General features: G+C 41.0%; 11 protein-coding genes across 21 annotated transcripts; 6 read left to right on the forward strand and 5 right to left on the reverse strand.

Annotated features, from left to right (window-relative positions):
• Positions 1 to 621: 621 nt before the first annotated feature.
• Positions 622 to 2,031, forward strand: Tcs4 (Threonyl-carbamoyl synthesis 4). Its single transcript, XM_017233524.3, has 2 exons — positions 622 to 858; positions 914 to 2,031. The coding sequence occupies exons 1-2, from the start codon at positions 653 to 655 to the stop codon at positions 1,956 to 1,958; spliced, it is 1,251 nt and encodes a 416-aa protein (XP_017089013.2). The 5' UTR covers positions 622 to 652; the 3' UTR covers positions 1,959 to 2,031.
• A 548-nt stretch (positions 2,032 to 2,579) lies between these two features.
• Positions 2,580 to 19,137, forward strand: LOC108120037 (uncharacterized). Of its 5 annotated transcripts, none has more exons than XM_070282463.1 (7): positions 2,580 to 2,864; positions 3,223 to 3,323; positions 3,388 to 4,221; positions 4,285 to 6,014; positions 6,076 to 6,204; positions 18,251 to 18,605; positions 18,667 to 19,137. In XM_070282463.1, the coding sequence occupies exons 1-7, from the start codon at positions 2,851 to 2,853 to the stop codon at positions 19,014 to 19,016; spliced, it is 3,513 nt and encodes a 1,170-aa protein (XP_070138564.1). In that variant the 5' UTR covers positions 2,580 to 2,850; the 3' UTR covers positions 19,017 to 19,137. The 5 variants fall into 5 exon arrangements, with proteins under 5 accessions (XP_070138564.1, XP_043067069.1, XP_070138566.1 ...); XM_017233523.3 differs by lacking the exons at positions 18,251 to 18,605; positions 18,667 to 19,137 and adding an exon at positions 8,550 to 11,251 and having other exon boundaries at positions 2,584 to 2,864; positions 4,285 to 4,482; positions 4,663 to 6,014; XM_043211134.2 differs by lacking the exons at positions 18,251 to 18,605; positions 18,667 to 19,137 and adding an exon at positions 8,550 to 11,251 and having other exon boundaries at positions 2,581 to 2,864.
• Positions 19,081 to 28,341, reverse strand: LOC108120035 (acid phosphatase type 7). Of its 3 annotated transcripts, none has more exons than XM_017233519.3 (4): positions 27,930 to 28,338; positions 20,045 to 20,555; positions 19,428 to 19,989; positions 19,081 to 19,361 (listed from the first exon to the last, which is right to left on the reverse strand). In XM_017233519.3, exons 1-4 carry the CDS (start codon positions 28,072 to 28,074, stop codon positions 19,221 to 19,223), a joined length of 1,359 nt encoding a protein of 452 aa, XP_017089008.1. In that variant the 5' UTR covers positions 28,075 to 28,338; the 3' UTR covers positions 19,081 to 19,220. The 3 variants fall into 3 exon arrangements, with proteins under 3 accessions (XP_017089008.1, XP_017089009.1, XP_017089007.2); XM_017233520.3 differs by lacking the exons at positions 19,081 to 19,361; positions 19,428 to 19,989; positions 20,045 to 20,555 and adding exons at positions 20,648 to 21,576; positions 21,631 to 21,974; positions 22,129 to 22,292 and having other exon boundaries at positions 27,930 to 28,326; XM_017233518.3 differs by lacking the exons at positions 19,081 to 19,361; positions 19,428 to 19,989; positions 20,045 to 20,555 and adding exons at positions 22,933 to 24,795; positions 24,862 to 25,208; positions 26,662 to 26,858 and having other exon boundaries at positions 27,930 to 28,341.
• A 3,916-nt stretch (positions 28,342 to 32,257) lies between these two features.
• On the reverse strand, positions 32,258 to 48,258 carry Ork1 (open rectifier K[+] channel 1). 5 transcript variants are annotated; one of them, XM_017233527.3, is made up of 7 exons: positions 48,122 to 48,258; positions 43,016 to 43,179; positions 39,662 to 39,963; positions 39,343 to 39,594; positions 38,729 to 38,832; positions 38,444 to 38,591; positions 32,258 to 34,578 (listed from the first exon to the last, which is right to left on the reverse strand). In XM_017233527.3, the coding sequence occupies exons 2-7, from the start codon at positions 43,155 to 43,157 to the stop codon at positions 32,485 to 32,487; spliced, it is 3,042 nt and encodes a 1,013-aa protein (XP_017089016.2). In that variant the 5' UTR covers positions 43,158 to 43,179; positions 48,122 to 48,258; the 3' UTR covers positions 32,258 to 32,484. The 5 variants fall into 5 exon arrangements, with proteins under 5 accessions (XP_017089016.2, XP_070138631.1, XP_070138638.1 ...); XM_070282530.1 differs by lacking the exon at positions 48,122 to 48,258 and adding an exon at positions 47,313 to 47,464; XM_070282537.1 differs by lacking the exon at positions 48,122 to 48,258 and adding an exon at positions 35,111 to 35,183 and having other exon boundaries at positions 32,258 to 34,559.
• A 4,130-nt stretch (positions 48,259 to 52,388) lies between these two features.
• On the reverse strand, positions 52,389 to 57,322 carry LOC108120040 (putative ATP-dependent RNA helicase DHX57). The gene is made up of 6 exons (XM_017233530.3): positions 57,111 to 57,322; positions 56,258 to 57,042; positions 54,830 to 56,116; positions 53,820 to 54,781; positions 53,556 to 53,757; positions 52,389 to 53,496 (listed from the first exon to the last, which is right to left on the reverse strand). Exons 1-6 carry the CDS (start codon positions 57,176 to 57,178, stop codon positions 52,931 to 52,933), a joined length of 3,870 nt encoding a protein of 1,289 aa, XP_017089019.2. The 5' UTR covers positions 57,179 to 57,322; the 3' UTR covers positions 52,389 to 52,930.
• Positions 57,323 to 57,568: 246 nt separating this feature from the next.
• Positions 57,569 to 58,891, reverse strand: LOC108120033 (uncharacterized). The gene is made up of 4 exons (XM_017233517.3): positions 58,612 to 58,891; positions 58,246 to 58,548; positions 57,899 to 58,074; positions 57,569 to 57,837 (listed from the first exon to the last, which is right to left on the reverse strand). The coding sequence occupies exons 1-4, from the start codon at positions 58,729 to 58,731 to the stop codon at positions 57,768 to 57,770; spliced, it is 669 nt and encodes a 222-aa protein (XP_017089006.2). The 5' UTR covers positions 58,732 to 58,891; the 3' UTR covers positions 57,569 to 57,767.
• A 529-nt stretch (positions 58,892 to 59,420) lies between these two features.
• On the forward strand, positions 59,421 to 61,329 carry LOC108120032 (uncharacterized). Its single transcript, XM_017233516.3, has 2 exons — positions 59,421 to 59,580; positions 59,717 to 61,329. Exon 2 carries the CDS (start codon positions 59,734 to 59,736, stop codon positions 60,976 to 60,978), a length of 1,245 nt encoding a protein of 414 aa, XP_017089005.2. The 5' UTR covers positions 59,421 to 59,580; positions 59,717 to 59,733; the 3' UTR covers positions 60,979 to 61,329.
• A 12,312-nt stretch (positions 61,330 to 73,641) lies between these two features.
• LOC108120213 (uncharacterized) lies at positions 73,642 to 93,509 on the forward strand. The gene is made up of 8 exons (XM_043211170.2): positions 73,642 to 77,678; positions 81,844 to 82,237; positions 84,237 to 84,413; positions 85,257 to 85,597; positions 85,977 to 86,380; positions 86,506 to 86,875; positions 86,932 to 88,332; positions 90,366 to 93,509. Exons 1-8 carry the CDS (start codon positions 74,763 to 74,765, stop codon positions 90,822 to 90,824), a joined length of 6,462 nt encoding a protein of 2,153 aa, XP_043067105.1. The 5' UTR covers positions 73,642 to 74,762; the 3' UTR covers positions 90,825 to 93,509.
• A 24,395-nt stretch (positions 93,510 to 117,904) lies between these two features.
• On the forward strand, positions 117,905 to 119,677 carry v (Tryptophan 2,3-dioxygenase vermilion). The gene is made up of 6 exons (XM_017254686.3): positions 117,905 to 118,061; positions 118,151 to 118,311; positions 118,367 to 118,500; positions 118,557 to 119,166; positions 119,274 to 119,367; positions 119,437 to 119,677. The coding sequence occupies exons 1-6, from the start codon at positions 118,036 to 118,038 to the stop codon at positions 119,552 to 119,554; spliced, it is 1,143 nt and encodes a 380-aa protein (XP_017110175.2). The 5' UTR covers positions 117,905 to 118,035; the 3' UTR covers positions 119,555 to 119,677.
• A 2,295-nt stretch (positions 119,678 to 121,972) lies between these two features.
• Positions 121,973 to 124,306, forward strand: LOC108134399 (endoribonuclease Arlr). Its single transcript, XM_017254687.3, has 4 exons — positions 121,973 to 122,217; positions 122,284 to 123,403; positions 123,468 to 123,897; positions 123,958 to 124,306. The coding sequence occupies exons 1-4, from the start codon at positions 122,160 to 122,162 to the stop codon at positions 124,189 to 124,191; spliced, it is 1,842 nt and encodes a 613-aa protein (XP_017110176.1). The 5' UTR covers positions 121,973 to 122,159; the 3' UTR covers positions 124,192 to 124,306.
• An 8,220-nt stretch (positions 124,307 to 132,526) lies between these two features.
• LOC108129928 (nose resistant to fluoxetine protein 6-like) lies at positions 132,527 to 136,236 on the reverse strand. Its single transcript, XM_017248245.2, has 9 exons — positions 135,899 to 136,236; positions 135,234 to 135,576; positions 134,359 to 134,426; positions 134,090 to 134,292; positions 133,918 to 134,030; positions 133,636 to 133,852; positions 133,410 to 133,582; positions 132,886 to 133,351; positions 132,527 to 132,825 (listed from the first exon to the last, which is right to left on the reverse strand). The coding sequence occupies exons 1-9, from the start codon at positions 136,224 to 136,226 to the stop codon at positions 132,610 to 132,612; spliced, it is 2,127 nt and encodes a 708-aa protein (XP_017103734.2). The 5' UTR covers positions 136,227 to 136,236; the 3' UTR covers positions 132,527 to 132,609.
• Between the last annotated feature and the right edge of the window lie 4,981 nt (positions 136,237 to 141,217).

The raw sequence follows: 141,217 nt of genomic DNA on the forward strand, positions 1-141,217 counted from the left end.
TAACTGATTGATCGGAAATGGTATAACTTTGGTGTTTTTAGAGTTAGAGAGTTCAAATTTGACATGAGTGCTATTTTTGGCAAAACTTTACGACATGCCAAATTTCATAAGGATCGGCCGACTATATCTTATAGCTGCCATATAACTGAACGATCGGAAATGACCCAACTTTCGTTTTTTGAAGATAGAATGCTGAAATTTAATACAGATTCTATTTTTGGTCAGTTGATCCAACGTACCAAATTTCATAAGGATCGGCCGACTATATCCTATAGCTGCCATATAACTGAACGATCGGAAATGACCCAACTTTCGTGTTTTTGAAGATAGAAAGCTGGAACTTGGTACAGATTAAATTTTGATCCATCCTACCAAATTTCATAAGGATCGGCCAACTATATCCGATGTTTGCGATATATATCCGGTTTTAGCTGCAAGGGTATATAAACTTCGGCTCCGCCCGAAGTTAGCTTTCCTTTCTTGTTAATTTTATTTTAGGAATACAAGATAAAAAATTATATACAATTCATCTAAATAATTGGTATATTACAGTCGAGTCAATGCAGAATACAGTTTCTTTTGGTATTTACACGAGATCTCTCAATGATGACAAGGTCATACTGCCTACCGGTGCTTTTAAACACTGGTCATTATGTTCAGGTGTTCCATAGGAAGGTCTTCTGACTTTGTAAAAGCAATTGGAAATGGGACCCGACTGGGACTGCAATGCAGTGCACGTAGTGTTAGCTATGTCTTGGGCATTGAGACCTCCTGCGACGACACGGGAATAGCCATTGTGGACACCTCCGGCAACGTGAAAGCAAATGTTCTGGAGTCCCAACAAGAATTTCACACACGGTAAGGTTTCTTTTCCGCCTTATAGAGAAAACCCCATTAAATCCTTTCATTTCAGCTATGGCGGAATTATCCCACCTCGAGCGCAGGATTTGCACCGCGCTCGCATCCAATCTGCTTACCAACGCTGCTTGGAGGAAGCCAATTTACACCCGGAGGAACTGGCTGCCATAGCGGTGACTACGCGTCCAGGACTGCCGCTCAGTTTGCTCGTGGGCCTTCGTTTCGCCCGGCAGTTGGCCCGCCGGCTGCAAAAGCCCTTGCTGCCCGTCCACCACATGGAGGCGCATGCTTTGCAGGCGCGTATGGAGCACCCCGATGCCATACCGTTCCCCTTTCTGTGTCTTCTCGTAAGCGGTGGCCACTGCCAGCTGGCGATGGTGCACGGTCCCGGCCGATTGACGCTGCTTGGCCAGACGTTAGACGATGCACCCGGTGAGGCCTTTGACAAGATAGCCCGTCGTTTGCGTCTGTACATCCTGCCCGAGTACCGGCTGTGGAACGGTGGCAGGGCTATCGAACATGCCGCCCGCCTGTCCAGAAATCCCTTGGCCTACGAGTTCCCCCTGCCGCTGTCCCAGCAACGCAATTGTAATTTCAGTTTCGCCGGGATAAAGAATAACTCATTTCGGGCTATCCGGAAGCAGGAGCGCACGGAGCGAATGCCTCCCGATGGAATCATTAGTAACTACGGCGATTTTTGTGCCGGACTGCTGCGGGCAGTCAGTCGTCATCTGATGCACAGAACGCAACGTGCCCTGGAGTATTGCCTGCAGCCACAAGTTGGTTTTTTTGGTGATAGCCAACCAACTTTGGTCGTATCCGGAGGTGTGGCGAACAATGATACCATCTTTGCGAATATTCAGCATCTGGCGGGGCAGTACGGATGTCGCAGTTTCCGCCCCTCGAAGCGTTATTGCTCCGACAACGGCGTAATGATTGCTTGGCACGGAGTAGAGCAGTTGCTTCAGGATGGGGACTCCAGCCTACGCTTCGACTACGACAAGGTTGATATCCAAGGCAGTGCTGGATTTGCCGCATCGTGTGAGGACAAAGTCGCAGAGGCTGCCATCAAGTGCAAGTGGATACAGCCATTGGCATAAATGTACAAAAGCAACTCACAAAAAACCTAAAAACAGTTTTCTGAGAAATCTGAGTAAATTAAGATTATAGATACAGCTTTAAGATTGCATTTATTCAGTTTCATTGATGCACAGTGTATCATAAAATATTTTCAAATTGTAGCTTTTTGTCCGTTAAAAAAGGTCTAAAGGTCTATTTCAAATATTGAGCAAGGACTCAAACCATATCAAGGTTTTGCCACACTCTTATCGATAATTTTCTGTATCATTACTGTGTATAAAATTACTGTTTTCAATATTTAATTTTAAAAATAGGTTTACATTTAATGGTTCTAATTATTATTAGGCGTATGATTATCTTCAATCGTTTTTATTACTCTTAAAAATATGTAAATGTTCTAATTAATGCTATGGGAAGTAGCTTGGCGCAAAGATTAATTATTTCTACAAATTAAAATACAAGTTAAGTTCTTGTTAAAGGTCTTGTTTTATCTAGTCTAGTAACTGAAGTTGGGCCCTGAAGTTGTCGGCCCATCTGGACACACGAGTTATATTAGTGTTGCAAAGCATTAAAAAGAGATGTGTGAAGACCGTGTGTGACATTAGTGAGACCAAACAGAAAATATCAAAAAATGTCTCGCAAAGAACCTCGATATACGATATTTTAGCGAAAAAAATATATTTTCGACATCCCTAAACGAATCGGTGTGAAAAAAAGCCAAAGTATACACCTCGGGGGACTATTTTCGATTGGAAAAACGCGCGCGACTGACCTACGAATAGTGGTTTGTGATCCCGAACCAAAATCATCCCGGTCCCCTATCCAAGATGCAATAAAAACGATCGTTCCACTTCTCCTAATAACACACACACATAGGCGCGTCGCCGAGTGTCAACAGCTGCCCTGGTCAAAATGTCGGACATTAAGTAAGTTTCCCGGGAAAAATCCCTCACGGAGTAGCCGGAGGATCACCTGCCGGTGGATCCTTGGTGCGGTGTGTGCGGGGGAGTGTTATTGAATATAAATATATGTATACCATCCGTTCCTCCGTTCGTCCGTCTGCTGCCTGCCTGTGTTTCTGTGTTGGTGAATGCGTGTGGGTGAGTGAATGCCCCCGGGTGGGAGTCTGAGTGTGTGAGTGCCATCCTGCGTAAGTGTGCGTGTGTGTATATGTGTATTTTATTTTTTTTCAATGGAAACCCTGAAGGAAAAAAGCAGAAAGTGTGAATGCAGATTCACCTTGGCTATCCAACCCTTTAACACTATTTTCGATTCGATTCCCAGCGATGACCTGCTCAATTATGAACTGGGCGATGACAGCGATGACATCGACGACCAGGCTCTGCTCGGAGCCGACGAGGATGAGTTGCTACTCTCGGACGAAGGTGAGTTCTTCCCACTCCACTTGGGCTCTGCTCAAGCATTGATTCAAACCCGTGTCTCTTGCAGAGCTGGAAAAAGATGTCACCAGCGAGGTGAAGCTGCAGATGCGTGCCGAAGCCGAGGAGTGGGCCCAGGAACAAATTCGCCAGCATGAGCGCAAGCACAAGGAACAATTACAGGCGGGAGTTGCCGCAGTGGTGAAAACTACGACTGGCAATGGAGGAGGCGCAGGTGCCGTAGCAGGAGTTGAAGTCGGAACAGGAGCAACGGCGGTAGTGGAGCCAGAACCAGTAACAGTAGTACCCACTGTTGTGGATGTTACACCTCCGGCTCCTCCAAAAGAACCCTCTATAATAGCAAACGAGCGCCTACCTATTGAGGTATCGACTCCCCCGGTGACGGAAAGCTCACATCCCTGCTCCAATACAGTTGTTGCCGCTGCCGAGACCACGTCGATGCCCAGCTCGGCAGTCGAGCAAGTGACCGAACTGGTGGCTGCCACCTCCACCACCAACCCTACCACCACAGATCCGCCAGCGAAACCACTCAGCCGTGAAGAAGAAGAGGAAGGAAAATCGGAAAATAAATGCGGAGGTGAGGAAGCGCCTCGAAATGGCGAGAGTGCGGTGGAAAGCGTTGTGGAACCCGTCGAAGCGGCTTGTAATCAGAGCGAAAGCGAACAGAGCCAGGAGCCACTGGGTCATTCCTCCCTGCTGGCTTCATCGCAGGAGAGCCTGCCCAGCGCCAGCTCCGCCTCGGTGGTCGAAGACGAGGAGGAACGGGAGGAGCGCACAAACTACAAGACGGCCAGCGAGAGGTCGGAGGCTAACATGCGGCAGCAGCAAGAGCACGCCAACATGTCCCCCTATCATCAGCAGCGGCGGCACCACAACCACGCAGGTGGGCTAATAAGCTATAACTCCATTTTCCGAGCCAATTTTGTACAAATTTCTGGTTTTTCAGACAAATCACGCGTTGGCGGAGGGGGACGCTTCATGCCACAGCAGAATCCTATGGGCAAGCCATTGCGGGGTATGGGAACGCGCCACCATCTGCTAAGGAACCCGACGCCCCTGTTCGGCGGACTGTCGCCGCAGCAACAGCAGCAACGCATGGGCCTGGCCGGGATGCAGCCGCTGATTCAGCGCTACGGAATGCCGGGTAATGCTCCAACCCCGCAGCACCTGGCCTTAATGAGTACGCCAGTGGGTGCTGCTCCTACGGCAGCTTGTCTGCTACCCTTGTCCCTGCCGATTCATCCATCCCACTCCCAGCAACAGCAGCCACAACAGAAACAGCAACAACAAACACTGAACAAACCAACATTCATTCCAATTCCAGGCCAGTACCCGCCAACCCAGCCACCCAATCAGTCATCACAACAACAACAAGCACCGACTAACACGCCACAGCCCGCCTCTCCCCTCCACAATCCCTCGCATTCGCACATGATGCACCACGGCCATGGTCACAGTCACAGTCACGGTCACGGGCACGGTCATGGTCACAATCCGCCTCACCTACTGCCGCATCCGCACGAGCAGGTGCGAGTGGGCCTGCTGCAGCCGCCGCCGCTGGCGTTCGCCAATCCCAACCCCGGCGGTCCCTATCGAAACGGAGCGCTCTTGGGCCCGGGACCTGGCCCTGGGCCAGGACAAGGACCTAATCCACACCAGCCCCCTCACCAGCCGGCGGGGATGCGGCCGCCACTGTATCGCAATGCTCCGCCGTCGTACGGCTATGATCCGGCGGTGGGCCATCCGCCCCAGCACTCGCCGCAGTTTATGCGACCGCACAACGGGTGGCGGCCACAGGGGGATGCCGCACGAATGCCTCGACCTCCGCTACAGACCCTGCCGCCGCACCTGATGCCGGGCGCACCCCCCAACTACGCTACCAATGGCATGGGAATCCGGGGACCCCCTCCGCAGCAGCAGCAGCAGCAACAACAGCAGACGCAGCAACAACAACCCCAACCAGTTCCGCCTCAGGCCGGAAATCCGAACAATCCCTGCCAGCCGCCGCAGCCGAATGGACCGCCACAACCGGCTGGCCCCGCCTCTGTTCCGCGGGTGAGCAAGGTGCTCATCAATCCGAATTTCAAGGGGGGCGTCGAGGCGGCTACCAACAAGTTCATTAAGGAGACGCACTTCATGCCGGCCATCAACAGCGAAGCAGAACTTCTGCGTCAACAGGAGGAGTTCATCAACAAGAACCGGCAGTACTTTGAGAAGCGCCGCAAGGAACGCTCTCCGCCGCCGGCGGGCTCTGGATCGAGTGGCGGCGCCTCTTCCTCCTTGCAGGCAGGCGAGCGGAGACGCACCCGCAGTCGCAGTCGCTCCCGGGGCAGAAGCTACTCTCCGGTCAAGCGCTCGGAGCGGGAAAGGGAGCGAGACCGAGATCGCGAGAGGGAACGGGAAAGAGAGAGAGATCGAGAGCGGGATAGAGATCGGTATGGTGTGAACCGGGCGCCCGGAAATAGGTGTTTTCGACGAGCAGCTAGTAGGGACCGCGACGAGAACAGGGGAGGAGCAGGCACGGGCAATGGACCAGCAGGTGGTGGTGGAACATCTAGTGGAGGAGGGGCAGCGCCGCCCAAGCGAAGGCGGAGCGGATCACCTGGCTCCGCAACACGAAATCCCTTCTCCGGCGAGCCGCGGGGAAGAACGTCGGACACTGGCAGCCGCGTTGTGGTAGGTGCCTTCTATTTCCTGGTTTTTAATCCCCTAATCTCACTCTCTCCTGACGCTGCAGCAAAGCGATGAGGACGAGGAGACTCGTAACTACCGCCTGGAGATTGAGAAGCAGAAGCAGCTGCGGGAAAAGGTCATGCGGGACAAGGAGCTGAAGCGGAGGCGCGCAGCCGAGGAGAAGCTGCATGAGGTAAGTCCCGAATTCCTATTATTTTTGCCTGCTTAAGGCTCGTGGCGGACCCCAAGATCCTTGTTATTTGTGGGCCATTGCACAGATTCGAAAACGTGAAACGTGATGTTTCAAAAAGAAACTCGACTATTCGGCGGCGAAGTCAAACGATTAAAAGCTACTCTTTTAGTTTCACGTTTTTCTTAAATTCAAACAAAAACTCAAAATTCTTGGCTACAGTGTTGGAACTTGTGAAGATGGCAGTGAGATGGTTCAGTTTTTTACTTTTTGTTGTGTTTTTGTCACTTGAAGTGTGGTATGTAAGTACTTTTTTTTATTATTTCTTATTATTTCGTAGTGTTGATTTTTGTTGTAGTATTTTTTGTAGTTTTAATTGTTTTGTTAAAAGTCCTTGACCAACTACCATTTTCAACTGGCCAACCTGTGCAAACTGTTCTCCCAAAAATGCCAGAAAAAGCAAACACACGTTCCCCCCTTCGGGCATCAATAACTGAGGTCAGCGGCTTGAAGTTTGTGACCTTTTAGGGCTAACGCCTCTTTCTTAATCTGAACATAAAGAATAGTATTTTGTCTACAATGCAATGTTAGGCTCACGATAGATGATTTGTTTGATAAACTTTTTCGAAAATCCCAACTGCAACTTTGTTATCCAAATTTGTAATAAAAATTTAGACAGGCTCCGGGGCTTACTTTTACGAAGGTAATTTTGAAGACCCAATTACTGCGAATTCAACCGAGTTTCACACCTTTTTTGTTTTCGGCAAAACTTCCAAGTAGAATTGACACACTCATACCCAGATAATGCCAATAACTGTTGGCCAATTTTTTCAAAGCTCTCAGTATAGGAACAAAACCTTTTATTAGGACTCTTTTATTAACATGCCCCCTCAGAACTTTGATACAAGTGTTCGACAAAAGGATTACTTTGTGTCATTACTTTGTAATAATGTTAATAAAAAAATTATTTATTAGGCTCAGAGGTCACCTTAAATGAGGTTAAGGACGAGTAGCGCCGGTCGAGAAAAAAGTTTATTTTTTTATTTTTCATAATAACTATTAATACCTGTAATACTTGAATATGCAGTTTCATCGTCTTACTCCATGCCTTTCTATTTCTCTTTTCGCCATTAATTTGAAAAAAGTTACATTAATTTGTTAATCTGGCAATATAACACGTGCTTTAAACTGTCCTGCTAAAAAACGAAATTTGATTTCAAAGTTAATACAGGAAGGTAGGACGTAAGCCCAAGTGCACAATATTATTCCAAGTGCACAATCTCCTACAGTATGTAATTACAAATGAAAAGAAAATATGAGCCAGCATAAAAACGCGAGCTCCACTTAAGATATGTCGAAAAGGACAGTGAACCGTCTAGTGGGGCAGGCGAAATGTCATTCAATTATGTCTCCTATCCCTTTAGAACCAGCTGTAAAATTGATTCAAGTTTAGGAACAGTAGGAAGACAACTAAAAAATAATAATTTCATAGATAAAAGTACTGGAAAAGTGCGTCTCTAACAAAAAAAAACTCGAAGTCATGCGCGTCACGTGCGGCATTCGAAATAGCCCTTGAAAATATGGAGGAACATATTATTCAATATTCTTCAAATATCAAGCATGTTTTTCCCGCAACTATTTTTTTGCTTCTCGCTTTCAAGACCCAAAACCTTGAAATTTTTAGGACATGTTCAGGACATAAAAAAATGGACTTTCAGGACCACTTAGAAAAAATTACATGTCAACTTTATTACATATATTGGGCAAAGAAACAAATTCTCAAAAATCATTTAAAAAAACGACTTCAACGCGGCTTGAACCCCTTAATTATTCCAAGCATACCGTTGAATTGACCCACCAACTTTGGCAACAAAGTAACCCATAGGTCTGTCAAAGCCCCAACTTTTCCCAGAATCAAAATTAAGGTGTTTTGAGAGAAAATTATTTATTAATATTTTTTTATATATTTTAATTAGATGTCGATTAAGAGGGAAAAAGCTTTTAATTGCATTTGAACGAGAGCTGTCGTTTTGAAAAGTAAAAGGGAAAGATGAATGAGCAAGTTACTTTTACTTCTTGTCAGAAAAAAGCAATTTTCTTCAACAAGTACACACCGGAGCCTGTTTATATTCAAGTCTTTAATCATCAACGAATTCTTGTCTGTATACAGTAAAATTATTATTTGATTTGTAAACCAAATAAAATGGTAGGCCTCTAAACTCTATTAGGCTAGCCCTCAGGCCGAATGACCAGTTTTGATTTCCCCTGTTGCTTCGCCCACGAGTGAGCTAGAGCCCAAAAAAGTGCGTTAAAAAGTTAAAAGCCAAACACAACCTGAAACTTTCTAGGAGAAACGCGCCGAGCAGCAGCACAACTCGCCGGCCCGCGAGGAACAGGATCAAGCGGCAGTAGCGCCCGGAACAGGATCTGTCTCTGGAAGCGGCGGCAGTGCAGCGACAAAGCAGCGCCCCGGCCAGACCAACGAACGCAAGGTGATCTCGCTAAAGCGACGCGACGACCAGGAGACGGGCAATGGGCGCAGTCGGCAGTCCCAGTCTCAATCCCAGTCGCAGCAGCAGACAACCCAAGCCCAGCCAGGACAGCAGCAGCCAGCTAGGAAGCAGCTCACCGCGGCCAAGATTGCGCCCGAGGCCAAGAGAAGCATAACTGAGCACCTGGCGCCCTCTTCGAAGCAACACCAGCCGGTGACTGCGCTGAAAACCCTGGGACCAGCAGCTGGAGCCGGGGGACATGGCCCGGGGGGAGGAACGCCTCCCAAGTCGCGGGACATGCTGCGCTTGGGCACGCCCAGCGACGATGAAGTGGAGCTGGACTACGACGTCGACGACCTGCTGCTAGACGAGGAGGATCGCTTGCTGGCCACGCCATCGCCCCCGCCGCAGAAGGCGAGCAGCAAGCGCTCGGCCACGCCGGAGCTGTTGGTGGTGAAGCGAAACCACAAGGCGGCGCCCAGCTTTGGCTCCAGCCAGCGGAGGGTGGTGCTGAAGCCGAACAGCAGCAGCAATGGTAGCGGCGGGGGCGGTGGGGGAGACTCGCAGCAGCAGTCCTCGCATGGGGGCAGCAGGATGCGGGACAGGCGGTCCAGGGAGGAGCATCTCTTGGCCCGGAAGAGCGGAGCCGAGGGAGGCGGCAGCAGTAGTGGCGGTGGCGGTGGAGGTGGAGGTGGACGCGGAGGAATCTTTGATCGGCTGGAGAAGCGGCAGGCGTCGTCGGTGGGAGGCAGCGGCCACAAACAACGCAGCAAGGCGCCCCCTCGAATTGTACTCAAGCACGATTAGGAAGGACTCGCCAGGGGACAGCAGGATAACTTGGAACACGCAGCAGGAGCAGCGTCAGCAGCTCTAGCTCTAGATTAAGCAAAACCTTAAATTGTGAATGATAAATCTAATCATTAGTCATTTTTGTTCAATAACCGTGTATCTCTTTAGAGGATAACATGCAATAGCTGGAGCGTAATTATGAATCCAAAGTAAGAGGAACCGTAGCTTTAAGTGAAAACAGAGAAGCATAGGCACACGTCAGTTTGTTGATCCGTGCGTAGGTTCTGGGCAGACCATAGACCATATAGATAGACACAGGCCTAGTATGTGGTGAGTATGCCAGAGCGGTGACCATATAGCACTAGTTTGTAGCTGTAAGTGTACAAATCTTATCAATGACTAAAACGTGCTTCGTTTTCTTAACCACAGATTGTATTTAAACTTAGAGTAAGCGGGACGCTTAAAGCTTGACCTGGACAATTAGAAACCACACAAATCGCAACCTAGCCTATTGTAACCAATTAAACGCAAAACAAACAAATATATAAAGCCCTATATACTATATATATATTTATATACAATCTATGTTTAAAAACACCTACCTAGTTTTAAGCCAAACCCTAGATACAAAGCCTAGAGAGCTAAGCGTCTTGCTTTCCGACTTGATCCTTAAGTACGATTATGTTGATTTCGAATAAGAGGTTAGAATCCAAAAGCAGCGGGAAACAAGCGCGCTGGCTCCCGAAGCTCCAAGTAACTCTAACATTTTTTCACCTTGTATTCAAATTTTTTGAGACTCCAACTCTGACCTGGATATTGCCTATTACGACCTCATATATGCTGTATACCATAAACTATATACTATATACAAGCCTGTTATACTTTTAAATTGTGGCCCGTTTTATTTACACCAAATTGTTTTTGTCTCCTGTCCCATTGTGTTCTTTGTAACTAATATTAATCGATATATACAAAATTATTGTGCAACAAATATACTTGCAAATTTTAGCAGCATTACCACAATGGCCTAACTATGAGCGAAGAGAGAGCGCAGTGGCAATGCACCAGATCGTAGCACACTAAACATAGCAATATAGAACCGGTTAAATAAACCCTAGTCCCTAAGCAATTGTATATACATAAAGCGACTTCATCATCATTTCATTTTACTCGATATAACTTGATAAAGATCAGACTACCTATGGCCATAATCCATTTAAATTATTGTATTGTGAAGAAGTGCGAAATGCCTAGGCTAACCCCAACCCGATTGTTATACTTTTTATCCAAATTTACACAAAAGCTGAGGCGTAACGCAGCTTGACTCGGAATTGCGTTTCATCGAGTCAGAATCAGAAAAAAAAACATAAACAGACAAAATATTATACATAAATTGTAATTGAATCTTAGGAGGCCACACCAGGCAGAGTTATATATGACATTTATTGTGTACTAAACCGCTCTAATCTAATTTAAATTAATGTAACTGAGTCTAAATCTAAACTGAACTTAGCAAGTCCTTTCAGAGCTTGTCCTTACCTAGTTGTAGATTAGCATTAATCATGTGACGACACATACCATGCTGTACCATGCTATGTGGCAGAGGTCCTGGAAAGCCTGTAAGCTGTAATTGTTGTAGGTTGCAACGCTAGATACTATATAAGATAATGACATAAACACCCCAACACACACAGATAGAACTAGTAACCGTAATGCTACACACTATAATATATACATTATATATGGATTAATAAAAAACAAATGGTATATCTAACATGCTTGCCACAACAAGCGTGCAGATGCGTATAAACTGTAACATCTAAAGTTATTCAAAGTGATTTTAGCTTTTTAAGAACAAACTGAACACTCGTAGTGGAGTACACTGATTACACTCAGAAAAACAAAAGTAATAGTGAACAAGAAACAAACAAGAAACAAGAAACGATTCCAATCAGCAAATCCGAGTCTGTGATTAATTTTATATTATTCTTATTATTATGCATAACTATATAATTACTATACGACAACTATCCCATACTCCACAACACGAATTTGTTTGCTTTTTATTTGTATACCCAGTTCCTTGAGACACGAACATCGAAGCATAGACATAAGTTAGCCCCGATTGAATCGCCCAAGGATCAACGTATATTTGATCCGTGCGTCCGATCCACTAGACACTAATCCTCGCATTATCCCCAGCTTTATTTTCATTTCGATTTGCCATTACATTTTGAATTGTGTATAGTTAAGAACAACGAATATCTAAAAAGAAAGGAGCCCCTTAAATAGTTGTGTAACCTAGAAAGATACTCTCTATGTGTGCACGAATCCTGTTCATATGTATTTATTATAATTTAAGCATCCTTTCACACAGACACACAAATGCCTCAAGTTACGAATATTTTTTTGAAATTTGTTAGTCCTAGAGCAATAATGTTTTGTTAAAGTTTGTAATTACTTGATTATTTCTTACTTGCCCTCGATTCTTGTAAACCCACTCAGCCACCTCTGTCCTAACCTAACCTCTTTCCCACAACTAATCCACAAATGTGTCAAAGCGGCAACTGTACCTCGAAATTTGACATTTCATCATATTCACCTCCCACTCACACTCACAGTGACAGTCACCCGCTATAGTCCTATCCCTTTCTTTTCGGCACCCCAAACTCTCGTTCCGTCTCTGTCTAGTCTGGCACTTTCACTGGCTAGAAAGTAGAGCGGAGCCGAAGGACTGCAAGGGAGCGCAGTTGTAGTTATAATTAAGTATAGTCCAAGATATATATACACCTATAACACCTATTTAGTATACATGTGGAAGCCTAAATCTAATTTTCTTTCAGCCCCATTCTTTGTACAAATCGAAAGAAAAAATAACAAACAAAAAACGTACAAAATGATCAAAAGAAACGAAAAGAATGACAACTCTAAACAAATAATTAACTAAAGACAAAAAACAAACCAAAATCAAATCAGAGAAAGTAGTTAGAGATAGGCGAGGTGCCACTTGACGAGGGAAGCTCCGCGGGCAGCTCGCCAGAACTTTCAAGAAGACTAAATAAACTGATATATACACGAATACAAATATATATATAGCGACCCAGTCCAATATATATATATGTGTATATGTATATTTTTTACAGCATTAATAACAAAAACTGCATTTTATTTTTGAATGGGATTTGGTTTGGGTTCGACTTTTAGCATTTTTAAAAACATTTTTCAGAAAATCACAAGCTCCACACTTTGTTCAGTTCATGACTGAAGATTGTCGGATGTGTCACTCATCTCACCGGGCAACTGCTTTAATTAATCTGCATCGATTTTGTCTAATGAATTTTTAAGTAGCACCCTTCATTAAAAATTAAACATTGCGAGGCTGTACTATGATTCATTTTAGATTTCTTCCTACTAATGAGGCGATTTTTTGGCTTTTATTTTGTAATCATTTAACAATAAAGGCTATAGGGGAAAATGGTTTCTTACTATAATAAAAACTACTTTTTTAAGACTTGTATAAACTTTCAGTTTTTCGAATATTACTTAGTAGTTCCTACTAGCTTAAAAAAATAAGCTTAAAAAAGAAAGGTCGGCTATAGTCGTGTTTCCCGACTATATTATACCCGGTACTCATCACTTCCACCCACAATTTAAATAACCTTTAAAGTTTAAGCTTTAACGGTACGCATTCTCCGCAACAAATAACAACAAACCTAAGCCCATACTACTGATAGGAAAACAGACTAAAAAGTCTATAATTTCTTAATTTGATTTGATTTTTTGATCACTTTTGGCATCAAAAGTGTTTAAAAAAACCTTCCAGTAGAGAGAGAATTTCACAATTTTTGGGGACGGGAGGGGGCTTGGCAAATTTTTGAAGCAGACTTAAACTGCGTGGGCATTGTAGGAGTCTCCAAGCCAAAAGGTCTTTTTAGAAGCACGCAGTACATAAGTCGGATCGGGCGACTATATCCTATAGCTGCCGAATGAACGAACTTAATGTTTTTGAAGATTAAAGGTTGAAACTTTATACAGATTATATTTTTGGCCAATTGATATGACTTACCAAATTTTGAATTCGAAAAAAATTAGTTTTATAATGAAATTCTCGTGAAGATCGGCCAAACATACCCGATAGTTGGGATATATACCCGATCTTAACTGCAATGCTATATTAAAGTTAGCTTTTAGCATCGCATGAACTTTTTGATTAATTCGTTTGGTTTTGTATTCGATAAAGGTAGAAATAGATGGAGTACTTTTAGACTACTACTACTACTTGTATAATACCCGGTACTAATAACCTATTAGTTCCTATTATTATAACCGTTATTATAACCTATTATTATGTATAACCAATTATATTTAGCGTTTTTATTTTGTTTTAAAATCTATTAGTGAGCAGTATATTTCTCAAAAGTATGCTTTGAAGTTTAATAGAAAGCCATTATGTCTTAAACGCTGCCAGTTTAGATGAAAATGCAAAAGTCAGGGCCTCGATTTTGAGTAGTTTCGGGTGTACGCCATATAGAATGCTATAAGGCATTACGGATCTTGGCTTTCGGGCGTGCGGTTCGCACAATGCACTCGGATAATCGTGCGAAGTATTCTTGGCTTTGGCAGCGTTGGTAATATGCAATTATGCAAAGTGCAAGTTCAACGGAAAAGGCCATGGTTTTGTTTTTGTTGTTCTCTGCTGTCACCGTTCAATTGTCTACCTGAGATTTGTGTGTACTTTACCTTCCACCCACTTAGTCGCCCCCAGCTCCCAGCCCGTCCATTCCCACCATCACAATCATAATTTGCTGCTTCATTTGTCTGGTGAGCACTGCCTTGCGGTTTTTGGTTCAATCTTTCCAGTTTCCAAGCTGCTTCAGCCGAGTTTTCTGAGCCGAACCCGTCCGCCGTTCAATTATAATTAAATCTGTTTGTAAATATAATTGGTGGGCGGAGTGGGCCGGGTCGGGTCGCGTCGGGTTTGTGGAGAGCGTGATTTGCTTTTGCAAATTAGAACAGCGAGTGCCTATTATAAGGCAACGCCCCGAAGGTGTCTTCCCATTGCATTACGTATACGCTGCGTCAGCCCCTGGGAGCCGTGCTTGTAATGGGCTTTTAGGCCTCGGCATTAAAGAATCATTGTTTGGGAGTCTCCCAGGCCACCGCCAAAGTAGCATCCATGGCCGAGTCGGGCCAAGTCATCGGAGTTGGCTAAAAAGCCTAGCCCCTAGCCCCTAACCCCCAGTCCCACCCCTGGCCCCTCAAAACTCCCAGTTAGTTAACACTTTTCACATGCCGATCGGGCCGAACAATGTGACCCACTCATATGTGCTTCGGGGGAGGCATCATCCACTCCACCCCTCGAACAGATCCAACAACTGCAAAAAGCAATACCATCGAACACTATCTAAACATCCACCCATTGGTGGTGGCACACTTACCTCCCAACCGAGATGGTGGATTTTTCTCATTTTTCGGTTAGTGGATTACATTGTACCCTTTAGTTGGCCAACTGTTGGTTAACAGCTTACAAGGCTTACCGAGAGACAAGAGGTTGGATGTATTTGGCAGAAATTAAGTAGTAGTGCTTTGGAGCGATATATTGCTTTCTATATATATTATACTTTTATACGATATATATACTATACTTTATTTTTGGGAAGCTTTCAAAACTTGTATATTTTTTAGATTTTTATGGGGCTGAGTTTTTTATTTATTATACCATTTATAGCTCTATATATTTAATATAATACATTTTATAGCATTAATCTCTAAAGTATGTATATCTAAAATGCTTGATTTTTTTTTATTCAGTTTTCGTGCTTAGCTCTCTTAGATTTTTTAATAGATTTTATAAAATTTATTTATACAATATTCAACAAACTTTTTCAAAATTTAATAAAATTTATTTATTATCTCAAACCCATATTTTAAAAATGTAGCTTATAATATTTACAGTATTTACACATTTTAAAAAATTCTTATAATTCTTATTTTCTCAAGTTCTTAAATCCAGTTCAAAATACAATATTTTTAAAAACCTTTTCCCACAAGGCCCTCATCTTTTCTAGTTAAGAACCTTTTTAAAAACTTCTTGCAAATCAAAAAGCCCATTAATTTTTATAGACTCTGGACCGTTAGTTTTAAAATGTCAAAAAAAGAAATGTGTCACTGGAGGAAGGAGATGCCAATAGCCCCCCTCTTCCTCTATCTCACTCTTCCCGCTCAGTACAATCGTGGCCCTTGTTGAAAAAATCAAGTCCCGGACTTGGATCCGTTTGGTGGGTTTCACTCTAGCCCGGGCTTGTCAACATGTTCCAGAGGTAATGGCCGAAACTGTAAGCCAAGTTGGAAAGTGAAAAGCCGTGAAATGATTATTCAACTCGGACCTGCCAAAAGTGACTCACGTACTAGCCCGGTATCTGTCATCTGTCATCGAAACTAAATCGTTCCACTGGACTCGAAGATGTATGATCGGGCTCTGGGCTTTGGCCTGAAATCGTTGCAGTGTGTTTTATGTTGGCCAATTAGCCTGGCCCAGGGTCAAGTTAATGATTCAATTAGCATTTGTCATCATTGTTATTGTTTTGAGCTGTGCTGCTTTTTGTTTTGGGGGCGTGGTGTTGGGGTGGTGCGCTGCAGGGGTTGTGGGGCTATAATTGATCCCCAGATCGTGGGAATATTGATAATGATGTGTGACCAATAAAGAGTTCTGTTCCCCCTCGCTCTGACCCTGGTGCTGTTTTCAAAAAATGGATCAATGTAGAGACTTAAATATCACATGATTAATAACTAAAATATACTTTTTATTTTATTGCATGGCGGTGATAGCCTTCTAGGATCATTAGAGCCTAGAAGGTACTATTGGTGAAGCTTACAAGTTTTATTATTTATTTATTTTATAAGTTTTATTAATGTTTTGCATAACTTAGATATAAAATTATTCTTTTAGTTTTAATTTTTTATGTATATCCTGTAGACTGTGTAGAACTTGCTCCCTTTAGTTAATCCTACATTATTTAGAATATTGTTTGTTTATAGTATTTTCTTTTCTATATTATTCTTTCCTATACTTCTTTTTCTATATTGCTTTGTTTTTATATACATTTGATTTATTTATATTTCCAATAATAAATATTTTCAATAATAACAAAATCGGGTAAGATTAGACACTTTATATAATTATTTTCAAACGTTTATTTATTTTGAGAACTTTAATCTTTTTCAGGCCAAAAAATTATAATATGACAACATAGGTAATGTATATATGTACATTTAAAAAATATGTCGTTCCAAAAGTTTGGTATTTGTGAATTTATTTCGAGATGTATCCCAGAGGAAAGTTCATTCCGCAGCCTGCTGACCTAAGCCTACCTCTACCTATAATCGTGGCTCGTGGCATGCGTCATAAAAAATAGTAAAAATCAAAAAAATAATATTAGATGCAATACCTTTGTGTGCTACTGGTGGCAGTGGTGGGTTGCTACCTGGTGGGTATAAAAGTGAGTGCTGGGCCGGCAGTGGATTCATTGGACAAGTGTCGAGCGGCGCGTGCGCAACAGATCTCCGAGGAAAAGTCATTCAAGACCACACACAGGCGACCACAACATGAAGTGCTCTGTAAGGAACCAAGTCACACACCACAGAGGATCCGAAAAGGACTAAGTGATCCTGATCCGTAAAAAGTGTTTTCGCAAAGTGTATTCATTTTTGTGTTTTCTTTTTTTTAACGTTTTTTTAAAAATTGAATACAAAATAATGTAGTAGTTTTTGTTTTTTCTCTTTAAAAATCAATAAGTACAATGCATATTTCTTAAACATTTTGCATTTAAAATTTAATCAAAAGAGTCGGGACTCCAAATTGAATACAAAACGTGATGTCGTGATGTCTAGAAAATACATTTCGTAGTTCAAAAGTTTGTAAATGTATCGCGTTTTTAAATATTCATAAAATATGTATATTTAAGTCATAACAGAATGTCCTGCTGAGTTGTTTGTTTTTAAATATTTTTTTGGGCTAACCTAAAAGTTGCATTTTTAAGCTAACAAGATTGAGAGTTTTTTAATTGAAAAACCCGTTCCCAAATTTCCGGTAAATATGTAGTATTTTGGTAAATAGATGTTTTGAAGGATGTCTTGAAAGAATGTATGTTATACCTTTTCCTTAAAAAACGAAAATATTGAAAGTGCATTTTTTCTTTATTCCTATAAGAATAAAGCTGATTTGAAATAGCTTTTTATGGCTAACACCAAACTAACATGAGGCCATACAATTTAAAAAATTTTTAACTTATGCTTGTATAAATATATTTAGTTTTGTATTTTAAAGGATATCTAAGAAACTAAAATTTATAGACTCGACAAAATTGAGTAGGTTTGAAAATTAAAATTTCCTTTAAAGATCCTCCTCTGCATTTTGGACAATAATATATTTAATATTATATCTTTTAAACGACTTACTAAAAAATGTATTCCTTTTCCCCAAAAAAATAACGTTTAAAAACTAAAAAACATTTAAGAGTTTTTGAAATATACAATTTTTTCAAGTTTCCCCTGCATAGTTTTGGAAACAAATACTTAGTTTTATGGTGCATGTACGTATGTAAGCCTCCTTAAATATAACACAATACAAAAAAAACACCCATTCATTTTAGTATTTAAACCAAACTGGTGCTGACTTTTGGAGTAATAAATGTTTGCTATTTTTTTACAGAAATATACTTAAAAATACATCACTACTCTTACTAATGACATATTGTATTCTATCCCAGTTCATAATAATCGCATTCAGCCTGGTGCTGACCGTCTGTGCCGAGGATGCGGCGGACGCTGACCTGGAGCAGGTGGCGTCCGCATCAGCCCCAGCAGCTGTGGCGGTGACAGCGACGGAGGACCAGGTGGGCGCCGCCAGCAGCTACGCCCCGCTGCAGGAAAAGAAGCAGGAGAAGCGCTATGTTGGTGGATACGGTGGCTATGGGGCAGGATACGGAGCAGGAGCCGGATACGGCGGCGGATACGGAGGCTATGGCTCGGCCCTCGGAGCAGGCTACGGAGGAGCCTATGGCAGTGGAGTGGGCGTTGATAGCTACTACAACCCCTATGGCTCGCGATCATTGGCTGGATTGGGTGTGTATTCCAAGAACTTTTTCCAATATTTGAAATCACATAAAAAAATTTTTCTCTCCAGACGGCTCTCTGGCCGGATATGGAGGATACGGCTCCGCCTTGGGTGGCTACGGATCGGCTCTGGGCGGCTATGGATCAGTCCTGAGCGGCTATGGCTCCGGCCTGGGCGGATATGGATCCTACAACTCGAACCCCTACGCGCTGTCGTACTACAACTCGCGCTTGGGCGGAGCCGGAACCGGCTATCCTTACTACAACACCCGCTTCGGAGCCGGAGGCTATCCTTCCAGCTACTACACAAGCAATTACGGCAACAGCGTGGTGGGCGGCGGTCTGGGAGCCCTGGGTGGAGTGCCTCCCATCGGCTCCGGCTACAACTACGGAGCCGGCATCTCAGGCACCGTCTACTAAACGGAAGACGGACACGGAGACGATGAAACCAAGCCAATCCCCAAACGTTCAATGCCTAAGCTAGTGCAATTTACTTTTATTTTATTGTAATTTTTTTTTGCCTTTAATATTTTTCTAACTTAATTTTTATTAAAAAGATGCTACAAAAAAATAAGTAGAAATAAAGTGTTCTTGGGCGGAAGGGTTGGCGGTAGAACCGCAATTTCATTGGGCCCCAGGGTAGGCGCCGTGCGAGGACTTGATCACCCAGAAGGAGTCCACGATCTGGCCGTCCTTGTCGTCGGACACTTGCTCGAAGTAGAGGTGGGTGCCGTTGTGGGCCTTCAAGCGGGTATACCCGTAGTCCTGAAATGGATTTCAATGGAACATAACGATTATCCATAAGGGTAACTATTTGAGAAGAAAACGTACATTGCTGTGATAGGCATTCCATGCGGGCAAATCTTTGGAGAAGGGCTCGCGCTCCTCTTTGCAGCCAGCCGATCCGGTTATGATCTGGATTGGCGCCTTGGGATTCGTGTAGGGAGCCTCTGCACTCCCGTTGTAGACCTTAAAATCGTAGATGGGCCACAGCCGGGTGTAGAAGTGCTCGTGGGCGAAGATCTCGACGTCCACTCCGTGTTTGTAGAAAAGGTCTTCCAGGCCGAACCACTTCAGCATGGGCAGACCCTGGCGGATGTACGTCTCTAGCTGCTTGTTGCAGTCGTACTCCTTTTCGTCGCTGCAGTACATCGGCCGGTGGCCGTAGGTGATGATCCAGGGGCGCTTGGCACGGTTCTCGGGCAGGTTGGCCTCGGCCAGGTCCCGCTCCAGCCACTCGAACTGCTTGGTCAGCAGCTTGAAGCCGTAGCTGAGGAAGTAGTAGACCTCGGTGGAGAAGGAGACAAAGTGCACGGGACCCAGGTTGAAGCTGTACCACAGGCTGTCCGTGTCCCCGGGCATGTTGAAGCGGGCCCGGTAGTTGGAGAAGTTACTAAAGGGTTGGGGGATTAGTTTAGCGTTCCATGTAGAGAGGACTGTGAACTCACTATTTCTCTTCATGATTGCCCGGACAGACCATGTACGGCACGTAGGCGGCCACGGATTCGATTTGGCGCATGTAAGCATCCCCCACGGCGGCGTTCGAGGTGTCCATGTCGTAGGCAAAGTCCCCCACATGGATGATGGCGTCGTACATGCCGCGTTCAGTGTCCTGCTGCAGGCGGCCCAGGGACTGGGCGTTCTCGTTGCCCATATCCCCGAAGATGGCCAGGGACGGGGACCAGGCCTCTCCAGCCGGCGGCGTCTTGAAGTTGAAGACCGGAGACCAGCCCACTTCGCTGCCGCAGGTGTACTCGTAACGGGTGTCCGGCTGGAGGTCCTTCAGCTCCACACTGTGGACGTACTGAGAGCGAGCCTTCTTGCCGCCATCCACGAATCGCTTCCAAGTTCCCTTAGCCAAGGTGAGAGGGCCCTTGGCGTAGTTGCGGGCATAGTTTACCAAAGAGGAGTTGCTGGGGCCGCGCGTAGACCAGGTAACCACGATATCCTGCAGATTGTCTGAAAGAGGGAGGTCTCTTTAGGGATAATCTTCGAAAAACGGACTATAGATAGGTGGTTCATGCGAAAGACCCCCAAGGAAACAGCACAACTTCAACGTTTAGTGCATAAGCCCAAAAATGTCTCGTTTATTTGGCGAAATATTCGATGTTTCGTTTACATGTGGTCTTGAATAAAAGTATAAGGAGATACGTATAGTTTTACATCGAGATATCAGGAATATATAGGTCAACATTAGGGTGCAAGGTGCAAAGTGTAAAGTATAGGAGCTCTTCGAGGGGAGCCGTACTTGTGCCCGTTATTTAAGACTGGAATGGGATTTCATTTGAGATCAGCGTAGGGTCCGTGCTTGTCCTTGACCACCCAGAAGCTATCGATGATCTTGCCTTTCTGGTCGTCCGACACCTGCTCGAAGTACAGGTGAGTGCGGTTGTGGGCCCTGAGGCGCAGGTAGCCAAAGTCCTGGCTGTGGAAGGCGCTCCACGGCGGCATCTTCTTAAAGAACGGCTCCCGTCCCTCCTGATTGCCGGCTGCTCCGGATATGATGTGAATGGGTGCTCCCGGATTCACATACGGCGCGGCGAGGGATCCGTTGTAGACCGTGTAGTTGTACATGGGCCACATGCGCTCATAGCAGTGCTCGTGCGCCCAGAGCTCCACGTCCACGCCGTACTGATAGAACAGGGGCTCCAGCCCAAAGAAATCTAGCATGGGCAGGCCCTTCCGCACTATGGTCTCATGGTTGGCGCAGTCGTCGTCGTTGTCGTTGCTGCAGTACATCGGTCGGTGGCCGTAGGTGATGATCCAGGGACGCTTCTGCCGGTTCTCCGGCTTATTGGCCTCGATCAGGTCCCGCTCCAGCCAGTCGTACTGCATCACGATCTGCTTGATCCCGAACTGGGTGAAGTAGTAAACCTCCGTGCTGAAGCCAATGAAATGGACGGGTCCCAGGTCGAAGCTGTAGAACATGTTCTCGGAGCCTCCCGGCATACTGAAGCGGTTGATGTAGTGTGAGAAGTTGCTGCGGGGGATTGGAAGGGATTATAAGTCTTCAGGGCTCAGCTCATGGACTCACTATCGCTCCTCGTGGTTGCCCACGCACACCATGTACGGGACGTAAGCGGCTATCGTCTCCACCTGGCGCATGAACTCGTCGCCCACCGCACCGTTATCGTCGCACATGTCGTAGGCAAAGTCGCCCACGTGGAGGATGGCGTCGTACAAGCCCCGCTGCGTCTCCCTCTGCAGGGCCGGCAGGGAGGCGGCGTTGACCACGCCCATGTCGCCGTAGATGGCCAGGGAGGGGGACCAGTCGGAGTGCTCGAACTTGGTGCGGAACCAGTAGGTGGCCGACCATCCCAGCTCGCTGCCACAGTGGTAGAAATACGTGGTGTTCGGCTTCAGGTTGGGTAGGGTCACCTGGGGGGAGAGTGGCAGAAGGTCTAGTGAGTGGATTCGCAGTCGGGCTTCGTTGAGTCCATGATCTATGATTCCCAAACTCAATTCAATCAAGTAAACAGTAGATTAAGTGGGTGAATCAGTGAAACCATGTCAGTGGTGCTCCAATACTCACCCGATGGATGAACTGGGTGGCCTTTGCGGCTCCGCCATCCACGAACTTCGTGGGCGACTGGGGCGATTGCACTCGACTCTGGAGCCCATCGACGCCGTACTCGCAAATGGAGGCGTTCGTGTTGTCCCGCGTATTCCAGGTGACCACAATGTCCAGGACGGACTCTGGAGGAGCACACGGATTAGCACCTCAATTGCCACGTAAGTATGTACAGACTTTGTTGTCGGACCTTAAGGTTAATTTCCCTCCCAGTAAAATCACTTTTTTGTCTGGCAGTGATATTATAATCTTCAAAATTCCCAAAACATTTGTAATAATCTATCGATACAGGCAGGATTTACTTAAATTTTCAATCTTTTATAAACGATTTTTGATCAAAAAAATCCTACTGCATAGCGCCGATAGATATGAATATATAAATTTTTGATTTTCGATGTCTAAAAATAAAGACGTTAGTTATCCAGCCACGACATATTAAGCCTTTTATAAGCACTTTTTTAACTTTAGTTTTCAGTTAGTTTTTTCATTATTATGTGACTATTTCCATAGGTTAGGAAAGGAAGAACCCTTTCTTGATAATTACCAATGGAAATAAATTCCCAAAATAATGAAATTCTTGCAAAGCGATTTTGTTATTACGACAAATCGTAAAATCGCTAAATATATGATTTTCGGTCGTCTTATAAGCAATCCATCAATTAAGAAGCCCTTACACTATCCTTTCTTTTCCTAGATATAAATTATAATAGAAAGAGTTGAGTTGTTAATTTATCAAAAAAGGTATTCCTCAATGAAACTCAAATGTTCTTAGAGCGGTAAAAATGCATTTATTTCTTGATTCTCGTTCAATTGTTTTTGAAATCCAATCCGGTGCGCTCACAAAGTGCGATTACCAAACCCTGTTGATAAAATGTATAGCCACAACAAAATTTATGCAATTTGCAAGCCTGGCATAAATTAAACCATTCGGAATTCTGGTGCTTCTAACTTAAAAATATACAGGGGTGCCTCACAAAGCACTTCCACTCAAATTACGCTCCAATTTCCCCTTAGGGTATCATATGCCTGATGTGAGTGATTTAAAACACACACAATCTTGCATGGTGTTTGCTCAAATCAGCAATGGATCTTCACTTTTATCTGAAAAGTTTGATCGCTCTATAAGGAGTGATGAGTTTGTGACTAAACTGCGTTGAAATAGGAATACATTTCGTGGCCTTCATTGGTAAAGTTTAGATTTTTGTAAAACACTAGTAACTCTATACAGGGGAGTCTTCATAGTTTTGAAGCTGATGTGATGCCACGTTGTTTTATCCGAATTCGGAGGGAAAGTTTTAAAATTAAATGTGTTGGGTGAAGTTCAAATTTGGTTCAAAATGGAAGTTTCTTCATTGGAATGGAAGTTACAAATTAATAGAAAATATAAAAAAGAATTTTGATAATGCAATATTAAAGCTTTTGAACTTACTCCCCTTGGGTTTTTGTAAAATAAAATAAAGGCTAAAAATTCAGTAGTAGTTAGTAGAACTAGTCCTAGTGGTTCTACTATTTTTATGTGGCACCCCATATAAAGTATAAGGAAATAGGTTAGGTTTAGAAACACAAATACAAGGATGTATTAACTCTTGAATACGTTAACAGATTAAAATATTTTAAAACTTTAAAAACCAAGTACCCCGCATATGGATTACGAATAAAAACAACACTAAAGAGTTCAAGATCTGCAAGTGGTCGTCCCTCCAGGTCCGTAAATGCACTCTTAAATGCTGGGACCTAAAATTTGGCTAAGTGTATTCTTTTGTTCCAGGGCTACTGGGAATTCGGTTAAGGAATGTGCCTAGCTTACTGCTATAGTTGTATATGTTTTGTGGTCGATTCAGGTCGAAGTAGAATGTGCGTTACTAATACTGCCAGTTCCTAGTGTGTTCCTGGAGACTCCTCAAGCTATGATTCGATATGGTTTCCCACTCCTAGTGCGAGTAACTGCCGTGCTTGGACTTCACCAGCCAGAAGTTATCGATGATGGCTCCGTTTTGGTCGTCCGACACCTGTTCGAAGTGCAAGTGCGTCCGGTTGTGCGCCCTCAGGCGGGTGTACCCGTAGTCTTGGCTATGGAAGGCGCTCCAGTCGGGTATCTTGCCCTTGAAGGGCTCCCGCCCCTCCTTGCAGCCCGCGGAGCCAGTCACCAAATGGACCGGAGCGCCCGGGTCTTCGTAGGGCGAGTCCTTCAGGGTTCCGTTGAGCACCTTGTAGTCGTAGATGGGCCAGAGCCGCTCGTACGAGTGCTCGTGTGCCCAAATGGCCACGTCAACGCCGAACTCGTAGAGCAACGGCTCCAGCCCGAACATGTGGACGAAGGGCCAGCCCACCCGGGTCAGGGTCTCTGAGTGGGTGCAATCGTTGTCGTTCTCGTTGCTGCAGTACATCGGGCGGTGGCCGTACAAGACGATCCAGGGTCGCTCGCGGCGGTTCTCTGGGAGGTTGGCTTTGGCCAGATCCTGGCGCAGCCACTCGTACTGAAACACCAGTGTCTTCACGCCGTAGTTGAGGAAGTAGTACGCCTCCGTGCTGATCCCAATGAAGTGCACTGGGCCCAGGTCGAAGCTGTAGAACATGTTCTCCGTGCCTCCCGGCATGCTGAAGCGGGCTCGGTAGTTGGAAAAGTTGCTGCAACACGCGGACAAGGTTAGGGTCTGATCTCTGCGGGATCTCCGCCGCCGCAGGCCTACTCACAACTTCTCCTCGTGATTACCGGGCACCACCATGTAGGGCAAGTAGGCTGCCACAGACTCGATTTGCCTCATGAACTCGTCCCCCACCCGGGCGTCCTCGGTGTTCATATCGTAGGCAAAGTCCCCCACATGAATAATGGCGTCGTACATGCCGCGCTGGGTCTCCTCCTGCAGGCGGGCCAGGGACTGGGCGTTTTCGTTGCCCATGTCCCCGTAGATGGCCAGCGAGGGCGACCAGTCCGCCGATGCCTCTGGCACCGTGCGGAACTGGAACACGGACGACCAGCCGTAGGAGCTGCCGCAGTGATAGACGTACGTGGAATTCGGGCTCAAGTTCCCTAAGGTCACCTAGTTAAAGCACAATTTTTTCACTTTTCAAATGGGTTTTAAACTAAACATTTGGTTGGTGGCTTTCTTGAGGAACATTTTGAAAACAAAACCGTAATAAAGGGTTCTTTTAAGAAACTTTAAGGGATCTTCGGAAGATTGATGAAGAAATAGTAGTTAACGGAACTAAAAAGGATCTATAGTCTCTAAAAGGTACACTTTATTTTACAAAATCATAAAAACCTGATAGAATAGAACTAGCTTAAGGGGTTATACGTTGACCGCAGTTGACCGCATTTTTAGAATTTCTTACGAAAAGAAATTAAAATTTTATAAAAAAAACGATTATTTTCTTTATTAGAAGATACTTTTAAGAAGATAATAGAATGATGATCATTTAAAAATTTTTACTTATTTCACTTCTGTAGAAGTTGTTAAAAGCGTAATCTTGTTTTTGTCCGTTGGGATTATCCATAATCAAAGAATTTGATTGATTCTTTTAAAAAATAGATAGATGCTGGTAATGAACGAGGGATTTTAAAAAGTTCCCATCTTTGACAGAATGGCTTAGCTTAAGAGAAAACCTCGTCTTTTGCTTTAATTTTTTCATAAATTGTAGAATAAAATAGTACTCATTTTTTGAAAATAAATAGCTTTATGAGAAACCGAGATCACCGGCTTGAGAAACATGGATTTACGAAAAACACGTTTTAAATTACAAATTAAAGTTTAAATTTTCAAATAAAAAGTACAGAAGAAATAAAATAAAAAGCAAAATATTTGACATTTTTCGAAAATCCCAGCTGCGTATAACCCCTTTAGGGGTCCGTTTCCTGAATTTTTTTTAAATTAAAATGAAAATAACCTTATGTGTGAGATAAGGCGGCAATATATTTTACCTTACAAGACACATTTCGCGAGTTGGAGCATCCGGAATGTACTGGAACTATCTCAAATGCGTAGTGGAACGTTCCTATAAAGTGGAAAAGCCTTTTTCTTGTAACCACTTTCAATTACATATATCCGAAGATCTTTGGATCGAATTTCCTTGAGTCAAAAACGGTTGCAGGTCTGTACTTTTTTGTATGACTTATACTTAATAATGGTAGAAAACGAAACATTCCACTTTTTGACTTTAGAAGTAGAGTTGTTTTAAATTAAATTTCGGTTTTGGGAATGTTATCTATTTGTTTAAGTTTTTGTTAACTTGGAGAAGCCCTAGTTCTGACAAAGTCGGCCAAAAATTTTCCATAAAAGGAAAATAAGTGAAGAGAAGGTCCCCTTAAGGATTTCTTTTACTTAAGTTCTTTCAAAACAAAAATCACTTCTATTTATTCAACATAAATGATATCTTCTTTATAGATTTTTCTTAGAAAACTATACTTTTTTTCATAAATAAACCCCTAGTCTGCAAGTTCCTTTTAAGAAAACCAACCAAAACCAAAAGAGAAAGAAACAGAAACTGCGATCATACCCGATGAATGAACTGCGTGGCTTTTTTTCGACCACCGTCCACAAACTTGGTGGCTGTGCCTCGGGCTGCTTGGTTGAGCTTGGACTGTCCAGAAGCCTCGAGGAGGCCGTACTCCACAACGCTGGCCGTGCCCACTTGCGTGTCCGGTGGGAGGCTGCGTGTCGACCAGGTGACGACCATTTCGCTGGCAGTGCGTTCTGCTCCAGAGCAGAACGAGACAGGGGGAAAGCGGAAAAGAAAAACAGACTTGAGCTGGTTTTTGTTTATGCCAAAGGTGTTTGAAAAATGTGATATTAAATTTTGTTTAAAAAAGAAGGAAATAAAAAAAGCTAGCATCTTGAATTTTAAATCTGGGACAGGAACACAGCCAAGAACTTATTCAAGACCAAGTGTCGCTGGTTGATTAATTTCTATTGTTTTGTTTATGATATTTTATATGTTTATTTCTTCTCGCCTTGCTGCTCTTGTATTATTGTTTTCTTATCGCTTCCCCAGCAAAAACTAGAACACAAGACGAACAGCTCACCGAGTGCTCGGATGAATTAGTGCCTGAGAACACTCGCGCCCTTATCGGGAACGAAAGGCCCCACGGGGAGCCAAAGTCTATCCGGTGGTTCCAGCTCTCGGCTGAAACCACTTCGAGTGCGTTTTCTTGCTTTCATATCACATACGCAATGCATTTTTGGGGGAGTTCCCTGATTAGAAATTTATTGAAGCCTAAGCAACTTAGCTCCCACAATTATCAAATTTTATTGTGTTGTTTTTAGACTGTTTTAGTTGTTAGTTGAAGTCTGGTTTTACAGTTTGTTTTTAGCTTCATGATTTTTGAGAAACTAAGAGATTATTATGCTTTTGAATTTCTATTTTTATACAAAACGATTTAGGAATATTTACTAAGAGTTAAGCAATTTTAAACAGTAAATAGAAGACTTAGTTAACCATTCAAAACTTAAAACTACAATTTTAATGTAATTTAAAACAAAAATGCGAAATATAATTTTTGTAACGACAGAGGCATTTCGCCTTTTAATATAATAGAGATTTAGACAAGTTGCCATTTTGACCTCTACGTGCTATGAAGAAAGAGGATCTATTTATGATAAGAAACACAAACCAAGCCCCGCCAGGCATTTACAAAGAAAGTCTCTTAAACGATAATATATCAATGTGCCGACAATACATACATATATGATATACACCCCCATATAAGCGGGTATTTAGAAGGCTACATTTACATAATGATTTTGGTATGATTGCGATGCACTCACCTCCAAATGCCAGATGCACTTGCTCCGGCTGGTAGTGGACAATGCCGAGTCCCTTGTTCAAGTCTTTGGCTCGTCCCTTCGGAGTCTCCAAGCCGGTGGCCACGACAGACACCACTGCCAGCAGTAACAACTGCAATGCCTTCATTGTTATCGGCCCGTTTGTTTGTTTTCGTTAAAATTATTCTCCGTTCAAAGGCAATAACAACATTGCCAAATCGCAAAACTGCGTCGTTGTCAAGATCTTGCACTTTCTTCGATAAAAATTGTATGCGGGTTGCAGCTGTTTCAGAGGTCTGGACTCCAGTTGGGGGCGAACGAACAACAAAAATGAGCTCAGAATTGGAAATATCCAGCAATTTATAGAATCCAATCAAAACAACAAAGCAAGCAAATGCAGTGTGACCTTGTTTCTGGGCAATAACTGGTGTCTTTTTCTAGTATTGCAAAGCTTGAAAAAAGTGACGCGCAGTGTTTAAAAAGACCAACAACGAGGCGCCAAGACTAGCACGTTTTTTAAATTTAAACTAATTTTATGCCGTAGAGAAAAAATATGCACTGGGATGCAAGGCTTAGTGACATGATTTTGGTGGTCCTTTTTTTAATTAACCTAATCCTGAGCCATTGTGGTTCAATGTACATATGTACATATGGCCAGCATATGACATAATTGGAGGGTGCTGCGATCAAACTAACTATTAAATTCATAAAATAATTAATAAAATATTGTAGACCTAATTGAAATGAGTTTTCTTAGAACCAACGAAACTATAGTCGGAATACTCTTACAAAACACACCATTAAGCCAATCACGCCAAAACTATGGAGCGACAAACAAAAATACATAATCAGAAATAATTGCGACTCGTATTAACCATGAACCCAATATTTATTTAAGGGCTTTATTAAAAGTGATTTCTATAGTTATAGCTAGTTAGTTATAGATAGTTATAGACAATACCCATCCGTATCGCCTGGCAGCGGCACGAATTTTTTCCAGGTTGTTGTCGACTCCTGAATTGCAGCGCATTCTTCTGATCGGTCTCGGCGATGCGTCTACGGATGAGCATCTACGAAGATACGCATCTTGCAATCGCCATTGGAAGAATACTGACAATTGATCGATAATGCTCGTTCCTTGGTAGCGCTCCTGAAGGTTGTAGGACCCCTTTGGCACTTCTTTGTTCTTTTTACGATGGGCTCTTCTTTTCTGAAGCCAATTGTTAAACTTATGCTTGCGACCCTGCTCTGCCTTCCATTCTAGCTGCGTTATCGGATTAGTGAACCTCGGCTTACGCCAAAGAATTTTCACTGGCCTCGGAGTGTGGGCATACAAGTTTCCGTACATGGAATTCAAACGCGCGTTGATGTCCCTCTGCTCGGTGCTCAGAATATCTGGCATTTTGTTCTTGTTAAAATTGTAGAAAATTGTATTTTAATGAATTCTGATCAAATTAGAACTTTATAACTTGGATTCTGTGTTGCGAATGAATAAATTACACAATGCAACAGTGATTTGGAACTTTTGAAGAGACCTAGTTGGAATTGTTTATTAGGTGGTTTATTTTTAAATTTAAAACTAAAAAAAAAAAAAAAAATTTGTCTTAAAAATTCTTTAACGCATAATTTTACGCCGATTTTAAAATTTTCGACGTTTTTCAATAGTTAAATGTAGTAGCAAGATTGCACTGACTTTTTTTGGGAAAAGCGTTATAACTTCAACAATTTTTAAAATTTCGTAATGAAATTGATCTTGTTCTATTCAAGATTAATGAGACAATGTTGATATGTGTCAAAAATAATACCATATCTTGTAATTTGTACCGAAAAAATGGCGTCAAAGTCCGAAAAACACGAAAAAAATTCAAAAATGCCAGTTTCTTGTGCAAAATTGTTATCCTTTTTGTTTAAATTAATTGAATATCCATTTTTTTTTAAAGCTACAACATTTGGGATTTTTTATAAATTTTGGTATTTCAAAAAGCTTGGAGAGATACCTTTGTACAAAGCAAAGTCCAGACTCAAGGGAGTTGACCTGTTATTTGAAGGAAAGAAAATGGGAAATAAAATGAAAATGAAAATGAAAAATGAAATTTTGACGCCACAACTTGAATGGAAACGTCAGCGATGGCTTCAAAAAGTGCGTTTTCTTTTGCATCCGTTGATTAGTTTCCCCACTGTCGATATTGTAGTCAAAGAGCCCGGTTCTTTTTATACCCTTTCGGAGTTTTTATTTTTAATTATGGTCAAAAGTGCGCCACGGAGTAAAGAGACATCACCAACCATGAAGTAAGTATTCTGTTATGACCACATCGGGTCCGACGGTCTGCCTATCGGCATGGGTCTGGCTCCGGCTAGCTCATCCAGGGCCGTGGCTTCCCTGACCCTTCCCATCTGACCGTTAACAATAAATTAATCCTAAAAACACAAAGGTCTATCGGACGTTACTCAACACTGAAACTCCCACAACATTCAAATTTAAGACTCCTAATACTAATACACGTAACATTTATGCTTACCCTACTGAATCACAGATCTTTTAATACTCCTGTTGACCTGGAGTTTCGTTGGCCTTCCCTCCCATCCTTAGCGGAACGCTGGCCTTTTCTCGCGTCCGCCCCTATTTCATACACTCGATCCCCCTTCTACTTCCCCATTATCCCTTCCTCATGCCCCCTTCCGTATCGCTCTACTCAATATTCATTTCTTTTCTCTATTATTTCTTTATTTTAAGCTAATATTAAACAATTGATATTCGTTCTTGAGCTTTTGCTTTGCTGCCCAGCGTTTTCCCTTTTCGAATTATATCCCACCACGCGGGGACTAAGGTTTTAAATTTTCCCTACCTAGGAGAGCTCTCTTTGGATTTGGGACAACCACACAATATAGGGAAATGATATCTGTCAGCTTCCACAGCCGCTACCGGAATTCACAAATTATATTGGCAATAAATAAAAATCAAATAAGACTTAAAACTAGGTATAAATTTTACAAGATATAAATAAAAAAAAAAATGTAACACAAAAAAAAAAATATTTAACACACACATGTACACAATAAAATAAATACTAATATATATAAAAAAACAAAAAAAAATTAATTATAATCGGGGAGTCGATGGCGGGATTTCCCTCTTTTTTTTTTTTTTTTTTTTGCAGTCGTCGACTTAAAGGGATGAAAGCGATGTCCTCGTTTGGCTCAGTTTAAATTTTTCAAATTTTTCTTCATTCGGGCGGGCCGCGCATGCGCAGTTAATGGCCCGCAGACATAAAAATGTGTGGAGGAACCCAAAAAAAAAATGCCGGCTTGCCTGGCATTGGGTTTACACTCCCCGAAATTGGCGGTGTGAAGAAAAACTTTAAACCACAAAAATCGCCAGGCCCAATTTTTCTTCTTTTAGGCCTGGCTTCCTAGTCAGGATAAAGGGGTCTGGTCGGTCTGGAAAGAAGCAATCCATTAGCTATGGCTCTTCTTCCAGGACCGACCTCTTACCTCTATTTTCTGCCGATCCTGCCTCCCGTCTCCGTCTCTTCCTCCTGGATTATTGGCCGGAACTTTTTAGTTTTATTTGGTTTAATTTTTCCTTATATTTTTTGAAAAAAATTAGTCTTTGCGTCTTTAGTTTCACATTTTTCACCTTTTTATATATCTAGGTGACTTTGTCGCCTGCACTGTTCGCCACTTGCATTTCATCTGTTTCCCAGTTCTCTTGGGCCCCGGAACGGTCATTCGGATAGGTCCGTTATTCCATACATGAACCGTCCCGGGTCAACAACCCCTTCAAAAAAATTACCCCAAATTTCCCTCTATCTTATTATCACTAGGTGGCATCACTAGGCAGATCTTGCCTGAATAGGTGGCATCACTAGGGCCTACCATGCCTGAATAGGTGGCATCCCTAGTCCGACTTGTTTATCGGCCACAACAATTCTTGATTGGGATATTCTTGTAATTTAAAAAAAAAAGGTATATTTTATTTATTTATTAATATTTAATTTTCACATTTATATTAAACCGGGTGCAACAAACAATTAAATGCAACTCTATAATATTTTTTATCAATAAGTGCATTGACTTCTTCGAGTCCAATATATATTTTTCAGTCGAATGACGTTGATTTTGACGTTGACGATGTTAGAGGGTCGGATGTCAACAATAGTTCATTAGTATCTTTTATTGCACTCGCATGCGAATTTTTCTCAGGTGAAGTGGAATATTAGGATGAATGTTTCGATAGTTTTGTTCATATAAGCCCCTTCTTAGCAATACAGGTGTGGTAGAATAGATATATATAGATATAACAGATATAAATACAAGATAACAATAGTAGATCAGAGGGAGACAGCATTAATAATACATAACACTACGATAACTGGATAGAATTATCACTTAAAACTAAAGGACTTTTGGCAGATATACATAAATATATTATACGAATATATATTTAAAATAATGTGTGGTAGATATAATGGAAATAAATGAAAAGGAGACGTAGAATAATTGTTTTAATATAGCTAGCAAAAAAAAAAATTATGTGGACTTTGTAGAAGCTACAGGACTATTTTTCGCCGGCCGGACTTGGTCCGGGTCCTGGTCCCGCTCCGGAACCTGAACCTCCTGCCGATCCTGATCCAGTTCCTCCTGCTGGGCCCACTCCCGAACCGGGCATGCTGCTCTTCCTTTGAGCCTGCGAGATCTGGACAATCCTGGAGAGCGGCGAATGGGTGCTACTGGTGCTGGGTCTGGTGCCGGCGGGCAAGGGTAGCAGACGCTGTGCTCCCGCCTCTTCACCGCCGCCATTTGTGGCCGCACTGCCTCCACCGGGCGGCGATGTGGGCGACAGTTCTCTGGCCAAAGGCGAAGGTCTTAGCGACAGACGCCTCTGCAGAGCGGTTTGTGACGAGGATGTCTCCGATAGGCTGACACCAGGTGGTGGCGCCTGTCCCGGTGGAATCTGCAGAGCCGTCGGTCGAACACTGAAACGACGCCGGAACTTGCTCTGTCCCACCGTGGTGGCCACTGGAGTTGATGTGACATTAGCTGGCTCAGCTCTCTCTGTGTAACTTGGAGGCGGTTCCAGCAGAGACCGCACAGCAGAGGCTCCGGTTGCCCCACCTGTTGCCCCTGCTCCTGATGTGCCTGCTCCTCCTCCTCCCGCCAAGGGTGACATGGTCCCGACTATGGTAGAACGGCGCGCATATAAGCGATTGGTGGCTGCAATCTGTAGGTTCCTGGTCTGATCTCCAGCAAAAAGCGACAGTATGGGCGGCAGCTGAGGTGGGTCCAGCCCGGCATTGCCCATCTTGCGCTGCTTGCGTCCTACCTTGGTGTTGGATCCTCCAGCTCCTCCGGCTGCCGCCGCTGCCTGCTGTTGTTCGTCCAAGACGGCGTGGGTGTGGACCACTTCCAGTGCTCGAATCAAATCCGCAATGGTGGTCTGCTCAAGGACATTCATGTCCTTGTCAGAGGTAACCGAAAAGATGCTGCTCCTGCGTGGCGTGGTGTTGGAAGTCATTGAAGTGGCGGAGGCGGCAGTGGCCGGGAAAAGGCTACCCCGGCGGGCGGCTACCGCAGCCATGGCCGCGGAACCGGAGCCACTGGTGGCCAGGCTGCCGCGACGCATCTGCATCTGCGCCAAGGCCTGGGCTGTGGGCGGATACATGCTGCCACGGCGGGCGGAAATGGCCGGGTTCTGGGTGTAGATGCTCTCGCGGCGGCGCTTGCCCGGGGCGGCGCGACGTTGATAAGCACCCGTGACCGGCGGCGTGGCCTGTCCTTCCTCCAGCTGGAAGCCCAGGTTGGTGACTCCGCCGCTGGCCAGGCTGCCATTGGAGGCGGCAAACGGTGGCGGCGGGCCACGGCCGTTTCTCAGATATGACTGACTGGAGGCAGCTGTTACAGTGTTGCTGTGATAATCCAATTGCGGTCTTGGCACACCCTCCGGCACCGAAACCACTGACAACTTGCGCTCCACGTCCTGCGAAGGACGCTTCTTCTGGAATGGAAACAGGCGACGCAGTCCGTCCGGCATGGAGAACTTTTTGGCGGGCTTCTTCAGCTGATCCTCAAACGTTTCCTCCTCCTGGAGGCGCGGCACCTGCGCATCCTTGTACCGCTGGTTGAAGGCCTCCTGGATCTGCTGGTTGTCCCCGCTCCAGGTCCACTCGTTGTGTCCCGATCGCAGGGGGCGTTCGCTCTGCCAGTGCGGCGGCTCCAGGTTGAAGTCGGAGCAGGCTCTCGCCCTTGGACGTCGTGACGTACTGAACTCGTTCACCGTGGAAAAGGACCACTCACTGGCCAGGATTTGCGAATCTGAGAAGCCGTGGTAGCCGCCATACAACGCTGCGTCCTCGGCATCCGCCGGCGGGGGCTTTACGGTGGCCAGGGCACTGACAACCTTGGCAAGCAGATCCGTGGTCTGGCGATAAGCCTCTGCCGTCTCGAACGTCTTCTCCCTGTCCAGCTTGCTAAGCTCCGTGTCGGAGCTGGCGTGAACCAGTCCGGCCTTCTGGGCCTCTACCAGGTCGGCACATACGGAGAAGGCTCGCTTTCGGCTGGGCATGGGCGCCGGCTCCAGGCGGTACATGCTCAGGTCCGGACACGAGTTGGAGCGCGGCAAGGTGTAGGCGATATCTACATCGGTGTACACGGGCTAAAGGTGGATTAATCATGGCCAGCAATTCAAGTTTTCGTCACCAAGGATACATTTTTGAAAAACGTAATTAAGTTTAAAAGTTTTGTAAAAAATTTATATTTTAAGTTAAATTTATATGAAAAAAAAAATTTTTGTTCCAAAGATAAAAAATTTAAGAGTGAATTATATTTGTTAAAAGTTAAAAAATTGTAATAAAATTTTGGAAAATAGTTTTGAAAATTTAAAATTTTTAAAATTTGTTTAAAATTAAAACAAATATTCAAGATTATTTTAAAAGCAGGAAGTAAATACAAATTTTAATTTTTAGTTTTTTTCAAAGAAAAGGTTGTTAAAAATGTAATATTCGTGTTTTAAATGTTGCGTAGATTTTGGTGTTTTGTTGATGTTGTTCATGTAAAAAAAAGTTCAAAATTAGTGTTTAGTTTTATTCGGAGAACCATGAATGAAGACTTCTAACCAAGGGAGCTAACACTTTCCAAACAAAAAAAATTATCCAAAATAAAGACGAATCTTTAGGAAAATTACTTACGCAGTTTAATCTTCTTCTTCTGCTCAACCTTAGCCTTATTTTTCGGTTTTTTTCTATTTCTCTTTCGACAAAACTAAAAACAGAGAATTTTTAGGTATTTTACAAAGATGTTCTAAAGGGTTTAATATTGAAGACCGCTTAGTAAAAGTATCGAACGCGTACAGTTGGGATTAGACATTCAATTTCATCGATTTTTAGTCTTAGCTTTACTTTAATGTATAAATATTGATGGTGTAACAAAAAATATATTTTAATCCCGTTTTGTGTGAATAGTTAGAATGAACACATTTTAAATAATATAAGGAACTAATTGTTTAACGAATATCAAGAAAATAATATAGTAACTATAAGGTAGTCTTGTTGACATATGTACACTGCGTTTCACTTGAATAGCACACTTTACATAGGGAATTTTAAATCTCGAAATCTTTCAAAAAAAAAGATAACTCGTTGATGTTTTTGTTTCTATTTATAGAGTAATCAATTTTAATTATAAGAAAAGTAACAAAACTTAAATTAAATTAACAATTAATAAAGATTAACAAAAAAACTTAAAAACTTCCAAAATTCCGCAACAATTTTGTTTCACTTGAATAGCACATTTTAGATTTAGTGTCATTTCAGCAGCCAAGAAGATTGATTCATAAAAGTTTTTTGATTAATTTGTGAATTTCAAACATAGTTTAATCATTTTGTGCAATTATGGGTCGTGGAACGTCACTAAGTCACAAGGAACAAATCCAAATACAAAGCTATGTTGATTGTGACCTTTCTGTGGCTAATATAGCGAAAAAAATTGGAAGAAGCAGAAAAGTCATGCACAATTTTATAAAGAACAAGCAAAACTATGGAAAAAATACGAAAGGTTGCCAAAGTAGTGTCCTTAGCGACACAGATAAGAGTGCAATTCTGCGGGAAGCCTCAAATTCTCACGACTCTGTGAGCAAGATAAGGGCAAAAGCAGGTGTTGACGCGAGCAAAACTACTGTTTGGCGAGTTATTTCCAAAGCTAAACATCTTAAACGCTTGAAACTTAAAAAAAAACCACCGCTTAACCCCAAACGAAAGGAAGCACGGTTGACCTTTTGCCGCGTCAATATGTCATGGTGTAACGAGTGGAGGCGCGTAGTTTTTTCTGATGAAAAAAAGTTCAATTTGGAGGGGCCAGATGGCTATAATTATTATTTTCATGATCTGAGGAAAGAGACGCATCAATTGGAGCGTTTACACAGTCGAGTAGGCGGAGTTATGGTTTGAGGAGCCATATCTTACTATGGGACTTGTAAACTCCAATTCTTATCCTCAAACATGAACGCAAAAACGTATCTAAACGTCCTCGAAAAAGCTTTTCCACCATTGGAGAATTTTTTCAATCATTTGCCTTGGACATTCCAGCACGACAATGCCCCAATACATACTGCACGTGTTGTAAAATCTTTTTTAAAATATAAAAATGTTGAAACTCTGAACTGGCCACCATACTCGCCGGATCTGAATATAATTGAAAATGTTTGGGGATGGCTGGTCAGAAAGGTTTATGAGTCTGGCAAACAGTTTTCAACAAAAGACGAACTAATTGACGCCATTCAGAGGGCCTGGGCTACAATATCCTTAGACTACATTAAAAGTCTATATGATTCGCTGCCCAACAGGATCTACGAGGTTATATTGAATAAGGGGGGCTCGACCCATTATCAAATTAAGATATATATTTACATTAATACTTACTATTGCATAAAAACACATTTCCTAATACTTAAGTTCATTAAATATACTTTAAAAAAAAAATGTGCTATTCATGTGAAACAAAATTGTTGTGGAATTTTTGAAGTTTTTAAGTTTTTTTGTTAATCTTTATTAATTGTTAATTTAATTTAAGTTTTGTTACTTTTCTTATAATTAAAATTGATTACTCTATAAATAGAAACAAAAACATTAACGATTTTTCTTTTTTTTTGAAAGATTTCGAGATTTAAAATTCCCTATGTAAAGTGTGCTATTCAAGTGAAACGCAGTGTACTTATGTATGTAGTCCGTTAGCAAAATGACAGATTGCGAGTGAAACAGTTTTGCCTAAAAATTGTGTAGTTAACCCTAAAATTGGGACTACGGTGTAATTCCCTATAATTAAAGCCTTAGGGTTCTCTATAATTGCTTCTCATGTGTCGAAGATTTCATTTAAATTTTTTTTGAATTCAAAAGTATTCGATGTTTTTATTTTGGTGAAGAAAATTTTTAATTATAAATTATTTTTGAAAAGTTTTGGTCGGTGGAATCTTTTTCCATCAAGTCTTTATTTTATACACCGTAAAGAATATAAATATTTAAAATTATTTGTGTTAAATTTCTCAAATCAAAAAATTATTGAAATATCAACGAAGTCAATGTCAAGACTACATTAGAGTTATGGTATCATGGCCAAGAGTATGATTAATTATTTATAATTAATACTGAAAATGAAAACCCATTAGATATTCTGTGCCTTTAAGATATAATACAGATTATTTAAATTATGGATTCATAAGTTATATTTTTAAGAATAGTTAACCCATTAAATGATTTTTTTAAACTTTACAAAACAGCTCAAGCCGTTTATTATACCCGGTACTCGTAGTACTTGTAGGGTATATTGTAGTCGTGTGGATATATGTATCATATAGAAGGATTTATTCCGGCCCCATAAAATATATACATATATATTCTTGATATGCGTCAACAGCCCAGTCGATATTGCCATGTCCGACTGTCCGTCCGTCCGTATAAACCGGTGGATCTCAGGGACTATAAGAGACAGGATAATTATTTGGAACTTTAACTCGCGGAGATCAAGTTTTGTCAAAATTTTGCCACGCCCACTCCCGCCCTCAAACCAGAAATACCATCTAGTGTTAGCGCCAGTTCGTTAATGTTTTTGAAAAATGTTTTGGTGCCAAACTGTTCCAATGAATAATCTACAAATCAAAATACTTCCAAATCGAATAGTTATAGACTCTTTAGACTGCTTCCCCACTGGATCGGAAGGTTTTTTGTTATTTTGCCCAAGCGCAAAAGTATGCAACAAAAATTTGTTGCTGAGAATCTATACCGTTAAATTTTAGACTATCAAGGTTAGTTAAATTTTAGGTGGAAGAGATAAGTATAAGGTATAATCAGGTATAATATAGTCGGGAAACTCGACTATAGCCGTCCTTTCTTGTTTTGAAATGCATCCCCTTTGAATTATTCAATCATTAGAGGTATGCTAGTTAATAAAGTCCAATTAGTATAATCAAGTTCTATGAGTATTCAGTGTTAGCCCATTGGTAGTCTCATCATGATGGATGACAGCTTTACCTTGACTTTTAAGATATACAGCTCGTTGAGCATTCGCCGCAGGTAGCCCACGTCCTTAGTGACACCTGTCCAGATGCGGTTCTGGGTGGCCTTCAGGTTGGAGGACAGCTGCTGCTCCAGATAGGCCAGTTTCTTGCTCTGCAGTCCCCTGTTTATGCCAATTGTTGGATGGGAGGTGTTCCAAAAAATTGGTTAGCTCATGCACACAATTTACAAAACAGTTCAACAAAAACAGGGCTGCCCAAGGTCATGCAATGGATTCCCGGTACTACTAACTCTACTTACCGAGTGATGAATGTCATAATCATGACCAAGTAGCCGAGGGAGAATATGAACCAGATGATCACAAAGATTTGGTAAACCACAAACCAGCCACCAAACTCACGGGGCTAAGGAGTTTTAAGAGTTTAGTAAATGGGATAATACTGATAGATTTTAATTTATGGGTAATATAGTAAAGTAAAATATATTCAACAGATACTGCCTTCCTGTTGTTGTTTCAAAAAATTGTTCAACTGGTAGTGGTATCTGATGTCGGCTTAAAAAAATATACTTGTATTGCGTCTTACATGGACACACTGTGTAAAGCGCCCGAGATGCCATTCGCAAATTAGTAAAAATTCCTGTTAAGTAGTTTAATAGCTTTTGTTAAACCCAATTAATGACGGCGCTTGGCTATCATATTGTCATGATTATCGAAAACTGATTATCGGATAAAGAGAACCTGCTTATATACCACATATTTCAAAAATCCTCGTTAATAATACCTATTTTATAAAATAATAATAAAATAAAATATAAAATGAGCTAAAACACCCGAAAAAAATTCTTTAGAAGAATATCAAGTATCATATATAGAAGAAAACTGATAGTTTGACTGGACTGAAAATACTCCTTACCTGATTGGGGCCAAAGGTGGGAACATAGTCTCCAAATCCTATCGTGGTTGTGGTCACATAGCTGTAGTAAAGCGATATGGAATAGGGCCAGTTCTCGAAGTATGTGAACACCCAGGAGGGAAGAAGGAGAAACAGAGCTATACCGGGAATCAGGGCTATGACCACGGTGGTGATCAGTCCCAATTGTGGCGGCACGTAATGCATATCCGTTGACATTTTGTACTTTTTATAACGTCGGTAGATTGCCTCAAACTAGATGCATCAAAAAATTCAAAAATTTTGGAAATGCAAAAGTATGTTTAAGGTATGAGATCCTTACCGTTCTTCCGAAATACTCGCCCAATCCAGCGAAGAGGATTCCGTTGACGGGAATGCCGATCACCGAGTAGGCAATCATGATCATCCGCCCGGCAAAGGTAGTTGGGGAAATGTTGCCGTAACCCACCGTGGAGCACACGGTGAAGGCGAAAAAGAAGGCGTGGTAGAAGGTCCATGTGTACGGAATCTCGTACTCGTCCTTCGTGTAGTCCGTCACCGGCTTGCCGCAGTAGTCCGAAATCCTCTCCAGAATCTCATTCTGAGTGCTTGTGTTTTTATCGGAGAGCTCTTCCAACAAATAGGCTGAAATGAAACACAAAAATAAACAAAAATCACATTAAAAAGAGATCACGACCGATGGAGCGTAAAATCAAATCAAACCTAATTGGCTTCTATCTATTGTGGTCTCACGTGTCTGGTCAACCCAAGCCGATCGATCGAATCCGGAAGCCGGCAGCTAACCTTCCGCCGTTTCTTTTTTATCTTTCCGCAAAAAGTCCACAATGGACACAAAAGAGTCCCCGGAATCTAAATTAATTCGGTTGCCAACGTGATATTTCCTCTCGTTGGGGAAAATCCGCTAGAGATCAGAGATCCGGAATGGAACTATTTAAAAAAGTTCCCCCTTTCCAAAGTGTAACATTTTACACTAAAACAATTGTCACGGGAGGGGTGGCAGTGATTTCTGTTTTCATTAAATACAGAGAGAAGAGTTTGTTTATTTTCAGGAACTTAGGACAAGACTAAATAGACTTTACTTTCTTATTTTTATGTAATTTCAAAGTTTTGTTAGATTGCATATATTTTTCAAAGGTTTTAATCATGGAACTGACGTTTTCGTGAGATGTACTATGTATCATGAACTTAAATCACGTTCTTGACCCGACACGAACATTGTGCGACTCCGGAGTCCGGACCATTGAAATGCGTTCAATCAAACGACCCTCGTCAGTCGGCAAGATGTTTATCAAACAAATTAATTGCGAAACTTGAGACGCTCTTGTTGTAGGTCAGTGCTTTAAAATGGTGTGGTATTTTATTGCAAATTGAATTACAAGAAAGAGTGTAGGAGAAAATTTCAAAGATTATATTAAATTACAAAATACTTTGTTTTAGTGTTTAGTTAATAGGAAAACTTTTAAGGGAATCACTTATAGAAATTGATTATGGAACTCTCTCCGAGTTATACAACAGATTAAAAAAAGCGGAAACCCAGGGCCTCGGTAGACACTCAATGAATGGCAGTTTCAAAATTCATTGATTGAGCAAACCATAAGGGAAACTAGTTCCCTTATCAGGACGAGTGCGAAACACCTGACAAGATCGTGCCCTAACCTTTATGGCCAAGTTCATCGGACTGGTAGCTGGGCGATGCTCTTCCGCCGGATCGCAATATTTGCGGCTGCAATCATTCACTTAAAAGCCTTGTGGAAACTATATTTTGAGGACGGGCGACAGACTCCCCGGTCTGACGGTAATCTTTTAACGAATTGCATAATTCAATAAATGCGTTGCTGTCCCACGGATGCCACTCTGTCAACAAAAGGGACAGCCACTGGATGACATCTGGTGTCATCTCAGACAGAGATCGGAGACGGCTTTTCCTGGATCTCAGCGGGCCCCAATTGGGGCAATTCAGGCATTAGCACAGAGCTCTTTATATATCTGCCATATAGTTGGGGACCCTCCACCTCCACAACTTAATCGCCTTTGTTTGGCCCCGTGTGGATCTTGATTGCCGGCAATTTGTTCATACAAGTCGATCATTATCTCGAATTCTTGCCTCGAAGTCCTCTCGACTTTTCGAGAGGTTAAAGACGCCTTCCCATGTTCCTAGCCCCGGAAAAGTTTGAGGCAAACAAATTGATAAATTAATTCCATTAGTGATCATAATAAGAAAATATTGCACAAATTTTCCACACTGCACTCGTTGGAATTCCAAGTGAACAAAGTTCGGCTCTGTTTTAATATCATATATCCGTGGGGGTTCAATCTCCCAAATCAGATAGTTCATTGATCAATTAATTAGGTAAATTTTTCCTTGATAGATTAGCTATCTCGAGTTAAGGTCTTGACTAAAAAAGTTGATTGATGATTGACTAATCATCAATCACATTACTCGAGGAATTTCTTGTTTTACCAGGAGAGGTATCCCTTCGGTTGGACTTGGCGGCCTTCTTATCATCGAGTGTCAAATAGCTCAAATGTGATGATCACATGCTTGTGAGCACTTGAAAGTCATCGGCTGTCCAACTGTCCGTGTGTCTGCCTGTCCGTGTGTCCGCTTGCCAGGCCAACCGGCGTTTAACCGATTGAAGTGTTTTGAGGAACAAAGTCGGGTGTGATTACGATGACTTTACCTGCTTATATATTCACAGAGATACCCGGCAACGATATTGACATGGGGGGCATTAGTTGGGGTTACAGTCGATCCTTCACAATTGCCACCGAGCGACCGCTTATCGGAAACCCTTGGCAGTTCGTTACACTCGCTCGAGTGACCTGTGGATTAATGGCCATAGTTGCGTATTCCAATTACGATTCGGACTCCGGGGATTCAATCTCCGCAAGCCACACACACGTCTTGGGTCGATGGTTACTAATTAGAGGGTTTAGGGGTATTTACTTGCGCAATTAACACATTTTATGTGCTATTAAATTTCGGATCGGATCGGATTTATTGCAATTGAGGAGGCATCAAAATAAATACATCCGAGACTGCGGCTTGATTTAGCGCCGATATAATCGCACTTACACAGAGCCGCTCCGTGTACGTACAAGGGTTTTTACGGGTGTATCGGAGTATAGAGGTCGATTGTCCGGATTGCTCCAGACTTGTGGAATCGTAAAGCTCACACATTTTCTTCTTCAACAACATTTACGCACGTTTTGCAACAAAAAGCGATTAATAAAAATATAAATAAAATGATATTCAAATTTTAGAGATCTTTTATGAGTTATTTTTGGCTACATCGGGGCCTAACAATTTTAGTTTCTTTGTTGTGACTTCTTTTTGAGAAATGTTTCGAAAGTAAGGGTTACTATTGAAGGGATCTTTTTACTCTAAAAGTAGTTACTCTTGTATAAATAATATTGGTATAAAAAAATATGTATACAAATAGAGTTGTATTCTTATATGTTTTTTTATTGTTCAAAAACTTGTATACTTTGTGTGGAAATCACTTGACTTATCCCCAGACTTTCTAACCAAGTCGTGGACGATCATTTAGTTAGTGGATCACATGCCCCAAAACTTCCACCCACGGATCACGCGGATCTCTTTTATGCTTATGACTAAATGTATCATATATATACACTTTAAGAGGTAAAATGGAAAATGACTTGGCTCACCCACCGTTGATCTCGATGCGCTCCTTGAGCTCCTCGGCCCTGGCCTCCTTTTCCTCGCCGTGTTCGATGTGATAGTAGATGGCAGCCCCGAACATCAAATAGGATATATAGAAAATCAAAAGCAGGATCCAGCGATTCGGCGACATTATCGTCGAGGATTCGCTCCAACTGCAAGTATATAGCGAATATATTGCCTCAGGTTATGGTTAGGAAATTTAAATCGGGTCGGGAATCGTTTCTTGGTTGGATGGGAGGTTTTCGGTGGGCGACGGCTTCTGTATATTGTCTGTCGTTATTTATGGTTGTATCGCCGCTAATCGAAGCTTGATTGCGATTGCTCAAGTACTGGCCAGTTGCTCTAGTTGTTGTCTATATGTTTTATATATGTTTGATAGGGTGATACCGGACTAAAAAGCCCGCAAGGGCTGCACTACCTCTGAAACGTGAGGTCTTATGGGTTTCAGCATGTTTTTGGTCAAGAAGTTCCGAAAACACAATTGATTTTGGCGACTTCTTTCGGGGTTTGGTGCACTCTACTAATGGGTGAAACTACTTCAATAGTGTCTGATAACCCCGCTATTGGGTACCTCAAAAACTAAAAGACCACGCGCACCTCTACACATTCGTCATTGGAGGATGTAGTTGATATTTCGGGAGGGGTACTTTTTCGGAGTAGTGGAGTGCCGCAAGACAACGTCATCGCTGCGACTTACACCTATTGACATTTCTAATCATATCGCTGGAGAGGACCGAGGGCATTACCGCTAATTTGGCACGATTTCTCGCAGTGCAAAGTAGTCCGATTAGCGCGACCGCCGCCGTCTCTTATCTTCCTGGCAAATAATATAGTGAGTGCGAATGTCTAGTGGATCTTAGGGGGTTACGGGTCTGATGCTCTAGGATGTCAAGGGGAGGGCCTCTTGGGGTCTCAGGTCTGTTGTCTGGGCTCCGGGATCTGGGGTCTGGGGTCTGAGGCTGCTGTGGGTGACAACCGTACTTGGTTGCCAATTAGCGATCGCAAAAAAACACACACCATTCGAAAATGTTGACAAAAAAATATATAAAAAAAACATTTAACATACTTGAGGTGTCAAACTTAGTCATGGTAATAAGATTAGGGTTCTTGGAGCGCCATAAAGATAAATGAATCAATAGGTGTATCGGGTGTATTTATATTTAAGCAAATGATGCAAGTTCTGGGCCGAAAAGCCCCCGACCAGCTAAAGTTCTTACAGTATCCATAAAAGTTATTATTTAGATCACCGATTGGTTGCTAATGGCGAAAGTTCTTACTATATCATAAACATATACACCCCGGAGACAGTGGGTTGATGGGGGGTGGGCGATTCTTTCAATACCATAAAGATAAAGATCCCAGCGGCAGCGTGTTCGCCTTAATGAGTTCATGTTGGGGTAGTTCGTGGTCTTACGGACTTTACGCCGCTGAGGCAGCGCGGAAGGTGGAATCCCCCACCGATTCACGTGAATCCAATCACATAATCTCTGCGGAAATTTCTGATACACTATTTTTATTTAATATTTTCTATGTGCCATTTCTATTTTTTTTATCAGCGAGCTCCTCTCATTACACGCTTGATTACATTGGGACAATTCGAATTGTTTATTTGCCTTGTTAAAGTCAAGTGATCGCTGATAACATTTCTGCTTTTCTCGTTTTAATTATTATTATCGCTTCTTCACTGTATAATTTCTATTCAATTATCTATAGCCGTGTGTTTGTAAATTTGTCTTTTAATCAGCCGGCCGAGCACCAGACACTTCAATAATTTGTTAACAATAAAATAATTTTAAAATCGCCCATTTGGGCGCGTTCCTCGAGCTCTGACTCTGACTCTGCCCACTGAAATACCGATGACGCCCGTTCAATGGAAGTCTTTTTATTTATTGTGTTTCCTTTTACCTATTATTTTTTATGTTTCTATTTATTCCCAACAAACACAGTTCGATGACGCTGTCGTCTGTTTGTTGGCCAAACGATCTTTTTAACGCTTTTTCGGGCTTGTCCCCCCAGCCAGTGGAAAATTCTGCCAAAAAACGGTTTACGGAAATCAGAAAAATACTGGTAATTGGTTCATAAAGCTGGTAACAACAGACACGATTATCTCTTAATTCGTGTTTTTAGATTTTCGATTTGAAAACTCAGACCTCTCAGGTCGGGAAACCTTCGGGAAAATTCACACTCTTCTCACCCACGCTCCATCGTAAATCCATAATCCATCGAAACCCAAATCAACTTTCGATGATCATGTAAATGAACCAAATCAATATCTGACGTCAAGTGTGGACCATAGAACATTTAATATGACAATAAAAGTGCTCACTAATTGATGATCGTAAATCATGAATATCAATCGAGAAATGAGATCAAAAGGACCACAGACCCCAGATCAGGTGAGGCTTTTGTTTTCATCATCTCTGGATGAGAAAAGCTTCAACCTCCTTTGAGTTTTAGAATAGATGGTCGAAACCTGCGTTGTAGATTGCGTATATTATGTGGAACAAAATTATTAAATATATAAATATTTACATATACCGACGCTAAATAGTCATATAATCAATAATAAATAGCAGCAACTGCAAAATGAACACGTTTAGTAAATAATCGCAAAAGTCGTCAAGCGTCAAAAGCCGTGCTTTATTTTCTTTTCTTTCTTTTTTTTTTAAATATTTATATACATATATATTATACATATGTATACATATTTATGTGTAAAGTTTGTTGTGAAAAAATCTCTGATAAAAACTAAGGAACAAGAAACGCTGGCATTGTGAAAAATCTGGATGGCGGCTCGGAAATACCAGGCGGCCTATTTACTGCCTGATGAGGCTATTGGTGCTAATGATGACATTGTTTTACAAGCCGGTCGGCGGGATGATTAATTGAATTGCGATCTATCAATGTCTCGTTACCTCCGTCAGTGTCTCATGCCCATCGAATTTAAACTCCCTAAGCATCGGGTACTCCTTTCAGTGATAAGACTACGTAAGAACTATAACACGACAATTAATAGCTACAGTGAAGCCTCTTTAGGAATTAAATGAGAGGTAATATGAGATAATATTATTATTCATCTATAATCAAATTATGGATGTTCTCTTTCAAATCACAACCTCCTTCAAAAGAACCCAATAAGTTACATATATTTGAATCTCATATGGCTTTACTGTTGGAATGCTCACTGTATATCATTTATTTGTATCCGTGATCGGAGTATATACCCATATGTGTATTAATATACGCATAGCTTCCAAAATACCTGACTGATTTTCCACTGACTGAGGAGGATCACCGGCGCGGGCGGTATTTGTTTATAAACAAAATACCCATGATGGATGAAGTGGTTCTGGGGGACTACTTCTAGTGACGTTTTGATCCTTTCTTGCCAATCGACTGATCGATAACATGCCACCATTATGCTTCTGGCTAACGGTTAATTCAGCCCTGTTGGAAGTGAGCTTTTTGCATATGGCAACAACCGTTATGCAAACACTTTTGCATAATGAACTCGATAATTAAATGCATTCAGTAGATCGTTCATTCATTACTGCAGATACTATCAGGAGAGGTGCGGTGTAATTTAGATTGATTGATCAGATTAAACACATAAATATGTACATACATACATCTGTATATAAGCACAAAGATGCAATCGATAAAAAAAAAGTCAAAAAAATTTTAAAGGAGTCGGAATCTTACATCCTGTTTTACAGAAAAAAAAGCATAGTTCCATAAAATCTATTTATATTGGAAAAATGTTTCTTTTTCTACTTCGAAAATAAAAAATGTATTATAAAATACCAAATGAGTTCTACGATTGTTCATCTACTAAAAGTAAAAAGACTAAAAGTAAAAAATCTTTTAAAAGAAAAAAGTTGGCGGCGCCGACTGGTAACCCCAACCTATCGCTTTCGCTTCCGCAATCATTCTGTGTCCCCCTTGTCTGACCTGAGTACTTTCTTCGATCCGTCGTTTTACCACTCAGATAACACTCAAAATGTAAGTCAAAACAAGGTGATCACCACCGATCAGAGAAAAAACAACCACAGGCCCACGATAATGGCGATTCGACAGAAACAACACAAATCGCAACGGATAATCCAAAAAGCGATGCGATAATGTCTGCACTGAACCACAGATGTTGTTGACTGCACTGATTTCCAATTTAAACATTTTTATTAAATAATAGAATTATTTTGCCATCTGCACCACTGAAATCTTTCCGTTCCGCTTCGATTCCACTGTTCCGCATCCTTTTTTGTTTCACTTTCAGGATACCCACAATTAAGAAAATAAATTGCCGTTGTTGCGATGTTACTCCTTAATTTTTTTTTTTTTTTTTTATTGGTTGAGAGAAAATTTGACAGCGATCGCGGAACAGGACCGTTACCGTTAAGCGGCGCGCGCTGAATTGAAGCGCTGCAGGCACTCGGTTGACACTTTTTGTTAACGGTGACGTCCGTCTTTCCGTCTCCGTCGTTCCGTCTCCGCCAACGTCTCTGTCACTCCCGTAACCGATCTACCGTTCTACCGTTCTGATTTAAATGGAACGCTCCAAGCTCACGTCTGTTCCCAGCCGATGTCTCTGCCGCTGTCGGCGCTGGCGTTGCCGTAAGCTTCGCTGCCGCAGCGTTAGCACTTGCTTTATATATTTTTAAGTTTTATTTTTGATTTTTTTTTTACCTTTTGGCAATTTTCAGGGTAACTCAAGTCCAGCTTCCAACGGAAAAGAAGTCGGCGAAAGGGAAAGAAAAAATTTTATAAGGGGACGATTTAGAAAAGCTCAAGCTGCAGTTCGATGGATTATTCCATCCCATACATTGTATGTAACTAAAAAAAATATCAACAAATATAGGGCAAAACTTGAAAAATAAAAAAAAATAAACAAATCAAAATCCGCAATATTCGGAAAAGCTCGGAAGTGTACGGCGATCAAAACGGAACGCAACGAGAGACCTCCAAAACGAGGAAAAAGAGAACGAGCGTGATATTAAATAACTGTCCCACCTCCTTCAGCTTAAGAGTGTGTGCGTGTGCGAGATCTCACATCCCCGATTCACCGCCGTTACTTACATATGTACGTTTACTCACTTTTATTTAGACTCAAGAAATCGCTGGCTGCCGGCGTGTGGGTGCAGGTGTGAAGGGGTGCCTACCCCGCTTTCCAATGGCTCCACCTCGCATCCCTTCCAATTGAACCAACTGAACTAAACTAAAAACTAAATCAATTCGAAGCACTGATCGACGAACTACTAAGCCTTCCTCCCTGCCCTCCCACCTGCTACCCACAGTTCTGCACTTTCGTTGATCGTCGTGAAGCAGAACAGTGGAGCAAATTGGAACAGGACGAGAAAAAAAACCTATCTATATTGTCGGTCCTGACAGAAAAACTTGGTTTTTTTTTGTTGCAATTAGTTTAATAAATATATAAAAATTTAACACATGTATTGTGTTAAGTTATAAGATATGTATAATTCTCTTGACTTTTATGAATATTATGCATATTTTTATAGGGAAATATGCCAATTTGTAAAATCTTGTTCATTTGTCTATTTTAATGTCGCAGTTATTTTTATGTCCCTTCGACAATTAGTGAAAATAATTTATTTGTAATGTTAAATTTTTTTTTAAGTTTTTGTCAAAATCTTAAAGAAAAAACACGTAATTTTTCTACAATTAGGTAAAATTGTTTTTATTTTGTGTTGTTGGTATTGGTGGCATTCTCATTTGCTTTTAATAACATGACTGAAAAATGAATTGGGAGAATTATTTGAAGTAATAGAAGTAAGATTAGAACAAGTAATATATTTGAAGTAAGTAATAGAATTTTTTAAGTAATAAACAATAATAAAATCGACCATTTCAAACATTCTTAAAAACATTAAAGGGGTTCTTAAAAACACGATTCACATAAATGATTGATTAATTTAAAAAAAATAACAGCTGGCTTTGATAAAATTTCATAAATATTTCCGTAGAATTGTAAAATTTCTATTATTTGGACAAACCCAATTTTCCGCAATTGGTAACACACATTTTGGCAAAGATCTTGATAAATTAGCTTAAAAAAAAAAAACAAATAAATATTTTGGCATTGTTTTTTTATGGGTATAATTTGTATTAGAGCTTATAGTCCAATTATCAATTAATTTTTTTAAGATCCTTATTCTTTTTTATTTAATAATAAAAAGGCGTATCTGTTGTATTATTTGAACATCATTTATGGTTAAATACAATTATAACGTTTCAGAAAACTCTACTTTGTCAAAAAGTCTATATTATATAGAGAGGTTTATGGGTGAATAAGTTGGCGAAATAAATCCGTTATCAGAGCTTTATTGGGCTGAATTTTCCACTGTGTTTATGGCTTACGGCTAAGACCTCTTCCGCGCCCATTCCGTCCCACTGTGTGGCGATGTTTTCGATGCGGAAAATAAAGAACCCGGGGCAAACCCCCACCCTAGGGTGGGCGCCACCGCCACTGGGGCGTGGCCGGGAACACACCTAAACGTGCGTTGTCAAAATACGAAAACAGTCACAAGAACAAGAGAAACAACCACAGTCGCAAATGATTTGTCTATGGATTTTAGTGCTTTACGACGGGCACTAGTCGAGCACAAACTTTAAACGTCAACGGCAGCCGGCAGCCGGCGGCGATCCACCCGAACCCACCCATTGAGCCACAGCCACAGCCCCATACCAGGCAGCCGCACATGCGGCTTACCTCCGGGCGCGAACTGATCCTGGGCCAGCGTGAAAGGTATTCACTGTCAATGCCAGTGTCAATAGTGACGTGACGAACGCACAGTGATGGGAAATGTAAATGTGGTTTCTAAGAACAAAAAGCCACTCTAATATTTAAGCAAACAGAAGTATAGATTACTGATTACTACACTACCCACCGTATATAAAGTAAAACCCCATTCGTTTGCATACTTCTTACAATATATTTAGATTAGATATTTTCCTGAACAACAGAAAAAAATGTATTTTTGAACTTAATGCTGCTCCTTATTTGCTCAACCTTGCAAATTCTACGAAAAATTACTCATAATAATAAAAATAATTCGTGGAAAAATGCTTAAACTTGAAACTAAAAAGCTTGTACATAATATTGAAATATTTTTTTTATTTTTTCTAGTGTAAGTGCAGTCTACTGACATTTGTCGATCAGATTTGAGTTATCACCTTGCTTTTTGCTCACTTTTCTCCCCTCTCTCCTGAACTGCACCATATTCTTCGCCCCTCCGTCTTGCGCCCACACTTTCCAGAAGAATTTCCAGAGAGCCCGCAGATAGCGGGGCATCGCATCGGGAGGCAGGTGGCAAGTGACAACGATAGTGCTGATAACGAGCGCCTCGAGTGCTCTGTCGCTGGATAAGACTAAGCGAAGCTTTGCCGCGGGCTGCGGCGTTGGCGCAGGCGCTGACTGCGACGACAGCTTAGCGCTCGCCAAAAAGCAAAACTCACGATTACCTCTGAACGCTGGAGAGCCGAAAAGTGGAGCGGCGCCACGACCATGACACCTAGGAATTTGGGGAATCGATGCCCAACGATAATACACTGTGAAAAAATTGTAATCATTCGTACCCTTTATTGGGGAAGTTCTTAGATCGATGGATTTGTCTAATTCCCACGTCATTGATGGTGGTGCGTATTTCCCCGGGCCCCCATCTTCTCCAGCCCCCCTCTTTCCAATGGAGTCGAGTCGCCGGACAGCTGAGTTTGCCTCCCAAATCAGAGCAGGCAAACACGACTCAACGAGGTGCTAAAAGATTCCATTGGGGCTCAATTGGCGGAGCCTTTAATTGGAAAGATAAGCGACGAAGCAAAAACAAAACAGATCGAGGCTGACTCCGGATTTCGAACTCCGGAGCACTGCGCACAGAGCCCTGAGAGACAGGAACTCAAGGTCTCCGAGGTGGATTTGAGCCGAAGAAGAGCAACTTACTCACGGCCGCCTTAGGCCCGGACGATAAGTATAATTAATTACCCGGCAGGGTGGGTTGGGTGGCTGGCGAGGTGGCTTTGATGTATCGCCCGCCCGTCACCGCAAGGTGCCCGCCCAAATCCGAGTGTATTTAAATAAATTTAAATTAATTGTAATTGATGGTTTGATTTCCCGAAGTCCCACTGCCACCTAGCTGGAATGTTCCGGCCCACAGGCTTGATTTGGCGGATTGATCGATTCCTGGACGACAGCCGGAGACGTTCTGGACAGGCGCCGTGCTTAATCAATCTTCCGGGGGACATGTGTCCGTCTCAATGATGGAACACCCTATTTGGCTTAAGTTTACGCAATTCGTAAGACCCACTGTAAAAAGTCACTAATTTCCCTCTTAAACGCAAATACTTTATTGCTTGATCATAATCGTAAATGATAATTAATTAATAATAGTTTTTATTGACGATAATGTTTGTTGCCATGTTGGTCACTCAATCAATCAATTCTGGGATCAATCGCTGATAAACATAGCCTGCAATCAAAATACAGTATTCTTTTAAGGCTCATCCAGTGATTCATTGTAATATAATTTGTATTTTGGTAAAACGTTTTATAAAAATTTTAAAATATTGCGTTTTAAATGATTGCAAAAGTTTTTATAATGAATGTGATAACTTAATTTTCTTTGAAACCTCACAAAAATTATAAGCAACGTTAAATTTTTTTAAGAGTTGGACCCTCAATTAATTAAATCAGGGATCGGTGAGAAAAAATATCCTATGTAACTTTACAATATATGTTTTAGGACTGAGGTATTAACAACAATGTATATTAGTAAAAGAATCAAGTTAATGTTTAAATCCGCTTCAAATTGTTTAGAGTGAAAACAGAGTTAGTATATCCCAGTTATTTTTACGTTTCTTAAAGTTTGTTTCATATGAAAGTTTCATATGAAACATTTCATATTACACAATTGCAAAGAGTTACGTGTTGAATTTTGAATTGAAAATAAATTTGAATGATAGCTCTATTTTAAATTATTTCATAAATTTACAAATTAAATCTTTCAGAGAAACGTTTTTAAAAATCTTACCAATGAAAAAGATGTATTTGAAATTATTAAATGAAATATTAAAATTCGGTATCGTTAACTATTGAAATGAAATAATTACAATAAGTCATAGTATATAGTAAATAATTATAGTTTAACTCGAATGTTATTATAAAATTTCTGAAATTTTTTGAAATATTTCAGAATCTAACAGGCGCTATCTATCTATCTATCTATATTACTAAAATATATCTGTAATGTCTCAGTAACATTACGTTATAAGGTAAAACATTACGTTATAAGGTAAGGTATTAATTTCTAAAATGTTTTTGTAATATTGATTAAAGTTTTCAGAAACAGTATTTTAAAGTCAGTTAATTTTATTTTTTTAAAGTCGGACATTTACATATTTGAGACTTATGTTTTGGGCTTATGTTTTTTGAAATAATCAGGACAAATAATATATACATCGGGCATTATAACCATGTTAAAAACTTTCACGATTTTGAAGAGCTATTCAATCAACCAATTCAGGGATCTATCGGTAACAATCATTATCCTTCGATTAGATTACAATATTAATTTCTATTTAATTGCTGTCCACAATAAAAACATCAACGCTTAATTCATTGCAATAATGTATTTTTGTAAATAAATCAAGTTAAAATTTTCAAATAATCAATTTTAAAATAATTATGAGTCAAAACAGAGTTAATATCTTCTCGTAGCTATTGCAGAAGTTTGTACAATAAATAAGACATAATAGTGGCGACATCGCAATGATTGCCCATTTCTCTCTATTCATATACACAGATATCGGGATAAATCATCCGACCTGATAACTATTACACAAAATGTACAATTGCTTCGGACAGCTGGGGACGAAGAGCGAGGTTCCCAGCTCTCAGCTATTCTTGCTGAGCAGGTGGACAATGTTGGCGATTATGCGGCAGCCATTCTTGTGATGCAGCAGATTGAGGCACGGGTCTCGGATCTTCTCCTCCAGCAGCTTGATGAGCTCCGCCCGCAGGCACTGCACCATTTCGGCGGTTTCAAGGTCATGAGCCTTCAAAATGATCCAGCCGCTCTCCAGCAGGAAAAGAAAGTCGCCGTCGTGCAGCTCCACCTTGAAGTCGCTGCCCGCGAACAGGACCATGGCGATCAAGGGCAGCATCGAGCAGTCCCTAATATAGATAGCGGAGGTGCGCACCTTCTCCTGGAAGACGAGGAAGGGTGCCTGGAAGACAGCCACATGGGAGTTGACAGACGAGGGGTGAATTTTAACGTAGCCGTCGCCACGCGTCTTGAAACGCAGGTCCTGCGCGCTCGGTTCGCGGGGAACAGCTCCGCCCGCAGTCTGGATGTAGACGCGTTCCGGGGTCATAATCTTAACAATGTTGGGATAGAGGGCAGCGCACAGCAAGGAGGTAAGCAAACGGTTGTTTTCTCCATTCTGGTTTTGCTCGACCCCTAAAGAATTGAAACATTAATTCGGAATTCAAAATATAAAATTATTTCCTGTAGCTTACCTGTCAGCTGGAGTATATTGTCGCAGGCATTTTTCCGTCTGCGTGGCACATTGACAGGCACGAATCCAATGGAAACCAGAAGCTCTAGGTACTGATACTTTAGGTCCGCAATCGTCTCAAGAGTATTCAAGGAAAGGAAGTGCTCGGAGGCGTAGTTTCTGCTGGCCGCGTAGTTTCCTCTCTTGGCAACATCCAGCCATTTCTTTGATTAAATTAAACTTTGTTTTTAGTTAATTATTATTATTAAAAAATGAGAAACCATACCTTGTAGGCATTGAGCACAGTGAGATGATCGCTGTTGCCCAAGGCAAACATTTTCTTGCACTTGTCGGCCTCCGCGCGCTTGTTGAAGGGACTCACAAACGGGGACTTGTTGCTCAGGCAGGCGGCAATAGTCAGAACACTGTCCAGGCAGTGGAAGATGGCTCCGTAAAGCATCAGCTTACCAATGCGCACGTCCACTGGCAGGGCGGCCAGATGGTGACCCAGCGGTGTTAGCTGATCCTCTGCATCTAGGGCGCCCACATCCCGCAATCGAGTGAGAGCACCCAGGACACTGTCCTCCGAGGGGGCTTCGAGCGTCTCCAGCAGCACGGACAGGGTATTGCGAGCAGCGAATGTCTGCAGGGTCTTGATTCGGAGCACTATAGCCTCAAGAGGCACGCGCTGGATCTCCGGCACCGGCTGGGCGAGAATGTGTTGGTTGTAGCGGAAGCTGGTGTACAAGTGGATGCACACGCCAGGCATCACACGACCGGCTCGACCCTTGCGCTGCTTGGCGTTGGCCCGGGACACCCAGACCAGGTCCAGGGATTCCATATTGCGATTCGAGTCGAAGCACTTCTCCTTCATCAAGCCGCAATCCACCACAAAGACACAGTCGTCGATGGTTACCGAGGTTTCGGCGATGTTGGTGCTCAGCACGATCTTGCGTTTGCCCGGAGGCGCCTTCTTGAACACCAGTGCCTGGTCCTCGCTGGACAGCGCCGAGTGCAGTGGCACCAGAAAGAACTTGCCAGCACGCGGCGAGAAGAGAGCATTGTCCAGTAGGGCGTCGTGTACACTTTGAATCTCCTGAAAGCCGGGCAGGAAAATCAAGATAGTGCCTTCGCGGGGCCAATCGTGGTCCCCCTCTACGATGAACTTGAGCACAGATTCTATCAGTTCCGGGTTGATCACCATGGGCTCCATGAGGTAGATGCTCTTGCAGGTTGGCTTGCTGAAATCTAAAGTATTTTTTAGACGTGTTTCACCGACAGAGTCCTTAAGTTTACCTGCATAGCGTCGATAGGTCTCCGCCAGAGTTAGTTTCTCGTCTTTGATTTTCTTGCCGGGAGGCTCTCCTGATGCCTGGACGTCGGCGTACTCCAGTTCCCGCTCCAGCACTTCCTGCTCCTGTTTTTTGAGCTTGCGACAATACTTGGTATCGTACTCCATGACGAAGTCGCTCATTTCGAGAATGTCCTCCAGGAAGAACTGTTGCACGGGGAACGTACGGCCCGGAATGTCTAGCACCGGAGCCCCACCAAAGTAATCGGAGAATAAGGCAGCGTTTAGTGTGGCTGACATGAGGATAACTTTTAAGTCCTTGCGCTCACGCAGCAGATTCTTAAGAATCAGAAGTAAGAAGTCCGACTCCTCGGAACGTTCGTGCACCTCGTCCACTATCACATGGGTCACACTGCCAAGCAATGGATCCGAGGCCAGGCGGCGCAACAAGATACCAGTAGTGCAGAAACTCAACCGGGTGCTAGCCGAAACCTTGTTTTCTAGGCGGATCTGGTAACCCACCAGCTGGCCAATCCTATCCAGACGCTCCGCTGCCACTCGCTCTGCCACACCGATGGCGGATAGACGACGTGGTTGCGTACAAATAATCTCCACGTGGGGAAGGCTTTCCTTCGGCGAAAGCTGCAGAGCGCGGAAGAACCAATTGTCCAGAATAAACTGCGGCACTTGGGTACTCTTGCCGCAACCAGTTTCGCCCGAGATCACCACCACCGGGGAGCTCTCAATGAGCGCTAGGATGCGCTCGATCTCGGCAAAGGCGGGTAGCTTTCTTCTGCCATCAATAACCTTCTGATAGCGTTCATCTTTTCTTCGTTCCACGAACTGTTGCAACAACTTGCGGTTCTCGCGCGTCTGAGCCTCTGCATTTCGCTGATGCCCTGCATCATTCCTTGAGGTCTGACCCCGGGTGTAGTGCGTGGGTTTCGCCACTTGTTGGTTTTCCGCTTCCTCATTGGCGGCTCCGTCTTCGGGCTCATCGTAAAAAAGAGATCTTTTTGGTGAGGGAAAGGCAGTGGTGTCCAAGTGCCCGGCCAGCTGCTCGTCGGTCTGCAGCAGATCACAGATGCTATAGACACAAGGAATGCCGTCGCGGCATATCTCCCTGGCCTCCTTGTACAAGTGACGGGCATAGCGCAGGCGCAGCTCGTGCGGTATGTCGTGACAGGTGGTCTTCAGGTAGACAAAAGGTGCCTCAAAGGGATAACGACTGCCGGGCGGAAAGCGAATCTCCACGTGAAACCATAATTCGTTGTCGTTATCGTCAACGGAATCTAAGTAGTTGAAGAAATATAATTATTTTTCTCGGAACAATGGCTTAGTATTGTTGCTTCCACGTAAAAGTGGCTATTGATCGAATACCTAATACCTTAAGCGAAGAGGCAATGAACCCGGCTCAGATTTTCTATACACACCTTTCTTGGAAGTGTCCGGTCCCACGGGTTGGGGGGGAAGGTGGGCGAAGCGACACTTCGGTCCGAACTTGCACGTGCCATCGCGATCAAAGTTCCTACACCTTTGTGGAGCCCTGCTCCTTTTCTTTTTGTCCAGCTCGGCCTGAGCTGCTACAGCGGCCGCCGCCAGGGTTGCCTCCCTTGCCTTTCTCACCTCCGAGGGACTGTGAGCTAGCAAATGGTCGATGCGGAACTTGAGATTCCACACCCGGTTCGGTTCACGCTCCTCGTATGCTTTATCGTAGATGGATTCGAGAGCTTCCTTTTCATCGGAACGCATATCTAAAATCTCCGCTTCACTTGGAAGTTCTGTTGAAAGCGACTCACTCTCTAAAATATGCATGTAGCGACGATAGAGGAGTAGCAGAGCCGCCTCTGTGTCGCCGGAACAGTGCTCGTACGCCTCCAGGCAGTGAACCGCCTGGAAGCCGTAGTTCTCCAGTTTGGCCAAGGCATAGCGGCGCAGGCGATCCTCGTCGCTACCATCGCCACGGCTTGAGCTCACACCCTGAACACTCTGAACCATCAGGGTGCCGCGATCCTGCCAGTAGGAGTGCTTCACTCCGTGCCCACCTCGCCCGCGATCCTTGTACTTGCTAATGTCGTCTAGCCGGAAGTCCGGGCCGTGAATGCTGCGCAGCGTATCCATGGTCATTTGCCGGGACTCATCTTTCAGCCGCAGGACGTGCAGTTCTGTTTTGCGCGACTTATTGTCTGGTTGCGACTTGGGAGTCGCTTGCACGTTGCTTTTTTGTGAAGAGAGACGACAAGACATTAACCAGGAGTCCGGCATGCGGTCCGAGGAAGTACATACGTGGTCCGAATGTTGCTTGGAGTGCGCAGGAAGCAGTCGTCCATGTGCTGGCGGGAGAACTCGTCCATGGCAAATGGGTTTGACGCTATTTTTTGGTTATAATTTTCACAATTAAACGACAACAAAACGAATGAGCGGATTTCGCCACAACCAGAAACGTTCACAGCCGTCAGCTGTTACCTCTACGTTGCCACCCAGTTTAATCTAATCGATATTTCTTCGATAGGTTAGCGACTGCCGCGGTTCCATTTAAACAAAAGCTACCCCAAGCCCATACTTGTCTTCACCAAAATTTAGAGGCTGTTAGTTACTATACTATACTATACTACTATAGTTACTATATAATATACATATATATTTTGTATGTGTAACTCTTTTTTTTATTAAATAACTAAAAACTTCAATGCTCATTTCATACATTGGTATACATATTAAAAATATTTTTGGATATTTGTAGTAGATATGTTGAGTATGTTTTACAAGGAACAGTAAAAGCTTCAAACATTTGGTATTCTCAAATTTTACTACTTGAATGTAAATAAAGAAAAATAAAACAAAATAAAATGATTCAAATTAAAAATAAATAAAAGGATCTTCACTTGATCCATGGGATAATTTTTGTTTGATAAGTTTAATTGAAGAATTAATTGAAAAGAATTAATTTTTTTTTGTTGGCTTCTTGGTGTTGCGCAGTGCCTGTTCAAACTGTAAGTTTTCAGCAATTTCGCTGTTGGGAAGAAAAATTGAATGTGCATTTCAAATTAATTGTTACATTTTTGCTCACTTACATAACTTGTCTTTCGACTACGCTCAGAGCATCATAATCCTTGCGAAGGTTAACATATTCTTTGTCAAATTCCTTCTTGACCTTGAGCATCTCCTTGTTTACGACAAACTTCCTGGCACGTATTCCATCTAGTTGATGCTCCATTACCTCAATCACTTTCTCTAGCTCGCTGCATGGCTGTGAATATGAACAAATAAATGCTTAATATTGTGATTATTTATATAATTGATCGGCCTATATTATTGATCGGTACGCCTCCCTCTTCGTATATTTCCTTAAAAGCTATGGAACTAAATCTTATTGAAGTCACATGTCAAGTCACCCAAAACACGTGTTAGACGTTCTTACCATTATGGTGTACTTGTCAAAGGAAGTGCCCGGCTGGGATGCCCTCAGCTCTTCAATTAAACGCTCGCAGCGCTCCCTATTCTTCTTGTGATTGTCATCTTCCAGTCTCTCAGTCTTCTGAAATTCGTTAAGGAGACGATGGTTCAACTCGTCTAGTAGCTTGAGGACGCTCGTCAAGATCGTTGTTTCAGAGACCTGATGCATAGTTATTTGTGACATCAAATTCAACTTCTGGGCCAACATCCTGTCCCTCTGCGCCTCTAGAGTCTTGACTCTCTGTTCCAGATACTCATTCGCTTGGCGCTGACATGCACACAATGTTACACTCATTAAAAACAGAAGGTTTCAAATTGCAAATTTCCTTACCAAGTAGGAAAGAAACACGTTCGGGTCGCCTCTTGCCTTCTCATCGTCTGAAATACTCCCAAGCGACGTATCATCCGCCATATTCTCGACGGGCACCTCGTTTTGGCGCTTATTGGACATGGTTAAGGCTTACTACAAAACAAAAAACGTGATTTTGCTCGGAGCTTCTAAAATTTGGGCACTCAATATGGCGCGCGTCAGGTTAAAGTGTTGGTAAATACTTCACGTTACCGCTATCGAACTGAAAATTTGTCGATTAGTGCGCCAAATTCAAAAATGTTTACTCTTCCTGTAGTTGTAAAAAAATGCTTTTGGCAAATAGGAGATGAGCCTAATTCCTAATCCTATTTGGATTAGGAAAATACATTTTTCAACTATCAAAGATATAAACTTGCAAATAATGTAAGTGCTGCCAGCTGTTTTTTGGGAACATCTTAGCCGTTCTGGTGAATATCACAAGAGAAAACGGCTTATATCTTCAAAATAAGTTTATAATATGCAAAATGGATCATTAATTTTACCTTTAAGATGGTAAATTTTTTTTTCAAATTAGTCAATTTAGATAGCGAAAAATTTCTTATAAAAGCACCGAAGGTTTGGTTAAGGCTAAAAATGGCATCTCTAGTCTCTGGCATCTATACAGCAGTAAACCGTTTTCTAATGATTCATAGGTTTGTGGTTCAGCGTGTAAAATGGCTAAAATGCTTTAAAAAAGTAGGCTGGGGTTTTGCGAAAAGTTGGTTTAGGTGCCCCAAATCCCGATAAAATAGTAGGCTTTGTGTTTTTGGGTTAGACGAAAATAGATGTCGTAAAGGGAAGGACTTGGAATCATCATTAATAACTCAACATCTAAACTGTGCACATCGGTGATCTGCTAAAATTTTTCGTTTTGGGGAAAATTTTTGTATTCCGATTTCTAAAAAAAAAATCAAGGAGAGTAATTTCCCAAAAATTTAACTTTTCAGTCAAGTAAGTCTTGTTTGAAAAAGCATTCATATCGCGGCGTCGGGTCAGCGTGTTTCGTGTGAATTCCCTCTCTGAAAAAAAAATTAAAATTTCAAATATTTTTGTTAAATTTTTGTTTTGTTTATTCTCGAAATTATAGGACACCAAGCAGAAAATATGGTCAACCGTCTAAGTGAACAGCTGGTTGAGGCCAAGGCCAAATGCTCTGATTTTCGCAATGCCGTCAAACTGAATGTGTGGGGCAGCGACCTGGACGACATATCAATCTGCCTCCAGATGCCGCGCTTGGAAGTGCTGGCCCTGAGCGTCAACAAGATCAACTCGCTGAGTTCCTTGCAGAACTGCCATCGTCTCAAGGAGCTGTACTTGCGAAAGAATGCTATCGCAAGCTTTGATGAATTGAATTATTTAAAGAACGCTCATGACTTGTCCTCCCTCTGGTTGGAGGGCAATCCGTGTTCCGATGCAGCTGGCGGCCACTACCGCGCCAACGTTCTGCGCAAGCTGCCCCAACTAAAGAAGCTTGACGATGTGGATGTCCTCGATCAGGAGCTGCAGGCTGCCCTTCGCCATGAGTATTACCCTGAGCCGAAAAGCAACACCGGTGTAACGCCAGTGCCCGAGCCGCCGAACAGTCCCAAGCTCAAGGCTCGCCGGGAGCGTCTCGAGCGGGAGCGCGAATACGAACGCGAGATGGAACGAGAGCGCGAGAGGGACCAGGAGCGGGAGCGCGAACTAGAGCGCAACCGAGACCGCAGCCGGGAAATGACTGAAATGGCGGAGCTTGAACGTGCGCCTTATGCAGATTCGCCAGCTGGCTCGCCCCGGAGTCGCCGATCACCAGTCCCAGAGGCACGCTTCACACAGACTGAAGTCCATAGTCCGCCTAACCGCAGAGCCGGTTCTGCCCTCGACTCCTCGGAGGCCTCACAGAGTCTAAACAACGACCATGTGCGCCGATGCATACCGCCCAACTTTCATTCCAACCAGATGAGCCCCCGTTCTGCGGCTGCGTCGGTGTCTTCGGCCGCATCCACTGCAGCTCCTGCTACCATCGGACAACAGTACTACCGTAATACCGTCTCGGACATGGCCACCGTTGGGCACCCTGACCGTCTGATTGACAGTCGTCCTTACGATATGGTGGCCAGTGTCTCGCCGCAGACTCCCAGTCCACTGGGAGTCCCCTATTATGCGGGTTTTGGACTGGGCGGCGGGGCAATGGGAGCCGGCAGCCATGGCAACTCGCCCGGCACCACAGAGCATCAACGCCATTCGCGCATGAACGACAATCTGCTGCGAGCCACTATGATCCTCATTAATGAAATGGACGGGCCCACTCTAGAGGCCCTCAGCCGCGCCATCCACGATCATGTGGCAAGCCAGTCGATGCGATACTAGCTGACTACAAGAGACCCGAATAACAACGTTACACTAGCAATGCGCCTTATAGCATGACCTCCGAAGCTGCAACATTAGGACACAAACCATCCTATATTCTATAAAAGCCGATAACTTCAGCGCCAATCTTCGGCGCAGTTAGATTTTGACCCAATGTTCGGCTTTTTACTTTTTTAGAGAGTTAAATTTAAAATTAGAGCACCCCTGGTTGCACAATGTATACATAACATTCAGAAGTTAAATATTTGTAATCTAATTGGAGCTATGCTCATAGCTATGTATGTACATATATTATACAACTTTCAGAAGTTGGCTAATAATAATAAATCCAACTGGCTATTTAAAATAAAAGGTGCTTCTTATTTTGTCAATTTTGTCCTGAAAAAAACCCATTGGCTGAATTGCCATCTCATCCAAGCTTTGGAACTAACTTCAAACGAAAAAAAAAAAAAATGTTAGACAAATAATTACGATTCACATTAACCTTTTCTTATTTAGGTCTATTTATTAGGTCCCCGCGTTACACCCACGAAAGATGAATTCATTGTAGATGCACGGCATCCTGACCTTGTGAACCATTTTTCGTCCTGGTCCACCTCATCGTCCCTCTTTTTGTACCTGTTCTCCTCTTTGGCGTCCTGCTTCTTGCAAAACTCCTTTTTCTTTTCCTTTTTCTTTTTTTTGAGTTTTTTTTTTTTCGTTATACTCATTGAAGCATGTTTTGTTTGGAGCAGGAAGCATTGAAGCAGGACGTGTTTTTTTGATCGCTCTCGCCAGATTGCATTTATCTTCCATCTTAGAACTAAAGTTTTCTCTTTTCGCGACAAGTGAAAATATAACGATTAATTCTCAAAATATATTTGACTTAATGAGTTCATTTCTTATATATGTATACATTTAATCGTTTATAGTTATTTCTTTTGCGTCTTACCTATATTCTCCAACAGAAATTTTCTCCGAGCTGTACTCTCTGGACCTAACCCGATACATCGTAGTTACTGTGGAGTTTGTTGTTCTTCACGACGCCTAGCTTTCGTTACCTTATCTCTTTTGTAACGCTGCCTCTTACATCTGATCTGATCGATTACACTCGGTACTACACACTGATACCGAATTTTTGTCTGGTGGAATAGAGCCATTTGTTAAAATAATATCTGTAAAAATAAAATTATATGTAAAATTGAAATACTAGACCCCAGGCATATTAAAAAGTACCAATATGAAAAAAATGATCCAATGTACCAAAGCATAAAAAATGTACCTGGTTTGTACCTGGTACAAAGCAATTTGCAGCTTCTGCCGCCCACCGCTAACAGTATACAGTCGCCTTGCAGTCGACACGAGCGCCCCACAACGGCTGGACTAGGAACAAAATATTAGAAACAATTTGTAGTTTCGGCTGCCCACCGACAAAAGCATGGAGGCGCTCTCATGAAATGTCTCGGAACTCTTAAAGTTTACACTGTATGATTTCAATTTCGAAAAAATACGAAATTGGAAAAAATACGATAAGGGCTTGTTAAATGGCAAATAAAAGTTTTATAAATATATGATATTATTAAAAGCCAATGTTAAAGAGATAATGTGGGATCGACTGAAGTCTTGTAAAAATACAATCTCCTGGCTATGTGAAAACGTCGTACACGAAAAGTGTTCCGGGTTCACTACCTCAGATTCGGATGCCATTTCCCGTAGGTCTGGTTTACATTATTGTTGTGATAATTGTCGTGCTGTCCAAGACGAAATGAGGTCGCTTATGAGACAGACTAAGAATGTATTTAATAGTTGATCACTGGTTTTCGTAAAATCAATGACCAGCTCTGTGCTCTTGACACTCAGTTTAGTGGCATTCAGCTGCTAAATGAGTCCCCTAAGCTTAAGAAATCCGTTGTTTGAGATCCGCTTCAGCCTGCTCAGCACACATTAACGCAGCCGCTCATATCTCTGGCCACCCCAAGGGATAGAAATGAAAACAATTCGCCGTCCGCATTTCTCAATGAAAATGATCAATTGTCCGATATGTCCTCCGTGGCATACTTTCAAGTAAAACGACAGGTCCTAGTAAATGAAGAGTTAGAGTCACCCAACCGGGTATTTCACAGTCCTGACCACCGGTACCGACTGCTGTTTTCATACCTGCGACACCAAAACCCTTATAGGTGATTCCTCCATCGAAACATACTTGTATATTTGTTTCTCTGCTTGGCCCTGATACTTCAGAAATCGATTTCTCGGCTTATATCAAAGCCAAAACAAATGCCGATATAAAGATGAAGGACCTAACTAAATATAAATAAAACATTTCTGGTATCGATCAGAAGTCTCCATGCGTTCTGATTTTCTCAAACTTAATAGCCTTATCGGTAAATTTGATTGGTCCGATATTCTGGCATGCACCGATGTAAATGTACATTAGATACATTTTAACACACTTTAAATAAATTTTTTTGGTCATGTGTGCCATGGAAATATCCTACCGCTTCAACTAATCCTCCTTGGTTTACAAGGTGCCTCACTAACCTAAAAAATAGGCTCTTTTTCGATTCGCAACGTTTTTTTAAACAACTTATTCTCCGCCTAAAACGACAGATCAGCCTTACGCATACAACATTCAACCAACAAATCTTTTTTCTGTCCGTCTATCTCCGAGAATAGCTTATTATCTGATCTTCTTAGGGTCAAACCCGTTTATTCGCTAGACCCCGAATACCAGGCAGTGTGCCAAAATACTGTGCCAGGACTCTGTGCAAATCTCTACATAGACTTTACAACTTATCTTTGCAAAGCTCGATTTTTCCTCTTAAGTGGAAGGAAGTTGACATCCTTTGTCATCTTAGATACAGCTACTTAGATAGAAGAACACAAATAGTCTTATTTAAAAATACACATTCCCGCTTGGTCTGTGCTACATCTGGTGTCCCTCAAGGAATTAATCTTCCTTTGTTTTATTAAAAGGTGTTCAAAAGAATTTAACGACTCCTACATTACTAAAAACTTATTCATTTCTTTGGTTCGTCCGATACTGGAGTACGGTTCATGTGTCTGGAGTCCCCAATATGGATACATCAGGACCGCATTACTAACACGCTTAAATTTCAATATTCCTAATAGGACTAAAAACCTTAGTCCTCTATTCCATAGCCATTGTGATTCGACGTATGCACATCACGACCAGCTTAGGGTCTTATGTTTGAACTACAATTATCTCTACTCTATAACAATGGCTTAATAAATACTTATAAATCGTTTTTGAGCGCTGGGCCACTATGCTTTATGATGAATTCAGGAATGCTAGCTGATGCACTAATTGATGCACAAGCCATTTCAAAAATTCTGAAAGACCGCCAAAAAAAATTAAATAAATAAAAAAGGCGCATTTAAGAATATTCTTATTCGCCACAGTAATAATATTAAAAATATTAAAAAGACAAGTGACGTATGAGAATATTTTCAAATGTTTAATTTTGTCTATCTTTATTAAATTTTTTATTCACCAAATTTCGTATCAGATGTTTTGGCGCGACATGCGACCGGTTCGTCACCTTTGGTGTTTTTTAAGATAGCAGCTTCGGAACTTTTTTTTAAATTTTTATTGTAAGAAATTGGTTTTACAACAAAATTCTCATAAGGATGTGCCAACTACATCCAATATTTGCGATATATCGGGACATATAAACTTCGGCTTCCCGAAGATAAACTACTTCCCGTAGTTAGCTTTCCTATCTTCATTTACTCAAAAAGTGACATTTAACTAATAAATTGGTTATACGTTTTTGGCCGTATTTGGAGAAGTTCTTCTCTAAGGCATGTACCTTTTACTAATTCATTGGGGGCTATGCTAAAGACTAAATATTTAACCTTAATCAAGAATATAGCGCTACTAAGGGCTTGGATGTGAATGAAATTAAAAAAATTATTTTTAAATTAGTATTAATAGCTAGCTTTAAGGAAACTCATCAATTTTTAACGTAGTTTACAAGAACACGACGGAAGGGGATGTGCAGTATATTTAAACACGTTCTAATGTCATTTATCAATTTACAAAATTAGTTATTTATAAACATTTGTGTTTCCAAGTCCTAGTGTAGTTAATTGTGGTAGAACCTCCATACATACATACAATTTTGTTTGTTATAGTTATGGTGAGTAATTAGAATAAAAAAGTATGTAGACACTGTTGCGTTCATGACTGATAAGAAACTGAGAACTTAAATATAACTCCAAATAATTAAAAAGAAAAAAAGGACTACTTAACTCCGTTTAATATTCAAATAGATATGTACTATTTCACATTCAACCCCTGAAGTGAATGCTTCAACCTATTTGTGAATTGATCAATAAAACTAGAACTATTCATCTTCTTACAATACATACAATGTATTAGTTGGCGACCACTGATTTAGAGTCTCCATCTGACTAATCAAAATTGTCCTGTGAGTGTTAATGCGATGTCTCTAAAGTCATTAGTGAGTCCTTCAAATTGGAGACTCTTTTGTCTCGTTAATCACTGTCACCAGATGAGCTCGTGTCTGTCATTGGCTAGACTGTGGTTAGTTGTCGTTATGCAACTACCAGGAAATCTCTGGCCGAGATGGTATCGGAGAGATATGGCCATCAGGTAAACACCGCAATTGTTCCGCCTTGCAACAAAGGGCGACACTTGGCTGAAAGTAAATTGAGTTACAAGCCACCTGGAAATGGCAACTCTGCATAGTTACTAGGTTTTGTTTTTTTTTGTTTGTTTGTTTGTCTTTATTCTTCGTTTTTTGTCGTCATACATACATTAGAAATAAAAAATGAAGTTAAAAACGGGAGAGATGGGAAAGCCGACACCGTCGGGTCGCTCCCTTCTCGCCCTCGTCTCGAACAATTAAAAGTCAGTTAGACGAATTTGATGCGGGACTGGCCAAGAAAAAGATGTAACAACAGCAAGGTGCCGTAAAAAACACTGAGAAAAAACACTGAGATTTTGGGCGTGGTTGTTAGTCATTTCCAAAATAAGAAAATAAATATTTTAAATATGTATGCGCATAATATGTTATTACTTATTTGTTTAATGATTAACAATTTTTATTGAATATAAGGGAGTTTGATATTACAAAATATACATATATAATATATAAATCCGATATAAAGGTGGAGGACATACAAAAATTTAAATACAATTATACAAGGCGCACGTCTTCTTTCAAGATTCGTGTGCCCGCGCTGATGTTCAAGACGATTTGTTCTCCCAGTTTTTGGCCAGAGAATCTTTTCGTCCAAGAACATCAGCCTAGTTCCGTTAAAAAAAAAGTTAATAAACCAGTGGGAGTGAGACTTCCCAATATCGGAACCACTGACCAACCCTCCACCTCTTCTTTGGCCTCTAACCCAAAAAACTAATTTCCTCACTAACTCTTACCTATCAGAATACTAGGGGGCTACGTAGCAAACTCCCCAAGCTATATTCTGATAGTTCTTTCTTTGCATCCCATATAATAGCATTTACAGAAACTTGGTTAAATCCGGAGATCTTTAGCTCCGAAGTTTTTCCAAGTAAGTACACCACTTTTAGACGGGATCGATCTCAGCGAAGAGGAGGTGGAGTCCTCATTTCGGTAGACTCTACTTTTGCTTCTGAAGAGGTGAAATCCCAAGAGTTTGGTGACATAGAATTTATTTGCGTTAAAATCACTATGTCCGTGAAAGCTTTATACATTACATGTTCATATATACCTCCTATGTCTGAACCGCCCACATATTGGCAGCATTTGTCCGCTATTCGATACGTCTCTAATCTTATGACGGATCGTGACCAACTCGTAGCGGTGGGCGACTTTAATATCCCAGAATTAAAGTGGTCCAACGTCGATAACTCACCATCTTTGTCACTTATAACTTACCATGACTTCACCGCGGGCATGTTTGACATGTCCCTAGGTCAGATCAATCATGTCAGAAATTCGCTAGGTCGGCTCTTAGACTTATGTTTTGTATCTGATCCAGATGGTACCGCTCTCTCCAGAGCTTTTCCCCTTTCAGCCCCAGAGGATCCATATCACCCCACGCTGGAGGTCTCAATCGAAACCACTCCTGGTATCGATCAGATGTCTCCGAGCGTGGTAAATAAGATTCGCTGTTTCCGTAAAGCTGATTTTCAAAAACTTAATAGCCTTATCGATACATTTGACTGGTCTGATATTCTGGCGTGCACTGATCTTAATGTCACTTTAGAAAAATTTTATTTTACTTTAAATACATTTTTTGACTCATGTGTGCCTTGGAAACATCCGTCCGCTTCAACAAATCCTCCTTGGTATACAAGGTCCCTCACTAACCTAAAAAATAAAAAAAATAAGCTTTTACTTAAATATAAAAAAACCTGCAGTAGTGTTGATTTCTCAAGATACCTACTAGCTCGGTCGAATTTTACCGTGCATAACGCTGAATGTTATAGGAATTATATTGACCGCTGCCGGATTCAATTTACTCAGGATCCAAAGCAGTTTTATAATTTTGTAAACACTAAGCGTAAACACGTATCTTTTTCACCTCTGCTTATGTTTGAAAATTCCTCTGCGACTTCGGATCAGGCCATTGCCGATCTATTCGCAGAATTTTTTCAAACAACTTATTCTCCTCCTAAATTGACTGATCAGCCTTATGCATATAACATTCAAGCAGCAAATCTTATTTTCTGTCCGTCTTTTTCTGAGAGCAACTTATTATCTGGTCTTTTAAGGGTAAAACCCATTTATTCGCCAGGCCCCGACGGAGTACCAGGCTGTGTGCTAAAATACTGCGCCAGGGCTCTGTGCAAACCTCTTCTAAGACTTTTCAACTTATCTTTGGAAACCTCGATTTTTCCCCTTAAGTGGAAGGAATCATTTATAATTCCCCTACATAAAAAGGGGAAAAAGTCCGAGGCTGCCAACTACAGAGGCATCTCTAAGTTGTCGGCAATTCCAAAGTTATTTGAAAAATTAATTACCCCTCATTTGCAACACCTTTGCTCTTCGATCATCACTCCTTGTCAGCATGGCTTTATTAAGCGTCGCTCCACCACCACAAACTTATTGGAGTTGACATCCTTTGTCATAGACGGCTTTTGTAAGGGATATCAAACCGATGTAATTTACACAGACTTCAGCAAAGCATTTGATTCAGTTAATCACTCACTTTTGTTGAGTAAACTGAATATGCTGGGTTTTCCTAAAGACCTCTTAACGTGGATCTCCAGCTACCTAGATGGAAGGACACAAAGAGTCTTATTTAAAAACATACAGTCCCGTCTGGTCCGTGCTACATCCGGCGTCCCTCAAGGAAGTCATCTTGGCCCGTTATTATTTACGCTTTTTATAAACGACTTGCCCCCTGCTTTAACGAACTCTCTAGTTCTTATGTATGCAGATGATGTAAAGCTTTGTCTTCAGTATAAATCCATCTCTGCCCAATGCAGTCTTCAGTCTGACCTTGATAACTTTCAAAAATGGTGTTTGGCTAATGATTTAATACTTAATGGATCAAAATGCAAGCATATGTCTTTTTTTCGTTCTTGCCCTCTGCAAGCTACGTATTCCATTAATGGGATTGCCTTAGAAAAATTAACCCAGGTTAATGATCTCGGCATCCTATTAGACATAAAACTTAAATTTGCCGACCATATTTCCTTAATGGTTAATAAGGCTAAAGGAGTCCTTGGTTTTATTAAAAGGTGGTCAAAAGAATTTAATGACCCCTATATAACCAAAACTTTATTCATTTCTTTGGTCCGTCCGATACTAGAGTACGGTTCATGTGTCTGGAGTCCCCAATATGGAGTACATAAGGACCGCATAGAATCCGTACAAAAGAACTTTTTAATATTTGCACTTAGAGGTCTATACTGGGATGCAAATCTTCAGCTTCCATCCTACAGTAGCAGACTTTTACTTATTAACTTACCTAGCTTAACAAATCGTAGGACAATGCTCGGTGTAGTTTTTCTGCAAAACCTTATCAACGGGGATGTAGATAGCCAGCATTTACTAACACGCTTAAATTTCAACATTCCTAATAGAAGGACTCGAAACTTTAGTCCTCTGTTCCTTAGCCGTTGTAGTTCGACATATGCACTGCATGACCCTTTTAGGGTATTATGTTCGAACTACAATGGTCTCTACTCTATTACATCTCTTTCCTGTCCCTCTAATTTAAAATATAGAATTTTAAATTTCCTTACTAACTCCTCTTAGCTTAATAATTAACAAATAACTTAATATACTCTAACAAATCGTTTCTTGAGCGCCCCTCGGTCGTCTGGGCCTCTAAGCTTTATGATGAATACAGGAATGCTAGCTGATGCTCTTATTGATGCACAAGCCATTTCCAAATTCTGAAAGACCGCGGAAAAAAAAAAAAAAAAAAAAAAAAAAAAAAAAAAAAAAAAAACATTTTCATGGAAAGTATATTCCCATGATTAAAAATACTATTAGTTACATGTGACTAGTTTATTCCACTTAATGTAAAGTGTTACCAAGCTTTTTAATTTATATAAATGTATTTATTTCTGTTTATATTAAATTGTAATAGATATAAAGATCTAAAGATCTAAATTAACTTGTTCAAAATAATAATAATATATATATTTTTAAAGGTTTTAAATTGGGTATTTCATGGTTATTATTAACAAATTTATTTCTATAAAACTATAAAGGTTTTTCATTTGCGTTACCCTTTTGATAAAATTTTTCCAGTGTCCAAGTGAACATGGTGATTTTTCGGAAGCGTTGTAAGTGATTTCCTTCTAATGACAATTCTTACAACTGAATTTTTGTTGTTTTAAAAAAATTTTTTTTTAAGCCAGCTAACATTTTTATGGTCTCCATTTAAGGGGAACTGGCTTAATGATCTCGTTTCGTTTAAGCCTACATTTTCATGAAGACGCTTTGAAGTGCGCCAAAAGTGAGCAGGTTCGGCGAATTTCCAGTTTTTGACCCGTGTTTCGGAAATGGTTTATGTTCGCGGGGATTGGTCTATATTTCTAGAGTAGTTTTAAAAGTTAAGGCTATGCAAAAGTTTCAGTTTCAAAAAAAGTCTGAGGAGCTAAACAGTAAAGCTCAAACCCATATAAATCACCCATCCGTGTAAAATTTCCCGTGGGCCCATTCAACCCTCGGAAGAATATTTTCCCAACTGACATCTTCTTTCTACAGAATTTTAAGGGACCCGACAGTCTTTGGAGAGTGCAGTCGGTAATTGCCTAGTCAGTCGCATTGAAGCTATGATTTTCCCGCTGGTTAGACACAGACCCTGGCCCCCGACGCCCCAGGAAAGCCCACTATGGGGACAGAAGCACCCACTTATAATGCCGAGTCACGCACATAAAGCCCGGAAAGAACCGAGCCGACTCGTCAAATCGTTCGCCTTGAACTCCTGAAATATTAATGAGGGACCTGTAATACCACATTATCAGGTATGGGGTTTGGGGGAACATTTTTTCGCACATACGCTCAGCTCTTCGGGGAATTGTGCGCATATTCGTAGGGCTCACGAAAATCTTACACGGTCTAAAAAAAACGATTCAAATATTGAATAATTCAGATATCAATACCGGAGTCAATACCTCAATCATAAATAATCTTTTTTTTTATTTTGAAGTGTATATTAATATCTAAATATGCATAAATCTATGTGTATGTATGCTTCGACCATGGTAAATAATAATACTTAAATATATACCTACATATGTACCAATGTATACATGAGTGTGTTCGCAGATATAGCCTGGGAGACTAAAGACAACTGCGACCCTTAATGGCGGCATTGTGTGCTAAACAGCCTCGGATCTGGAGTTCCATGTCTGAAGTGCCACCAGTACCATCATCAGCACCACCACCACTTCCACGCCGTAGAGCACCACCGCCGGAGAAGCTTTGGGGGTTTGGTTTAAGAAGAAATTAAAGACTGACGCGTCGGCGGTGGCAACTTCTCACGCTCGGCTCCATTGTTCCCACAATTTTCCATTCATTCAGTTTGCTTGCGATCTGTTCCTACTTAGTAATAAGTTTTGCCGGAGTACAAAAAAAATATATATAAAAAAAGACAGCCCCCCCCCTGCCTTATGCTGTCATCGTCATCACCATCGGATCGTCTTCTCGCGGTAATGAGTCTGTTTTATGTGGGGTTAGTACAACAGTACGTGGATCTTCTATATATGTACCCACACGTCTGCACTCACAGCAAGTGCCCTATGTACTCTGTGTCCACTGTGCAGTAGGTATTTTACATATGTAGATAGTAAAACCAGATCCCCTGGTGCGAGATCCATTTGATCTCTTGATGACCGATTGTGTTGCAACTTAGTTTCTGCAGCAAGTGGCAGGAAAGTGGCATCTTTTGCAGATATCTGAAAAAATTGACATTAGAAATGGGAAGCAATATATCTCTTTGAATTATAAACCAAGTATGACTACAATGCATCTACATATAAACAATGGGTAAAACATAAAACATAACGCCAATTATATTATTTGGATAATGCAAGTGATTATTAACGTTATGAACTTGAAATAAAATAGAAGGAAGACGTTTTATTTTTAATTGATAACATCTTAAAAAATAGAAGATTAATATAAATAACGTCTGTTAATTTTGTAATATATATGATATATATATATATACTATATATGAAGTATTAAAATTATTCAATTTCTTAGTTTTGGTTTATGATTATGGTTATATTGGTTATAAAAAAAACCATGCAAGCTGAACCTTTGAAGAAACTTGTATTACCACTCCTATCTAATTATAGGCCTAAACCTAATTTTTTTAATTATTGTTGTTTTTGAATTCTAATAATTAGCTTAGCTTTGTTTAAAGTAGTTTAATAAGTTTGTTTACTCGTTCCATAAATCGCCCTGTATTTACGGCTCAATTGAGATGATTAGCCCAGATCGGAGGCCAATGTGAGAGACAACTGTTTCGTCTCACGGTATTTTCTACGCCTGGGTGTGACATTTATGTGTGTGCCGTGTGTGAGCAAATATGTCTAATCACTTTCATTATGAACACGATCATCCCAATCTTAACTTCTTATGTCTGCGAATCAAGCACGTCTATCTAATCGGTTTGGAAGCGAGTCGTACTCATCAGCTCGACGAACACATAAGCCCAAAGTGCTGGCCACGATATGGCCATTGTGGCTCCGGTTTGGGCCCTCTGTTTTTAACTGAACGGCCAAGTGGTCACCAACGTGGAATCCCTTTCTTTCAAACCTGTCATTATAATGACTCGCTCTCGAACGCGCACGCGAGCTCTAGCTCGAACTTTAACCCTTAACCCAACCCTTATACACAAGGGCCTGAATTTTTAGCTAAAGAATGTGCAAATAATGTGCTTCTTCATACGTAAATTTATAAAGAATACTGTCTAAAACAGACTAATCATAAATAGTCACAAAACATAGTTAAGGAAATAGTTCAGATTACATACATACGTATAACAATAATACAATGTGGGATTAAGGACATTCATATACACAAATTTTTTAGTTTTAGAAAAATTTATAGTTTTCATAAAATATATAATTTTCTTCTTAGCTTTCTAGAGTTTCCTTTAGCGGTAAAATGGCCAAGACGGCTGCCTCAGTCATGGCTTTCCCGCTCGGCTTACAAGCACTGTTACCTGGCAACCCACCGCCTTCCTGCTTTCTGCTGTCTCTGCTTCTGTTTCACATTCTCTTCTTCTTCATCTTCCGCTGCCTTTCTTTGTCACTTTGCCGAGTTTTTGCGCATGTGTGCCTGTGTCTGTAAGGTACAGTGGGGAATAATGTTTAAATGCTAGAAAAATAAACCAAAAAAGCTTTGGATTTGGGATAATTACAGACTTTGGTCGTCATTAAAATTACTTAAAAATTTTTTTGAGTCACAATTGTATTAACGAAATACATACCTACATATGTATACTGAAGTATGAATACAAAGTAACAACATTAGTAGTTGTAATATTGTTATTCTTTCTAATCTTTCTTTGCATATATCATAAATTTTTTTTTTTTATTTTTTACAAGCTTCAAAAAAATGTATTTTATTATATTTTTCATTGACACTGTAAAATCAGCATAAGAATCTTTTGACTTGGGAATATATTTAAAAAGTTTAAAAAGAAATAAATAATTAAAAAGAAAAATTAATTAATACAAAAAAAAAGAGTTTACAGAAATATTTTCTTACATCAGGATAAAGATGGAGAAGAATAAGTTAAAAAAGATATAAACCTGTAATGCGTTAAAAAAAAACATTTTCCTACATTCTGAAAAATGATATTAAAAAATTTTCAAGTTCTTATGTCCTAATCTTGGAAAATTGAAATAATTTTAAAAGTAAATATGTATGTATATAGTACTTGTAATTTGAGTCAAGCAATGTAAAAATAGCCAACAACTTTTTAAAATAAATTTTATCTATTTTAGCAATTCAAAAGGCATATCCGACAAGCTTTATTATTAGTTTTCTTACCAACTTTTTGAAGCCACAACCACTTTAGCTGGCCGAGGACATTTCCGATTCCGAGGTCGAACCCCAAGCCGAGCCCGAAGCCGAGAAACCGCTCTGAAGACTGTCGGCGGGGAGAGGAAAAGAAAAGGGAAGAAAGACAGTCTCGGCGGCTTGAGTTTCAGTTTTGAGTTTGGTCTGAGTTTGCTCAGTCGACTTCCGCCACGAAACGCGTTCGGACGTGCCCTGAGCTGACCAAGAGTGTTAGTAAAAACTACCAGCCACTCCAGAAACCCGGCACGACGATTAACTGAATGGCTTGATAATATTTTTTTCACGTGTGTTTCGTGTGTTTTTTGTGTTTTGTTTATGTTCTCGTGCGTTTCTGGCTATCGGTGGTTAAAAAACCTCTTTTGCATATTGTCTTTACTTTTTAATTGTTGTTGTTGATGTTGATATTGTGCAACATCAGTGGCGCGTAACAACCCCCTGAAAAGGGCGCAAGTGTGTGTGAGCGAGTGGTGAGTCCTGGGCCACAGGATGCGCTCGACTGCCCCGCGACCGGTCCGCACCTGTCGCCCCTCCTGAGTTTCCAGCGACAAGTGCCTTCGAGACAATAACGAGATATATTTTCACAGTGTGTGAAAAAAGTATCTTAATTTATGCAAAGCGCGGAAAAGTCAGCTCTTGGTGGAGAGCGGGTTGGTGGAAACCTGTTGGGTTGGTGGGAAAACCCGGTGGCAGAGACTCCCACAAGTGGCAACGGATCGTGGATTAATAGCGAAGGCATTCTTGACAAGAAAATACACGATAAGGGATAAAGAGAAAGAGGATATTCCAAAAAAGAAGTGCGGATATTTAAAAAAAAAAATTGAAAGTCAGAGACCCAAAACAGAGCTTTTAGAATTGAACTTCTCGGATTTTTATTAATTTAAAAAAAATCATCAAGAGAAAATGTATAAAACTAAAAATTGCGTTTGAGTCGGATAAAAGACTTATAATAAAGATAAAATTTCAAGTGTTGTGCCTAAAAAGATGAAGTTCAAAAAATAACACACAGACATTTTTTTCTTTTTTAATTATTAAATGAAAAATACTTAAAAGACTTTATTGAAACCATTTCTTCAATTGGCTTTCTTCCAAATAAATAACCAAACCAATAATTACTTAGAGGAGAACTTTAAATAAAAAAACAAAAACTCCTTCCTTTCAACAATAAAATCCAAATAAAAACTGCAAATGCAATTGAGCAGAGCCTAAATAAAAATTAAAAGAAAGTCAATAATTTTCCCACAGTGGAGCTGATCTAATGGCCTACTACCGGCGATCATGCTAATTGTTGACATGTTGACTTTGGCATTGGCAAATGAGCACATGATACATGCAAATTGCAAGAGCAACATTGGCAGTACAAGCGGCTTCATCGATGGTTCTGGCCAAATGGGAAAAATGACGGCAACGACGCTGGCCAACACAGGCGGCGGTGGACTAGGCCAGAAGCCGAGCGATTTCGGCCATTTTAAATGCGAGACACGCAGCTCACGCGATAATGTTGCGGCCGTTGCTGCCACCGCTGTTGCTGTTGATTCCGAGGCGCGCCAGCAATGTTTGTTGTTGCAGGATGGGGGAGGAGCAGGAGGCGGGGGAGTCATAGAGGCATGCCACTCGGCGCGTGCGCGTGCTGAATACACTGACAATGGCAGTGACAACAATGGCAACAACAGTGGCGACAAAGGCAGCTCGGCAACGGAAGTGGCCACGAAATGCGAGTACGCGCAACTCGAGCGTGAGAGTCGTGAAAAGCAAAGACGAAACCAGAGCGTGAGCGCAGGCGCAGGTCAGCAACCACCCAATGTGACAACTGGCAGCAGCAACAGCAACACGGGCAGCAACAACAACAACACAAGTAGCAATGGAAATGGTAGCAGCGCCTGCTCAATACCTACAATTGGCAGCGAGCTTTTCAAAGCCAACCTTGTGGCAGCAGCAGCAGCAGCAGTCGTCGCAGCTGAGCAGCAGAGGCAGCAGCTACAGCAGCAGCACCAGACCCAGCACCAGCAACATCAATCGTTTAACAGCAATCAAGCCACGGATTCTGGTCAAAATTTCCAAAGAAGTTTTATAATCGGTGAAAATCGAAAAGAAAAGCCTTGCAATCACAAGGAAACAACGACAACGAACAGTGACCAGCTGGAAATCTGGCCAGAAGAGTCCGTGGAAAGTCGGGAAAAAGCTGCGCGACGTACAGAAAAATTGTGTGTGCAAAAACCCCAGCCAGACAACGGATTGCTGGACGAATTTTTTTTACACTCATGCAGTGAAAAGAATGTGCAAATAGTTAATTGTGATTCGTTGGGCGAAGGGCCAAGTATCGCAGGCCCGTCATACCTCAGTCGAGAAACAAAAAGTGGACCCAGCTCGGAGGTGGGGCAGGCGCCATTGTCATTGCCACAGAAAAGCTATAGCAGCAGCAGCACCACCACCACCCCCACCAGCGTCACCTCGTGTAGCACCACCCAGACTTTAGATTCGGGTGCGGAATCGGAATCGGATTCGGGCTCGGAATCGGAATCCAAAGCCTCGAAGCCTCCCAGCTGCTGCTGGGATGTTGCTGCTGTCACTGAAAGCAAGTCTGTTGTTGTTGGGGCAGCTGTGCTGGGTTACGTGAAACTAGCAACATGCAATGACAGTAACAACAACATCGAGCAGTCCAAGCATCCTTTGGCAGCAACATCATTAGAGCAGGTTCAACCAGAGAAGCTAATTGATTGCATTGATTCCCTGTCTGGCAATATTGACATTGCTCCTGCAACAGGAACTGAAATTGCAACCAGCAACAGCAGTAGCAGCAACAACAGCAACGAGCAGGACCTCATTGATTTTGAGAGCGATTTGGGTGAGGACTTTGTGGCAAGTCAGAGGTTGAAACGCCTGCAATACAATTTTCAGGGACGCGTGGCCACCAACAACAGTGGCAGCAACAACATCGATTGTGTAAAGGCATCCTTGAGACCAGGACAACAGCAACAAACAATAAGCATAACAAAGGAACTACCCCCAGAGTTAGCTTCGAGTCATCAAGGGACGGGGAAGTACCTGCAACCCAACCAGGACAATAAGACACCCGAAAGACCTGCAACAGCACCAGTGAGGACACCAGCCCCACTAGGCTCCAGTGCCATTCAATTAAATGTAAATGCACAAGTACATCGGATACCAAACGAAACTGAAAATGGAAACGGCAATGGAAATGATAATGAAAAGCTAGAAGGCAGACGAACAGCTGAACAATTGTCACATTTGCTGAATTTGGAAAAGGATTCGCCACTGCGCAGGTGCGAGAGAGAAAGGACTGGCGAAGCAGAGAGAGAAGAGGCGAGTGCTGGCGAGCGAGAGGCACAAGCTAAGGAAAAGTGCGACCAAGTTGTAATCGAAATCGAAACGGATTGTGAGGACAACCACGTCGTCGTAGCCATCCCCGTCGATCCTGAGCCCGTGAAGAGCGCCTTTGTGGCCAAAAGCGGCTACGCAGGACTCGAGGAGGCACCTCTGCCGCTTAGCGAATTCGATGTGCAACGCTTCCGCGAATATCTAAAGGCTGCCCGGCAGCTGCAATGGAATAGTATTCATCCGGCGGATAGCCAAAAGTTCCAATGCTACGACGAGCTACTGGCCGAGTTTGTAAGTGAACAGCAATACTACCAGGACTGTGACTACTATCAGGATATCGAGGATAACGACGGCAACGAGGAGGACTTTGAGATACACACCGATAGCGACAGCGACACCTGCCAGTATCATGAGTGCCTAGTCAGCCAGGTCAGCAGCCACCAACAGCAAGCATCAGCCAATCACTGTCACACTCAGACACAAACAACGACCACAGAGGGCCTGGACTTGGCAGCTCCTCCCCCACTTTCGCCTCCACCTTTGAATCCCTTACTAGCCGATCCCGTTTATCTGTCCAAGATGCGCGAGGTCAACGGTCAGCTGCGCGGTCTTCTCAAGAAGCCGAACCGGCCGCCGCCCGCCCGCAAGAACCGCGTCGTCTTCGACGAGACTCGCAACGAGTTCTTCGAGGCGGACTACATTATCCTTATCCGGGAAGACTGCGCCTACGACGAGGAGGACGAGGAGCCCTGCACCTGCGGGGAGCACGAGCTGGTGCGTCTATGCTGCGAGGAGGGCTGTCAGTGCAACTATGCCGTCAATCCCGCCGAGGCCGGCGATGGCCGGACGCCACAGGTGAGTCCAGAATCGGCTGACCAGGGGTTGCCCTATAAAAGAGGTTCTATGGTGCTGGGCTTTGAAATGTTCCCTTGATGCGTCAGATTGAAATCCTTCTCTTTAAACCGAAATGGTGTTTACTATGGGGTTTTTAGTAAATATCATGAGAAAAAGCTTTTGGAATTTTTTTTTATTAATCCAGTACTTAACCCAGTACTAATCTAGTTAGTACTTATATACAGATAATGTTTTTCATTTCATTTAAATAAAAAAATAATGGTAGAGTTGTCAGGAAACAGTCTTAAAATTTTCAGTAAAAGTTTCCAGTAAATTTATTTTGATAATATTAGTTTTTTTAGCGTCGATTTCTTAAGGATTGCACCTCCGTGTTTTTAAAAAACTTCTAATATATGTATGGAGGGGTCGTTAAATTAAGAGATCTATAGGTGTAGGTACTTTAAATTTTAATTACATTTCAAGGGATGGAAACAAATTTTAAATAATATTATATTAAATGTCTAGTAATTATTTATTTGCAATTCTCTCTAAATATGATTCAGAAACAACACAAAGCATTTCGAGGACTTCTACGATTCTCAAAATGATTTTTCCTTCAATTTAAATTGTAAAATATATTTTTTTTATAAGAAAGTATTTGTTACTTCTTGTTTAAGTAACCGTTTTTCTAACAAAATCTATTTTTTATAAAATATACCTTCTATAATTAAGGATGGAATAAGGATAATGGCTTTTAACCACAAAGCTAATTCCGTTGACTTTTCCTGGTCGGAAAATGTCGGAAGATAACTGAGAACGAAGAATCTGCTTTTTATAGTCTTTCCCTGGCTGACTGGATGGCGGGATTGCATTTCTTTGTGGGCCATAATATCACCCAGTTCGATACTCATTTCGAGTGTAAGCCGCTTAGCTGTCTGCCCGGCTGACCCGTTCTACCTTGGCTAATAGGGGCAACCTGAAACGCGCCTTCTCGATAGGCGCCCTGGCTCGACGCTATCCCATTTCACCCGGAGGTCGCAACTTTAAATTGGTTTATGCAACCTGCAGTTGCGGGAGCTTTTTCCACGGCCCGATGACGTTCCGATGTCGATATGCATATGTATTTATATTCTCTCCAGTACTCACTTTTCAACACAACGTCTAACCGCAAAAGTTGTCCAGTTTTAGCCAAAGTTGTTCAGTATTTTTATACCATTTAGATGGAAATATTTTTTCTTCAGAAACTTTAAGCCTCGAATCTTTAAAGTGAAAAATATTCAAACCCCACTTTAAGCAAAGAAAATAAAGTTACTTCCATACTTGTGTATCTTGCATCATGTGTAGATTTAATTGAATTGCTTTACAATTCACTATTTCTGAAGGCAAGTCGGCAAACTTGTGCCACACAATATTTCCAATTAGAAATATGAAGTTTATCGTCCTTTTCAATTTGGCCGATTTGTGTGTCGTCGTTGTCGCTTTTCATGTTAATTACTGCGAGCGTTGTCAAACTTTTTGTTATCAGTGTGTGTGGAATTTGCGAAACAAAAGCACAGCGGCTGTGGAAACATCCTATGCTGGGGGTAAGGATCCAGAAAACCAGGGCCCAGTATAGGACGCAGGACGCAGGACATAGTTGGCTGGGTGTCCTCGTTTTTGCCTCGATTCCCTCGTTACCCGTCCAAGTGGCAGTCAAGTAGGAGTCAAGCCGCAGACGCCCACATACACAGATACAGATAGAAACCCACATATAGATACATTCGCAGCTGCAAATACAGAGATACAAAGATACAGAGAACACACACAACTGTTCTGTGGTTCCATTGTACGGCCCAGACAGGATATAATGGCAGCGAGTTTTCTCTCCCCATATAGATATTGGCAAGTGTGTATAAATCACTTAAGAACTTTCACACAAAATGCTTTTCTTGTGCCAGTAACTTGAAACTGCAACAGCTACATTGTTGTCATTCTGACCCCCTTTTGTAATAACCACACTCCCACACACCTACCCACCCACGCACACGGTCCCTTTTCCTTGGACGTCCCTGATAGATTGTTTTATGAATTGTCCGTGTGTGCGCTTGGTTTTTATCGTGATGAGCGCATTTTATGTGTTAAGGACATTCGAGTAAAGTTGCCGCCAGTGATGCGGCGTGTAGCCGGGTTGTCTTGCCTTGATTCGGACATTCCTCCTTACTTCCTTCCTGCCATCCTTCCGTGATTCCTTGTTTCCACCTCCCGCCATCATCATCGCATCACCCACTCGTATCGATCCTGAGCGGCCCTCGAGCTGCGTTTAAATTTCAATTTGCTGCCACATAAGCGACACTTGAGTTCGCCGCTTTTTGTGCTTATATATCCTCCGACATCTTCTTGGAAGCCACCTCCGATGTTCTGGCAGGTCTTGTCTGAGTGCCCAGCCAAGAGAGCACCGAGGAAAATTCTCGTTTCTCAAGTCTTCATTATGGCAGAAAAGCAATCGTGTTTCAGCAATAATTGTGAATCTTGAAATCAAAGTAAAAGTTTTGGATTAGGTATCAAGTAGTTGCTTAAATACAAAATTATGCATACAATTATATGACACCTGTTACTGCTGAACTATCCTTTTAAGTTCCTTAAAATATATATTTACATATATTAGGCGTCGCTTGTCTATTTGAATCCTTTTTGGCCAGAAAAGATAAAGTTAGTTTTTAAAGAATTAGTTAAACAAACATGCTGAAATAATACCATGCCATTAACCATAAAACGTATGTTGTATACCCATCAATACCATATAATGTTGTATAATACCCATTATTCATCCATTTCCCCGCCTCCCATTAGACACACAAATTTAACCCTTTTTTTAAGCACAAAACACTAAATAATTAGTATATTTTCTCGCAGTGCCTAGACGGCCACTGGTGACGCTCAATGTACTTGACTTGGCCCTGCTCAAGCATCTCTCCCAGCCGCTCCTCCACCCCAAGACACCACCCCTCCAGCCTTAACCTCTGAGTCAGGGGTGTGCAATGGGGTGCCCTCTGAAGAGTTTAATATGCATTTAGTGTGTGTAACAAGTTTACCGAGCATTGCATAACACACGGCCAGCTATCCTTAGATATATGTATCCTCAGCCACATCCTTGGGCTCGTAGAGCAGAATGCAGCGTAGTTATGCGAAAGTTTCCCTCTCAGAATTATGACAGGCTTCCCGTAAAAGTAACCGGGAAGTAAAGAAAATTATAAAGAAATTTCGAGGGACTAGAAATGGAAGATCCTTGTCTAGACAGGACACACAGACACAAGTGTGGAGCCTGCCACAGTTTCAAATAAACAGGATTTTGGCAGCAACACATACACGCTTGTTACATGCAACATCTGCATAGCTCTTGTGCTTTTGAATTTATTTTTCTGTTTGCTGCTTTTTGCAACTTTTCCACTCGGAAATACGAGTGGCTTAGCCGAGTTGAAAAAAGCCAAGCTAATATGGTTGTGGGCGGCGATCCAGGGTATTGGGCCAGTAGTGAATATCTATTACCATGTAGCGGTTTACATGTATGGTCTATAGGAAGGGGTTTTATTTTATAGAAATACCATACCATACGATTTTTTATACCATTTGTTCATAAAATGACATCCGCTTCTGAAATGTGGATTTGGCTTGGTTATAGATGTTTTTATACTTGAATATAAGTTGAGTTTTTTTGCTAAATGGTACCTGCTTGTAATATAATAATCCTATTTATTGAATTTACCTTAAAGATTTTCCAATCCTAGAGAGAATAATGCATATAGTCTATAAGAGAGGAGAGATTTCAAGTTTCTTCACAGTATAATAAGTGGTACCTAAAGGTATAATTCAATTTAATGATATTCTACTTTATGCAGTACTGATGCAGCCCTGCTGTTGGTAACTATGTGTTACCCTGGCACTAGTGCTGTGTATATCCTGAAATATATTAGGATTAATTGAAGATACGAATAAGGTACGTTATTTAAGCCTTTGTTTGAAGCTCACCTCCCACACAATAAAAGGAGTAAGTTTTGAGGGATTTATAGCGCCCAGTTTATCAGCCTGAGCACTGGTTTCCGGCCTCATATATTAGCTTAATTAGCTTAATTAACGCCCACTCTCGACCATAACTCACTTAACATACTTACCAAAATGCCTTCTTTTCCATATTTTTATTTTCTCGCAGAGCCCCAAATACCAGCCGCCGATTGAGTTCGTGGACGACGCCGCCCTTAGTCCGCCCGACGGCTACAAGGACAGCAGTCTGAAGAACACGCTGGGCGGCGCTCTGAGCGGCCACATCTTCGGGGCCCAACACCTGCAACAGCTGCAGGTTATTCAGCGGTTGCAGCAGCAGCGGGCTGCGATGCTGGCCGCTCGCAACAGTGCCGGCGGACAGATACCTCCTCCGCCCCCGCCCGTTGGCAGTGCCCAGCAGCAGCAACAGCAGCAGCAACAACAGGCGCAGCAACCTCATCATGGGACGATGCAGCAGCAGCCGACGGAGGAGGACATCCAGGGGGTCTGCACCGAGTGTGCTGAGTGCGCCGAGTGTGCTGCCAAGCAGCTCCAGGAAGCAGGTGAGTGGGGGATGCACAGGGAGAAATTCGCAGGCTCGATTTAAATTATTAAATTATTAAACAATTCATTTTGAAAAAAACTAAAATTACTAGAAATATGAAGAAACTTACACTTTAAAAAAAATTAAAGCCCACAATAGTAGGGGATTTAGTTGTGATTCAGTAACCCAATAGCAGTGTATGTTTTCTAGTATCAGCTCCCCAGCTCTCTCATTATATAGATTATTCTCTGTGTTCTCAACACTGCTCAAACTGAACGCCGCAATGCAATTAGCGGGTATCCTTTCGGGAAAGGACGAGGAGCGGCGGGCAAAGCTTTCTTTTCATTCGTAAACGCTTTCATTTGCCCTTGTGTAATCTAATTATGAATTATAAATTATAAATTGCGGATTATTTATGCAAACATTCGCTCGGCCGTTGACAATCTGCTCGGCTGGAGCCTCACTGCCTCTGTGTCCTTTTAAATTGGACCCCATTTTTAATACAGATTTCCTGTTTTCCGTTTCCTGTTTCCCGGCAGTTTGCTGCACTTGGCTGCTGCCCTCTTGTAATTTTCTAGTTAATTTAATTTGGTGAAAAACGAGGCTAGAGGTAACTGGCCAGAGTTCGCAGACGTTCAAACAGTTGTTTAACATTTTCTTATGGCGAGTCCTTATTTTAATGGGAGCGATTTTTAAAGAAATTCGGAGAAGATACAAGAGGTTCAAGGAAAGCCAAGTGGAAAGTGATTGAATGTTTAAATATGTAGAACTCTCCCGTAAGCAAACTGATATTTACAGTCGTTTTAGTGTTAAAAGTGTCGGTGTTCAAGCAGAGGCCGGGCAGAGAAATTTCCAACCCATGGGAGTTTTCCATGGGATACGGTTTTGGGCACCACTGAAGTAGAAGCAAGTTTTAGTTCTTTAAAAACTAATCATTTCTAGTTGCGAATTAAATCGGAAAATATTATTTAAAAATTATTTTTGTTTACATTATATAATATATAAATTATTATGTTAGGAATATCAATAGATTATTTAAAAACAGGACTTGAACTTCACAGCCAAGTTACCATAAACAAAGACCTTTCATGATTTACCCATTATGAAGTTATAACGTGATTTAGCCTCATAAATTATCAGGTAACAAAACGCCTTTTGGTAATCCTGTGACATTTCCACGAGGAATGACAAATCAATATGTAACCAATGTCATTTGGCTGGGAGCCGTGGGTGTTTCGTATTTAAATAATTTCGGAATAATTCCATGGTGACGACAAATCGAACGCCAAATCGCTTTTAACAGTTTCCTTTGCCTTTTTTGGCACGAGGGTTTCCTTTCGTCCAGTATCGAAAACACCCTGCATTCCCATAGAAGTGGATTCTATTGATTGATTTACGGCAACTTGAGTTTTCTGATAGCGTTTTGGGTTTTCGGGCTGTAGCCCCGAAAGGATACTCGAACAGTTAAAGGCCCCGCCTACCCACACCGCATTTGCATTAATATCGATGGTGGTGGTCACGCTTTATTGATTCTTTCATAAGGGCAAAAAGTCGGGCTCTGTTTGTAAGGGAATGTTTGGGAGGGAATTCTTCGTTAATTGTTGCGCCTAACGAACCGCGAATGGGAGCGACAAGCCCCCAAAAATATATCTGCCCATGCCCGAGCCCATAAAACTATGAAAAATAAACTCGAATCGAAAAGCTATGACCATACCGGTTCCGATTCGGATCCTTCAAGCGCACTTCCGCTTCTGACCTGCCAAGCAACAGGCTTGCCGGAAGTCATAGTCCCCTTCCCTTCTCTTCTTTCGATTAATCATCATTCCGACGTTGATATTATGAAAAATAACAAAAAAACACACTCACATACATTTGATTTTTAACCCTCAGTTGAGGCTCAAGGTTTTCCATTTGCGAGCCCTAAAAAAGGGTTAATAGTTGAGGAAGTTTCATTTTGAATTTTAAGTAAAATAATTTGGGAATATTTGTTGAAATCTTCTTTTATACTCACCCCACAGAGTGCAGTTCCCCTCAGTGCCCGGAGGAGATGACGCCTCTTGGAGTACCAGCCGTGGCCCTCTTGCCCATTCACACCAGTTCCCCGGAGCGACGCATCACCCAGAAGGAGATCATCGCCGGGGAGGAGCGACCCAAGTACGTTCTGCAGTCCCAGTACAAGCCATCGCCGACAGGAGGTAAGTCATCCGAGTTCCACACCCGATATCCCTATACCCGAATGCCCAGTCAATCTCAAACCAGCCGCAACCATTAGCTTTTGATTCATGCATTTGTGCACAGCCATTTCATAAGCGATACTTTAATCAGGAAATGTAAAATAAATATATTCGAACGGGGTTTAACCTTAAACTTAATTGCTGCGAAAGAGACATAAAAATAGGATAAAAAAAAATAAGAAATAAAACTCTATTACATAACTTTTTGCCTTTTTAATTTTTGGAAAACAAATTCTTTAAATTTCTTTTGAAATTTGACTGCTTTTAGAACAGGCTTCAGCTAAAAACTACAAAAAGCTTTATACATATGCCTTACTTACTTGCCATACTTAATAAAATATATGCTAAAATTAAACTAGAAGCAGCTATAGCTCTCAACCATTTCAATCGCCTTTACCTCAAAATCGTTCATCCGTGGTTCAGCATTTTCAATCACAGAACTCGAAATCAACCTCAAAATCAGAACCAGTATCAGAAACCTATAATCGAAAATCAACAATCAGTAAGCAATATCAGAACTCAGTATCAGATCCATAGACATAGAATTTCAAAAAAAATAAATGCTCTTTTTGCAACCAATGCCGCAATTATTTTCTGTAGTGGTGAAATCTAGAAAGGATTCGGGCAGTAGCCGGGCAAGCTCCGGATCCAGCTCAAGGCCCGGTTATGCCTTATCCCATGCCCAAGCCCAAGTCCAAGCCAATAGTCAAGGCCGCGGCCAGGACCCTGTCCAGGACCCTGCCATCAGTAGCTCCTCCAAGAATAAACGATTTGTTGTTGAAACTATTACCACTATGACCACAGTGACCGAGCGTCGGATCATCCGGGAGGCGCAAGAGGACGTCACTACCGCCGGTTCGGTGCCAGGTGGGGTTGCCACTACCACCTCTGAGTCCGGAGTCGCCGCCAGTGGAGCGTCGGAAGTTCTGCCTCCGGCGCTCCCAGCCAAGGCAAGTGCAACAGCAGCTGCCGCTGCCGCCGCCGTAGCAGCCTCATCGGGATCTGGTTCCGGTTCAGGTTCAGGATCGGAGCCGCAGGTCGAAGCCCAGAAACCGCCCCCCATACCGCCCAAGGAGACCTCGCCCACGCAAATCAGCGGCATCCTGAAGGGCGGCAAGCTTTGGAAGCAGGACTCTATTTCACAGGTGAATTTTTTACATTCCAATTGTGTTTACAAAACTTTTTGTTCTAAGAACCGCATTTGTTATTGAAAAGAGCATTGAAATCGAACCTATCGGTTATCGCACTGACGAGCTTCGATAAGAAGTGGTGCTGCCACCTTCTTAACTTTCGAGAAAGATGCTTTAATTTATTTCATCTTTAGCTATAAATAATTTAAAATCCTAAATAAGTCCTCTTTTTAATTATTTTTAAGATTATAGAGGGACAAGTCATATTTAACGTTTAAAAATAAAAATAAAAAAATAGAATTAACAATAAAAATGTCTGCGCGGAATAGAGTTTTTTCCTTAACCTTCCATTCATAAATAAACCCTGAAATGAAATTGTTTTTCCTTGATATAGCAATCTGATGACCAGAACAACACCACCTCAGAGGACGAGAGCGGAGCCACAAAGCGTTCCGTGCGATTCGTAACCGAGGATCAGGCCAATGCCGGAACCGATAGTGATGCCCAATCCCTCGCCGGTGAGCTGGACGACAGCGAGAACCAAATCAACGAGCTGATCCCGATCAAGAAGCACTCCACGTTGTTCAACAATGCCCTGCGTCCTAATTCTGCGGTGCGCCAGCTGTTCCCCAGCGTTTCGGCCCAGCAGGCTCCGGTTCTTACCTCGGAGGCTCTCCGAGCCTTCGATGAGTCCAAGCGGGCCGGGTGCCTGGTCACCCATTTGCCGGGAAGCTGCGGGGACTCGGATACTCTTCGTCGCAGCATGGAGAGGAATATATTGCGACGATCGTTGATCAAGTAAGTGACCTTGACCGTGTGTCTGTGAGACCGTGAATTCCTTTGAAATCCCAACTCTAGGAGACTCTAGGGCTGGAGTCCTGTATTAGAGGGCTGTGTTAAAACTTTTTCTTATCGACTCACAGGAAAAAGGCCGTCAAGTCGGATATATCCTTAGAAGAACGCATCAAACAGTTGACCTGCGACATAGACGAGGATCTGGCCGAGGAACTCCAAAGGGCGGTGGACGAAGACGCCGAGGCCGGCGAAAGGGCTGCCGATGAGCTGGCTCAGAGGGATAGTCCTGCCGGTGAGGAGAATCCCAACCCCGTGCCAGGATCTGGCGCCGGACAAAAGTTTATGAACGGCGAGAAGAGCTTCTCGCCGAGCAGCTCCGTGTCCAGCTCCTCGAGCGGATCGTCGGCCTACAAGAAGATAGCCGACATATTCAATCGCGAGAAAAAGCAGGAAAAGATCATGGAAATGGAAGAGAATCCCATAGTGATTATCCCACAGGTAGGTCAGAGGAAAGGAACAATATACAGATGATTTTATGATTTTTTCCTTTTCAGGAGTGCCGTTGCCCGGCTGCTCCGGACTTGGGCATGGGCATCCAGGTGCCAGTCGTTCATACGCAAATCCATCGCACGCCGCCCCGTCAGACGGAGCAAAAGCGCCAATTCTTGTCCTCCACTTTGGCGCCGCTAACCGCCTGTGTGGCCGGCAACAAGGACGACCTCTCCTCGTACTATACCCTGGCGGCTGCTGCTGCCGGTCACCCGCATGCCCATGGCCACGCCCATGCTCATGCTCATGCCGCGCACTATGCTGCCGCCGCCGCGTCAGCGGACTTTAACATGAGTCAGCTTTTGGGGGCAGCAGCTGCGGCAGCCGCCTCCGGAGATCCGGCGGCCCAACATGCCGCCGCAATGGCTGCCCAGGGTTTGGCCCAGGGACTGGGTGCATCCGGAGGCGCCTTAACCGGCGGCGAGGAAGTGCGCAAGGTGGCACCGGACGTAATTGCTGGAACACCGGGCCAAGAGGCGGCCGGTCGGGCGGAGCAGGACGAACTGGCAGCCTTCGCCCAGGCGGAGTCGAAGCGAACGGAGCAGCTAAAGAAGCGATACACCGGCGCGGATCCCTCCCAGTCCCAGGCCAGCAGCGACGACGATGAGCAAAACGACTACGGGTTCAACAAGAGGCCATCGGTACGCGGGATCAAGCCCAAGTTCAGCTCCACCAACGAGATTCTGGCCCAAATGCAGGAGCAGCTCACGGCGGCCATTCCAGCCACTGTGGTTAATAGTCAGCCAGTGCCACAGGCCGTCAAGTCCTATGCCATGCCCAACACTCTCAAGCAAAACCCCTCGCCGCAGAACGTACCACAACAACAGCAGCAGCAAATGCAACAACAGCAGCAACAGCAGATGCAGCAGCAACAGCAGATGCAGCAGCAACAGCAGATGCAGCAGCAAATGGCTGCCGCCCTTCAAAAGACGGAGCAGCGAACGTGGAGTTTCTATAGTGAGACCGGCGAGCAGCAGCGGTTCCCCATGGATGCGGCTGCCATACAACAGACCTACTACCAGACCCTTCCCGCCGGCACCATGTTCCGCCAGACGATGATCCAGCAGGGCGCGGCCACAGCTGCCGGCGGCTCAGGAGGGCCGGATGATGCATCGCTTCTCTACGCCGCCGCTGCCGCAGCCGCGGGCCAGAATTGCCAGAGTATGACGGCGACAGCGACGGCCACGGCCATCGAGCAGAGCAAGCACAGCGCGGCCAGCTACAGCAGCCACTTTGCCCGGAGCCCCACCAGGCGGCCGGAGTCGCCGCCCCCTCTAAGGAACTACCACCAGACCATGGTGCTCATCCCGTACAATGCGGAGACCTACTCCCAGTTCGCCACCAGCAGCAGCGTTGACCCCAAGCTGGCTCACATCCAGCGACAGAACATTCTCGAATACCAGCAGGTGAGTGTGATGGGAGGATGCATTCTAGGCGGGGATACTAAAGGCATACCAAAGCAGATAGGTAACCCCGCGCCCTTAAAGTACACATATCCAAGAACAGCCAAGTTATAGACTACAAGTTAAACTAAATCATAGGAACAATTCAGTACTTTATTCGAGATTCTCAAAATCGTCATTAATTTTCATCATTAGTCAGTGTCGTCGGCATCATCTGGAAGCGGCGAAATCTCCTCCCAATCGATAAGAGTATTCCCCTCAGTAGATTTATTTTCTTCTTTGTAGTTCTTCGGAGGATCACATTCGTCCCGTTTTTCGTTCACGTTCTTACGGGCCTTGCGCCCACGCGTCGGGACTCTTGTTATGACTTGAGATGAAGTCGGGGCAGTCAGGTCACCGTAAATGGTGTTGAGGCGAGCTAGAATATCGGCTGAAGTGGTTCCACTATCTTCGGTCTTCTTCGCTGGAGATGTTTTATTCGATAAACGATGCATCCTTGCTTTTAGAAAGTCTAGCTGTTATTTTTTTAAGTTAACCAGTACGAGAGGCTTCGATTGGAAGAAAGTCTGCTTTTTTTCTTTCTAACAATCAGAAAAGGTTTTTTTCACAGCGCCATCTGATGGACAGCTTCTCCGATAGGTTTAATTTCAAATCTCCGATTGGTTTAATCGGAAACGCTTTTTTAACGCTCCATTCATCCTTGCCAGACAGGGTGGAATTCTTTGTGAGTCTGTAAACACCATGGAGGGTGTTTCAGGGACTTTTCGGGTTCAAGTGGCTCTTCTAACACTAATATAACGCTTTAATTAATCACCCGCCAGTACCACTCAGCCCTGAGACACTCATGAATCACCGTTGAGACTCAGCCCTGAATCAGGCCATATTGCTGAAACAAGCGGCCCTGAATTTTGTACTGAAATTTTTAAAAACCCCCCAGCACCACACAGCCTTATCGGTGATCAGCCCTGAATCAGTCCTGAATTCTATAAAAAGCGGCCCCGAATTGACTTTCAGGCCTGATTTTGGGATCCACCCAGGATTTTTCAAAACCAGAAGTTACCCAGAAGAAAAAAAGAAAAAAAAATTTGCTAAGTTTTTGAAAGTTTTTTTTTGCATTTTAAAATTTTTTTGTTAATAGATCGTTATTGAATATTATTTACAAATTGTTAAAAAAATTCAAATAAATAACTAACTTTAGCAATAAATAAAAATAAATAAAATAACTTTAGAAATATATACTATAAACTACATATTTTCATCACTTACCCTCCGCTGGGAATCGAACCTTTGTGTTTTTGATTAGTTTATTAGGCTAGGCTAGGATTGACAACGATATGTTTATAACAAGAAAGGAAAGCTACCTTCGGGCGCAGTCGAAGTTGATATACCCCTGCAGCTAAAACCGGATATATGTGTATTGAAAAAATCAGATATATTTGGCCGATCCTTAGCGATCCTTGGCCGAGACTAGTTAGCGTAGAAACGTCAACTCAGGAGGTGATCCTTACCAAGAATATACATATATAGTTTACAGGGCTAAAGATGTCTCCTTCACTGCGTTGCACACTTTTGACCAAAATTATAATTCCCTTTGCAAGTATTTAAATATTATGAAACATCTTATGAAACAATGAAAAACAATCTAAGAAACAATTTTATGAAACTTTTGAAACAATCGAATTTTTTTTTAATTCCCATTTCACAAGTTCTTGAATATAACATTTTACTTTGAGACTGCGGGGGTAAAAAATATTAATAAAAGTACATAAAATGAAACTTATAGACCAGCTTCCTCTGCTGGGAATCAAACCCATGACCTTCTGATAAGGCGGTGAAAGTTTTGCGCGCAAAAAAATTTGAAAGCCTAAAAAACTGAAGTTTTGTAACAAATATCGAATAGGCAGAATTGGTTCGCTTGAATTCTACCGGCTCTCTGATGCTACTAAATAGCGCTCAATTTCAGTACCGCAGGGCACTCACTAAAAAAAGATAACTTTGACAACCCACTTATATTTCGTTTTGATCCTACTCCCTAGGTCACCCAACAAACGATCCGTGTGCCCATTGGTTACGCCCTTCCCGGCATGCAGCTCCATGTGGTAAGTGGGCGTGGCCATGCCGCCCACTATGGCCAGCACCAGCAGCAACAACAGCAGCAGCACCCGCAACAGCAACAGCAGCAACAGCAACAGCAGCAGCAGCAACAGCAGCAGCAGCAACAACGCCTGATTGCCGGACACTATCAGTTCGGGCCAGAGGGGGGCATGCCGGTGTTTAGCGAGCGCGGAGTGCCGGAGGGAGCAGCTGCCGTGTCGCACAGTGATTGCAACGCCATGGTATCGCCAACAGGAGGAGCAGCAGCAGCAGCAGCTCAACAGCAACAGCAGCAACACCAGCAGCAGCAACAGGCGGCTGCTGCCGCGGTGGCAGCTGCCGGAGGCGGAATGGGAGTGGCTCAGGCTCAGGGATCCGTGTATTATGCGATGAATGTATGACCCGCGATGGAATAGTCGCTGCCAGCGGCGGTCATCGTCGAGCGCCGCCAGTGTCAACGTGTCGAGTTGTCAGCGACGTCAGTCCATCTGGGGAGTGGGGGACTGGGCGGGGGTTTTGGCGGCAGATGAGCTGCCAGTGGATCCCCGAAAGCCCTCCTGTAATCCACCCCTCAGCCAAGTGAGAATGTCCTCGAGTGCGAGTTCCCATCCGCTGATTTGAGTTGCCCCTCAGTTGACCCTAGCGAGCGATTTGCTTTTATTTTGTCTCTCATTTAAAGCTAAAAATATGTGTATCCTAATTGGTAATCGTACTTCATGTTAACGTATGTATATTTGTCGTGTTTTAGCCCGGATCTTGGGCATCCCAAAAAGATTTTATTTAAAGATAAAGGCGAAAGATGAAAATCTAAACCAAAACACACAACCAAACACATGAATTTATTTCAAGCATATACAATGCTAGGTGCTATGTATGCAAAAAAAAAAAAGTAAAAGAAAAAAAATACATCATTAATTTAAAAAAGCTTACACTTACATAGTACATAACTTTTTAAATCACTATTTTTTTTTGGGTTGCTGTTAACCATAAAAAAACCGAGTTTTGCTCAATGGATAAAGTGCATTTGATTTATAGATTTTTGTTGGTGTAAGAGCGCACCTATATATAAAAACATAAACATATATATGTATAAATATGCGATTGCTAAACTAAATTATACACAAATTATATTGGATTATATTGAATTGATATTACAAAGTATTTCCAATGTAGTGCAATTTGTTGCTAACTCCAAAAGTTCTCTTGACCAAGAGTACTTAAAGATTGTACACGTAATATATAAATATATCTGATGAACATCAAAATTATATAACTATTTTAGGCATAGGCTTTATTTACGACTATATGGATTTTAAATTTAGTTTAACGCATTTTTTTTTGTCCTAGCATTATGTACAATAAATTACGTGTTTTTACAAACGTTTGTTATGATTTTGTTATGCTTAAGAGGTAGTATATAGACGTGAAAGGTATCCTTCCAGAGAAGGATCTTTATGTTACAGTTTGTTTTGGTTTCATTGCATTCTTCATCTTCCGAAACAAAAAACCAGTATGAGAACAAGGGAAAAGAATTGTTTTAAGAGATTTGAGAATATATATATTCACATCGCAGGTGGCTCAAAGCGTAGCATACTTTTTGGCGCTCCAAGGGATATTTGAAATCTCCGGAAACAATTGCCTCTGTCCATCTATCTCTCTCGAGAGTATTTAGTGCCAAAAACTTTCTCTCTCAGTCACTCCCTGAAACTCCTCATTCCAACTAGATTCTAGCTGATAAAAGTCAAGAGGAAGATACTATATACAAGTCATGAGATCATGGATAAAAAATGTTACATGCTCTAGTATATAGGTACATACATAGATACATATACATACATAGCACATAAAACCAAATGAACAAAAAGTATATAATTATTGTATTTCAATTGAGCTATTGTGTTAATGTCTATAACGAAAATATTGAAACTATTGAAAGGAAGGTGACGAATTATTGAGTGCAATACCGCTAGCCGGAAACGGAAGTTGAGAAAAGTAAACAGGAAACAGTAACCTTAAATAAGACAAAGAACAAAAAACAACAGACAACGCATTGCAGTGAGACCGCGCGAAAGAGATAGTTAGAAATTGTTAGCCAACTAGAAAGAGTCAGAGTCAGAATATATTGAGACGGCGTGCATAACGAAAAAATTTAGTCATAGATTAAAAAGCGATTTGAACGATTAAAGCGATTAGCTATAAACGATAAAATAAAGCGTGGTTTTAGGTGTTCGATCATTAAGTTTTCAGTTTTCGTTTCTGATTTGGTTCCGCCGAAAAATTATTGTGAAACACTGAGAGCAACCAGGATTAAAATTGACTATGAAACGCAGCGCGATTTGCTTATTATAATTAATTAATTAGGAAAGCCAGATAGCGAGCGAGAATAAAGCGATTAATAATTATATGTATATATACATAAAGGCATATATATATGTATACAAGGTTATATACTAAATGTTTATGTAATACATAAATGGCATTGAACGAATTCTCAAGCACATTGCAAAAGACCCCAAAATTGCATTACATGTCCCAAAAATCTCAATCGTTTTTTGTGGTTTTGCAATAAATAAATACAAACAAACAAGTGGAAGCCCCATAATTTTTTCTATGCAAATGTAGTTGAAAATATATATATATACATACATATATATATGAAGAAGCGATACAAATATATATACATATATATTTAGAAACTGATAGACAGTATCCTATTCAATTGATTTTGAGTTCTGAATTTGGCGAACAAGATCGGAAACAAAAAGAAAAGTGTATGAAATAGTAGACTAAGATCGAATATTGATATTAACCATGCATGACTCTATGTATACACATACATACATGTAATCTCTGGGAGATTACAAACAAAACGAAGACAAAATCAACAAAACGTATAACTCAATATAAAAATTACATTTACAATTGTTGAAAGCGATGGATCGAACAGTGAAAATATCGAGAGATCACGCGAAAAGCAAAACACGAGTATATAACAAATTTCAACAAATATATGACTGAGCCAGTGACTCAAAAATACATTTTAAACAACAAATGAAAACGAGAAATATATGAGAAATAAAGAAACAGATGATAAGATGATAAAAATCTAAGAATCTTTGTTTTTATAAAGGGTTTGGGACAAAAGTATATGTACATTCAATGTAATTTAAAACCTAACCTTTTTTTCCCCTTTTTATACCCTTACAGAGGGTATTATAATTTTGTCCAAAAGTGTGCAACGCAGTGAAGGAGACATCTCCGACTCTATAAAGTATATATATTCTTGATCAGGATCACCTCCTGAGTTGATATGAGCATGTCCGTCTGTCCGTCTGTCCGTCTGTCTGTCCGTCTGTCTGTTTCTACGCAAACTAGTCTCTCAGTTTTAAAGCTATCGACTTGAAACTTTGCACACACCCTTCTTTTCTTTGCACGCAGTATATAAGTCGGAACGGCTCGGATCGGCCGACTATATCCTATAGCTGCCATATAACTGATTGATCGGAAATGGTATAACTTTGGTGTTTTTAGAGTAAGAGAGTTCAAATTTTACATGAGTGCTAAAATAATAAACGTTTGGCAAAATAATACGACATGCCAAATTTCATAAGGATCGGCCGACTATATCTTATAGCTGCCTTATAACTGAACGATTGAAATTGACCCAACTTTCGTGTTTTTGATGATAGAAAGCAGAAACTTGGTACAGATTATATTTTTGGTCAGTTGACCTTCCGAATTTCATTAGGATCGGCTGACTTTATCTTATAGCTGCCATATAACTAAACGATCGGAAATAGTATTTGGTAGAAATATCAAATTTCGTATTTTTGAAGATAGAAGTTTGGGACTTTTTTTGGGAAGTTTGGGATAGAAGTTTGGGATATAGGGAGGCCACCCCTATATTAGGGAGGCCACAGAATGGCAACATGGGAGGCGTAAATAAACAAAAACTTTTGAAAGTTTTTGAAAAGTTTTAACTATGAAAAAATTAATACAGTGATTGTTTGGTTTAGTTTAAGTTTCTATCGTTTTTAGTAAATTATAGTTAATAATTTAGTTAATTATATTAACTAGATCACGTCGGGGTCAGGCTGGTCTATCAGATGATCATCCGGCTTCATCTGCAGGCAGAAATAAACATTTTTCATAACGTTCATACTAAATTCAAATTCGTCTTTTATTTACGTCATTGAAAATTATCAATGACCAAACAGTGATTTTTATTCATTATTCATTATTTTTATTTCTGAGGGATATTTTGAGCAGTATTTAAAAATATTTCCAAACAAATTTCCAAAAAATTTTGCTTTTCTGTTAGAGTAGTATTAAATTAATTAGTAGTATTAAAAAATTATATATGAATATATATGTATATATTATCCTCTGCAAGGGTATTAAAATTCAATTTTGGTCTAGACTCGAAACGTCATCATGACATTATGATAGCCAAAAGTATAGCCAAACGCTCGCATCATTCCTTCTTAAGACAGTTCTTCACTCAAATCCACTCAAACAGCTCAAATCTTAAGGAGGAGGAGAACTTAAAATATCCAGCTTCACAAACGGCGAAGTAAAAATATTCAGTGATAGCTAAGCAGCTATTAAATTGATCGACCTTAAAGAACTTAAAGTACGTAACACCGGTCATAGTGGGTCGCGTTTTCTAGATTAATCCAGTAAGCAGTTTTAACCTAAGCTAACCTTACGAAACTGAGACAAATGAGTGGATACATTACCAGATCACAGTAACTCGGCTAACATTTCCAATACACTTCTGGCACTGAAAAGATCGTACTATGGTTACGATAGCGAGTGCAGTCGCTGGAATAAAAAAAAGACCAGGCAAAAACGACATTGGGGAAACTATTCGGCGGATGCAAAAGGAAATTCGCTTTTGGAAGCTGACACTCCCATTTAGGTTGTGGCGACAGAGAGACCCATTTTCTTTCTATTGAATAACAGGTCAGCTCCCTTATGTCTGGACTTTACTTTGTACAAAGGTATGTATCTCTCAAAAATTTTTCAAAATCCGTAAATGCTGTGAACTTAGCTCTGATAATCCCACTGATAGTGAATATTGCGACTCCCAATACAAATTGCAAAGTACATAGGTACACTAAAAAACGCAAAGGAGTAACGAATATAATAGTATAATACGGTCAGCGTATCATCTTGTAATATTGAACCTTGAAAAAAACAAATTACTTTAAACCACAACTATGGGTGAAACCGCTTTCCAAAAAGAAAGTTATAGTGCGGGACCAGGTCCATATATGTACATATGTATTATAATGCGTCAGCTAAAATCTAATTTGAAGCTGACAAATAGTGTCGAATGAGGGCTGGTAAACGTTTAACAATTTATTCATTTGCCATTCAGAATCCAAGCTATAAGGTTTAAATTTTATCAGAATTCATGAAAAAACAAGAAAGGAAAGCTAACTTCGGGCGGAGCCGAAGTTTATATACCCTTGCAGTTAAAACCGGATATATATCGCAAACATCGGATATAGTTGGCCGATCCTTATGGGAATATGAATATATAATCCAATTTATTACAATACAAAATCTAAAAAATGTCCCAAACTTCTATCTTCAAACATACCAAAGTTGGTATTTCTACCAAAAACCATTTCTGATCGTTCAGTTATATGGCAGCTATAAGATATAGTCGGCCGATCGTTATGAAATTTGGTAGGTCGGATCAACTGACCAAAAATATAATCTGTACCAAGTTCCAGCTTTCTATCTTCAAAAAAACGAAAGTTGGGTCTTTTCCGATCGTTCAGTTATATGGCAGCTATAGGATATAGTCGGCCGATTCCGGTCGTTCCGACTCATATACTGCGTGCAAAGGAAAGAATGGTGTGTGCAAAGTTTCAAGACGATAGCTTTAAAACTGAGAGACTAGTTCGCGTAAAAACAGACAGACAAACGGACAGACGGACATGCTCATATCAACTCAGGAGGTGATCCTGATCAAGAATATATATACTTTATAGGGTCGGAGATGTCTCCTTCACTGCGTTGCACACTTTTGACCAAAATTATAATACCCTCTGCAAGGGTATAACAAGAGAGGAAAGCTGACTTCGGGCGGAGACGAAGTTTATATACCCTTGCAGTTATGATCCTGTAAAATCGTTATGAGAATTTTATTGTAGTCGGCCGATCGTTATAAAAATAGGTACGACGGATCAACTTACAAAAAATAGAATCTGTACGTTTTTTAAGTTCTGTAAATCTGTAAGTTCCAACTTTCTATCTTTAAAAACACGAAAGTTTCGTCATTTTCGATTGTTCAGCTATATGACAGCTATAGGATATATTATTTAATTATTAATTATTATTTATATTATTGCTCCTCGGCTTGGTGGTGGTGGTATTGCTTCGGACGGATCGCACAAGTTACATATGTATTAATAACATAGTGCGACAATGATTTGGAACTTTTGAAGAGACCTGGTAGAAATTGTTTATTAGGTCGAATATAGTCGAATTTTTAACGGATTTTAAAATCTTCAACGTTTTTTATTAATTAAATGTTTTAATTAGTTAGGTCTTTAAATAGTTAAAACAAAAAGGATAAAATTATTACACAAGAAACTGATATTTTAAAATTTTTATCGTGTTTTTCGGATTTTGACGCCATTTTTTCGGTACAACTTCCAAGATATAAATTTTGACACATATAAATATTGTCTCATTAATCCTGAATAAAACGAGACCAATTTCATTAGGAAATTATGAAAATTGTTGAAGTTAAAACGCTTTTTCCAAAACAAGTTAGTGCAATCCTGCTAGCGTTCCGGAGCAATACATAGTGTACCCTTCCATTTCGCTTATTCCTTTCTTTTACAAACTTTTACTCTTTCTCTGCCACCTTCACTCCTTTTGAACTTCCAGACGCTTCACACCGCGATGAAGTTGTAAACTTCTTACGCGCTCCCTTTCAGCCAGCGCGCCCCATCAGACAAACCGCGCCGCAAGAAGTCACGCTGCAGTTAAAGGCGCTTAATTTAAAAAAGACTTCTGGACCCGATGGCATCGACAATCGAGCGGCAAAGGCTCTTCCACCCAAAGGAGTGCTAGCGCAGGTGAAAATTTTCAACGCCATGCTAAGCCTGAAACATTATCTAAAACAGTGGAAGCCCGGATCATCATGATCCCAAAGCCAAGCAAGCCACTATCTCAAATCGATTCCTACCGCCCAATCAGCCTGCTATCCACTTTCTCGAAAGTGTTCGAGCGGATTTAACTCAGTCGACTGTTGGAACTACCACAAGTAGAAGGCCATATTCCTCAACACCAGTTCGGCTTCAGAAAATCCCATGGCTGCCCAGAACAAGTCTATCGCCTGGTCAACCACATCACCCACGGACTCGAGCATAAACTGCACACTCTAGGCGTCTTCCGCCTCAATGAACTTCTCCCTGCACCCTATTTCGCCATCCTGAGGTCTTATATTGCCGATCGAACCTTCGTTGTAGCAGTAAGGACCAAGCAATGGAACATAGCCATTAATTGCAGCTAGTGCGTCACTTTTTCTTTGAGACTTGTGATCGACATCGTGTATACCTTGGTATGGTAACACTATTAAAAACGCCACCTCTCACTGCTACTTAGATGTACACTTAGACCAAAGGTTCATATGGACCAAATGCGTCAGCTCCAAGCACTAGTTAAACAGGCTGAGGGTAGTACAGGCACATGCTGCTTGACGGGCATCCGGACTTTCCTGGTATGTGACAAGCCAGGCCATCCAAAACGACATAAGCCTTGTTTCGGTGGGCGACCACCCAAACCAATACAGCCGACGGTACTCGGACAGGCTTACGAGTCACCTAGTCACCCAAATCCACTGGCTACCAGGATGGCTGACCCACAAACTCTTAGACGTTTAAGAGATTCCAACCAAGCGATCTGTCTTCCCGTGTTGTACACTAATATTGTAAATAAATGTAAATTACACAGCCACACAAAAAAAAATATTTTTTCGGGTCTGGAGGTCAGACTATGTTTCCTATATGTTTTCGGGGTAGCTGAATCTAAATCCGAGGTCCAAAAAACCCTAGCACGTCAGGGTTCTGACATAACCTCAAAAAACCTCATACAAAATTATATTCGAGTCCGGGGGTCAGGCCCGGGGGTCACGACGACCGTTTAAGATAATGTTAAATTCAAACATATTAATTAGAGAGGCAAAATTTGTTTAAAATTAAATAGTAAAATTAAATATTAAGGGTAAAGTATAAAGGTAAAGAAATTAGATAATCAATATCATCTGAAACCTCGCAGAGAATATACGTGCTACTATTGAGCTCTCGTAGTCTACCTACCAACAACAACAACTAACAACTGCTTATCAGATAAAAACAAAAAAGTACGTAAAACAAAATTGAAAAAAACAAAAACAAAAACAACTAACTCAAAATCCAAGTGCCGGGCGTCAGCCCGAAAACAACTACAACAATGGACGAACCACCGGACATAAGAAGTGGTACATCGATGTACAACAAAAACCCAGGCGAACCAAAATTTATTATCATTAACGGACCAGACAACAAATCACTCGAGAATCTAAACCCTTTCATACTTAAAAAAAACGATTGACTTTACATGCGATGCTGAGGTGCAGTATTGCAAAAACACTCGTGCCGGATACCTTTTGATAAAAACTAAAAGCACCTTACAAGCAAACAAATTACCTAAATTAAACAAAATTGCAAACATTTAAGTAACGGTCTCTGAGCACAAAACCCTAAATTTCTCTAAAGGAGTCGTATATTGTAACCTACTTCGCAACATAAGCGCAGCATAAATCTTAGACGAACTAAAACCACAAAAAATCACCGAAGTACATACGAAAAATATTGAAAAAAACGATCAATCCACGACTGAAACTGGTCTAATCATTATTACATTTGCTTCGCTTTCCCCTTCCAGAGTACCTTGACATTGCATACGAAAAAATATGCATACGCCCCTATATCTCGATGCCCTTAAGGTACATGAGATGCTTACGCTTTGGACACCCAACCCCAACCAGAAAGAACCCCAATGAACTTTGTAGGAACTGCTCTGATAAAGTTCACACAGAGTTAAATGAGACATGCCACTATAAAAAAAACTGCATAAGCTGCATAAACATTCCCGATACCGACTCCAAACACAGGACCGCAACTGTCCAACATTCAAAAATCAACAAGAACTAACCAACATTAAAATTACAGAAAAAGTCTATCACATAACCATCCACTACCCATAAGCTTCGCCTCAATTGTATCAAAAAAACGAACCAACACTATAACACCAAGCAAAAAAACAACATCAACACTCAAAAATCATAATAAAAACGCGCAAGAAACCCGCCAGAGCAAACCACCTAAATCCTACGACGACATCTTAACCAACACCCACACAAGACCTACACTAACTCAATCAACAACCCAATCTTCACCTGAACACATGGACAAAGACACGTTCGTCATAGATTTCGACACTCCCACTACCTCCAAACTATGACAATCGTAAAAAGACAGGACCTTAAACTCCGAATTTTCTCTAGCGAAAAAATATGCATACGCCCCTATATCAAAACACTAACTACAAACCTAAAACCCACGAAAGCTAATCAACCAAAAATAAAAAGCCGGACCCAGCAGTAGGCAACAAATAGAATCAAAATCACCTACCCCCTCCACAACATCCAACAACCTTTAAAATGACCATGCAAATTGTACAATGGAATATGAACGGATACCTTAACAACTACTGCGAACTCCAATTAATATTTAAAAAACCCTTACCTCTTTTAATAGCATTACAAGAAACTCAAATAAAATACCCCAATATACCAATACCTGTTAATTACTCCCTAATAGAAAAAAACACCTCATCGTCACACGGAGGCGCAGCCACCCTGACTCCTGACTAAACGATGACTTTGACGCAGTATGCTTAGAAGTAACCTCGAAAATCAAATTCAGACTTATTTCGGCATACATCGCTCCAAACAAATCGTTCTCACTACAAAACCTTCAGGCTGTATTAGACAACTCTCCCACACCCACAATTGTCACTGGTGACTTTAACGGCTGGCACAAAAACTGGGGCAACTCAAAGCAAAACAATCCTAGAGGGAAAATAAAAGAACTATATTCTTCAAAACAAAATGTCTCCAACACATTTCAGCACACACAACTCACTAAAAAATGTCGATCTGACTTTCGGCAGCCCACTCCTTAAACCTGGCGCACAGAAGATAACCTTTTTGGAAGCGATCACTTCCCCATCATAATTAACCTCTTCACATCGAATACTGCTATCTTACAATCAACCACACCCGAACCCACTTTCATTATGGGTAGGCAAACTGGCATAAATTTGCCAAGCTATCAGAAAACTTCTCTGCGCAACGACCAACAAGCACAAATATAAACAAAAACGCCGCAACAATACAAAAAATTATCCTTTCGAGCGCTCACAAGGCAATACCACAAATACACCCAACGGGTAAGCCTCATAATGTGCCATGGTGGAACGACAATCTCAAAAAACTACGAGGCGATACAATGAAAAACTGAAACGAGCTTAAAGAGAAATATCTACAAAAAACATTGTATAGTACAAAAGGGCAAATGCCCTATTTAAACTAACACTCAAACAAACTAAAAAAGCAAACATTAACAAATTCACATCCCAAATCTCACCGGACAGCCAACCCAAAACGATCTGGAGCAACATCCGTCGCTTTTGCGGCATTAACCCTCAAAAACAAAACACTAATACAAAAATTGAAATTACTCAGCTCTTCTGCCAAAATTTCTCAGAAACCTCCTCCGACAGCAATTTTTGAAGCACCTTTTCAATCACAAACAAACGTCATTTAGTAATACTATTCATCTTCCACATATGCCTAGCAAAAGAGCAACCGAAATAGAAAAACCCATTAAACACTACATTAAAAGGAAACACACCAGGACTTGACAGAATCAACTACACAATGATAAAAAACCTGGATAAAACAACAAAAACCCGAATTATTATTCTCCAAAACGCCATACTAAACAACTACATGCCACAAACATACAAAAATATCTTAATAATATCGATCCTAAAACCTTTAGAAAGAAAGGGGAAATCGGCTATAGACCGTCTACTACTCATAGACCATCTTTTAGCACGAGCTCTCTCAAGAAGAAACCACGCATCTATTATATCACTAAACTTTGCAAAGGCCTTCGATAGAATTGGCATCCATTCAATACTTATTTATTTATTTATTTATTGTACTCTACACTCAAAAGTTGCAAACTTTAGGTACAGACGGGAATCGGCCATAGCTGCGGTGGCTTTCGGCCGGAAGGTGTTACATATTTGCCTATATATTAAACTTAAAACAAATAAGGATTATTTACACGTGTGGTAACAAGTTATTTACACTTATATTGTTTATAAATTTAATAACATATAAAGTTCATATGAGATGCAATAGGTTAGCTGATTTAAGGAAGTTTAGAATTAGCTGGAGGTTTGCAGGATTAGGGTCAATTAATAGTTCCGTGAGTTTAAAATTTGGAAAATTTGATCTATGTGTTTGTAGGGCGGGGCAGTCGTCAAGGATATGGGAGATTGATATGGAGTCCGTGGTGCAGAACTGGCATTGGTAGTTTGGTGTCTGTGAGAAGCGATGTTCGTGGGTGAGTCTGGTGTGGCCAAGTCGAAGCCAGATTATTTTAGTAATCTCTCTTCTTGGGAGGTTGGAGGTCTGTGTAGTTTTAGTGTAGTCGGCTATGCTTATTGCTTCAGGATTAATTTGTTGGTTTGTTGATTAATCTGCGATGATTTTTGCAAGATTATAGGTTTTTTTTTGAGGGACTTTGATTTTAATTGTTTGTTGATGTCTCGACGGTTAACATTTGTTGTAGAAAATAGTGGAGCGATGGTCGCTCCTTTCGCTGCTGCATCGGCATTTTCGTTGCCCTTGATTCCGACGTGGCTGGGGACCCATAGGAGTTTGATTTTATTTTTATGTTTTAACAGAAGGTCGCGGATTGACGTTACATAAAAGCTGGAATTGTTTATGTTGGCTATTGCTTCCAATGTGGATAGGGAATCTGAGCAGATGCAGAATTTCCCTCTAATTTTGACTGCTATTTTGAAGGATTCAAGAATACCAATCGCCTCTGCCGTATAGACTGTTGAGTAGCTTGGGAGGACAGCTTGTTTAAGGGTATCATCTTCTGTCGTTACCGCAAAGCCAATTATTTCCTTGTTCAAGGATGCATCTGTGAACAGAAGCGTGAAGTTCTTCCTCATGAGCTGGTGTTTCATTTCCAGAAATTGTTGGACAAATATGTCCTTGTTTGTATCAGATATTTTTAGTCGGTTTAGTCGGGTATCTATTAGATTGATCTCTAGAAACCAGGGCGGTAATATTGGTTTAGGCTTATGAGGAAGAGAGGTTGGAAGTTCTAGCTTTAGACTTAGGGAAATGCAGCGGTCGACCGTTGAGGTTCGATATTTTTATACCCTTGCAGAGGGTATTATAATTTTGGTCAAAAGTGTGCAACGCAGTGAAGGAGACATCTCCGGCCCTATAAAGTATATATATTCTTGATCAGGATCACCTCCTGAGTTGATATGAGCATGTCCGTCTGTCCGTCTGTCTGTCCGTCTGTCTGTCCGTCTGTCTGTTTCGACGCGAACTAGTCTCTCAGTTTTAAAGCTATCGTCTTGAAACTTTGCACACACCCTTCTTTCCTTTGCACGCAGTATATAAGTCGGAACGGCCCGGATCGGCCGACTATATCCTATAGCTGCCATATAACTGATTGATCGGAAATGGTATAACTTTTGTGTTTTTAGAGTTAGAGAGTTCAAATTTGACATGAGAGCTATTTTTGGCAAAACATTACGTCATGCCAAATTTCATAAGGATCGGCTGACTATATCCTATAGCTGCCATATAACTGAACGATCGGAAATGACCCAACTTTCGTGTTGTTGAAGATAGAAAGCTGGAATTTAATACAGATTCTATTTTTGGTCAGTTAATCCAACCTACCAAATTTCATTAGGATCGGCCGACTATATCTCATAGCTGCCATATAACTGAACGATCGGAAATGGTATTTGGTAGAAATATCAACTTTCGTATTTTCGAAGATAGAAGTTTGGGACTTTTTTTAGATTTTGTATTGTAATAAATTGGATTATATATTCCTATTCAGATAAGGATCGGCCAACTATATCCGATGTTTGCGATATATATCCGGTTTTAACTGCAAGGGTATATAAACTTCGGCTCCGCCCGAAGTTAGCTTTCCTTTCTTGTTTTGTGTTATTTTTGGTTATACGTTGGAGAATTTTTCTTAGAGGTGTGTCGTTTGCGTGCATAATAGTGTTAATTTTTTTTATTTGTAAGTGTTCGATTCTGATTTCTAATGGTTCGATGTTAGATTCCAGGTATAGATTGAAAGTGGGTGTAAAGCAGAAGGCTCCCAGAGATGTTCGCAAGATTGAGTTAATTAACGTTTTAATTGTTTTTATAAGTGACTTAGAGAAGTTACCGTATATCTGTAAAGCATAATCAATTTTGGAAATACATATGCTTTTGACGATTTGAACAAGGGTGTTGGGGTGGCTGTTGTACTTTCTGCTGGAAAGGCATTTTATTATATTTGATGATTTCTGTAGTGATTTGTGTAATTTATTGAAGTGGGGTTTGAATTTGTATTTTGTGTTGAAGGACAGACCTAGAATACTTAGTTCGTTAACTGTGTTTATAATTACGGATTGTGTAGAGACCTGGCATGAACATTGTTTTTTCCGGAAAATGTGGATGTGTTTGCATTTTGAAATTGAAAGCATTGCGCCGGATTTTTGGCACCATTCATTGATTTCAGTAAACAGCATGTCGAGGTTGATTAAAAATGTTTTTTTCTTTTTTCAATGGTATTAAGATGTTAAAATCGTCCGCATAAGCTGTGTGTTGAAGTTCCTTGTGCTTGTCGATTATATCTGAGAGACTGTTGAACGCAATGAGAAAAAGTACTACCGAGAGGGGAGATCCCTGCGGAATGCCATTGTGGAGTGGGTGTGTCCTTGAGGTGTTATCATTGGCACGAACTCTTATTTTCCTTTTTGACATGAAGTTCATCGCGTATTTGATAATTAATGGGCCGCAGCCCCATACTGATAGTTGATTTGTGATGGTATGCAATCCTATTTTTCCAAATGCTTTTGCGAAGTCAAGAGATATAATGGATATGTGTCTTTTTTCAGAGAGGGCTCTGATAATTAGAGCGTCTGTGTAAAGCAGACAATCCATTGCAGATTTCCCTTTTTTAAATCCGAGTTGACGGCTGTTCAGTAGCTTGTTGGTTGTAGCAAACCACCATAGCCGTTTTGAGATTATTTTGTCAAGGGTTTTAGATAAACATGGGTTGAGGGAGATAGGTCTATATGATTCCGTCATGGTTTTGTCTGCACCTTGTTTGTGGATAGGTATAATTGTGCTGATTTTGTACGATTGAGGAATATAAGATTTTAATATGTTGTTGAAAAAGCGGATAATTCTCATTTTCAGTGATTCAGCGACGTGTCGTATCATGTCATAGTTAATCATATCTTGACCTGGAATGTGACCCTTTTAAGCTATTTAGTGCCGATGAGAACTCTAGGAAGTTTATATCCTGTTCCATGAACGCTGCAGTTTTGTGTGGGGGAGATAAAAAGTTTAGCGTATTTAGATTATTTTTTTCTTCAATGAAAAGGTTGGAGAATTGGGAGTCTTCTGATCGGAGTGACCAATAGCTTGCGAAGGCTTCAGAAATATCTTCGGAGCTGGTGAGGGAATCGCTACTGCTGTTGTCTTTGATAGCGTGTATTTGTGTAGCTTTGTGAAGACCACAGAGCTTTTTTATATTACTCCAAATTGCTTCCGGTTTGGACTGAGAGAGATTGTCGAAGTCAATTTAAATTGGCTATTGGCTTTACTCAATTTTAATTCCCTTCTGAATTTTGCGTTCATTTTTTTTATAATGGATGAGGTTGTCGTTGGACATATCTCTATTGAATGTTCTCCAGGCTTTAAATTTTTCCTTTTTCAGACCTTCCAGTTTTTTGTTCCACCAAGGAACATTGTGGTGGGTCTTAGGTGGTCTCGTGTGTGGAATGCTCTTGTATGCACTTTGCAAAATAATTTTCTTGATATTGCCTGCTTCCTGATTAATGTTTAGTGATATTGGTATTTTATTGTTCAGGTCTTCAGTTAGCATCTCGAATTTTTCCCAATCAGCTCTGCTAGTAACAAATCGTTGTACAAAGTTTTGACTTGCTCTCTGATTTTTCGGGAAAATTTTGATGGTGATTGGGAAGTGATCGCTTCCTTGGAGGGAGTCACTGATTTTGAAGTCGCAATATGCTTTAAGTTCAGGTGAACAGAATGCCAAGTCAATATGTGTAAAGGTCCTATGTGTTGAGAAATGCGTGGGTTGTCCGTTGTTAAGGATAATGAAGTTGTTATCCAGAATGAATTTTCCTAATATTTTACCCCTTAGATTAATTGTTGGGGATCCCCAGCTGGTATTCCAGCTGTTGAAGTCTCCTGAAATTAGATTTGGGGAGTTTCCCGGCGGTAAAATTAAATGGAGATCTATTTGGTTGAATTTCTTAGGTTAGGTGGTATACAGGGTGACAATAAATAACCCGGACAAACATTTTTGATCATAACTTTTTAAGGAACTGTATTTGAGAAAAAATGCAGATACACAACTATTAAATAGGTATTGTGTTAACATATATTCAGCCGGTTTCGAAGTGGCTTCCTTGGGCTGCGATGCAGAGCCCTAAACGTTTCTGAAAATTTTGCGCAATGGGCCGCAGGTCTTCTTCCGATAATCGATCCCGTTCTCGGAGCAATGATTGCTTCAGCGCCTCCAAACTTATGTGGCGTTAAGCACATGCCCTGGACTCCAAAATAGACCACACACTCTAGTCCATCGGATTAAGATCTGGCGAGTAAGGTGACCATTCACAGCATGTGATAAAGTCCGGGAAATTGGCTTTGAACCAGTCCTGAGTCAATTTGGCTCTATGGGCTGACGCTGAATCCTGTTGAAACGTCCACTCCGTATCACCGAAGTGCTGCTGGGCCCAAGGAAGCACAACAGTTTCCAAAATGTCCCGGCGGTACACTTCCTGATTGATTTTGACCCCTTGATCGATGAAAACAAGGGGTGTTTTGCCAGTGGCGCATTTTCCTCCCCAAACCATTAAAGACTGCTCACATTGACGGCGCTCGATTATTTCAGAAGTACCTGGAGCTTTAGAAGACCAGCTTCTGTCATTTTGGTGATTGTGCGCCTGTTGGATGGTGAATATCTTCTCGTCCGTGAAAAGAATACGCTCCCATTTTTGACCTGCGGCCCGACGCTTTAGCTGACGGCATCTTTGGAGTCTCACGCGCTTATTGTCATCCGTAAGAAGATGCATTTTTTGGAGCTTGTAGGGCTTGAGATTAAGTTCATTTTTTGCTATCAACCGAACACTCGAACACTCTCGATTCACTCCGATTTCACGGGCTATTTTTCTGACCGTTTCACGGGCTATTTTTCTGAAGAAATATCAAATGGATGGGAATCACAAAAATGTAAATATATTTGTTTCAGAAAAAAAACAAGCTATCGATAAATGCAATTATTTAAGGGCTGCATCATAATAAATTTATAATAGATTGCTTCAAAGTTTGTCCGGGTTATTTATTGTCACCCTGTATAGGATGCTATTATATTAAATTTACAGAATGAATTTCCAATGCAATGGAATCAACTGTGCTCTGAAGAGAGATGAATTTGTGCTGTATAGATTTGTGAATTAAAATTGCCGCGCCGCTATCCGGGCTGTGCGAGGCTGTGTAGTAAATATTGTAGTTAACTGGATTGGTTGGGTGTACGTTATGTGGGTTTCTTGAAGTGAAATGATTTTGGGAGTAAAGCAGGACTTGCAGTTCGTTGTAATTGTTCAGGTATCCATTCATGTTCCATTGTAGAAGTTTAGGGTGCCACTCAATACTTGAACAACTTGTAACCTGGAAAACTGGCCTAAAAATTATTAACTACGTAAGAAACTACATGACAAACAGAAAACTACTCGTGCGCATTGACTCTGACACCTCCTCCTTTTAACCAATACAAAACGCCATTCCTCAAGGCTCCCCACTCTCCGTGGTTCTGTTTGTGATTGCATATAACTTCAACATCATGTGATTGCATATAACTTCAACAGTGTTCTCCGCAGAGCTACTTGCAATAGTAGAAGCACTGCAAATACATAAAACTAAAAGAGGAAAATTTTGCATATGCTCAGACTCACTCTCTGCCATCGACGCAATTAAAAACACTAACAACAGCGAACACTACTTACATCTCAAAGGCCCGAAATCTTCTAAAAAAAAAAAACAATAATAAATGTTAATTACTTTGGATCCACGGTCACGTAGGAATACCTGGAAACGAACTTGCAGACGCCCTAGCAAAAAAAACGCTACAAGACAACCACTTACAACCGTCGAAAACTTAAACACACAAGAAATATTAAAATATATTAAAAAAATCAAATCTCTCGAAAATGCAATCAAACATATCCAAAACTGCACACTTAATCATCCCCAACCCTACTGCCACCAAATTACCAAACACATTCACACATCGATCTCGCGTAGAGACCAGATAATAATAACAAGGCCCAGGCTTGGACACACAAAAATTACACATACACACTATATGGACCCAACTGAAACCAGGACCTGTCCGTTCTGCAATGATACCAATGATGAATAATTGATGCCTTATCAATTAATCATTTACCCAGCGATAAAACAGACTTCAATCGCGCAACCAAAAAGCTCAAGAGGCTGCTGCAGAGGTTGCGGACTTGAAGATTTGACTACCTGCGACAGGTCGAGCCTGGGGACCCTCAACACAATTTGTGGCATTTAACTCGTCATATAAAGCGTCCCAAGCAAAGAGTGGCCCAGATAAGAAAATCCGACGGCGGATGGTGTCGTTCGGATCAGGAAAGGGCCGATGCAATCGCTGCTCACCTCGAAGCAGCACCGAAGAGGACAGAGCAGAAACGGACTTCGTACTGGCTAGGAGGAGGTCAAGGAGGAGGTGTCAGGCCTCAACACCAAAAAATCTCCGGGTGCAGACGGGATAGAGGTACTCGCTGTCAAGCTTCTCCCACCTTCAGGCATAAGGAGGCTCACGAGGATATAAAATGCGTGCCTAGAGAGTGGACACTTCCCCACTTGCTGGAAACAGGCGGAGGTCATCCTGATCCCTAAGCCTGGAAAGCCTGAAACTAATCTCGCCTCATACAGGCCGATTAGTTTACTGTCTGTAATCTCCAAAATACTCGAGAGAGTATTTTTGCGCAGATTGCAGACAGTACTGGACGAGGCTGGTTTGATCCCAAATCACCAGTTTGGTTTCAGGCGCTCCCACTCCACCCCCGAGCAATGCCACAGAATCGTGGCAAAAATCCTGGACAGCTTGGAAAAAACAATACTGCTGTGCTGTCTTCCTGGATGTCACGCAGGCGTTTGACAGGGTCTGGCACCCTGGGCTGAGAGCGAAGCTCAAGAGGAACCTGCCACAAAAGTACTACGAGTTCCTCAACTCGTACTTGACCGACAGGAAGTTCACGGTCAGAAGCGGAGATGCGAGATCTGAGTACAGGCCCATTGAAGCTGGAGTTTCGCAGGGCAGTGTACTTGGCCCCATTCTTTATAACATGTACACGGCCGACATGCCTGTCGCTGAAGAGGAGGGCCTTCTAGCAGCTACATATGCAGATGACACGGCATTTTTGGCCTCTGCAACCTCGCCAAAGGAGGCTTCTGCATGTCTCCAACGCCAGCTGGACATTCTCGACCCGTGGCTTCGAAGGTGAAACATTGCCGTTAACCAAGAAAAATCAGCCCAAACGACGTTCACACTGAGGAGAGGCGACTGCCCTGGAGTCAGTCTCGGAGGCACTCTAATTCCAGCAAGCCCTATACCCAAATATCTGGGTATGACCCTGGACAGAAGGCTCATCTGGAGAACACACATGCTGCGCAAACGGAAGCAACTCCAGGACAAGCTGCGTCAGCTTTACTGGCTGATTGGAAGGAGGTCCAGGCTGAAGTTAAGAGTAAAGCTCCTTATATACAAGACCATCGTTAAGCCAGTACTATGGTATCCAGTTATGGGGGACAGCGTGCCCAAGCAACCGAAGGGTCATCCAGCTCGCCCAAAACAGGGCCCTAAGAACACTAACTGGAGCTCATCCGTTCCACGACAACGCGACAATCCACGCCCAACTGGAATCCCATCTGTGAGCGCAGAAGTTCAGCGATTCGCCAATAAGTACGTAGAAAGGCTGGACCGACATCCTAACCCTGAGGCCATCAACCTACTAGAAAACAGCTACACCACAAGGAGGCTGAAACGGACCCACCCACTGGACCTTTGCCACTCGGGCGAACGGGACTGAGCTGCAGTTGTTGAACTATCAAGGCCCACTAAAGGGCCCGACATAAAAACTAGAGTACTATACATTCACATTTTTCTATACTCTCGACTGTGAAATTCTAATTCCAACGTCAAGGCTTAGACAAAAAAAATTTAATTTCATAGAAAATAAATAACTTGAATTCTCAACTTTCTATCGCAAAGGTTAACTGTTAAAATTAGTTTCCTAGGATAAGCAAACATTGTATTACTCAATATTCCACTAAGTTAACGTACCATTATAAAATTTAACTATTGTCCATAACTGCGGACAGATCTTAAATATAACTATTGATTGATAATAAAAAAAAAAAAATTAATCATTTACTGACTAACTGCAAGTCACTAAACTGCCAAAGACAACTAATATTTAAAAACACCAATCCACTAGAATCCATCTTAAACCACACATTACGAAACACACAAATAATACTATTTCTAAACAACACAAACTTATTTCACCTCATTTAAGATAATTTTAATTTAGCCAAAATGTATATATAAAATAGCACTCATGTAATTATTGTAAAAAACCGAGCTGAAGGCCCCCGTTCCCCAAGCTGAAGGCCCCGATTATGCTCAAAATTTTTTTACTTTAAATTATATTTGTACACAAAATCTTTATCAAGAAAGTCGCATTACTTTACTTTAGATTTTACTGACGACGAGGAAAGTTACATTATTTTTCCAGGGTTTTAGATCAAGAATTATTTTCTGCGCAAAAATGTAGAGATTCCTTATCGTAGATTGTGCGACAGATTTGCTTTAGCATATACAAGTAAAAGCTTTAAGCTTATATGTGCATATACAGAAGTGGAAAAAAATAATAGAAACAAGATTTTTGCGTCCGTTTTTTCCTTTTTTCCTTAAGTACCATAACAGATATTTTTCAATAATTTTTTTGTTACCATATATTATAGTATGTATTATAAAAACAAACCAAACATTTTTTTCAAATTGGCTAAGGACAAAAAAAAAATAATTCAATTTACTCTCCTTGAAAAAAATAATAGAAACAAAATGGATCAATTCATCAATCAAAGGTATTTTCCAAAATTTTGCAATCGAAACATGGTTTTAGCTAATATTTAGTGGTAAAGCCGTTAGGTTTTATAACTGCAATGCACCTACGATGCATAGAATTTACCAGATTGGCGCAAATCGAGGGATTATTGGCATACCACTCGGATTGCACTTTCTTCCACAATTCTTCCTTATTTTTGGGCTTAAAGCCTCCAATTAGTTTTTTTAATAGACCCCACAAGTGCTCAATCGGGTTCAAGCCCGGTGATTGCGGTGGCCACTCCATTACATTTATTTTTGTGTCCTGGAACCATTTCTTGACTAATTTGGACGAGTGTTTGGGGTCGTTATCCTGAATGAACTCCCACTTTAACGGCATTTCGGCAAATGGCAGAAAAGCATTCTTGAGTATATGAAGGTATTGTGGAGCACACATTTTTTCATTAATACGGAATATCGGACCAACTCCAGAGGAGGAGACGCATCCCCATAGCATGATATTTCCTCCACCATGCCTTATAGTTTTTTGTTTGGTTCGGTTTGAATTCTGTATTTTTTAGGCGTCTCACATATGATCTACCATCAGATCCAAACATATTAATTTTGGTTTCATCAGACCACAGGACATTTTTCCAATTTTAAAGGTCCTTTTGACGATATGCAAAAGATCGCCTTTTTTTTATATATCTTTTTCTCAAGTAAGGTACTTTTCTAGGTGAATGTGCCTTCAAGTCCTTCTCAAAAAGTCTGTTTCTAATTTTGCGACTAGAAACTACTTTGAGCTCCTCCGGAAGCTCCGGAAAAAACCATGATAGGAATGGTTTTTTTTTATTTACGAGCCAACATGTCATCAAATCTTGTAGTTGTGGGACGTTTTCTACCGCTGTTCTCCTTTCTAACGGTAAAATGAAGGGCCGAAAACACTTTTTTTTATTAAGCACTGCATTGTCTGAGAAATGTCCCTTAATGTTTTCCCCTCATTCTTCCGTTTTTGTATGATGTCTCTGTTATGTGTGTTATCCGTTTCCTATTGTACATTTTTTTTTTTAACGTTTTGAATGTGGAAATTTTATTCTTAAGGATAGCGCACTGCTACCCAATCGGCAGCTTAATCTAATCGGTTTTTACAATTTTTAACAATACTTAGTCTAAGCGTTACTTAGAGCAAGAAGTGATTAAATGGTTTTTTATTATATTTTATTTTTATTTATGTTTATGTCGAGGATGATGAATGGCTAGGTCAAGATCCGGTTTGGTAGGTCTTGAGGGTGGTGTCTTTTCAGTCTTCTCTTGACTCGATTACTTGGATCGGCGTTCCTGATAACAGCGGTACAAAGTTTTTTAGCTAGGCTGTTGGGGTGCTCATTTAGTCGTTCCATGTATTTCCGAGAAAGTTCCTGCAGCTTGTCTCCGATTTAGGCACATTGAGATCTCGTTCGGTGCCGAGAAAGTTCCTGCAGCTTGTCTCCGATTTTAGGCACATTGAGATCTCGTTCGATGTCTCTGGTTCGCATAAACCATGGAGCTCCAGAGATCCTTCGAAGAGTTTTCGCTTGCAAAACCCGGATTTTGTTCAGGTTGGTTTTTGCAGCGATACCATAAACCTGCAGTCCGTAGAAAAGACTTGGCGCTAATATGGACTTGTATGTCTGCACCTTACATCCAATTGCGAGCTTGTTGCGTGGTGTGAGGAGCCAGGACATCCGAGCCACTTTAGTCCTGAATGAGTTTTGGATACAGGTAATGTGCCTGCCAAATGTCAAAATGAGGCGCAAAATAAAGGTCCTATTTTTAGCTATGTGCATGCCAAATTTTATGTCGTTTACCTTTTTGCATTCTCTTTCTGCTGATAGGAATGGATGCAGACAACGGATTTTGGCTTGGCATTAGTATTTTGACGAAACCTTGTAGTAATTACCTCGCGAGTTTCAACAAGGACTGATCAAAGTTTTTTTCTGGTTAGGCATTATAAAAAAATTTTTAAAATAAAAAAATTAATGTTTGAGGATTATGGTGAAAACGCCCGAGTTAAGTGTTGTTGTTAGGGCTTCGTAGCGAAGTTTGAAGCTGAGTTGCCGTAAAAGACATTGCAAATAAATAGCTATAGCTATTTATATCTAAAGCGTCAAACAGTTATTATCCAATAAACAAATTAAAAAAACATAAAACTATTAACAACTTGCCAAGATTGGGTGCCAAACGCGAAACAATGACAAATGACGAGAAAATCCATCTGCGGGCATTCAAGAAAAATATTTTTTTAAAGCCTCAACCTGCTGCTGCAAACCTGCTGGAATAAGACAGCTAATAAACCAATCAGTGAACGTATTGTTTGAAAGAAGCAGAAATGCCGTACATATCCAAAGTAAACAAGGCGAAAAGATTGGCGTTCGCAAAGGAGCATTAGCCCTTGGTGCCCGTTGAAGGCCTAAAAATTTGTGGAGGTGCGTTCTTTGGACGGACGAAAGTTCTTTTCAATAAATTCATTTAAAAAGGTTTTTTGTAAGTCTGTCACTGGTACAACGACAAAAAATAGGCCCGTGTGCAAAACAGTGAGTCATGGCGGTGGCTCGGTTATGCTCTGGGGGTGCATCTCATATAATGGGTTGGGTGACTTGGTGCCCGTTGAAGGCTCGATGAACCAGGGGCAATATTTGAGAGTGGTAAATGATAACTGTTTTCCTTCCGGAGACAAGCTTATCTGTGAATCATTTATCCTGCAACAGGAAAATGCCCGATGCCAGAAAAGCAGAATGATCACCAAATTTTTACAGGATTTTGGTGTCAATACTCTCGACTGGCCACCACAAATTCCAGACTTGAATGTTATTGAAAACGTGTGGTCCCTCATAAAGCGGAAGCGAATTGCTTCTTTGCATAAAAGCAAAAAAGAAACAATTTACTAGGTTACTTCCCTTTGGAACGATTTGTCCACATATACCCTCAAAGCTTTAGTGGACTCAGTAATTAAAAAAAAAAGACTTCAAAAGTTATTCAAACTAATAGGGCATTATATATTTTATTAATCCAAATTATATTTTTAATTTATATAAGGACTTTTTAAAATTTTTTTTTATGTTATATTGTTTAATACCATTTGTCAAAATACTTATGCGAAAGGCTGAAAATCAATTTAATTCGTATATTTTTATATTTAAATGAATTATTTTTTGTTTTATTATTTTTAAGTTTGTATTATCAAGATATGAAATGAAAAAAAATGTTTAAGTTCTACCAAACCTATACAAAATTATACACAAAAATACCTAATTTTCAATTCGTCAAAATATGTATTTATGCCCACTAGTGTACGTTTCGAAAAAAGGGTAACACAGCTCTTCCTTTTAAATTGGCCAATCCCTCTTTGATCCCTGTTTTATTTAACTCGGTATTGAGAGCAAGAACTATAACAACAACAAAAATAAGCCCTAATGTTAGGAAGCACCGATCCGCACTGTTCGTATTTATTTTTCGTATGGTTCCTGCCCCTCAAAAGTATAGATGTTATGGGCCGGTCGGCCCTCCATGGGACCATGGCCAAATTAATATCCAGCAGTGTGGATCGCTCCACACCGGTGGAGACTTCTGGCGGAAAGAGTGAGTTAAATTATGGGGATTCCGTTTCCACACATGTGGACCCACAACATTTTTTATTTTTAGTCTTTTACACTGGGAAAATTCCTCACCCTTCTAAACAATTGATGGTGTTCCAAAATTATATAATTTCACTTATTTTGAATTTAAAAATACACGTGGTTAAACTCGATTTTAAATTGCCGGAGACTCGATTGTCATTTACGACTGCGCACACCATAAAAAGAACGAACCGGGACGCATCTGAGCTTTTAAATGCAGCTACAGCCGAAATGACCCCGATCTAAACTATCCTTCCCTGGCTAATACTCTGATTAGGGTAGTCTAATTAGCTTAACCGCTAACACCTAGTTTTGCTAGCGCCACCTATTGTACGTTTCTTGACCGCCAAAGTACAAAAGGGTGATCTGTCCACTCTAAAGCACGGCTTCCTAGAAATTTCATAATTTACGGCCATTTGAACCAGATAATGCAGTTATCTTGTGTTATCTATGTTTTCTTTTCTTTTATATATATATTAATACTGTACGTTTCTATAAATTTTGTATATCCCATTTTCTTTTCTTTTTGAAAATTCCTTTCAGACCACCGCTACGCGTTTGAGTTCCACGAACGGGAACTTGTAGGCCCACACTCCGGGGCAAGTGAAAATTCTTTGGCGTGAACCGAGGTTCACCAATCTCCCGATGACCCAGCTAGAGTAGGAGGCAGAGCAGGAGCGCAAGCGTGAGTCTAACAGATGGGTTCAGAACAGAATAGCTCATTGTACACAGGAAAAAGAAGTGCCAAAGGTGTCCTGCAACCTTCAGGAGCGCTACCAAGCACCGAGTGAAGCCCAGGCCATTAATAAGGTGAAAAAGGTCGGGCTACCATGCGACTGCAATCATTCGTCATTGGTCTTCCAATGTGGCGTGTCAAGGTGAGCTTCCGATCCAGGATTCGACAATACCTTGATAAAATTCGTGCCGCTGCCGGACAATACGAATGAGGAGCTATAATTAGGCTGGAGTTTCTTTGGTTCATAGAAAACTCATCTCAATTAGGTCAACAATATTTGATTAATTATTTTATTAAATCTATTATGATGATAGTTCGATCATAATATCATCCAATTAAGGCCTTTGCTGGCCATATGTGTATTGAATTACAATGGCTCAGGATCATGTTATATATAAACAAGAAAGGAAAGCTACCTTCGGGCGGAGCCAAAGTTGATATACCCTTGCAGTTAAAACCGGATATATATCGCAAACATCGGATATAGTTTGACGATCCTTATGAGAATATGATACTATAACCCAATTTATTATAATATAAAATTTAAAAAAAAATCCCAAACTTCTATCTTCAAAAATACCAAAGTTGGTATTTCTACCAAAAACCATTTCCGATCGTTCAGTTATATGGCAGCTATAAGATAAAGTCGTTATGATCGTTATGAAATTCGGTAGGTCGGATTAACTGACCAAAACTAAAATCTGTACCAAGTTCCAGCTTTCTATCTTAAAAAAAACAATAGTTGGGTCACTTCCGATCGTTCAGATGTATGGCAGCTATAGGATATAGTCTGCCGATCCTTATGAAATTTCTCATGTCGTATTATTCTGCCAAAAATAGCTCTCAAGTAAAATTTGAACTCTCCAACTTTAAAAACACTAAAGTTATACCATTTCCGATCAATCAGATATATGGCAGCTATAGGATATAGTCAGCCGATCCCGGCCGTTCCGACTTATATACTGCGGGCAAAGGAAAGAAGGACGTGTGCAATGTTTCAGACGATAGCTTTAGAACTGAGAGACTAGTTCGCATAGAAACAGACAGACAGACGGACAGACGGATATGCTCATATCAACTCAGGATGATCAACTCAGGTGATCCTGATCAAGAATATATATATACTTTATAGGGTCGGAGATGTCTCCTTCACTGCGTTGCACACTTTTGGACAAAATTATAATACCCTCTGTAAGGGTATAAAAATGACCGATTATTATTTAAGAATCATGATACGATTTGTTACTTAGGGTTAATTGGTTAAAAGTATACTATGATATAGAGATACAGCTACGCTTCCCAGTTCAGTACCCACACTTTTATCAGAATTTTCTTTTACAGGTTCGATATTTTCCCGACGCTTCCCATACTGAGGACCTTAATGTAATGTTTTTGTTTTTGAAAATTAAAAATTTGTTTTTTTCCTGGCTAAAATTGCCCATACATTCTTGATCAGGACGACGGAAACAAAAATAATGTCGGACTGACACCCGTCTGTTTTCTATCATTTTAAAATCTTGTGAGTTGAGTCGAAAAAAAATCATTTTGCTTGATTGGCGGACGCGTGATCGAACTTTTTTCGAATGTGTAACATGTTGAGAGTCACATACCAAACAGCTTTTCTAATTTTTGAACTATGTTTATCAGGAGTGTCACAAAAATCTCTAGTGATTTGGTAAATTGTCTAGCTCCAAACCACTGAAAAATGTTGTTCCTGCCACAAAATTCCAAGTGGTTTAGCCTAGACAAAAACCATTGCAGTGTAAGTTGTAAAAGTTGCCAGATTGTATAATTCAATATATATATTGTTGCTTCTTATTAATTATTAATTATAAGAAATGAATGATGAATACATCGATTAAAATCGACCAAGTTAAATTTATAAAAAAGAGATAAAAATAAATTTTCACATCATTCAATACAATTGGATAACAAAAAGTGGCATCGCCGTAAATAAAAATCTACTTCAAAAGTCTGAAGATATTGTATTGTTTCTGTATATAAAGTGATAGCATAAGCGTTTTACCAAAAATTTCCTTTTGCCAATTATGTCCTCGGTATTTATTTTTGTTTATGCCTTTTAGATACTAATTTAACAGTCCTTGTAGATTAATCGTGCTTTTCACATAAAAGTTAAGATTCATGACTGATTTTAACAAAAACACTAGGAAGATTGTCGGTACGAAACCAACAATTTTCTTTTAGTATTTTTACTTAAAAATATTTTTAAGCCCCATCCGGTTGTTGAGAATGTGTAGATTCTTTTAAAATGTGTCTATACAACAATTTTTTACATTGTCAGTTTATATTGTTATAATTTGTTATAAAGATCAATTTTGCAATTTTTTTTAAACTAAAATAAAGTCATAAGTTATATATAGCTTATTTTATTAAAAAAAAATATTTTTGTAATTTTAAAGATTTATTTTTGTGAACAACATATTTGTTAGCTTCCAGTTTTTACCTTCAGCTGATAATCGACTTAAATTTCCTATAGTTTTGGGTGGAAAGGGCTTCAGAGGGGGTTAGTAAGGCGGCGGACAGTCGAGCGGAACGGTCGCCGACGTCAACCTTATCACTTCACTGCCATCTTTGCCGAGATTCAGTTCGCCAGCGTCCGCCGCTCGAGGAGCATCTGAGAAATTTTAAAAAGATGAGCTGTCCCTACGCTGGAAGCGGGTCAGTGGTGGTGATCGAAACAATTAAATTTAAGATTAGTAAACTAAAAGCAGAGCCTTGACCCCAAAAAAATCTATGAACAAATACAGAAACGATCACGACGATGCTGCAGTTCCCCTGTCCACGGAAGTGGGCAAAATCTACGGGGAGTATCTGATGCTGGACAAGCTGCTGGACGCCCAGTGCATGCTCTCCAAAGAGGATAAGCGACCGGTTCACGACGAGCACCTCTTCATAATAACACACCAGGGTAGGTCTAATGATCTGAGTACTGGACATGTAATATTCCATTCGTACTCTCGCAGCCTACGAACTTTGGTTCAAACAGATTATTTTCGAGTTTGACTCCATCAGGGACATGTTAGACGCAGAGGTGATTGACGAGACAAAGACCCTGGAGATTGTCAAAAGACTGAATCGGGTGGTTCTCATTTTAAAGGTATTTTGTTGAAGTTGAAAACAAAACAAATAAAGTCTAACCACAACCCTTTACAGCTCCTTGTGGACCAAGTGCCCATACTGGAGACCATGACTCCTCTGGATTTCATGGACTTCCGTAAGTACTTGGCTCCCGCCTCTGGCTTTCAGTCTCTGCAGTTTCGTTTAATCGAGAACAAGCTCGGAGTCCTTACGGAACAGAGGGTCCGATACAATCAGAAGTACTCGGACGTCTTTGGCGGTGACGAGGAGGCTCTGACCGCCATTAGGAGCTCCGAGCAGGAGCCATCACTCTTGGAGCTGGTCCAGCGTTGGCTGGAACGCACTCCCGGATTGGAGGAGAGTGGCTTCAACTTCTGGGAAAAGTTCCAGCAGAGCGTGGACAAGTTTCTGGAGGCCCAAGTCCACAGTGCCATGGAGGAACCAGTGGAGCGGGCCAAAAACTATCGATTGATGGACATTGAGAAGCGCCAGGAGGTCTACCGCTCTATCTTCGACCCGGCGGTCCACGAAGCTCTAGTGCGGCGGGGGGATCGCCGATTCAGTCACCGGGCTCTTCAGGGCGCCATCATGATAACGTTCTACCGGGACGAGCCGAGGTTCAGCCAGCCCCACCAGTTGCTCACACTGCTCATGGATATTGATTCCTTGATTACCAAGTGGAGATGTGAGTATCTTCCGTTCTATGCAATGTGACACTACTTGGCATTCGCAGTTAAAACCTTCACACCTTCGCTTTTATTAAAAACGCATCTTCATGTCAACCTCTTCCAGACAATCACGTGATTATGGTCCAACGCATGATTGGTTCCCAGCAACTTGGCACTGGCGGCTCATCCGGCTATCAATATCTTCGCTCCACTCTCAGGTAACTGGAGCACCTGCCACCCAGGGGCTCAGATCATTGACCCGTCGCCTACTCTCTCTTTTCTTGCAGTGATCGGTATAAGGTGTTTCTGGATTTGTTTAATCTGTCCACATTTTTGATTCCCCGCGAGGCTATTCCGCCACTGGACGAGTCCATTCGAAAGAAACTAATTAACAAGAGTGTTTGACGGGGACTGTAGGGGATAAAATATGGAAACCGTCCTGAAGTTCCAATCCCTGTCCCAGATTATTACTGTTTTTTTTTTTTTTGTTAATTCTGTCAGAAAAGAAATATATATCACACACATTATTAAATTAAAAAAAAAAAAATAGTTAAATGCTTTTTTTTTCTTAAAAAGAAAATATAGGATCGCTATACATGCGAGGTATTGCCTATAAGGTTTCCCTGCTCAAAAGCCCAAAAATATGCTCTATAATTTCATTTTTAAAACATTTATTCTTCTCATTCGTTTTCATTTAATTCCATAAAAAAAACAAAACAGTCATTGCAAGAATATATAAATTTTGTGATTAATTTTTTTCTTTTGTAATAACTATTATAATTTTACTTCTTCTACTACATATTTTTAAAACCTGCCTTTTCCTTTTAATAGAAGATCCAATGCCACACTGATTTCTTGGCCATCTAATTAGTTGTTCTCTATATACATTATCTTTCTTTTATAAATTTCAAAAGATGCAATGTTCCCGTGTCCATAAATTAATTAAATCTGACAGGCTAATTTTAGTTTCTTTGAAAAACTTTTTAAACAAAACTATTTTCTTACAAGTGACATAAGACAGAAACTAGGTAATAAGAATGCTTACAAATAAAAGTTTTACCTCTAATGCAAGAGGTTCCTCTTCAAGTCCACAATCATTAATGTCAAAGCAGTTATAGTCTGATTCCCTCCACGAGCCAAAACGCAATAGATTGAATTAAATATTTAAATAAAACAAATACAAATAAATTCAACAATACACGTATTGCATATTTTTTTTAATAGTGTTTGGGATAGTGGACATTGTTTATCAAGCTTAGTTTCTAAGAATTAAAATGCTTTAAATGGTAAGCATAGCTAAAAAAACAAAATATATTGCTGTCTGATTGTATTCTATTTATTTGAAATTCTGAACATCTAAGCAATAAACAAGAATAATTTTTTAGAATCACTATCTGTGTTTGCTCGCCGAATAAATAGGAGCACATACGAAACATAACCTCTGCCGTTGGCCTTTCTCCGGATTGCTGATAAGCCAAAGATTCCGGTACTGTATTCTCCGTTTTCAGTTTCATTATTATTTATTAGACGGAGATGGCACCGGGCGCTCTTTGTCTTTGTCTCTCAATTAATTAGTGGCGAATTCGCGGGGGCGACACTCTTTGGACGGGGGAGGGAAACCCTGAGCGGGACTGGGGGTCAGACCTGAACAATACGGGGATAGGCTTTCGGGGCATTAGCATTATGTAAGGCCCAATTTATTTGAATCCGCTTACGTGATCCACTTCCGAAAATCAAATACAATTTTGACTACCCCTTTGCGTCTATTTTTGTTTCTGAGCAGCCTTGTTCTTGCTTTATTGTTTTTTGTATTTGGGTTTTCATAATTAAAGAGCTAACCAGGTAATTGTGTTTCTCAGCCCCTGGACAGGCAGCCTCTGATTCAGCTTCCTGCAGAACTTTAGGTAGAATTTCGGTTGTTCGGTTGCGGCGAAAATTAAGTGCCGTAACTACTTGGCAAAAAAAGGGAATCTCATTTGATAGACTATATATGCAAGAATATTCATGGGTATTCCTTTACAAAGGATTCTAAAATATTCAGTATAAAAACAAAATTTCTCTCTCTATATGTAACCCCATACAATACCCCATATGTAACCAGTTTGTTTTGTATACATGGATTTTTCCCATTAAGTCTGAAGGTGATAATTGCTTTCACTGAACACTTAAAGCAAATTCAGTAGACATCCATGTATTAAAGATATTCAATTCATCTATCTCAGTAGACTTAAAGTACACATACATACGTAGCTACAAAAAATAATGAAAACTACAAATTATTTGCTTATGTTGTTATAAATAAGGTTTAAGGAGATTTTAAGTTGAGTTTCAAGCATAGTTTTGATTAATAGAAAGTGTTTTTAGGTCAATTTTACGAATATACATATTGTCAAGAATATATGTACCATATATTCCATATACCATATATACCTATGCCATATCAACATAAAACCAAAAAAAAAAAAAACAAGCATAAAAAACACTAACTTTATAAATAATGAATACATATATTATATATTTTATTTTTATTTTTCATTAAAGTGCGAATAATGTATTTTAGGCTATGAACTATTATTTTAACTTTTTCAACTTTTAGTTCAACCTTTTGTAATCGCTTACTCTTTAGATTTCATGAGCTTTGAAATGCTCTACTCTAAATAAAGTAGCGAACCTGAGCGGAGGCTAAGCCCACGGCGACGGCGATCGACGAACGGCGTAAACTCATTAATAAAAGCAACAACAGCGACAGCAACAAAATAGCAGCAACATATGAAGCAGCAATAGCAACAAAGCGACAGCAGCAACGTCGCCGTCAAGATCAAGCGGATCGCCTCAGTTGGTTGCTGATTCTCCGACGAGTCGGTCGAAAAACCGGAGACAAGTAACCTTAAAATACCCAACTATAAAAAAACGCCTCTGTGAGCCAGAGGAACTTCGGCAAAACCCAAAAAAACCGAAATTAAAAGCACAGAAACAAGTCAAGGGAAGTGACAATAAATCGACAACAAAAATGCGTTGCCTGGCATTAATCGTGTGCCTGGCAATTGCCGGAAACTTTTATTTGGCAGGTGAGTAATATCAAAAAATGCTTGGTAAAGCCCTTAAAAACCCCTTCCAAAATCAAAACCCTATAGCTGCCTATAAAAGTGAGGTGGTGATCACTCCCGACCCTTTGGACTCCATGGAGACCACGACCAAGAAGTCCAGTTGGTTCGGCGGCTTTAAGAAGTTCTTTGGCAGTGGAGATACCACGACCACAACCACCACCGAATCCAGTCGGAATGTGAAGGTGACATCGACCACACCGAAACCAGTGGTGGCTACTCCAACAGCAGCCCAGAAGCCACCGCCACTTGTGATTTCCCACGCCCCGCTGATGCCGCTGGGCCCCCGACCCGATACCCCGGGATCGACTCCGTTTGGCGCCTCCCCGCCTCCGGCCAGTGGTCCCCAGTGGCCCAGCACCACCGCGACCAGTACAAAGCCACCCCAGCACCCAGTCCACCCGGCGCAACCCGGAGGTGGAGCCCCCAATCTTCCACCTGGCTTTGCCCCGTACCGTCCACAGAAGCCTCAGCCGAATAGCTATGATTTGAGTTACGGAGGAGGCGGTGGACCGGGCACAGGACGTCCCGGCTTTGGGTCGGTCAACCCAATTACCAGCAGCACCACCACCACCACCCAGAGGCCCAAGTCACCTGGAGCTCAGCCAAATATCGACATTCGTTTCTCGGGAAGCTCTAGCACGTCGACAACTACTACAGGAAAACCTCATGTGGGTAAAGAAGACTTCCCCGCACTACCTGGACCTCGTAGACCCTCCATCAAAGAGGACTTCCCAGCCCTGCCTACACCCAAGTCACCAGGTTCAGGATCACCCACACCCACACCAGGATCTCCCTCTGCCTGGCAATCCCCGTTGCCCACGCCCCAACACCCAGTTCATCCGACGACTAAGGCTACTCCAACATCCACACCAGCACCGACAACGTCTACTACCAGAGGAGGAGCAAGGGGACCAGGAGTAGGTGGTGTAACAGGACATGGAGGTTTCGCAGGACATGGTGGAGTAACCACTTCAACAGTGCGTCCTGGTTTCCAGAGCTCCGGTAGTTCGGTGGCCACCGATGACGAGATCCGCCAGTTGACGGAGCAGTTGTACACCAAGGAAACAAACAGCCAGCTGGGAAACATCCAGGTCAATCTCCAGGGACGCACGCGATCCATTGATAGTGCCGATGAGGCTCCCAACCCGTAAGGAAAAACTCCTTTCAATGTCCCCACAAAAATTTACATTTTGCGTCTACATTCTCTCCAGCCTCCTCCGTGTGGATGCCAAGGCCCTGGACAACCCCACTATTGCCAAAATGCGGGTGCTATTCAACAACTATGAGACGGATACGCTGGTCAATGAGCATGTGACCCCCAATGAACGTAAGGAGGAGAACGACTTCCTGGACGCCGTCATGGCCACTCCGGTGATGCGACAGGCCATGCAGTTTCTCCAGCAAAAGGGTCTGGTCAGTCCCGATCCGAAGACACACAGAGACCTTGTCAAGGAACTCTGGTTCACCCAATATTCGAGGGGGCAGGGCAAGATTGGCAGCTCTGGATTTGAGCACGTTTTTGTCCACGAGGTCAAGGACGGCACCATTATCGGCTTTCACAATTGGGTCTATATCAGCGAGGAGGAGGAGGCGGGTAGGCTGGACTACAAGGGCTACATGAAGGAGCAGGACATTGGAACAGTAAGTAAAGTTACACCCCCGATGTTCCATAATTTACAAAATATATTATGAAATCAACAGAAGGGTAAAGTCGTGAAGATCAGGTTCTCCCATCAGGGTCTCAACAAGCCCGTGAACACGGTCTTCGTTGGCACTTCGCCTGAATTGGAAATCGCCCTCTACACAGTCTGTTTCCAACTGCGTCCTGATCGCACTTGTCCCGTCTCCTTGGGCAACAGCAAGTTTGGCATCATCACCTATTCCTGGCGCTATAGGGGCAAGAACCTCATTGGCAGTGCCTACCCGGAGATTTAAAGGCCGGGACTCAGGACTGGACCTGTCCTAGCTTAGACTTAGCTACTCTTTTTTTTTTTTGTTTTTTGGTCGCTCTCGATTTCATAAATAAAAAAGTTTGAAAAATATAAATAAATAGTTTCCTTTTTGGGTTCAATGCGGAACGAAAACTAAACAAGATGGGACGGTTGTAGCCGATTTTTTCTACTGAACCACCGCCTTTCATATATAATATATGTACATACGCCTGACATATATGCATATGTAGAAGTTAAACGCTAAGTTGTGTTTTATACGCTTTCAGAGGGTATTATAATTTTGGTTAAAAGTGTGCAACGCAGTGAAGGAACCATCTCCGACCTTATAAAGTATATATATTCTTGATCAGGATCACCTTCTGAGTTGATATAAGCATGTCCGTCTATCTGTTTTTACACGAATTAGACTGTCAGTTTAAAGCTATCGACTTGAAACTTTGCACACACCTTTCTTGTTTAAATTTCATTTAACACGAATGAATCATGTTTTCAGATGAAGTGCATACTTTTAGGGATCCGGATTGAGGGACCAGGCAATAAATAGACAAGCTTTATCTGCGTGACATTATAGGGTCTACGAATCGTCAGGCTATTGATTTGGATCAAGAAAATATACATACATATAACAACTAAAATTAAATTTTACTTAGTCTAATTATATAAATTAATTTAGACTCTCATCTAAATATAAAAATTATGTTTATAAATATAAATATAAACTAAATATAATTAATAAAAAAAAATTCTTTTTTTTAACTCAGCTTAACGCCAAATTTAATATATTTTAGGAAATCTCATATATTTTTGTATCGGTATCAAGATTTAAACATTCCAAAAGCGTGATTTTCGGCGGTGGACGCAACATTTTACAACTTTCTTCACCATCTCCAAATTAAAAAGAATTTATCTACATATTAGCTCTACATAGGTTTGAAAGTTTATTGAATCGGTTTTAAAACATACAGGTGACTTTTAAAGACAATCCATATCATAAGAGACCCTCCGGGAAAATTTCTGGAGACATAGACATTCATGGGACTCGATAAAAATACGGATAGCCATCTAAATTACATTATTTCTCATCACTCAATCGATAAATGTGAAATAGTCTTTAAGCAAATTTTCTATTGACCGCTTACTTTTGCCACATTTGTTTTCAATTTACATCAGCATTTTTCGAAACGCTAGGCTTTTATAGCTTAAATGAATGGAAATTGACATAAATAAGCCAATAATGGTAATTAAAACTAACAAAAAAAATTTTTTTGAACTAAGTGTGTTAAGATAAATCACTAGCAATTAATGCAAAATTAAATATTTCAATTTGACATCAGAATTTTTAGGAAAACAAACACAACACGATCTGTCCTAGTTGTTTATTACGTTCGCCAAACCCAACTTTATTTATATGGTCCTGAATAAAACAATGACATAATTTTTGATTTTTATCGCATATGCCTCACTCAAAGCCTGATCGACAAACTTTAACAAAAAAACTAGAAACTCCCACTCACAATTTAACTAACCTTTGAATCAGGCCATATTTCGGTTTCGATTCAGGAGTGAAAACATTTTCGTTGTTCAGACAACTCCTTTTTGTGGAAAAAAATTAACTTTTTAAACTTTGCAAATTCCAAATAAGTTTAATGGCTACAGGTTAAGAAACCTTCAAAGGCTTTTAAATTGATTAAAAATCGTGTGCAATAATAATGCTTTGGATTCGAATCCAAAAAGACTGGTATAAGGAAAGTGTTTGTGTCCTTATATCTTTGAATTCGAATGTGATATGCTTGAGTCTTGTGACAATTTGTGTCTAAATATCAGGTTTAATTTAGTGTCAATTACTAATGTTTAAGAAGAAATATAAGACGAGTTCAACCATAAGGTATGGTTCATGTTGTACGGTTTTTAATTCTCTTACGAATGCATACTGTCTGAAAATGTTAAGTAACATTATAAATATACTAACCTAGATATTTTAATCACATACCCTCCGCTGGGAATTAAACTTTCGTTCTTATGTTTATTGGATTGACATGTATGCGCTATTAAGCTGCGCTTAATTTAAACAAATTTAAAAAAAAGCTTTCTCGGCTGGGAATCGAACGCATGACCTAAGTTCGCGGTAAAAGTTATGCGTGCAACAAATTTGAATCCCTAGAAAATTGTGGAGATTTGTATTTAATATCGAATTGACATAACTTCAAAATGCAGTAGCAGCAGATGGCCGGCGGAATTGGTTCGCAAAAGAAGGTATTCGAATTTCGGTCAAAGATGTGCTACGCTGTGAAGGAGACATCTCCGACCCTATTAGGCATATTAGCGGAAAGTAGGTAGTAACGAATAGCGGAAAGTAGGCTGTGAGCATGACATTACACACGGTGTGTGTGAGTGGCAGAGCTCGGGTAGAGAAATTTCTTATGCCCCTGGAATAGGGCCCTACCGACCACTGCTATAAAGTATATATATACATACATTTGTTCTTGATTAGGATCACCTTCTGAGTTGATATGACTTGAAGCTATCGACTAGAAACTTTGCACATAACCTTATTTCTTTGGACGCAGTATATGTGTCGGAGGGTTAGAATGTTGGGATTTTCTATGGATTCGATATTTGGCAAAATAAGGAAAGGATCCTATAGCTGCCATATAAATGAACGATCTCGGGAAATGAACGGGACTTTTTTGCGCTTAATATCATAACGAAAGCAAGATTGCACTGACTTGTTTTAGGAAAAGCGTTATAATGAAATTGGATACCATTTTATGATACCATTTCTTGTAAGTTGTACCGAAAAAATTGCGCCCAAGTCCGAAAAACACGACCGAAAACACAAAAACTTCAGTTTCTTGTATAAAAATGGTATCCTTTTTTTCAAAAGCTACAACATTTAACTATTGAAAAACATCGGAAATTTTAAAATGGGTTAAAAATTGAGCGTTTAGCAATTTTTAAGCGGAAAAAAGTGCCGAAAAACGGTTTTTTTTTCTAAATAAATCTAAATTTTGAGGGTGTTACAAATATTTCAAACACGGTTTTGTGCTATATACATATGTACGACCTGATAATCAATTTCTATTATGTCTCTTTAAAAGTTACAAATCACTGTTGCACTGTGTTATTAATTCGCCTCCAAATATACCACAGCACACGCGAAGCGTTACGGTTTAAGTTAAAACTGAAGTTTTTCTAAATTCGATTCTCAAGTAAGTATGTAAACACCGGTTTACAACAATATTTATCATAAACGCAATGCGCACAAAAAAAAACACGACCGTTCGCTTAAGAAGAAGTGAGAGAAGTCGAGGGCAATAAATAATAACTCAATAAATGAGTATCTTTTAAAGAAAGCTTTTCTAGCAACAGGTCTTAAACATATGAAAAGCTACGCTTCCCTATTTATATTTTCCTATGGAGAAAACTTCCAAGACAATTTCTGAGAAAATTTTTCACAGTGGAAACATTTATTTTTTAAGTTTGAGCTGTCTTGCGCTCAAATAGGTCCCATAGATGCTGAATATTAAGATCAGGGGAATGCGATGGCGAGCTCAATTTATTTTTCACATTATACTATATAGCAACCACAGCTTTGTATTGTGGGCACAATGTTTTAGATCATTGACCTGTTAAAAACAACAAACATCTGCCAGTCCTAATTTGTCAGCGTTTTGAAATAAATTTAGTTTTACAATGTCGATTTTAAATAAAATGTTGACTTGTTCCTAATGATGCCGTGAGCAAACTAAATGACAAATAGCCATAAAAATTGACAGAATAGTGGCTGACAGTTGTGCCAACCTGGGAATAAAAATTTTATCGAAATATTCTCAGCGGGAAAATTTAAAATGAGAATTTCCGGATACTTATTTGACAGAATGTACTTCTTGTGATCCATTGTGGCTTCAATGGATTCAGGATTACCGACGGCACTAGCCGCCATACAACCCCAAACCATTACACCACCACCACTATGTCTTACGGTTGGGGCAAGGTTTTGGATATCTAGGTCTGTACCTTTTTTTCCATACAAGCTTATGCGCTTTTATCCCAAACATACAAAAGTGGCTTTTATCACTGAAAATTTATTTTTTCCAGTACTCAGTGGGCCTGTTTTAAAAATTTGTAATATTTATTTATTTTATATATTCCAAATCTTAAAAGCTTGGAACTAAAAAGTTACCATTAAGCTTATAAAACAAACTACTTTTAATAAAAAAAATTATACATTTTTTTTAAATTTTTTATATAATTTTCTGTGTACATATATGTACGTATTTTTAAGACTTTTACTTAAGCCAAAGTGTGCGAACATGTTTGTTTATAGTTTTTGGATAGTTTTCCTGGCAAGTGTACATACAGGGGCGATCAAAATTGAGGGCATGTTCACGACTAATATTTTCGTCACCCAACAATCAAATGGCTATTAGCCCTAAGTTAGCTCTTAGTTTAGAACCATTTGGTAGCTTTAGATAAATAATTAAATAATTATTAAAAATAATATTAATATTTTTTCCAAAGACCTTTATTTGAGATGATTTCCTGATCGCGCTCAGGCATGCTCATGCCAAAGTTGCCCATGATTGATGGATCTGCTTCGTACTGCCCGATCCATCTTTTGACGAATGACCAAAGATTTCAATCGGATTGAGGTCGGGACTTTGTGCTTGCCATTCCATTAATTTAAAAGGTTTCCTTCCAATCCATTCCTTAACAATTTTCGCAGTGTGATCTCCATTTTGTTTTGAAAAAAAATTTATTTTTCGCAATAAGCACATATACCTTTTGGAAGCACCCTTTGGTGTTAAAAGCTTGTTTCTCCTCATTTCAGACACCATTAGTCTTACCATTCAGGTCTTGCGACCTGCGACTTGCGCTTTGCGCTTTCCGTCTCTTCTAAATAGCGATTACCGTCGATTGGCTTGTTCCAACCATTCACGGTCAGGCTAACTACATTATTTTCAATATTTCAGATAGTTTTCGCATTTTTATGCTCGCAAATTTTGAACACTTTGCTTTGCCACGTGCAATCAGGGCCGTCGAGAGCATGGCATGGATGGGGCATGGATTCCTCACGGGCCCTTTTTCGTTTTCGTCTCTCATTTAAATTACTTTAAAGCCTTGCACATTACAGGCTAGTTGGATGACAAAGATAAAACCGACATTTTAAGACGGTTACTAATAAAATCACCTGGGTGGTTCCGATATTTATAGTCCGTTTATTTACATATCAGAACATATTTGGTACATTTTGGTTGAACATCTCCTTTGGTAGATTGATTCAATATAAACGACTAACTGACGACTAGAGTAGTGAAAACTAATTAATCCAAAAAAACCTTTTCCAAAAATCCAAAAATTTAAAAAAAAAACAACAAAGGAAAGCTGACTTCGGGCGGAGCCGAAGTTGATATACCCTTGAAGTTAAAACCGGATATACATATATCGTAAACATCGAATATAGTTGGCTGATCCTTATGAGAATATGATAATGTAACTCAATTTATTTTAATAAAAAATCTAAAAAAAAGTCCCAAACTTCTTTCTTCAAAAATACCAAAGTTGGTATTTCTACCAAAAACCATTTCCGATCGTTCAGTTATATGGCAGCCATAAGATATAGTTGGCCGATCTTTATGAAATTAGGTAGGTCGGATTATCTGACCAAAAAGAGAATCTCTATATAGTTTCAGTTTTCTATTTTCAAAAACACGAAAGTTGGGTTTTTTCCGATCGTTCAGTTATATGGCAGCTATAGGATATAGTCTGCCGATCCTTATGAAATCCTTGTAGGATTATAATTTTGTGGGTGACGAAAGTCTGAGTCACAGCTTATTTGACCCACCTTTTGGCAGGGGCACATTATATTTAAAACTGTCCATTGCGGACAACCATTAAATTGTTTTACATAAGTTCGCTTATCTTTAGTAATATATATAAAACTAAGTAATACTAGACTAGGGTACGTTAAAGTATAAACAATATGTATGAGGAACTATAAAAGTTGGAGAAAGGAATGTTAGGAAGTCCAGACGAGGTCCAGAGCTTGCGTCCTTGTCAGTCGTCTGAGCTGCTCACTGTTGGCCAGCAAGGCGATGGCCGACAGATTTGGGTGGTCGTAGAGCATCTTTATGTAGCGCGCGCTGCTTTTCTCTATTTCGTCTTTCACCCATGGGAACTTTAGGACCTCATGGATGGTGTGGTTGTCATGGAAGATGTGGGCCCCGGTGGCGATTTTTAGGGCTTTATTCTCGAACGTTTGAAATTCAAACTTTGAATAATTCGCACATTCGACGACTTCGCAGTGCCCCAGAGTTGGATGACATATGTCCAAATTGGACGTATTACGGCCTTGTACACCAGAAGCTTTGAAGACGTTCGGAGCTTTGTTCTATGACGCCGCCTGAAGCCTGAAGCGCTTAGCAATTTTTAAGCGGAAACAAGTCCCGAAAAACCGTTTTTTCTAAATAAATCAAAATTTTGAGGGTGTTGGAAAAAGTTCAAAAACGGTTTTATACTATATTCAACCTAATGAACAATTCCTACTAGATCTCTTCAAAAGTTCCAAATCACCAATTCCAAAGTCGCACTGTGTAATCAGCAAACAAACTTCTTATCTGACGAATTAATACTAAGCAATGGTTTCGAAGGGAGCACGGGGAAAGCAAGTTATAATCAGGCATACACTAACCGCCACTAATATGAATTTCATTCATCCATCTTTGCTACGACGGTTACATCTCTTCGATTAGTGAGTTCCTCAGTTGTTAATAACCATCATGCTGAACAAACAGGCAGCTAGAAGCAACATTGCCACGACTATTCCAGCGACACCCTTCTTGCCCCATTTGTAAAGCGCAATCAGAATAAGGGGCGATAGAATATAGAGCTGCATGTCCACTGCCAAATACCATGAGTGACCTAAACACTGCAAAAACATTAGAAGAAGATTTTCTAATCCAAAATTACGGCGTAACTTACGATGTCGTGTGTGGCATAGTTTTGAACATACAGGAGCGTCCAAGCCCACGTGCTCTCGCAAATAGAGTATCCATCTTTGCTACGACGGTTACATCTCTTCGATTAGTGAGTTCCTCAGGTATTATTTTATGGAATAATCGTACTCCGCAGAGTATACGATTTTGTCGACCCTTGAAACTCGAGTTTCTGAAGGAATCCACCGAAGTTATAATTAGCAAAAAACTGAATATGCAAGAGCAAATTCAAAATTTAATATCATGCAAAATTAATATTAACAACAAACAATGCATACAAGTATATGTATGTAAAGTTTAGTTTTTTATACCTTTGCAGAAGGTATTATAATTTTGTCCCAAAGTGTGCAACGCAGTGAAGAAGACATCTCCGACCCTATAAAGTATATATATTCTTGATCAGGATCACCTCCTGAGTTGATATGAGCATGTCCGTCTGTCTGTCTGTCTGTCCGTTTCTACGCGAAGTAGTCTCTCAGTTTAAAAGCTATCGTCTTAAAACTTTGCACACACCCTTCATTCCTTTGCACGCAGTATATAAGTCGGAACGGCCCGGATCGGCCGACTATATCCTATAGCTGCCATATAACTGATTGATCGGAAATGGTATAACTTTGGTGTTAACTTACAGAATGTATAAGAGAACTTTACAAAATAAAATCAGTTTCCAAAAGGAACGCATTGGAGTAAGACCTATTTATTTAACACTGTCCAAGGCCAAAACTAGATTTTAATTAGATAATAATTTTTTTTTAGTTAGTAAGTATGAAGGTAATTTAAGTTTTACTATAAAATAAATACATAATAAAAATACATAATAAAATAAAAAACATTCATCATTCACGGAGAGTCGGACCATAGACGAAGATTTTGTGAACTGGCTGTCAGTTTGATAACGGACCATAGGGACCATAGACATTTCGTGAATTCGTTGTAAGTCCATTAAGTCCTATAATTTCAGATTATAGCTGAAAATTTTATGAATTCACTTGGAGTCTGATGTCGGGCTATTGATCCACGTTAGACGTTCGCTTCCGAAGAGCTTTGCCTCAAAAACTGAGCGACTGGTGGTTGGTTAGAGAATAGTTCTCGGATCCCAAATCGGTTGTTTTCTTCTCATTAACTTTATTTTCACTTATGGATCCGATTGCGAATTGCACCCGATAGCACTGAACGCGCTTAAATTTTTAAGAAGGGCTCTCATTTTCTCTTGACCCCAAGCATTATAAGACCTTACCAAAGGCGATAGGATAACCGGTAGCTCCAGAAGCCGATATGGGAATATAAAAAATTAAGAAAGCCGATTTAAAAGTGAAAAAGTGCTTTATAGGGTTTTATAGCTTTTTATTTAAGCCACTTCAATACTCCATAAGTACTAAAAACTAGTTTTAAATATACTGGAAATTCTAAAGGCGTATGTTTTTCTCCGGAGCCGGTCCCGGTCTTTCGATTTCCTTCTTATTCTCCAGCTCTCCCTTGAGCTGGGCAGCTTTTGTGGGGGGATGTGTCTTCTGAGTGGGAAGGAAAATTTTTTCGAGATTTCCAAAGGGAGCCTCAATGATAATGAAAACGGCGAAGGCGAGGAGTATGGTGAATCCAAAATCACCCCAAAACCGAAGCATCTAAAAGAAATAATGCAATCAGCTTGGACAGCATAATACAGAATAAGGTCTAGAACAAACCACTTGGTAATCACTGAAGTAAGTATTACTCCGAACGAGCCCGGCATTCAGGCTTTCTATAAACATATGGAAGATGTAGGCGGAGTATGAGAGGCGTGACAGAGGCTGCCACAGTGGAGATGAGAGGATGCTGTTGGCTATACCCCCGTAGCCGTGCATGCAGGCGAATACCACCCAACAGAGACCCAAGGGCCAGGATATGCGAGTAAAAGTAAGGTAAAAGGCTTCCTCTAGCGTGGAAGGAGTCTCAAAGTTCTTCTGCTGCGCGAAAACTCCAAAAATGCAGCAAAGGAGCAGAGCCCAGCTTAAAGCCCATCCCAGGACGACAGCCATCCAGTTCAGCTTAAAGGACTTGCCCCGTTTGACGTGTAGAAAATATCCGAACACGACACCAATAAGGTAGGGTGAGGCCCGCGTGTGTGTTGAAAAGTATATCTTTTTCATGGCATCCTCGGTTTCAGTGATTCTATAAATGGTGATGTTAACGACTGTATATATATATATTCTACTATGTTTGTACCTACAGCGAAATGTTGTTAATAACCATCATGCTGAACAAACAGGCAGCTAGAAGCAACATTGCCACGACTATTCCAGCGACACCCTTCTTGCCCCATTTGTAAAGCGCAATCAGAATAAGGGGCGATAGAATATAGAGCTGCATGTCCACTGCCAAATACCATGAGTGACCTAAACACTGCAAAAACATTAGAAGAAGATTTTCTAATCCAAAATTACGGCGTAACTTACGATGTCGTGTGTGGCATAGTTTTGAACATACAGGAGCGTCCAAGCCCACGTGCTCTCGCAAATAGAGTATTCGTCGAAGCTCACTTTTCCGTATAGGGGACCATCGCCCATTCGCGGAAGGATTTTCATGTAGACGAGAACGGCCACGGCCAAAACAGGCGTGAGGCGTAAATAACGGTGCAAGTACATAAGTGGAATATTGAGTTTTCCGTTAGTCCTGAATAGAGAGTGTTTTAAGGGTTAGTGGGTTCTAGAACGAGGTTTCCAACAAAGAGCCCATACTTCTCCATTGAACGCAAGGCTATCAGCACCAGGAGAAGGCCGCTTAAGAAAAAGAACGTGTCCACGGAGTACGCTGCATGCTGCAGTAACATGCTGTAGGCCGATCTACGCCACTAAAAGCCCATAGGTCTATTACATGAAAATAGCAATTTTTTAAACTAGAAAAACTAACCCAGTGCACGTCGATGTAGTTCAAGTTGGGAGAAAACAGATACACGAGGTAGTCATGTCCAAAGACCACCCAGATAAATGATAGGCAACGGATTCCATGCAGGCTGTCAATAACATTGGGATTGGACTTGGTCTCTACGATTTGGAACAGAAACCGGCAATTGGCACGTGCCGAGAAAGCCTTCACTACAGGATTCAGGGTGTCTGGAAAAATATTGAATTTTTTATACAGCTGGGTCCCCCGCATTGGGAAGTTACGTGAATACTTACTTTGGCCATGGTAGAAGTAGTCATAAATGGTCGCGAAAGTAAGAGTTGCCAATATAGAGAGGATAACTCTGGAAGGTATTAGGAATCGGAGCGTAAGGATAAAGTTTATTTTCGTATTTTTTATATCATATCGACGCATTTCCGCGAAAGTATCGTATGTTGAAAAATCCAATTTTACAGGAGAAGCTTTTTATACCCTTGCAGAAGGTATTATAATTTTGGTCAAAAGTGTGCAACGCAGTGAAGGAGACATCTCCGACCCTATAAAGTATATATATTCTTGATCAGGATCAACTCCTGAGTTGATATAAGCATGTCCGTCTGTCCGTCTGTCTGTCCGTCTGACTGTTTATACGCAAACTAGTCTCTCAGTTTTAAAGCTATCGTCTTGAAACTTTGCACACACCCTTCTTTTCTTTGCACGCAGTATATAAGTCGGAACGGCCCGGATCGGCCGACAATATCCTATAGCTGCCATATAACTGATTGATCGGAAATGGTATAACTTCGGTGTTTTTAAAGTTAGATAGTTCAAATATTAGGTGAGAGCTACTTTTGGCAAAATAATACGACATGCTGAATTTCGCAAGATAAATTTCGATCCACCGACTCCTATAGCTGCCATATAACTGACCGATCGGAAATGGTATTTGGTAGAAATACCAACTTTGGTATTTTTGAAGATAGTAGCTTGGGACTTTTTTTTTAGATATTTTATTGTAATTAATTGGTTTTATTATAATATTCTCATAAGGATCAGCCAACTAAATCCGATGTTTGCGATAAATATCCGGTTTTAACTGCCAGGGTATATCAACTTCGACTCCGCCCGAAGTTAGCTTACCTTTCTTGTTTATTTTTAAATAACCACTTACATAATACAAATAGTAAGTTCCCTCTCTGAGGTTTGGCATGAATCTTCTCTTACCAAGTGGATCTCCTGATCAAGCTCAAAGTTGAGGAGCGTTTGAAAGAGCTTACGCAGCATCGTATCCATTATGGCTGCAGAACAGGACGCGGGGAAGCAGACCGCTGTCTTCAGGGACAACACTGGCGATATGTTTGGTGCTAGCGGGACCCTCGAAAGACAGTACTTTCCCTTGATACTGTGACTCGAGGTCACGGCGTGGTTTATGCCCAGGCACTCGTCGTAGTTTCCCAAGTCTATCAGGTTCCCAGTAAATATTCCCGATGGTAGGGAACCCCAAGAGTCGATAACTGTTTAAATATTATAGTTATTTATAAAATTATTTGTAGAGTTCTTATTATCGAACAAATATTTAAGTCACTATGATCACTATCACTGATGATCACTGTATGCTGATCATCACTATCTAAACAAGGTTTAACAACATCCTTAACAACGCTAAATCTAGCAAATACCGAAATTAAAATTTTACCTACTTTTTTAATTCAATGAATTAAGCTAAATATATGTACATATATGTATCCACTTTTTTTAAGTCTATTTAAAAACTTTTTGTAAGATTCGGGTAAGTCCTTACAACAAATAAACTTAATGTTGCATTTTAGAACTCACCTTTCAGGGCCCAAAGTTTAGTTGCCTTCAAATCCTGGCTGAGTAAAGCTATGTCCGCAATGCACTTCGCATCCTCCTGCGTGGGCAACCGGGAACCCTTTTCTCCAAATATATCCAGCACCAAGTCTGACGCCGTAAAGTTACCATAGTAGCTAAAAAACTCAACCGGCAGACGTCGGAGTCTGGACGTACTCAAATGGGTTTGCGGATCAACGCTGTCGCCTGGGGCTGAAGGCACGTTGAACAGGTTGTGTAGCAGCAGGTTCTTCCTGATATTTGCCGTGACAAGTGTCAAAAAGGACAGAAGAAGCAGGGCAGTTAGTCGCATTTCGACAACGTCTTTCGTGTAACGTAAAAAATTTATTGGCCTGCCCACCAGCTCGCTTGTACTTTTATGCTGAAGACTTCGGCATCGATAGGCAGACGTTATCACATCAACCACACAACCGTAAACCTGGATTCCGCGTAATCTATTGATTAGCGTTGGCCAAGTCTAGGTCGCTGCCAAAACCAATCCCATGGTCAATGAATTCGGGGAAGTTCCCCACTACGTATTACATTTCTTGCGGATAAGCTGCTACAAAGTAGTAGAGGCAGTGGTCTATTCTTATTGTTATGTTAGTTTGACGATAATATATAGGTTGTTAAGTATACATAGGTATGTACATATAAACATAAATCTAGACTCTTAAGTCCAGACAAATCACAGAAATGGTTGGCCAAAACGTGCCTTTCTTATTAAAATTCAGTTGACTTGGATCGCACTGTACTTTGGCTGCAATCTAAATGCGATAACCGATTATGTGTCTAAGAAACAAATATCAACAGTAATATCACGGTAGGTCGTTTTCCTAAAATTGGCTATCGTGGAGAGGTTCCCTGTAATTTGATTTTGTATTCGATAGGACAACAAAAAAATAACGTTTGTGGAATCACCTCTAAAAAAACATTTTTTGCCTTTTAACACTGCGTTGCACATTACCCGCTGCATGGGTATAAAAACAGGTTCCGCAAACATTAAGCGTATTATAAAAAAAAAAAAAATTTTTTGTGATAAATCTGGTTTTTTATACATTTCTATAGTTAATGTATAATAAAATGTTTGTCATGAAAAGTTTTTCAAAAAACCTTTGTGTACTGGCGCTACAATTTATGGGGGCGGAATGGGGCATGGAAAAAATTTAAAACAGACTTGAACTGCGAAATAATTAATTTATGTGTTAAACTGGTAGGCTTTCCGATTTTTCTACAAAAGTATTTGTTTTTAGGAAAGCTATTTGAGAATACTTCATGTACTAATTTCGATTTTCGTACCATTTAAGTTCCACTAGCTTTCAAAAAAGCTTGTTAAGCCAAATAAAATAGTAAATATTATTTAGAATTAATTACACTTTTTTCACCGAATCAGCTTCTCATATTGTCTTGCGATTTTAGCGGTTATACGACCTATGCGCGCTTTTTTGTGTTCGAGACTTTATTTGTTGCATCTATTATTCATAAACAAGTGAATGTGCATAAATGTCAGCGAATAAATGTTATGCATTTCTTTTTTCCAATTGTAAGACCTCAGTTGTTATGCGAAATAAGCTTTTCGATCCAGATTAACATTCAAGGAACGTCTATCTTTAAGCTGTTATTTTACCCATACGTTTTGATAAGCACCTCTTCTCTGCAAAGATTGGTCGATAAGATGTCATTGGTATTGGTACTGTGTTGTTTATTTTGATTGTTGTCAAATGCTTGGAGTACAAAATTTTCTGTACCAGCTTACAGCCTTATTACCTTTATCGCAAAAAAATTGGATCAAAAGAGTCCATTAGAGAAAAGTATTCATCGTTCTTTTTCCTAATATTACCCTGAACCAGAAATAATTTTGAATTCCCAGTTTTGCTGCAGTTATGTAGATAAGTATACATGATTAATGACTCCGATATATTCGGTAAAGCCAATCAAAAGCTCTTTAACAGTTAGTCTATTAAACAAAATTAATACCCCCTGTAGAGGGTTTTATAATATTGGTCCAAAGTGTACTATACAACGCAGTGAGGGAGTGAGCTGCGAATCATCTGCTATAAAGTATATGTGTACATATATTCTTGATTAGGATCACCTTCTGAGTCTGCAAGCAGTCCTCATGCCAAATTATTTCTATACTATTACTATACTACTACTATAGTCCATATACAGCGTGACAATAAATAAACCGGACAAACATTTCTGATCATAACTTTTTAAAGAACTGTATTTGAGAAATATGCAGATACACAACTATTAAATAGGTATTGTGTTAACATATATTCAGCTGGTTTCGTAGTGGATTTACACCAGTCCTGAGTCAATTTGGCTCTATGGGCTGACGCTGAATCCTGTTGAAACGTCCACTCCGTATCACCGAAGTGCTGCTGGGCCCAAGGAAGCACAACAGTTTCCAAAATGCCCCGGCGGTACACTTCCTGATTGATTTTGACCACTTGATCGATGAAAACAAGGGGTGAAAATGAAAATTCCGAGTGATCCGCTTTTTCACGATCTGGCGAATTCTGGAAGTGTTAGCGGTGCATGGTCTGCCTCGTCCGGGACGGTAACCTTCAGGGCCAAGCTCATAAAATCGCCGGATAGCGTCAGAGACCGTTTGTTTTGGTATGCCAAGCAAACGAACAATGTCGCATTGGCAATTTGAAACAGTTTTAAAATTGCGCAACGATTGTAAGACATCCCGAAACAAATATAAAATTGTTGAGAATCACAAAAATGTAAATATATTTGTTTCAGAAAAGTACAAGCTATCGATAAATGCATTTATTTAAGGGCTGCATCATGACACATTTATAATAGATTGCTTCAAAGTTTGTCCGGGTTATTTATTGTCACCCTGTATATCTGAAAAACAAATTTCATCCAAATCGTATGATTTTTCCATACAAACGTGATAACATTTTAAACACGTGGATCTCGAAAACTATCAGATATAAAACTATCCGATTTGGAACTTGGATTCGTATGGTATCCGGGGAGATCAAGTTTGTGTCAAAATTTTGCCACACCCACTCCCGCCTCCAAAACCTAAATCTGGTTATAGCACCAGTTCGTTAATGGTTTTGGAAAGTCGGATAATTTTTAGAGAAGTTATAGACTTTTTAGTCTGCTTTGCTACTGAATCGGTAGTACGGCCTTAGGGGGTAGTGTGGGGCTTCCGTTGTTGTTTGTAGCGAAAGTACAAAATTATGTAACAAATGTTTGTTGCTGAGAATCCATTCCGTTAAAGTTTAAACTTTAAGTGCTAGTTAGTTATGGGTGGAAGAGATGAGTACCAGGTATCATACAGTCGGGAAACTCGACTGTAGCCGTCTTTTCTTGTATTAACTATTTGTTGCTTATATTGGTAACGCGGCTTTCTCGAAAAATAAGAGTGATTTGATTAAACAGAATTATTTAGGAGTTGATAAGAGCAAAATAAAAACAAGAAAGCAAAGCTAACTTCGGGCGGAGCCGAAGTTGATATACCCTTGCAGCTAAAACCGAATATATAGCGCAAACATCGGATATAGTTGGCCGATCCTTATGATTACATCATAATAAAACCAATTAATTACAATAAAAAATCTAAAAAAAAGTCCCAAGCTTCTATCTTCAAAAATACGAAATTTTATATTTCTACCAAATACCATTTCCGATCGTTCAGTTATATGTCAGCTATAAGATATAGTCAACCGATCCTAATGAAACTTTGTAGGTCGGATTAACTGACCAAAAATAGAATGTGTACCAAGTGCCAGCTTTCTATCATCAAAAACACGAAAGTTGGGTCATTTCCGATCGTTCAGTTATATGGCAGCTATAGGATATAGTCGGCCGATCCTTATGAAATTTGGCATGTCATATTATTTTGCCAAAAATAGCTCTCATATCAAATTTGAACTCTCTAACTCTAAAAACACCGAAGTTATACCATTTCCGATCAATCAGTTATATGGCAGCTATAGGATATAGTCGGCCGATCCGGGCCGTTCCGACTTATATACTGCGTGCAAAGGAAAGAAGGGTGTGTGCAAAGTTTCAAGTCGATAGCTTTAAAACTGAGAGACTAGTTCGCGTAGAAACAGACAGACAGACAGACGGACAGACGGACAGACGGACAGACGGACAGACGGACAGACGGACATGCTCATATCAACTCAGGAGGTGATCCTGATCAAGAATATATATACTTTATAGGGTCGGAGATGTCTCCTTCACTGCGTTGCACACTTTTGGACAAAATTATAATACCCTCTGCAAGGGTATAATAATTTTAAGAGGTGTTTCAGGACACTAAGAATATCGTTTAAGGCCAATCACTCAGCCCGGCCTTCTCAGAAGTTCATCGGCGATTGGCTCAGACAGCTCGCCAAGTTAATCTTTGATTTCTGCCATGAGTCAGGTAGTGCTACGATAACGTTAAGACACTTCAGAGTTCCAGGTGTATTACTCAGAACGCAGCGTCGACAATTTGTGTTTTATCAATTACTAAGACTATTGACATAGTTGTTTGGAAGGGGTAATCAAATATTCTTAGACGATAAGAGTAAATTACAAAGCTTCATCAGCATAGATGTTTGAGGAAAACAATTGTTTGCCTCCAGAATACAGTAGCATCAACTGAATTTCGGATTATTTTTAAATCTTTGCAGGGTGTGTTATTTTGGTCCAGATAGGGGCAATGCATTTGTTTTTTTCAAGATGTGAAACGAGACAGTTTATAATAATACATTCAATTTCGTTTATTCTCTATTGGCCGACTCGACTCTGTGTCATAGAAATAAAGTCGCAGCGCTTAACAAGAAAGGAAAGCTAACTTCGGGCGGAGCCGAAGTTGATATACCCTTGCAGTTAAAACCGGATATATATCGCAAACATCGGATTTAGTTGGCCGATCCTTATGATTACATTATAATAAAACCAATTAATTAAATTACAAAATCTAAAAAAAAGTCCCAAGCTTCTATCGTCAAAAAAAACAAAGTTGTTATTTTTACTAAACACCAAATACCATTTCTGATCGTTCAGTTATATGGCAGCTATAAGATATAGTCGGCCGATCCTTATGAAATTTGGTAGGTTGGATCAACTGACCAAAAATAGAATCTGTATGGAATTCCAGCATTCTATCTTCAAAAACACGAAAGTTGGGTCATTTCCGATCGTTCAGTTATATGACAGCTATAGGATATAGTCGGCCGATCCTTATGAAATTTGGCACGTCGTATTGTTTTGCCAAAAATAGCTCTCATGTTAAATTAGAACTTTCTAACTTTAAAAACACCAAAGTTATACCATTTC

This window comes from Drosophila bipectinata, chromosome XL (genome assembly GCF_030179905.1).
Source record: "Drosophila bipectinata strain 14024-0381.07 chromosome XL, DbipHiC1v2, whole genome shotgun sequence".
In the NCBI taxonomy this organism is placed as follows: domain Eukaryota; kingdom Metazoa; phylum Arthropoda; class Insecta; order Diptera; family Drosophilidae; genus Drosophila; species Drosophila bipectinata.

Coding starts and splice junctions, on each gene's coding strand:
- Tcs4 (XM_017233524.3), top strand. CDS start 653: ATGTTCAGGTGTTCCATAGGAAGGTCTTCTGACTTTGTAAAAGCAATT. Junction 859..913: donor CAACAAGAATTTCACACACG/GTAAGGTTTCTT, acceptor CTTTCATTTCAG/CTATGGCGGAATTATCCCAC.
- LOC108120037 (XM_043211134.2), top strand. Junction 3,324..3,387: donor GTTGCTACTCTCGGACGAAG/GTGAGTTCTTCC, acceptor TGTCTCTTGCAG/AGCTGGAAAAAGATGTCACC. Junction 6,205..8,549: donor CCGAGGAGAAGCTGCATGAG/GTAAGTCCCGAA, acceptor GAAACTTTCTAG/GAGAAACGCGCCGAGCAGCA.
- LOC108120035 (XM_017233518.3), bottom strand. CDS start 28,074: ATGAAGGCATTGCAGTTGTTACTGCTGGCAGTGGTGTCTGTCGTGGCC. Junction 26,859..27,929: donor AGTGCATCTGGCATTTGGAG/GTGAGTGCATCG, acceptor GCTCTGGAGCAG/AACGCACTGCCAGCGAAATG. Junction 24,796..24,861: donor GGTAATCACGAGGAGAAGTT/GTGAGTAGGCCT, acceptor CGCGTGTTGCAG/CAACTTTTCCAACTACCGAG.
- Ork1 (XM_070282537.1), bottom strand. CDS start 43,157: ATGTCGCCGAATCGCTGGATCCTGCTTTTGATTTTCTATATATCCTAT. Junction 39,595..39,661: donor GCGAGTATTTCGGAAGAACG/GTAAGGATCTCA, acceptor TGATGCATCTAG/TTTGAGGCAATCTACCGACG. Junction 35,184..38,443: donor TGTATATCTTAAAAGTCAAG/GTAAAGCTGTCA, acceptor CTCTGTTTTTAG/TTTTGTCGAAAGAGAAATAG.
- LOC108120040 (XM_017233530.3), bottom strand. CDS start 57,178: ATGGACGAGTTCTCCCGCCAGCACATGGACGACTGCTTCCTGCGCACT. Junction 57,043..57,110: donor CCAAGCAACATTCGGACCAC/GTATGTACTTCC, acceptor TTCACAAAAAAG/CAACGTGCAAGCGACTCCCA. Junction 53,758..53,819: donor CTGTGCTCAATGCCTACAAG/GTATGGTTTCTC, acceptor ATTTAATCAAAG/AAATGGCTGGATGTTGCCAA.
- LOC108120033 (XM_017233517.3), bottom strand. CDS start 58,731: ATGTCCAATAAGCGCCAAAACGAGGTGCCCGTCGAGAATATGGCGGAT. Junction 58,549..58,611: donor ACGTGTTTCTTTCCTACTTG/GTAAGGAAATTT, acceptor TGTGCATGTCAG/CGCCAAGCGAATGAGTATCT. Junction 57,838..57,898: donor GTAGTCGAAAGACAAGTTAT/GTAAGTGAGCAA, acceptor TCTTCCCAACAG/CGAAATTGCTGAAAACTTAC.
- LOC108120032 (XM_017233516.3), top strand. CDS start 59,734: ATGGTCAACCGTCTAAGTGAACAGCTGGTTGAGGCCAAGGCCAAATGC.
- LOC108120213 (XM_043211170.2), top strand. CDS start 74,763: ATGCTAATTGTTGACATGTTGACTTTGGCATTGGCAAATGAGCACATG. Junction 77,679..81,843: donor GCGATGGCCGGACGCCACAG/GTGAGTCCAGAA, acceptor ATTTTCTCGCAG/AGCCCCAAATACCAGCCGCC. Junction 85,598..85,976: donor AGCAGGACTCTATTTCACAG/GTGAATTTTTTA, acceptor TCCTTGATATAG/CAATCTGATGACCAGAACAA.
- v (XM_017254686.3), top strand. CDS start 118,036: ATGAGCTGTCCCTACGCTGGAAGCGG. Junction 118,312..118,366: donor CTTCATAATAACACACCAGG/GTAGGTCTAATG, acceptor GTACTCTCGCAG/CCTACGAACTTTGGTTCAAA. Junction 118,501..118,556: donor GGGTGGTTCTCATTTTAAAG/GTATTTTGTTGA, acceptor AACCCTTTACAG/CTCCTTGTGGACCAAGTGCC.
- LOC108134399 (XM_017254687.3), top strand. CDS start 122,160: ATGCGTTGCCTGGCATTAATCGTGTGCCTGGCAATTGCCGGAAACTTT. Junction 122,218..122,283: donor CGGAAACTTTTATTTGGCAG/GTGAGTAATATC, acceptor AAAACCCTATAG/CTGCCTATAAAAGTGAGGTG. Junction 123,898..123,957: donor AGGAGCAGGACATTGGAACA/GTAAGTAAAGTT, acceptor TGAAATCAACAG/AAGGGTAAAGTCGTGAAGAT.
- LOC108129928 (XM_017248245.2), bottom strand. CDS start 136,226: ATGCGACTAACTGCCCTGCTTCTTCTGTCCTTTTTGACACTTGTCACG. Junction 135,577..135,898: donor TAAACTTTGGGCCCTGAAAG/GTGAGTTCTAAA, acceptor ATATTTAAACAG/TTATCGACTCTTGGGGTTCC. Junction 134,031..134,089: donor ACTACATCGACGTGCACTGG/GTTAGTTTTTCT, acceptor ATGGGCTTTTAG/TGGCGTAGATCGGCCTACAG.